At 38.0% G+C, this 144,179-nt stretch overlaps 7 protein-coding genes across 12 annotated transcripts; 3 read left to right on the top strand and 4 right to left on the bottom strand.

Annotated features, from left to right (window-relative positions):
* The first annotated feature begins 25,155 nt into the window (after positions 1 to 25,155).
* Positions 25,156 to 25,914, top strand: LOC107762061 (uncharacterized). The gene has a single exon (XM_016580374.1). The coding sequence runs from the start codon at positions 25,156 to 25,158 to the stop codon at positions 25,912 to 25,914; it is 759 nt and encodes a 252-aa protein (XP_016435860.1).
* A 52,869-nt stretch (positions 25,915 to 78,783) lies between these two features.
* Positions 78,784 to 83,854, top strand: LOC107762065 (uncharacterized). Of its 2 annotated transcripts, none has more exons than XM_016580381.2 (5): positions 78,784 to 79,746; positions 79,850 to 79,911; positions 80,033 to 81,835; positions 82,792 to 82,921; positions 83,048 to 83,854. In XM_016580381.2, the coding sequence occupies exons 1-5, from the start codon at positions 79,590 to 79,592 to the stop codon at positions 83,743 to 83,745; spliced, it is 2,850 nt and encodes a 949-aa protein (XP_016435867.1). In that variant the 5' UTR covers positions 78,784 to 79,589; the 3' UTR covers positions 83,746 to 83,854. The 2 variants fall into 2 exon arrangements, with proteins under 2 accessions (XP_016435867.1, XP_016435868.1); XM_016580382.2 differs by having other exon boundaries at positions 78,786 to 79,746; positions 83,135 to 83,854.
* Positions 83,855 to 84,086: 232 nt separating this feature from the next.
* LOC142171651 (uncharacterized) lies at positions 84,087 to 85,222 on the bottom strand. Its single transcript, XM_075235237.1, has one exon. The coding sequence runs from the start codon at positions 85,086 to 85,088 to the stop codon at positions 84,396 to 84,398; it is 693 nt and encodes a 230-aa protein (XP_075091338.1). The 5' UTR covers positions 85,089 to 85,222; the 3' UTR covers positions 84,087 to 84,395.
* A 2,105-nt stretch (positions 85,223 to 87,327) lies between these two features.
* LOC142172151 (uncharacterized) lies at positions 87,328 to 88,164 on the bottom strand. The gene has a single exon (XM_075235932.1). The coding sequence runs from the start codon at positions 88,162 to 88,164 to the stop codon at positions 87,328 to 87,330; it is 837 nt and encodes a 278-aa protein (XP_075092033.1).
* Positions 88,165 to 92,413: 4,249 nt separating this feature from the next.
* On the bottom strand, positions 92,414 to 99,068 carry LOC107762066 (chloroplastic group IIB intron splicing facilitator CRS2-B, chloroplastic). Its single transcript, XM_016580383.2, has 9 exons — positions 98,833 to 99,068; positions 98,526 to 98,730; positions 98,308 to 98,392; positions 98,152 to 98,219; positions 93,916 to 93,966; positions 93,689 to 93,762; positions 93,476 to 93,534; positions 93,131 to 93,207; positions 92,414 to 92,739 (listed from the first exon to the last, which is right to left on the bottom strand). Exons 1-9 carry the CDS (start codon positions 99,030 to 99,032, stop codon positions 92,623 to 92,625), a joined length of 936 nt encoding a protein of 311 aa, XP_016435869.2. The 5' UTR covers positions 99,033 to 99,068; the 3' UTR covers positions 92,414 to 92,622.
* Positions 99,069 to 104,956: 5,888 nt separating this feature from the next.
* LOC107762067 (plastidic glucose transporter 4) lies at positions 104,957 to 115,487 on the top strand. Its single transcript, XM_016580384.2, has 14 exons — positions 104,957 to 105,573; positions 105,869 to 106,149; positions 107,423 to 107,537; positions 108,342 to 108,409; positions 108,626 to 108,758; positions 108,840 to 108,939; positions 109,031 to 109,143; positions 110,511 to 110,604; positions 110,718 to 110,871; positions 111,590 to 111,736; positions 111,820 to 111,893; positions 114,208 to 114,296; positions 114,475 to 114,589; positions 115,072 to 115,487. Exons 2-14 carry the CDS (start codon positions 105,891 to 105,893, stop codon positions 115,252 to 115,254), a joined length of 1,644 nt encoding a protein of 547 aa, XP_016435870.1. The 5' UTR covers positions 104,957 to 105,573; positions 105,869 to 105,890; the 3' UTR covers positions 115,255 to 115,487.
* An 843-nt stretch (positions 115,488 to 116,330) lies between these two features.
* On the bottom strand, positions 116,331 to 118,866 carry LOC107762068 (uncharacterized). 5 transcript variants are annotated; one of them, XM_016580389.2, is made up of 4 exons: positions 118,636 to 118,866; positions 117,149 to 117,209; positions 116,976 to 117,026; positions 116,331 to 116,646 (listed from the first exon to the last, which is right to left on the bottom strand). In XM_016580389.2, exons 1-4 carry the CDS (start codon positions 118,747 to 118,749, stop codon positions 116,483 to 116,485), a joined length of 390 nt encoding a protein of 129 aa, XP_016435875.1. In that variant the 5' UTR covers positions 118,750 to 118,866; the 3' UTR covers positions 116,331 to 116,482. The 5 variants fall into 5 exon arrangements, with proteins under 5 accessions (XP_016435875.1, XP_016435873.1, XP_016435874.1 ...); XM_016580387.2 differs by having other exon boundaries at positions 116,755 to 117,026; positions 118,636 to 118,851; XM_016580388.2 differs by having other exon boundaries at positions 116,825 to 117,026; positions 118,636 to 118,841.
* Positions 118,867 to 144,179: the final 25,313 nt, after the last annotated feature.

Here is a 144,179-nt window from a genome sequence, read left to right as displayed (position 1 = left end):
TTCAAGAATCAAAGTTCCCAAATCTGCACATGTTATGGCACCTCCGAATAGAGCAACTTTTATTTGGAGAATTCTTATTAGCTACGAAACATGACATGAAGTACTATTACCCAAATGTACGAAACATGACATGAAGTACTTATTGGAGAATTTGACGTAACTTCAATTTATGATTTATGATTGTCATGATGAGTAAGTGTACAATCAAATTGCAGCCAAGAATTTAATTTAATAGGTTTAAGATTTTAAGTTCTTTAAAGATGTGGTTCAAAATTTGTACTTAAAAAAGTGGATAATCTTCTGTTTCTGTTCATAATAAATTGGGAGCCCTTTCGGTACTTGTCTTATTATTAGCATGGAGTACTTAAAAATTGGATACTTGTACTTAACCAATCTATGAGACTACTGTCTTCGGTAGTTGAGTATGTTTGTTATAGCTTCTTGTAGGTTTAAAGTACTTTTTTTCCCCTTAAAAAAATACTTCTTAGAATAAAAAATAAAATGTTTGGCCATAATGAAAAAGTGTTTTTCCTCGGTAGTAGAAATAATTTTTTTGCTTTTGGGGAAAAGTTACGAATTCTAAATTCTTCAAGAAAAAAGTATAAGCAGAAAATTAATTTATTTAAGATAAAAAATTATCCGTACAATAAATTTATATTTTTCATATTATCTCTTATTATTTTTTTTATTACCATACCTTTCTTCTCTTTTTTTCCCCATCATTATTTTATTCTCTTTCTCCTATTCTTCTTTGGAATATTCTCTTTATTATAAATAGATCTCCTCTTTTATATAGTGATTTATAAGAGTAGATTTTTAATTTATACTGAATGATATATTTTGATATATTTGATTCATCATGTAAATAATAAGTAATAGCAAGTACCTAAAATTATTGCTTTAGAATAACTATATTTTATATTGATTAAATTTTTTAATTTATATTGTTATTTCATGTTTTATATTTTAGTTGAATTCCTTTATAATAAATATTTAAGTTTATATCTTTTTAAATAATACTAATTGCAAACTCAATAGAGTTACACAATTCACATCACGGTTTTGGAGAGCCGTACAGCGGGAGTTGGGTACTAGGGAGGAGTTGAGAACAACCTTTCACCCTCAAACGGACGGGCAGTCCGAGCGCACAATTCAGATTCTTGAGGATATGCTCTGTGCCTGTGTGATGGAGTTCGGAGGGTCATGGGACCAATCTTGCCACTTGTAGAGTTTAATGTTAATTATTTTAAAAATATATATATTTTCAATTACCGACCAAAGTTGGTCAGTTTTTTTAAATTTTAATAATTAATAAAAAAAACATAATTTAGTTAAACCGACCAACTTTGGTCGGTAAAATTAAATTAATAAAATATGTTTCCGACCAAAGTTGGTCGGTAATTTGATACTCAAAAGTACTTTTTGGAAAGATTGACCAAATAGAATTTGCTTACAAAAAGCAATACTCAAATGAATTGACCAAACATAAATAAACTGTTATTTTATAAAAGTATTTTTGTTCAAAAATAGTTTTAAACAAAAGTACTTTTCAAAATAAGTAGTTTTTATCTTCTGGGCCAAACGGACTCTAATTAGTATTATTCCAATCGCAAAATTATTTAAGAAACTTCGCATTGGAAAGCTCCGTATCATTTGCATCGAGTAATTCATTAATTACACCAAAGCAGAATACGCCTTTGCTGAGTTACAAAATAGGGGAGCCTAGTAAAGCCCTTTAGCAATTTCATTGAATTTGCTCGCATTCTAAGGTTTTTCTCTTAAACTACAACAATTATAAGAACATGTTGAATTCTTTCGAAAATTCCAAACGAGCTCCCTTTTTGTGATGGATAACAATCTCCATCATGACTGGATTTGTAAAAGCTGATTTCTTCCTACCTTAGACCTATTATTTTCGAGGAATTTACACAGAATACAACTTAGTTAAAACATATTTAAATAAGTTACAACTATTTTTAGAAAATTTCATAAAATATAATTTATTTTAAAATCTACAACATTTTGTATCTTTAATATCTCTCTCTTGAGATTCTCTCACTAAAATGTATCCTAATATCTATCTCTTAAGACTCTCCCTAAACATATCTATCCATATTAATTTTTCCCCGATTTATTCTTTCTATCTCTTCCATCTTGCTAACATTCTTCTCCCACTAATCATCTCCTCCATTTGTATATAATAGAATAGCTTTTTCAATACGTATATCCATCAAAATCATTAGATGTGAGATTGACATTAGATTAGAATAATAAGATTGTTCGTTGTCACAATTGTCCAGGCAAGAACATAACAGTTCTCCTTCCATCTCTAAAATTGTAATGACCCGACCGGTTGTTTTGAGCATTTGCACTTCGCTCGGTAGTTTACGGGCATGATTAGCTCTGTATAATGTATTATGACTTATGTGAATCGTCGGTTTTGGTTTTCAGGTTATTCGGAATCGATTTGAAAGAATAGATTTCATTGTTGAAGCTTAAAGTTGGAAGAGTTGACCAAGCTTGACTTTTTGTGAATTTGAACCCGGAACGGAGTTTTGATGGTTCCGATAGGTGTGGATGGTAATTTCGGACTCGGGCGTATGCCCAAATTTGCATTTAGATGTTCCTAGAAGAATTCGGCACTAATTGGCGAGAGTTGGAAACTTGAAGGTTTGAAAAGCTCAAAAGTTGACCGAGAGTTGACTTTGAAGATATAGGATTCGGATTGTAGTTTCGGGAATTGAAATAGTTTCGTTATGTCATTTAAGACTTGTGTGCAAAATTTGGGTTCATTCCGGGTTGATTTGCTATGTTTCGGCACGAATAATGGAAATTGAAAAGTTCAAAGTTCATAGATTTTGATTTGAGGTGCGATTTATCGTTTTGATATTGTTATGTGTGATTTGAGACATTGAGTAGGTCCATATTGTATTATAGGACTTGTTGGTATATTCGGATGGGGTCTCGAGGGGCTCGAGTGAGTTTCGGGTAGGTTTGGGTTGTGTTACCCTTGTTTTTCTTATGTTTCGACGTCGTTTCTTCAAGCATAAATGGTACCACATTGAACAAATAAGCTTCCATTTATTTTTTGATTGAAGCATTAGATCCGTATCGTAATTACGGATCCATAACAAAAAGAATCATAAAATTTGGACATCGTATGAGGATTTTATGGTCATTTTACTAAGAATTGGGTTGCCAATTTTTAGATTAATTACGCAATTGCCACTGACTTCGTATTTAAAAATCTGCACTATTTCCAAATATTGAAACCAATATATCTCCTTCATTATAAGATCAAATGGAGTGATTCAAAAGCCTATCTTGACTGACAGTTTATAAAGAATCCATTGGAGGTATCAAAAGCAAGTTTTGTGATCGTTTGTCATGCAAAAAGAGGCAAAACAACTGGACAAAAATACTTAATATCGAAGGTTTGTTCATTTAGTCAGATTTTGAGTTGGGGAGCTCGGATTTGGACAATATTTGGAAATAACTTTCACCATATGGATTGGGGTAAGTGTTCTATACTCGATTTTGGTTATATTTCATGAATACATCTTCATTTTTAGCATTTGATTGACGATTGCAAAGTGAAATTTGGAGGTTTTGTCTAAAATTTCATAAAGTAAATTTTTGAGTTTTGAACATCGATTCGGAGTCGGATTTGAGTGAAACTATTATGGTTGGACTCGTAATTGAATGAGTTTTCGAATTTTGTGAGTTTTGTCGGGTTCCGAGGTGCGGGCTTGGGGTTTGATTTTTGGTCGATTTTGGGATTTTGATTAAAGATTCGACCTTTATCGATTGGGTTTTTTCTTTGGCATTATTTGATGTATTTGAGTTGCTTTTGGCTAGTTTCGAGCTATTCGGAGGTCGTTACGCGCAGGATGATATTTTTGGAGCATCGTTTAGCTTGCTGGGTATTGGATTTGGCTTATTCGAGGTAAGTAACACTTCTAAACTTGGTGCTGAGGGTATGAAATCCCGAATTACGTGTTATATATTTTGGTATTAAAGTGACGCACATGCTAGTTGACGGGCGTGTGGGCATACACCATGTGAATCGTGACTCCGTTATTTCTGTGGTACTGTGTAGTTACCTGATCTTATATGTAACCATGAAATCTCTGCGTACTAGAGCTATTGAACTGTGATCCATGTTAGAAACCATGTCTAGGCTACATGTTTATTCTGTTGGGACCCACCGAGGTCGTATTGTTGTTGAATTATTTGTTTAAATTGCAATTTCATACTCAGTCATGTTCATTCATTTCATATCATATCTCAGTCTCTGTTGCTATTTATTTACACATCATATCATTAGTTTCATAGCATTATGAGCCCGAGATACTGCAGAGATTAATGACTGAGTGAGGCCGATGGTCTGAGCTGTGAGTGATATATGTATATATGTGGATCGGGTTGCACGCCGCAACGAGTCCTATGGATGTATATATGTGGATCGGGTTGCACGCCGCAACGAGTATCATTGATTTATGCCATGATTGGCTTGATATAACGCTTGGGCTGAAGGATCCCCTCCGGAGTCTGCACACACCCCCGGTGAGCGCGATTGATTTATATTGAGGGATGGATCTTACCTGGATATGGATCTTGTTTGAAGTATTTATATTTGGGGATGGATCTTCCTCAGGCTGTATTAGCCTTATACAGTACTGAATGACTGACTGTCAGTTGCTATGTATATATTCGGGATGGATCTTCCCTGGGCTGGATTAGCCATATACAATACTGAAAGATTGAGCATGTCAAGTGATTGAGCATGATGAGTGGTAAGTGTGAGACAGAGAGATTGGATACTATGAGAGTGTGAGTACATTAGTTCATCTCTGAGATACATTGTATTGACATGCACACATGACATACATGCATAGAGATGTATTTTTCTCATGTTGTACGATATCACGTCATTCATGACTTCTCACACATATTGACATATGGGCATAGAGATGTATTTTACACTTGCTATCTGGAAAGAAAATGAAATACCTTATTTATTGTTGAAAGGATGTTTTGGGGAAAAAATTGCAGTTTTCAAACTTACTCATATTTTTGGCAACTTCGGTAAACGACTTGGGTTTTCACTGATATACTTGAAAGGCAGAACTATTTTCATAAATCATGATTAAGGTGAGCATTCTATCTCTGAGTTACTTCTTTTATTACCTTCTTTACGTTGTTATGGACTGTTGTTGGCTATTGGTGTTAGACCCGACCTTTGTTCTAACTCGTCACTACTTTCAATCTAAGGTTAGGTTTGTTACTTATTTAGTACAAGGGGTCGGTTGTACTCATACTGCACTTCTGCACCTTGCATGCAGATGTTGGTTATTGATGTTGCTGTGATCGACGGGAGCTGGAATTGAAGACGTACCTGCATTTCGGTTATAGCTGCCTCTTGTTCATGGCAACCTTAGATCCATAAAAATCTGTTTATGTACATTTCGAACAGATGATGTATTTATTTCATACCAGCTTTATAAATTCTAATCTTAGAAGCTCATGATTTATACTACCAGTCCTTGGAAAATGTATAAGATTCAGATAATTTCTTTACTTAATTGTCTTATTAAATATTATTGGAATTCGATAGTTATTAGTTGGCTTACCTAGCGGGTTGGGTTAGGTGACATCACGACCAGTTGGATTTTGGGTCGTGACAAGTTGGTATCAAAACTCTAGGTTCATAAGTTCTACAAGTCATGAGCAAATATTTAGTAGAGTCTTGCGGATCGGTATGATGACGTCCATACCTATCTTCGAGAGGCTACATGGCATTTAGGATAACCTTCCCATCTTTCTTTCCTTATCGTGCGACATTGATTCAGTTTGAAGCGTAACTTTTTGAATTCCTTCCACGCATTCGTATGCGCATGTGAGCACTCGGTATTATCTGTGCATCGACGGCTTGTGATTCTATTGATAAAGCGCGAGATGTGATTTCGGTGTGCTGATGGTAGGCCAGTCTGGAGGACTTGAGGCCGGGTTTTGACTATAGCTTGAGTACGGGGATTTCAGTTGTGTGAGCATGTGCTTTTGGACTTATACGTCCGGTAGTGTATCTATGAGAGGAATTCGTGGCTCGATGAGTGGCTGGATGGCTACGTGATGGGTATGATGTGACTACGAGATGTGTTCATATGGTTTGAGTGTGACGAAAAGAGTTTGCTTGAGATGTAGAAAGGACTATCGGGTGTTTGATTTTTGTCTTGATTTGACGTATAGTCTCAAGTTATGAGTGTATTGGAGGATCTTTCATGTTGTCTAACTGTGGAACGAATTAGGTTCTCATGCCTTTTTGGTGAGTTCAGACTCAGGAAGATTAAGTGATTGCGTAGTAGTTGTGGCTGTGAAAGGGTATAAAGAGGTGTCAGTTTGAGGCTAAGCAGGTGGGTTACAACCTGCGAGGTAATCTACGGATGTGTGATTTTTATGATATTGTGTAGAGGATTTCTTATCTACCAGTGGGTTATCTTTGTGCGATTTGAGTTTGGATTGGTTATAATAGTTTACTTGGCCATCAAGAGGATGAATGCGGGAGTTGCAGATGATTTGAGGTATTAGATGGTTTGTATTACATGGTTTTATGAAGGATTTAGTTGAACCTCCCTGCGGTATTATGGCAGTAATAGGGTATGGTTATTGTAAATTATCAGATGTTTTATTCCATGGCTTTGAGCTAAGTGGGGGAGTCTGCTATCGACGAGTTGATTGCACGGTTATGTGTTGTATTGGTTTCGGTTTGAGGTATACTGGCGAATCAGTTATGACTTGTAGAGGTTGAGATCAAGGATGATTCGAGTAAAGGAATTTCTGGATACGGGTTGTATTGCACTCTATGGGTATATGGGAATTCATGAAATGATTGAGTGGTTATTCATAAAGGATGTAGTGTGCATGGAGTAGGAATTTGCTTGGTTGCGTTAAGGTGCGGATTACTTCTTTGGGTGTCATCGTGCTAATGGGGCACAGGTCGTTCGACCCGTTTGGGCGGTGTAATTAAGATTTGAGCAGAGTGGATGACTCTCGAGAAGGTTCTAATGGATTTAAGATTTATGTGTAGCAATTGAGAATTTTTCGAATTTGTATATGGCTAGAATTTGATATTTAAGTTGGATGGTATCGAGACTTGTGACATTTCTATAACATTGTGGATTATACACTCCAATATCAAGGAGGTGAAGGAAAATAATTTTGGGTTCGCAGAAGGTCTCTTCAGAGTGGGTGTATCGGTTGTGGTGCTTTGGGGTGCTTAAGAGAGAATTCAACGGCTTATGGGCTTTAGTGCGGTGTGATTTTATTCTAGGATCTCGTAGGGTAAGTTTTGGTTAAGGATCATGGTGTTCTAGCAAGGAGAAGTATTAATATGAAGGCAATTTGGAGGGAACTTGGAGAAATAGGACAGCTTGGTAGTAGGTTAGATCAGCACGGTAATGGATATGATCGGTTCTTTAGGTACTATGATGTGGTGAGTTTCTACAGGTATTTTGTGGCAATGCTCTTGGGTTTTGGAGACCTGCATGGCTTGGTTGAGTTAGAGGGATTCAATTCTGATGGCTTGGTTACGTGTTAATGGGTTTCGAAGAGTTTTCGATAGTTTCTACCACGATTGAGACTGATATCTCCTACCGACGTGAAGAGCATGTTAAGTATTATGATTTTCTCCTGGATGAGATCAAATGGAAGGTTCCTAGATAATTGAGTATGTAGTTTGCTTGTGACTCAGAGAGGATTATGAGATTCTCGTACTTTTTATATGATGGCATGATCGATGTAGTGTGTTGTGTGGGATCGAGATTTGCACGTGCAAGGTCACGGGTCAGTTTTGAAGGGAAGGACATAAATTCTTAGGCAGTATGGACGGTTTCAGATGACTAGGTGAATGATATTACTACTTGGTATTGCCTAAGAAGGGTGCGCATTTCAGAAGGCGCCTTGTATTTTGATTTACGGATGCTTTATTGGTATTGCGGTGCTCGCCGGGTTGATCTATTGTTAATATTCATATTTTGCTATGTGGCACGGAAGAACTATAGAGGTATTCCTTGTGGGGTGATCGTGTATGAGAGATGTGTTAGACATTTGGGCAGTGGGGTTGGGATCATATATGGTGATTCTTGTGTTCTATGGATTCGGAGACCGAGAATTTTTAGAAGCAGATTGTTTCATGGTTGTGGACTGTGAAGATGTGGCCAAAGTTAGCCAGATGATAGTATATGTTATGATTCAATCATTGTGGACCTTCGGAGGGTTATTTATCTATTTGTGGATGACCAGAGTTGATTCGGGGCCCATTGATACGCCCAATGAGGATGTGTATTCTACACCGGGTCGAATTGATTGACTCCGTACTGCTACTGTTGAGGGATGTGTTATTCAGTTAGAGTTAAGCTCGTTCATATTCTGATATGTTTTATGATCCTCTATGCCACGAGAGGTTGTGATCTGTGGGTCATATGCACACATGGTGCGGTTCCATTAGGGCTTTATAGCAGAACTTGAGCGAGATGGGTATTTGGGTGTTGCATGATTGATTGCGCATCGGTTATGTCCCTTCGGGCTTGTGTGGCATTGCGTCATTTGCTTCTCCATGGTTATGGTAATGCACTTTGGGTACTTGATGTCGAATTGCGCGTGGTTATTGATTTTTAAGGATGGTGGCCCGAAGTATCTCATATGGACCAGTGTTTGGATGGGGTCGTGTATTGCGGCAGAGTTATGTTGAGATATGATCCTCTGTGTTAGATTCATGTGTTATGGTTCTACTGTGTGTGATAGGCTTTTAGCATTGCGTTGTGGCGGTATTTGTTGAGCTTGCAGGACGTTTCTCCCATTTGAGTCATTTTCCATGTTTTAGTACATTTGAATTATTGCGTATGGGTACATGGATTGCACGATTTGTGGCTCTGGGTAGTATTGGTGTGGCAAGTCAATAGAGTAGTTGGTATTTGATAAGATGAAGTCATCCGATCTAGGATGGGTGCTATTTGATTGCGGTATATTTGGAAGGATAATATCGAAAGTCGGCTTAGAAATTGCTATGGTCCTTGTCGAAGGAGATGGAGCCCCATGACTTGTTGACTTGATGAATGGTTATGAGTTCCTGCGTGTTCTTTCATTATCGACAGTGTACAAGGGTTTTAGGATGAGGTTTTGTCGATATGAAGTTCATTACTGCTGTCGAGTTGGTTATCGAGCAGCTATTGCGGTCAGAAGTTACCGCTATGAGTAATTGAGTCATGTGGTATATCACGTGATTGCATCTTGGGCTATGGTTATGACTTGATACAACTTTTTTCAGACTTATACAGTGTGTGGATGCAAGATTTGGGTCTTATAGGAAATTCGGAATGTTGGAAAATTGGATTCTAAGGTCTATGAGCCAAGATTGAATTAATGATCTTCAGTATGTTGTGTTGTCGGGCCTATATGTAATAGGGTGATGTGGGATCACCCCCGGGTATATGCGTGGTAAGATTACATGGCGGTTTGATGGCTTTGGGAACAACTCTTGGCACGTTCGAGGACGAACGTATGTTTAAGTGGGGTAGGATGTAACGAACCGGCCGGTTGTTTTGAGTATTTGCACTTCGCTCGGTAGTTTACGGGTATGATTAGCTCCGTATAATGTATTATGACTTATGTGAATCGTCGGTTTTGGTTTTCAGGTTATTCAGAATTAATTTGGAATAATGAATTTCATTGTTGAAGCTTTAATTGGAAGAGTTGACCAAGTTTGACTTTTTTGTGAATTTGACCCCGGAACGGAGTTTTGATGGTTCCGATAGGTCCGGATGGTGATTTTGGACACACACATGCCAGAATTTATATTTGGATGTTCCTAGAAGAATTCGGCACTAATTGGCGAGAGTTGGAAACTTGAATGTTTCAAAAGCTCATAAGTTGACCGAGAGTTGACTTTGAAGATATCAGATTTAGATTGTAGTTCTGGGAATTAGAATAGCTTCGTTATGTCATTTGGGAATTGTGTGCAAAATTTGGATTCATTCCGGGTTGATTTGCTATGTTTCGGCACGAGTTATGGAAGTTGAAAAGTTCAAAGTTCATAGATTTTTATTTGAGGTGCGATTCGTCGTTTTAATATTGTTATGTGTGATTTGAGGCCTCGAGTAGGTCCGTATTGTATTATGGGACTTGTTGGTATGTTCGGACGGGGTCCCGAGGGGCTCGAGTCAGTTTCGGGTAGGTTTGGGATGCCCTTGTTTTTCTTATGTTTCGACGTCGTTTCTTCAAGCATAAATGGTACCATATTGAATAAATGAGCTCCGATTTCTTTTTTGATTGAAACATTAGATCCGTATCATAATTATGGATCCATAGCAAAAGGAATCGTCAAATTTGAACATTGTATGAGGATTATATGGTTATTTTACTAAGAATTGGGTTGCCAGATTTGTTTCAGATTAATTACGAAATTGCCATTGACTTCGTATTTAAAACTCTGCACTATTTCCAAATATAGAAACCAATATATCTTCTTCAATATAAGGTCAGATGGAGTGATTCAAAAGCCTATCTTGACTGAAATGTCATAAGAAAACCATTGGAGGTATTAAAAACAAGTTTTTGGATTATTTGGAATGCAAAACGAGGCAGAACAACTAGACAAAAATACTTAATATCGAAGATTTGTTCATTTGGTCATATTTTGAGTTGGGGAGCTCGGATTTGGACAACCTTTTGGAAGCAATTTTTACCATATGGATTGGGGTAAGTCTTCTATACTCGATTTTGTTATATTTCATGAATCCATCTTCATTTTTAGCATTTGATTGATGATTTCAAAGTGAAATTTGGGGGTTTTGTCTAAAATTTATAAAGTGAATTTTTGAGTTTTAAACATCGATTCGGAGTCGGATTTGAGTGAAACTAGTATGGTTGGACTCGTAATTGAGTGGCTTTTTGGATTTTGTGAGCTTTGTCGAGTTCCGAGATGCAGGTCCGGGTTTGATATTTTGGTCAATTTTGGGATTTTGATTAAAGATTCGACCTTTATCGATTGGGTTTGTTTCCTTAGGTATTATGTGATGTATTTGAGTTGCTTTTGGCTAGTTTCGAGCCATTATGAGGTTGTTACGTGCGGGATGACATTTTTGGAGCATCGTTTGGCTTGTTGGGTATTAGATTTGGCTTGTTCGAGGTAAGTAACACTTCTAAACTTGGTGCTGAGGGTATGAAATCCCAAATTACGTGTTAAGTGTTTTGGTATTGAAGTGACACATATGCTAGGTGACTGGCGTGTGAGCGTACACCATGTGAATTGTGACTCTGTTATTTCTGTAGTATTGTGTAGTTACCTGATCTTATCTGTAACCATGAAATCTCTACGTACTAGAGCTATTGAACTGTGATCCATGTTAGAAATCATATCTAGGCTACGTGTTTATTCTGTTGGGACCCACCGAGGTCGTATTACTGTTGAATTATTTGTTTAAATTACAATTTCATACTCAGTCATGTTCATTCATTTCATATCATATCTCAGTCTCTGTTATTGTTTATTCATACATCATATCATCATTTTGGGCTAGTTTCATAGCATTATGAGCCCGAGATACTGCAGAGATTAATGACTGAGTGAGGCCGATGGTCTGAGCTGTGAGTGATATATGTATATATGTGGATCGGGTTGCACGCCGCAACGAGCCTTATGGCTGTATATATGTGGATCGGGTTGCACGCCGCAACGAGCCTTATGGTTGTATATATGTGGATCGGGTTGCACGCCACAACGAGTATCATTAATTTATGCCATGATTGGCTTGATATAATGCTTGGGCTGAAGGAGCCCCTCCGGAGTCTGCACACACCCCAAGTGAGCGCGGTTGATTTATATTGAGGGATGGATCTTCCTTGGACATGGATCTTGTCCGAAGCATTTATATTTGGGGATGGATCTTCCCCAGGCTGCATTAGCCTTATACAGTACTGAGTGACTGACTGTCAGTTGCTATGTATATATTCGGGATGGATCTTCCCTGGGCTGGATTGGCCATATACAATACTGAAAGATTGAGTATGTCGAGTGATTGAGCATGATGAGTGGTAAGTGTGAGACAGAGAGATTGGATACTCTGAGAGTGTGAGTACATAAGTTCATCTCTGAGATACATTGTATTGACATGCACACATGACATACAGGCATAGAGATGTATTTTCCTCATGTTGTACGATATCACGTCATTCATGACTTCTCACACATATTGACATATGGGCATAGAGATGTATTTTACACTTGCTATCTGGAAAGAAAATGAAATACCTTATTTATTGTTGAAAGGATGTTTTGGGGAAAAAATTACAGTTTTCAAACTTACTCATATTTTTGGCCACTTCGGTAAACGACTTGGGTTTTCACTGATATACTTGAAAGGCAGAACTATTTTCATAAATCATGATTAAGGTGAGCATTCTATCTCTAAGTTACTTCTTTTATTACCTTCTTTACGTTGTTATGGACTGTTGTTGGCTATTGGTGTTGGATCCGACCTTTGTTCCAACTTGTCACTACTTTCAACCTAAGATTAGATTTGTTACTTATTGAGTACATGGGGTCGGTTGTACTCATACTGCACTTCTGCTTCTTGCGTGCAGATGTTGGTTGTTGATGTTGCTGTGATCGATGGGAGCTGGAATTGAAGACGTACCTGCGTTCCGGTTATAGCTGCCTCTTGTTCATGGCAGCCTTAGATTCATAAAAATCTGTTTATGTACATTTCGAACAGATGATGTATTTATTTCATACCAGCTTTGTAAATTCTAATCTTAAAAGCTCATGATTTGTACTACCAGTCCTTGAAAAATAAATAAGATTCAGATAATTTCTTTTACTTAATTGTCTTATTAAATATTATTGGAATTCGATAGTTATTAGTTGGCTTACCTAGTGATGAGCGCAAAACACACACTTAAATTGTGCTCGCTAGTCAAAGATAGTATAGTATAATTATCGTCTCCAAAGGGATTGGATTTAAAGAGTATTCTCGTAGTTCGTAGCTCGATTGCTATCCAGGAGGATCAACAATGGAGATTTATATAATTTGATAATTGAAACTAAATAAGAACCTAAACTATTGTAATGACAATCTCAACAAAGGTAAGCAAGGAAGTTATCAATGGGAGCAAATATGGGTTGATAGGATAGGTGCAAGATAATTGTTCGAGATCTAACTCTAGATAATTCACTTCTAATGTTCAAGTGAGTCTCTCAAATTCACTTAATTATCAGTACAATTATTTAGTAGAAACTCCTCTCTCGATTAAGTCTCAACCTTACAATATGAACCAATTTAAGCTCGGTGAAGATATGCAAGAATTCGTAATGGATTGGTCTTTAGGAGAACCTCTTTCGATTATCCTCCTAACTAGGTTTAATCAATGATTCAACTAGCCTCTTTTGATTTCTTAGAAGAATCTATGAACTCAACAAACAATATAGTGCAAATATATCATAAGTTATGCCTCTTTCGATTACAAGAATAAGTGAATATAGATGCAACAATTAAATCTTCCAAAAATGATTCAAATACATAAACATAGAGTTATAATCCACTAACAACCATCAATACACCAATTCCATCAAAATCCAAAAGGTTCTACTCTATCGACATGGATAAGTTCTTCACAAATGAAATAAAAGTATAGAAAAACATAACTATAATCCAAACCTAGATCTTGAGTGAGGAAGGAAGGATGAAATCCTTGTGCTCTAGCTTCTCCCTCTTCTCCTTAGCTTTCTTAGGTCTTGGTATGTCAAAAGTCTCTCAAAAATGGTGTTTTGGGGTATTAAATCTGCCCCCAAAACAAATCCCGGACAAAACTACTCTTTCTTAGCAAAATAGGGCTTTTCCCGGACAGGACATGCGCGACTGCGCACCTAGTCGCGCACTTTGCACACCATTCTTCCCCAAGTGCGCGCCCAGTACGCGACCGCACAATTGGTAGCGCACCTAGGTTGTATAAGTTCAGAATTTGGGAAAGTGTAAAACATTAAAGATGTATCCCTTTTAAATATCTTTCCAACGATATATTATGGAGCCCAAACGGAGTTCCGAGCGAAAGGTTATATGCATTTTACTTGACACTGCGCAATATGCCTGCTCGATTCTTCATTTCGTTCCACTATCATCCGTTGATCCCCGAACTCGATCCCGACTTAATCCTTGAGCTTTTACTCAGACTTCAAAGCTCCAAAATAGCATGAATTCATGCCATAGCATCTACATAGATCAGAATCACTCCTACAAAGCATAAAACACACAATACGTGCAAAACACGCCTAATTAAATCTCAACATAAGTAAAGTGCAGTGAATTAAAGAGCAATAAGCGACTAAAATACGGGATTATAGCCTACCATCAACACCTCACACTTAAACCATTGCTCGTTCTCAAGCAATGAAACTACACTTCACATAGACATGACCTTTTTAAACAACTCTCCTAACTTATCACATCAAGAATAATAGAAAAGATTAAGCACAAGACCGTAACATCCTCGCCTCAAGAATTGACTTAACAACACCACGCATTTTTCACAACCTGCTCACTTACTCTAACGTAGAGGTCAATGACATTACCATTCCTTCATGAATCAAGTACCCTCACACAAGAATAGAGAGTAGTTCCACAAACAATAAAGTTTGAGAACAATTAGGAACTCAAGATAGGAAGAATTCGCTCACTCTCAGAACAACATTCATGTGCAACAAAAGATGTACCATAATCTTGCCCATAGTGTACTACTCTACTAATTGAGCTCATTCATTCAAGGATCAAGTAGGAATTTAATTGGTTGTAATATAGGTTGCGGGACAGGTAGGATACATTTAGATATAAGAGTGACTACACCTCCCTAAGTACTTTTAATACATACATTTCATTCAAAACCCCACACTTATGTCAAACCAATACTCCACCTTCACATCAATATACATTAACTCCCAACTTCTTTAAGTACAACTACATCAAGTAACCACTATCAAGGAATATTTTTCACAATCATACACTTATTTTTTTCTTTATTTTTCAATTCAAATGGCTCTTTCTTATTCAAAATAGTGCACCTTTCTCCTTAGTTCAATAATTCCACTCAAAAGCCAAACCAACCACCCCACGCTTCAACTTTTACAAAGTTCAAACAATTTCAAGTGCTCACGGGAGGTAAATGGTTCAAATAGATAGTCAATTCAAACAAATGGGTAAGGATTGTAATGTGGTTGCCAAAGAAACAAGATTATAGGCTCAACGGGGTTAACTACGATACATAAAAATTTGGTGGGTAACATATATAGCTGGCTCAACAAAGAAACGCCAATATCATTTTCAAAACTGAATAAAACTACTATTTCGCTTTGCAAACACACGAGGCAAGTTCTAGACATCAAATGCAATACACAGAATACACGAAGCCTTACACACACATGGCACATAACTCACCCAGAATTGGACTCATCAAGATACTCTAATCAAAGTAGTTAAGCAAAGTTAAGATCGTATAATTTAAGGTGCTTATACAAGAGTCAAAAATTAAGCCTAAGCGTCACAACTAAAATACTTATTATTCTCAAGGCATAATGAAGTCAAGAGATATTGCTTTCATTTAAAATCATAACACAAGGTTTCCTACTCCTAAAAATAACTAACTACATCCGGTTCAAACAAAACCCTTGGAAAAGAACCGCAACACAAAGAAAAACCAAGGGGGAATTATTATACTACCTAATATATATATATATATATATATATATATATATATATATATATATATATATATATATATATATATATATATATATATATCTTTTTTTTTCTTCGACTTAATCCCTCAAGAAACCTGTCGAATGACATTCATCGTCGGAAAAAATCAAAATATTAAAATTTTCAATCAAATGAATTACAAAAAAACATATAAACATTTATACATTCTATACATATTTACATCCCTACCCCAAACTTTAAATTGTGTCATGTCCATATGACATACAAATAAAAAGAAAGAGGTAAGGACAACTTCCCTGAACATCTAGTCGGGGTTTGAATCGAAGTTAGGCTCCATCCCTCGCGCCCGAACTAATGCACACATCCATGCAGACAACTTCTTCTCGGCCTTACTTGGATACACCCCACACTTATCTTTTTCACTCGCCGCAGTCTTCTCTTTCTCGCCCTTCACTTTTCACACAACACTAGCAGCTAACTTTTCCCTTTTTACCCCAGTTTCTACATCCATCTCAAAAACCATAGTCTCCTCGCCTACTCTAAGCATGAGTTTTCTCTCATGTACATCTAATATTGCTCTACCCGTTGCTAGGAATGGTCTTCCTAAGATGAGGGGGACCTCCTTTTTCTCTTCCATATTAACCACTATGAAATCCACAGGAAATACAAACTTATCTACCCGAACTAAGACATCTTCAACTATTCCCTGGGGTATTAGAGTCGTTTGGTCTGCCAGCTGCAAAGATATTGGTGCAGCTCTTATCTCTCCAATCTCCTGCTCTAGTTTTCTCTAAATAGTTAGAGGCATTAAATTAATTGAGGTACCAGAATCACATAGAGATTTATCAAAATTAGTAGTGCCTAAAGAGCAAGGTATGGTAAAACTCCTTGGATCTCCAGGGCGTTATTGGGGTTCGATGTTACCAAAGTTTTTCTTCAAAAATATCTTAAGTTTGAGACTTTGCCGAGGGTAGCCTTCAGAACCGGTTGTGAAAGATTTCTCTTTTTCCAAGGTCTATTTTTGTTACGGATTTCGGACGTCTCGGAGTTGTGTTAAATTGGCCGTAGCCTTTTAGTTCGGGTGCTACTCATTGGGCTTGTTTTCTCATTTTATCTGGGCTTGCCCGAGATAATAGTTCCCGAGTGGGGTGGCCGTGACTCTTAGAAATCGGGGCATTGTCTATTAGGTCTTTTGCTCCCGAGGCCCGATGACTTGGGCTGTTTGAGTCGGACGGCAGTCCCCAGAGTGAGGGAAAGATCGTTCGTATTCCGGTTAAGTATTGCCCTTGGGCTCATTTATTTTCGGAAGTACGAAGCTCTTTTAGAGATGTAAAGAGAGGAGATAGAAAATATTTTTAAAGCATAAGATGTTTGTAAGGAATGTACTTCTCTTTATTCTCGATCGAAACAGGGCTCGAACAATCTACGTGGGCATGGTTCGTTTTGACCGTTTGGCCCTTACAAAAAATCCTATCTATCGAGACCCTCCCTTTATGAAGTAGTTTCCTCTAACCCAGAAAGGCAATAAAGGCAAGGTTGGTTCGAACCCTCGAACACAACCTTATTGTTTCCTACTAAGGCATTTCAATCTCTATAAATACAAATAACAAAGCAAAGGAAAAATATGAGAGCCGAAAGGGAAAGAAAAGCCTTATATTTATATACAATAGTTCTTTTATAAAGACCAAATCGGCCTAACACAAAAATTTACAACGGCCAAAAATGGCCTCAGAAAAAATGCGAAAGATAAACAAAAAATCCTAAGTGGCTTGGTCTTCATCGGAGGTTGCATCTCCATCCTCAGGATTTTCTCCATCTTCGGATTCACTTGAGCTCTCGGAGTCACCGTTAGGGAAGGCCAGCCTCCGGGCCCTGGTTTTCTCTACTTTGGCATGTTCGAGCTCATCCATAATATCGAAACCCTTGGCATGAACTCCCTTTAGGGCTTCCCTTCGAGCTTGCCATTTTGCATGATCCACCATGCCCTTGGCTTTGGCCTGGATGGCCTCGACATCGACCCTAAACTGGGCCACTTTAGCATCAGCTTTTTTATCGGTCGCGGTCACCTCGGATCTGGCCACGACCACCTCAGATCTGGCCACTTCAAGTTCGTTGCCCAAGCTTGCTTTATCAGAAATGGCCAAATCCAACCGAGACTGAAGCTCCTTGATCTTCTCGACTTACATCGAGGCCTTCTCTTTGACAGCTTGGAGTTGGGTCCTGGCCGACTCCAATTGAGCTTGGACGGATTCCTTTTTTGAGGCTAGGATGTCCATGTTCTTTTTGAATTCTTTTGCCTCGGCCTATATCGTATCTACCTGCGTCTGGAGCCGTTCGATTTGTTCGAGCCTCTGCCAGACCTGCAGAATTGGATCACTAGTAGTTATCTCCAATTCATCTTCACTATCGTGAAGAACTCGGAATACCTTCTTGGCCATCTCGGCATGCTTATCCCGAGCCGTCACTAAATCGACCTGAAGCTTCTCACTAAGAAGCTTGTAAGTATCATTTTTCTCAGTGAGGTCCCGAACCTCAACCTTGTGCTCCTCCCGGATTCTGAGAAAAGCCTCATGATGCAACACTGAATCCTGCAAACAAGGAAGAAGATGTTAGAATTATCTACAACACCGAGTTTAAAGGAAATAATATAGAGACCCTCGAAGTTACCCGATTCAGAGCATGTTGGGCCTCATTAAAAAGGCAAGCTGCCCCTACCGCGTTCATCACGGCTTGGTCTTCCTCGGTCACCAAGGACCGAAGGTAGCTAGCAATCCCCACGGGGGAGATAAAATCTGAGCATTTTTCGGGATAGAAAGCACTATATTCCGCCTACGGTCGGGGTTAACACTTGGGGACGGGAATCGGTCCACTAGTTTTGAGCTCGATGAAGAATCGGTAGTGCCCGATGATGGTACTTTTTTTGATACCGGTAAATCACCAAACCCGGTGGCGTCCTCCGAGGAAGTAGACTCAAACCCATCCAAGAAGCCATGGATATCAGTGATTACCTTTTGAACCAATGATTCGGCACCGGAGTGATTTTCGCAAGTGCCCTCGTGAACTTCCCTAAGAACATACTCGGTGTCTCCTGGTCCTAGACATATCGCTAATGGACCATTGAACATTCTTCTGAACAAGGTTCCATCTTCGGACAAGGTGAATCGTGCTTCCTTTATGCGCAAGGCCCTCGATTCTTTCAGATCTGAGGGAAGCTTTTCGGTTTTCAAATACTCTATGTATTTGTTCTCCAATCCCAGGTCAAGCTTGTGGAATTTATCTCGGTGTGGCCTTCTTCAACTACTGAACTCATGAGTTGCACGACGGCCCTCGAATCAAGCTCGTTGTCCTCGACCGATGACCCTAAGTTTGCGAGGGCATCGGCCTCACTATTCTGATCCCGAGGCACATGTTGCAAACTCCACTCCTTAAATCGGTGCAAAGTTACTTGTAACTTATCTAGGTATCTTTGCTTTCGTTCTTCCCTAACTTCGAAGGTTCCGTTAACCTGATTCACCACGTGGAGGGAGTCGCATTTGGCTTCAATCACCTCCGCTCCCAAGGCTTTGGCTAGTTCGAGACCTGCAATCATGGCCTCATATTCGTCCTCGTTGTTAGTCAATTTCACAGTTCTAATAGATTGTCTAACCATGTTGCTTGTTGGTGGTTTTAATACGATGCCGAGTACGGACCCTTTTGCGTTCGAGGCACCGTCTGTAAAGAGGGTCCAGATTCCCGAAGACGTACCCGAGTTTATCAACAGTTCTCTTTCGACCTCGGGTACTAGGGCTGGCGTGAAGTTAGCTATAAAGTCTGCCAAAATTTGAGACTTAATTGTTGTTCGGGGTCGGTATTCAATATCATACCCGCTGATTTCTACGGCCCATTTGGCCAACCGTCGCGAAAGCTCGGTTTATGCAAGATATTTCTATGTGGATAAGTTGTTACAATACATATGGGATGATATTGAAAGTATGGTTTTAGTTTCCTAGTGGTTCTTATCAAAGCGAGCGCCATTTTTTCTAGGTTGGGATATCTAGTTTCGGCCTCACCTAAGGTTCGGCTTACATAATAAATAGGAAATTGCGTACCTCATTCTTCTCGGACTAGGACTCCACTCATTGCTACCTCCGATACTAGAAATACAAGTAAAGTTATTCGTCTGCCCTCGGCGTGTGAAGCAGCGACGGGCTCGATAAGTACCATTTAAGCTCTTCCAAGGCCTGCTGGCATTCCGGGGTCCACGTGAAGTTATTTTTCTTCTTTAGCAACGAGAAAAATTGGTGGCCCTTATCGGAGGACCTAGAGATGAATCGCCCCAGGGCGGCCATGCGTCCGGTTAACCTCTGTATGACCTTTACGCTGTCTACTACCGTGATGCCATCGATAGCTTCGATCTTGTCGGGATTAATATCGATTCCTCGGTTGGATACCATGAATCCGAGAAATTTGCCTGACCCGACCCCGAATGCGTATTTTTTCGGGTTCAACTTCATGTTGTATTTCTTTAATATACTGAGAGTTATTACAAGTGCTTCAAATGGTCCTCTGCTCGTAGGGATGTAACTAGCATGTCATCAATGTAGACTTCCATAGATTTCCCTATTTGTTCTTCGAATATCCGATTTACTAGGCGTTGATAAGTGGCACCGGTATTTTTAATCCAAATGGCATTACATTATAGCAGTAGGTACCATATTTAGTGATGAACGAGGTCTTTTCCTGATCACTCGGGTTCATCCGTATTTGGTTGTACCCGTAAAAGGCATCGAGAAAATTGAGGATCTCGTGGCCGGTCGTGGCATCGATCATGCGATCGATATTAGGCAAAGGAAAAGAATCCTTGGGGCATGCTTTATTTAGATCCTTGTAATCTACACACATTCTAAGCTTGTTTCCTTTCTTAGGGACTGCTACTACGTTTGCTAACCATTTAGGATATTTTACTTCACGGATGAACCCTATTTTAAGAAGCTTGGTTACCTCGTCTTTGACGAAAGCATGTTTGACCTCGGACTGGGGTCTTCTTTTTTGCTTCACCGGACGGAACTTCGGGTCCAAGCTTAGTTTATGAGTGGTGATTTCCGATGGGATCCTTGTCATGTCGAGATGGGACCAAGCGAAACAATCCATGTTAGCTATAAGAAATTGAATAAGCTTTTTCCTGAGCTCGGGTTTTAACCTCGTGCCCAGGTATACTTTTTGCTCGGGCAGATGTTCGATTAGTATAATTTGCTCCAGCTCTTCGACCATTGATTTGGTAGCGTTGGAGTCATTGGGGATTACGAAGGATTGAGGGATCCTATAATCATCATCTTCGTCAGTCCCATGTTTCTCTAGTTAGGTCGAGGCTCGCGTTTGCGATTGCTATTTGGCCTCCTATTTTCCCTTCGAATTTGACCCCTTCGTCGATGAGAGTGTTGATATCGGAATCACTTCGTCAACGACAAACATTTCTTTTGCAGTGGGTCGCTCCCCGTAGATTGTTTTGATTCCCTCTCATATTGGGAATTTTAGGACCTGGTGAAGGGTCGAGGTCACTGCTCTCATGTTGTGGATCCATGATCTTCGAACAGGGCGTTATACCTCATGTCGCCCTCGATCACATGGAACTTCGTCTCTTGGATGGTCCCGGCCACGTTTACTGGCAAAGTTATCTCGCCCTTAGTGGTTTCATATGCCATGTTGAATCTGTTTAACACTCGGTCCGCGGGCACGACTTGGTCTTGTAGATCAATTTGTTCTATGACCCTCGATCGAATGGTATTGGCCGAACTACCTGGATCAATTAACACACGTTTAACTTGAGTCCTATTCATGAGTACAGATATTACCAGTGCATCATTATGGGGTTGTATGATTCTTTCTGCGTCTTCATCGTTGAAGGACAAGGTTCCTTTCGGTATGAAATCCTGAGCCCGATGTCGCTTTTCCCTTATGATTGACACCTTAGTGCATTTTAACACTGGACCTTGGGGAACATCGATCACTTGGACAATTATGTGAATAATGTGTTGCGGTTCTTCTTGCTTATTTTTTCTATTGAACTCCAAGTTTTTTAAATGATTCTTGGCCTGATCACTGAGAAACTCCCGAAGATGCCCTTCATTGAATAACCATGCTACTTCTTCTCTTAACTGTCTGCAATCTTCTGTTATGTGGTCATGGGTGCCATGATACTTGCGTACTTGATTGGGATTCCTCTGGGCTGGATCGGTCTGCAGAGGTCGGGGCCATTTAGTATCCTTGATGCGTCCTATAGCCGATATGATAGCAGATGCATCAATATTGAAGTTATATTCCGATAATCGCGGTGCTTCCTTAGGTCCGGTATGACTCTCGAAACCATTCTTGCTCATGAGCCCTCGAGAGCTCTGGCCTCGATCATTTCTCCTTACACCTCATGCGGAGTTATGCCCTGGCCCGTTGCCCCTGCGATCTCTATTATATGGTTGGTATCGATCCCTGTTCGACCTTGGTTCTCGATCAACGTCCCCTTTGGTAACGGACCCGGAAGGAGCCCTCAGCTGGTCGACTTCGACTCTAATCTTCGATTGATATCGATTATGTACATCGGCCCAAGTAACAGCCAGGTACCCAATCGAGTTCTGCTTCAACTGTTGTGAAGCCACTGAGCTTCATTCATTTAGTCCTTGAGTGAAAGCTTGAATGGCCCAATAATCGGCGACCGATGGTAGATCCATTCGTTTCATTTGGAATTGAGACACAAACTCTCTGAGCACCTCCTTATCTTTATGCTTTACCTTGAAAAGATCCGACTTCCTAGTCTAGACCTTTATGGCTCCGGCATGTGCTTTTACAAAAGAATCTGCAAGCATGGCAAAAGCATCGATAGAGTTAGGTGGTAAATTATGGTACCATATCATTGCTCCCTTTGATAGGGTTTCCCCGAATTTCTTTAGTAACACGGATTCGATTTCGTCGTCCTCTAGATCATTCCCTTTAATGGCACACGTGTAAGAGGTGACATGCTCGTTGGGGTCAGTCGTTCCAGTATACTTAGGAATATCGGGCATGCGAAACTTCTTGGGGATCAGTTTGGGTGCCGCGCTCGGGGGGAAGGGCTTTTGTACGAACTTTTTGGAATCCAAACCCTTCAATATTGGTGGTGCCCCCGGGATCTGATCAACCCTGGAGTTATAAGTTTCCATCTTCTTATCGTTTGCTTCGATCTTCTTTTCCCCTGACTCTATCCGCTTTGTCTGTTCCTCGAGCATTTTTATAATTTCGGGGTTAGTCCCCAATTTTTGTTCATTTGACCTTACCACGGCTAGCCCCATTATGTGGGTGACTTCTTGGGGTAGACCGGGCTCAGCCCTGCTCGGTGCCTGGGTTTGGCTCTGCAACTGTGCTATCGCCACCTGTTGAGCTTGTAACATTTCGAAGATCATTCATAGGCTGATCCCGTCTTCTCCGATATTTTGGGTATTTCGAACTGCAGATCGGGTTCCACCATGGACGCTGTTTTCGGGACCAGTATGGTGATTCGCGTCGATGGCCACATGTGAATTAACGTCAGTCGGATCCACAACACGAGTCCCAATGGGGTCAGCGGGTGGCCTTACATCACCGGGCGTCACGTTGTTATTCTCACCTTGATGGCCCGATCCATTGTCGATATGCAGGGGCAGTAATTGAGAGTTCGTCATTCTTAGCCTAAAATCAAAGACACTTCAAAGAGCAAGTGTAAAATTATGTGTTTTATAGAGATTTGTATCAAATAATCACTATTATCCTTAGCCCCACGGTGGACGCCAAACTGTTTACCCGAAAAACGGGTAACAATTGAATTTATACGCGGCTCTAAGGATACATGATATAATTTGGTACAAATTGAGAAAATATATAGATTAGTACTGAAATTAACTATAAAAGGAATAAATACAAACCAAATGAATCAATTAGTCTTGGCCCTCAAGTTTCATCACCCTCGAACCAAGTGAAGATTCCGCTAGTATATGAACAGAGTAACAAAATAATGAAGCTTAAAGAAGGCAGTGTATTGCTTTGTATTGCATAAAAATGATGTCCCCTTCTTCAAATGATTAGACCCCCTTTATATAGTAGGGAAGTCCTACTCTCAATATAATCCTAAAAATAGTAAGGAATCCCATGATAGATTAATTAATTGGCCTCTCCTTAATATGCGCCGGGATTTTCGCCGAGATTCTCGCCCAATTGTGGATATTCCGGCTTTTTTTGTTTTTTGGCTTGATCTCGATCTTGGCCGATCTTGATCTTGATCGGTCTCTATTTTGCTCGGTCTAGATTTTGGCCGCTCTTGAACTTGATCGGTCTCTGGGTCACGAGCTCGGCAACCTAACTTCGCATCATGACTCGACATTATACGAGGTTGAACCTTGGTCTATCATGTTCCAGTCTCGATTAGTCATACGAAGGACAAACTCGATTTTTGACCGTATATAGTACTAAAGTGCAGGGTGAGATAGTGAGACGTTTTTCTTTTTATTATCTTAAAATTTAAATATAAGTTCAACTTAAGTATATCAATAATGTAAAATTCTCTCTATTCTTTTTTAACAAAAATAGTGATATTATTTGCATCTTGAGTGGACTTGTTTCTTGAGGGTACGCAATATGTATACTATACTAGTATACTATAGTCTATATATATATATATATATATATATATATATATATATATATATATATATATAAGTTATATTCGATATAAAAGATTATATAATCCTCGTTAGCCTCCTTCCAAGCCTCTTCTTTTCGCAAAACTCACCACTCCTATAATGCCTTTCGGTGCTTCATCATTTTTTTGTGCTTTTACATTATTCCTTTTAGTTCATAATAAATGACTTTTTTGTTTTTAGAACACCCCTTAAAAAAATATTAACTCCTAAAGAAAAAAGATATATTGACAAAATTACCCTTAATTATAATTTGCATATTGTTACCTTAACATATTGAAATATATAAATAAGGGTAAATATTAAAAAATAAAATTAATTCTTTATTAATTATTTAAAGGTACACTTATCTTTGGACCAAAATACAATGACAAAAAGTTGACCGAAGGGAGTAATTTTGTGCTACTACTGCACCGAAAATTCGTTTGACCAAGTTTTTGCGTGTAGCAAATTTGAATGCAGTTGAAAAGTTTCCACTTTACCCTAGTAATAAAACTAGTCCAACTTCTTTTCCAATGCATGGGTCAGTTTGACGGTTGCATTTTTCAATTATTCTGGTCTTTTATAGTTTAGGTTTGGACTTTTCAAACTTAGCTAAGCCCCTTCTTTATGACCAACCCCATCTGTTTAAATTTATCTTTTTGGAGAACTTCTTCCTTCAAATCCTTTAATATAGTATATAGTAAGAAAGAAAATATTGAGAGGCAATTATAATGGCGATTGAACCATGTTCAGATGATTCTAGTCCTCGTATCTCTTTATCTCATGACATTTCTCAGACAAATACTGTTCCTGTTCCTGTCGAACAGTATATTCGATCAACTAATAATTATTCATCCTCCTCTAGTAGTATTGATTTTGATTTTTGTGTATTACATCAAAGCTTTGATCTTGATCAATCTTCTTCAGCTGGTGAGCTTTTCTTTGATGGCAAGATTCTTCCCATTGAAATGAAGAAAAAGCATATTGCTCCAACTCTTCCGCCCAACAAGATAGAAAAGTCACCGGCAAAAAGTCATAAGTTGGTCGCTCCCAGTAACACATGTTTCAAGAATGAAAAATTGATAGAAACAAAAAGTGGGATTCTTGAAACATCATCATCATCTTTAGACGATGAAAAGCAGAACAACAACTCAAAGTCATTTTGGAACTTCAAGCGTAGTCGTAGTTTGAATTGTGGAACTAGTAGTAGTACTAGTACTAGTTATGCTAGGACTTTATGTCCTTTGCCACTTTTATCTCGAAGTAATTCAACTGGTTCTACTCCAAGTGTTAAGCACAAACAACATTCCCATAAATCATCTTTCTCCGTATCTACAGGTCAATATCAAAAACCTCCATTGAGAAAGATTCCAAGTAATACATACAGTAATGATATTAGAATCAAATCAGTATTAAATGTCCCTCCACCAAGTTTTTTTGGTTTGGGCTCTATCTTTTCCAGAGGCAAGGAAAAGTACAAGAAGAGGTGATTAGTGTAACAATGTACTATTATTTTTAAGTTTTAGATAAAGTATGGTTTGAAATGTGTTACTATTATTCCTTTGTTTTCCATTACATTAAAATGGTTTAGATTTGAGGGGGGAAACGAACTGGGGCCAGAAAAAGGACATAATTCATGTAATGCCACATGCCTTTTTTGGAGTTGGGAGGGGAAAGGAGGTTCAAGAACAGATAACATTTGCTATCTGTCCCATTCTCTGCTTTTATTTTGTTTTTGTGCTTTTGGTTGCTTGCACATGCTGGAATTCTGTCTACTCCCGAATTGTGGTTGCTTTCTTCTGATTCTGTCAAAGACTAAGACATAAATATATTAGTCGTAGTTGGTTGCTTATTCTGCAAAATATTTAATTGTTTATTCTGAGAGAACGATGAATTATACGGGTTCACTTAAAAATTTAATTTCTTGCCTTTTGACAATAAAAATAATGGATTTATCTTTTAGTTGTTCTTGCTTGAGCTGGCATGACTTGGTACATGATGGAACCTACAATATAGGTATCAAAAAATGAGCATTACGAGCCTACAAGTTAAGGTCTATACGCCTTTACTCATGTTTTTGACTTTCCAAAATTCAAAAGGAGAATCAATTGACAGGAGTAGAAGATTGAGATATTTTAGATTTCAGTACTTCCATCTTGATTTCTTTAACTATTCCATTAGGTTAGCATTAAGCCTGTTTGGCCAAACTGCAAAATCAACTTATAATGATAAGTGATTTTTTAAAAGTGATTTTCTCAAAAGTACTTTTGGTAAGAAACAGTTTGTGTTTGATTAATTAATTTGAAAAATAATTCTGAGCAGCGATTAGTATTTGTCCAAGCTTTTAAAATCTGATTTTAAGTTTTAAGTGTTTTTTTCTAAAAAAAATACTTTTTAAAAAAATGCTTTTGGAGAGAAACTACTTTTTTTATTCTCCAAAATTGCTTGCTTCTACTCAAAAATACTTTTTTTTCTTCAAAAAGTTTGGCCAAACACTTCAACTTTGAAAAAATACTTTTTTGAGACAAAGTACTTTTGACTTTGAAGATGCTTGACCAAACATGCTATAAGTAGGAGTTCGGAACCAAAGTGTGGTTCTTTTGGGCTCAAACGACAAAAATAGGTGGCCAAAAAAGTGGCTACCAATTTATATAGCGCAGTGATTCACTGCGCTATACCTTAACGACACGTTTGTCCGTTAGGGTATAGCGTGGTGAATAACTGCGCTATATTTCAACTTTTCTGCCCCACCAATAATTCAGTTGAACTTTACTGACCCACCAATAATTCATATGGGTATAGCGCATGCAGGATACGCGCTACATATATAGTGTTTATTATGCATGCGCTATACATGAAATAATTGTACCCTCGGGCTGGTTTTTTCCTCATTTAAGGAGTTTCAGAATTTGGTAAAAATCCATTCAGGATCCTTCAGATCTTCCGAAATATTTGTTCGTAAATTATTTCGCATTTTGTCATAATGTCCGAAGAGCAAAAAATTAGGGTATCATTATATTGGGGGGTGATATTGTGGTGGAGAATAACTCAGTACGCTATAGTTGTTCTCCACAGTGTCATGTTAAGTTTTCACTTACAATGGAGTATGATATATTGGTATCGTTGTTATGTAAAAAAATGAGTGTGAGCAAACGTTCGGTTAATATTAAAGTAACCGGAAGATATCCATATTCTGTTAATCCGCAAGGGGTTGCTTGTTATGCTGAGTTTAACATCGAGGACGATGAAACTCTAACAGATTTTTTGAGTACTCTGGATGAATACCGGGAACTTCTTGTGATAAAAATATTGGAAATGTACGTCAAGGCTGAAAACGTTCGCAATAATGAGGTTACACAAAATAGGGATATCCCTCAATCATCGGGTAGTTTTTTTTGGAGTAGTTTTATCTGAACAGGTTCCGGGTGAAAGAGTTTAGCAAGATCTAAACTTATCTCCACGGGCGAATGAGGAGCGAGGACATAATTTATCCCTAAGTTTACATAATTCACAAACCGAGTGGTAAAATTTAATTTTTCTTTATGTTACGAAGTTTATTTTATGTATTGAATTTGTATTAAAACTCACATATTCCACCGGGGGTACCGGCCAGATATGAATTTTACAAGTTATGAACTAACAAACAGTTAGAATATGCCTAGTTTTGGTGTGTTGGATCATAGTGGTTCATCCGAGAGTCATCAGCAAAAGGATAATGTGCATCATGGGATATCAACACATTTTGATTTGTAAGTTAAGTGATAAAAAATTTATGTAAAGTTTGGATGAATTTGAGAAACTCATTATTTTATTGGTTGTGCAGTGAAAACGAGCAACTTGAAGGTCTTATCCTTGCTCAATTGCCCGAAAATGAAATATTTGATCGGGATTTGGCAGATGCGCAGAGTCGGGAAGATGATAGTGATTATGACAACAATGCTGATGAGTCTGGAGATGATATACCCTTCCCTGATGAGGGTGATGATGATGAGGACGAGAATGATGAACCTAATTTAATGAGGGAGCATGCTCCACCTCCCGTTAGACCAAGAGTGTACGAGTCCCATGTGTCGTTTCATTCAAGGGTGATTCCCTACCTTGATCAGTTTCCAAGCATGCCGAATGTGGATGCCCTCACAAGGGATCTTGACGAAATTCAGACAGCAATGTGGGATGAATCTAGGGCGACAGTGTTGTCAAATGGGCATGCTTTTTGCTGATAAAGCACGCCTAAGTAGGGCGATGCGAATGTATTACATAAAAGAGTGTCGTGAGATCGTGGTTCATGAGTCATCTCCGGAAGTATACAAGGTTATTTATCGTAGATGGTTTCAAGGTTGTAATTGGATGCTGCGTGCAAGAAAGCTGAAAACAAATATGTGGATTGTGGGAAAATACATTAGCACCCACAATTGTGAAATAGACACATTTAGTGGAAATTATTTTAACTTGAATGTTGACTTGATTTCTCTTGTCTTGATTCCACACATTGAAGCGTCCATAAGATACATGATCAAAGAGTGTATAACATCTGTCCACCAGGTATATGGATGTACCATTACTAAAAAAAAGCATTTCTCGGGCGTAAACATGCGTTTGAAATTGTTTATGGTAATTTGGATAAGTCCTTGGCCGCTCTACCCAAGTACATGGCTGCATTGCAAAACTTTAACCTTAGGACTATTGTTGAATGGAAGCTTGAGCAGAGTCCAGGAATACTAGAATGCATATTCAGATATGTGTTCAAGTCATTTAAACCAGCCATTGATGGTTTTGTGCATTGTCGGCCGGTAATATCCATAGACGACACTCATGTCTATGGAAAGTATGATATTAAGTTGTTGATCGCCGTTGCAGTAGATGCTAATGGAAGTATATTTCTCATAGCATTTTCTATTTGTGCCAATGAAAGCCAAGAAACGTGGACATTGTTTTTGAACCACTTGAAGGAGCACGTTATCAAACAACATTCAGGTATTTGTCTAATATCTGACCGGCATGGCGCTATTTTAAGTTCTGTACAAAATTTGCGTGCATGGTAGGAAACGTATGCCTACTGCTATTACTGTGTTAGGCACTTGAAGGCCAACTTCCAAAGGGCTTATCCGAAAAAGGACTTACATGATTTAATGTGGATGGCTGTAACAAATCACCAAGAGTGTAAATTCAGGAGGCGAATGGAATTGATTAGGCAGGAAGACCCAGAAGCCTATCTTTGGTTGATGCGACATGAGCTTGACAAGTGGACTTTGCACAAAGATGGTGGTAGAAGATGGGAAATACTGACTATAAATGTGTCAGAGCCTTTCAACGTGTTATTGAAATTTGCACGTGGATTTCCTGTCACTGCCATGGTGCGGATGTCTTTCAAGCAGATGGCGGAGATGCTTGTTGAAAGATCTAGAGGTGCATCGTCATTATTGGAAAGGGGTGTTGAATTTACGCCCCAACCAATGAAACGATTTGAGAAATATAGGAAGCGAGCACAGTGGCATTAATTTTTGCAGTATTGCAGCGAGCGAAATATTTTTGAAGTTCACACTGGTCTGCATCACAACTGCGAGAATAATACACACACCGTCAATGAAGCCAGAAGATTATGCTCATGTGGAAAAGGTCAATCTATCACTTGCCATGAAGTGCTTTCAACATACAGGTTTTGCGGTAACGAGGTACGTTGATAAAGAATATAGTATTGTTGTATACTTAAACACATATAGTGTACAGTTGCAGCCAGTGGGTGCTAAGCATTATTGGCCGCCGGAACCATTTAAAATGGTGTGTAACAAGGATTATGTGTGTCAACGGCAAGTGCAAAAAAAAACGAGGATACAGAACCAAATATATGTTGGTGATACCATTTATGCGCGTAAATGTGGTATATGTTCCCAAACAGGACACGACCGCCATAAATATCCTTCAACTGGTTCGAAAAGCGGTGGTAATTCAGCTCCAGGTGGCAGTTCATCCAATGTGCCCTATTATCAAGGATAAACGTAGTATTTTTTTGTACTAAATATCTGTAAATTTTCAGTTTGCAAAATTATGAAATAAAATTATGTTTTCAATGGGGTTAAATCTAATTGATATTTAGCATTAAAGATTCAATACAACAATTTAACATACACCCCAAGAAATAAATAGCAATTTTCATTCGCCATTATCGTCACTGTCTGGCACTATTTCATTGTCATTGTCTTCATCTTCTTCGTCAACATCTTGTACGCACCCTACATAGGTAGTCCCTCCCACTCAACAACTGGTTGGAAAATAGGATAATCACTGTCTCTAATAAATCCCAATCTTGATCCTCTGTTCCTTCTAGGTAGTTAAGATTATCCATTGCATGATGAATGACTAGTGCTTTTTATCTGTAGAATCTCCTTCATCAAATGCCGAATCACTTCTGGTTCATCTTTGTGTGTGTTTGTTGAAAGGTTGCAGACAGTGCTTGTGGTACAACAAGCCCATGCCAGTGACATAGTACTTTATGATCACATCGTTTTGAGTAAAGGGGAACCCATTGTAGTTTTTCGCCCTAAATGTGCATACCTTCAGGCTTTGTAGAATGTGCTTCGCCCTCAATAATGTGCCCTGCAACTTTGAGATCAGTGTGTATATTGATAGGCTTATTTTTCAAGTGACGTAGAACACCATACCACTTGTCATCAACCAAATCTGTATAGCAACCTAGCATATTTTTTCAAGGTAGGGATCGATTGTGTTATGACGTGTTCCATGTGGATCTTTTGAACAACCTTCACCTTTTTACCTCTTCTTAAACCACTTATTAAATGTTAGTGGCATTTCTGAAATGGATGCTGTAATGGTTCTTCAAATGATCTTTGATGACTGATCTCTTCGTTCAACTTAAGAAGAACTAAGATGCACGAACTTGTATATTAAACGTAGCACCTCACCAATATGCGCTATGTGTATTGTCATGTCGACCTGAAAAGGTTGTCGACCTGAAAAGGCTGGACCTACTTTGTTGGCCCAAGTGAGGTTTGTTTTGATGATTGGCAAAGGAATTCAAGCATGAACCAGGTCCATACACAGGGTACACAGACACATGCAGATTCAAGCACAAGGCATACACATGAAGGCGATAAGCTTAAGTGGTTATATCTAATATCTCCTGAACGAAAAGGTTGCATAAATGATAACGAGAAGGACTCCTTACTCGAAGAAAACTCTATCCTAGATAAGGGAGGAGTTAGAAGTTGAAGATAACTCGAACTTTTCCACCATGGAAAAGTATAGCATTAGAACTCTAGTTATTCCTATTCTACTAACTGTATAAATTACAGGATGTTCTCATTTTACAGGTAACGCACAAACGCTGAAGTTAAACAAGAGTTGAGAGCAAAATAGCAAGGCATTTTGCAAGCAACTCTTGTGTGATTCAAGTGTGCGAACCTGAAGCTACATGAACCTGATAGAAAAACCAGTTCTAAGTGTCTCTCTTTTATTCTAGTTCAATTGTAGTAAGGCTTTTCAAATTGTACCTTTCAGCATTTTTTTGAGGAAATTGTATTAGGTACTCTGAGTATTCAAGTTAGAGTTAACTTGAAATTGTCGTAACAGTTAGAGGTTGGTTGCCATAACGGGATTAGAGGTAATCCTTAGGTTTACAAAGAGTTTTGTAAATGTTGTTTTAGCTTAGTGATTTAGTGAAGTGTTGGGAAAAATCCTACTGAGTAGTAGGTCATGGTTTTTTTACCTTTTGAGTCCGGTATTTTTCACGTAAAAATACTTGTGTTCTTTACTTTTCGCATTTACTATTTCCGCAACAGTAGTATAAGGAACACATAGAAAAACCAGGTTCTTTTATAATCAGTGCACGTGAAAATTGGACACCACACAAATCACCCACCCTCTTGTGTGGCATTGAAGTATAAAATATCAATTGGTATCAGAGCGGGTTTTCCTTTAAGAGGCTTACACCTTAGTAGAAGATCAACATAAGTGCACCACCTGAAAACTGGGAAGGGCAATTCACTGCTAGGCCACCACTCTTTAATGGCCAGTACTACTTTTGGTGGAAAAATAGGATGAGAGATCACATTATATGTGAGAACTATGAGCTATGGGACATTGTCACCGATAGTCCACTGGCTACCATGAAGACAAATGCTGAAGGAGCAGATGTGCCAAAGGCAATAGCGGATTGCACTACTGAGGACTTGAAGAAATGGGAGAAGAATGCTAAAGCCAAGAAATGGCTCATTTGTGGACTTGGTCCAGATGAGTACAGTAGAATCCAAAGTTGTACCACTGCTAAGCAAATTTAGGACACATTGCAAGTGGCTTATGAAGGAACACCTCATGTGTAGAGATCTAGAGAAACTCTACCGTATTCTCAATATGAGAACTTTGCTTTGAAGGAAGGAGAAACTATTCAAGAGATGTATACAATGTTCACTACACTGACAAATGAGTTAAATTCTCTTGGAAGGATTATTCCTGAAGAAGATAGAGTCAAGAAGATACTGACTAGGGTTTTGCCTATCGCTTGGGAAAGCAAAATTACTGCCATTAAGGAATCAAAGAATATTGCCACTCTCCCACTGGATGAATTAATTGAAAATCTCACTGCCTATGAACTTAGAAGATAAACCATGAAAATGGATGTACCTAAGAAGGAAATAAGCTTAGCATTCAGAATCACTAAAGGTTCTGATCTAGAAGATGATGAAATGGCTATGATCACCAAGGACTTCAAGAATCACATGAGAAGAGGAAAAGGTTCTTCAAGAAACGGAAGCTATAGCAAGTCAAAAGCTCTTGAAAAGCAAACCAATGATGGTTGCTACAAGTGTGGAAAGACTGATCACCACATCAAGAACTGTCATTTATGGAAAATCGAATGGAAGAAGAAAAGAGTTGAACGAAGGAACAGGAAGAAGGAACATGTTCAACCCAAGAAAAAGGATCAACCAACGCTTTGGTTACTGCTTGGGGAGAAATCTCAAATGAAATCTCAGATGATGATGATGAGGATGAACAAGCACTTATGGCCATTGGAGAATATGATGAAGAAACTAGGGTAAGTGTAATTCATCTCAAAGACAATTGTTGTCTAAAGAAAGGTTATCTGAGTTACTTCTAGAACTAATTGATGAATCTGAGGATGTAAACAATGAAAAGAAACAATTGTCTAAAGAATGTGTGATTTTAAAGGATAAATGCAAAAACCTAGAACTTAGGGTTAGTGAAACTGTAAATGAAAAGATTGTGTTGAAGAACCAGGTTTATGCACTTGACTCAACTGTCCTAGAGCTTAGATCTGAAAATGTAAAACTGAAATTAGGAACAGGTAAAAAGACAGCTGGATCACACACAACTCACTCTAGAAGAAAATGTAGGAAAAATAAAAGATGAGTTGTATAAAAGGGATGAGTAAGTAAGAATCCTAAAGGAGGATCTAAGCAAGGCCAAGCATAAGATAAACAGAACTTGTAAATGGAACAGGTCCTCCAATGCACTTTCATGGCTACAAGAATACCATAGTAGCAACAGAAGAGGACTTGGCTTTGGGAACTTGACACCTAAGTGGGATCCCAAGAGCAAGTACCTCATACTTCCTGAGAACAAGATTTGCACACACTATGGTAAAACAGGTCACTATAAAAGTGAATGTACTGCAAAAGAAAAGGCAAGTCAAAAGAACAAAGAATTTGTTCAAGGGAAGAATAGGCTATCAAGTTGGGCTAAAAAGAATTTGATGCATCCTTTTGCCTATAGAAAGGGACCCATACTAGTTTGGGTTCCTAAGACACCCTTGATTTCCTTTTACAGGTCCAAGTGAAGGGGATCAGCCAAATATAGTACATGGATAGTGGTTGCTGAAAGCACATGACAGGAAGTAAGAACCAGTTCCTTTCACTTGAGAAACATAAAGGAGGTAATATCTACATTGGAAATGGGAAGAAAGGGAGATCATTGGGGTTGGAAATGTCACGACCCAAACCGATGGGTCGCAACGGGTACCTGGTACCTTACTAAACCGAGTACCAATGTAACGTATCTTTCATATCATACTATCATAGGTAATTGATCTAGAGAGGCTGTCGTGAGATAAGTAGAATAAAACATGATGAAATACTCAACATTGGACTACCCAACATATAATACAAACTTATGCATATGACATACGGGCCTATAAGACCAAAATGATCACTCGTACACTGAACATAGGCCGACAAGGCCATACAATCTTTCACATACATGACATATGTCTACAAGCCTCTAAGAGTAGATAAATATCATAAAGGTCGGGACAGGGCCCCGCCATACTAATCATTACATGTCCAAATCATACTGACCAAATAAGCAACTCTAGGGCAAATGTAGTGCACCAACACCTTCCGCTGAGCCGATAACCTACTTGGAGGACTCTCAACCTGTCTATCAGGACCTGCGGGAATGAAATGCAGCATCCCCAGGCAAATGGGACGTCAGTACAAATAATGTACCGAGTATGTAAGCAATGAAAATCGGTAAATAAAAGACATGAGAGGAACATGGAGTAAAAGACTCGACATGTAAGTCTGAATAGCTCTGTGAATCATTTCATATTTATAATGTCATGCATATGCGTATAAATGCCATACCATGCATAGGTATATGCGTACATAACATCATCAAGCCTCTGAGGGTATCCCATCATATCATCTCGTCCACTGTGGGCAAATCATCAACGTGTACCAGCTGATCAGGTGGTGGCGCGTATATAACGCCGTAAACTTTTCCCATATCCCATATATATATAATATACACGTATATAATGCCATCTGGTCATGGGTCAATGTACATGTATAAATGAATGAAATGCATAAGAAGTAAGTTTATAAGACTTCTCGGTATGTCATAAGATCAATATACCTTCGGATAAATTTTATCAACTACGTATTTTTCTGAGACCCATGAACAAAAGATATAATAATAAGACACATGGGGAATCAAGAATATAGATACCCCTAGTACTTCTATGAATAGAGGTATTTATGAAAGTTGTGCATTTACTCATTTCGTTTGTATCGTATGGATCATGCCAAAAAGAAAGAAGGGATAGCCTTAACATACTTGAGCCGATTCTCTTGACAATCCTTCCAACTCCCGTCAAATGCGACAAAACATGTAACGGCGGATCGAAGTAGGGAAAAATTCATCTGATGTTCTTGAGAAAGATTATCCCATATATATATAATATACGCGTATATAATGCCATCTGGTCATGGGTCAATGTACATGTATAAATGAATGAAATGCATAAGAAGTAAGTTTATAAGACTTCTCGGTATGTCATAAGATCAATATACCTTCGGATAAATTTTATCAACTACGTATTTTTCTGAGACCCATGAACAAAAGATATAATAATAAGACACATGGGGAATCAAGAATATAGATACCCCTAGTACTTCTATGAATAGAGGTATTTATGAAAGTTGTGCATTTACTCATTTCGTTTGTATCGTATGGATCATGCCAAAAAGAAAGAAGGGATAGCCTTAACATACTTGAGCCGATTCTCTTGACAATCCTTCCAACTCCCGTCAAATGCGACAAAACATGTAACGGCGGATCGAAGTAGGGAAAAATTCATCTGATGTTCTTGAGAAAGATTATACTGGGCTCCCTTAGAATTGCAAATCCCATTGCTATTACGTAGTATAACTTCGTATGAAATTTTATTGTAGCAAATCACGTTAATATCATCTAATTAGTCTCGTATGAATTGCTGAAGCTCTCTTCCTTACATTGTAGAGATATATGTATCTCCCTTAAGTAATTTAGAGGGGTTGTTAAGCTTAATGGGTGTGGGGCCCACTTTAGAGATGACTTGGCCACAAATTCCTTTAAGAGTGCCACCTTGCCACATGGTGTAAGAGTCATTTACTTGGGCTTTATCCACATTTACTTGCTGCCACTTTGGGAGCTTATTAAGCCTATCCAAATATGCTAATTTAATTAGTTAATCTTCCACTAAAAATTAATAATTATCCAATTATTCACATAATTAAGAATTATCTCAAATTACTTAAAATACTACTCACTTTTAATACACTTTATATACCTTAATATCATAGTCATGTGGTACCTTGTATGGCACTAGTCCATAAATATCGGGTATTATAGCTCGGACCGTATTTTATCCCAAATTGAAAACCTTCAACAAAATTCATTTTCTTTGATTCGTTTACCCTTTAACCTTCACGGCACTTACTTATCGCCTGTTATAAATAACATAAATGCTTATAACCTCAAAAATAATCTCATTCCCGAGTCTGCGTCGATTAACTTACGATGAAAATTTAACGTACGAAAATGCGGGATGTAACATCTCATTTTCGAGCTTTCATCAATTTATTTATGGCATACTTTCACGTTTGAAAATATAGGGTGTAACATCATTCCCCCCCTTTGGAACATTCGTCCTCCAATGTTGATTGATGCGCTTATTGTTATCATAACCTATAGCTCTTGCGAATACTTTAGTACTCTCCTTACCATCTAGGCAACTGTTCTGTGAATAAATCCAAAGGCCAGGGCATTCCCCCCCTTTAGGCCTCTTTCTCACACCACGACTTGTGGTTGGAATTCTTTTAAATCTCGTAACTATTGCTACCTTATATCATGCAGTTTGTACGACTTTGTCCTTGTATGTGCGCTTATGCGACCCTTCTCTCATTTTTCAACCAACTTTTAGCTAATCTCTAGGCCTCACTTTGTGAACATATACAGAATTATGACAAGTTGTACCTCTGGGCGTCTATGGCTTTACTACATCTAAGTAAATCATACTATACCATAACTCTTACTTCGATTTACCGTTACTGAGATCTGCTACAAAACTCCAGGTTACTCTCGTTGCTTATCCTATATGTATAAATCTAAGTCCTTTAATGCTTTCTCATTACTGTTCATCTTAAGAATGATGGCTCAATCTCACCTCATACTTTGTAACTTTTATCCATCCATTGTTGATTCACCTCAATATTGATCTACAATCTACCACTGATAACTTGAAACCTCTTGCGTAATCACTAGGGCTCACGTTGCATCGAGGAACATTTGAAGTGATTTTACCGATCCACCTGAGGGGGGATACCATACTTCCATAACCGTATTTCATAGCATCCTAATGTGATTCACCTTACGTGGGTATTTTAATCTAGTACAATTCATGAAATCCCCTTTTCTTTTCTTTTTCTTCAAATCATTAGTCAATCGAAGGCCCAAACGTCATCCTTTATCTATCACAATTACACCCTTATGCTACTACCAGGGCAGCATTCCATCTTTTCTAAATGCTATTAGTATTAGACTCCTTTGAGTTCATTCAGGCTATACTGAACTTTCTATAACTTAGAGAAAATATTAACTTTCTTGTTTTTATGGGCTTAATCCTGAGGATTTATCCATTCTCGTCACCTTCTCACTTGCCTTTCCTTATCCTTACTCATGTCTTCCTAAAACCTTGTCGCTCTGCCATACTTTATCTTGCGACCTACACATATCCATTTATACTACTCGCAACCTTCCTTCAACTTGTTTGTACCATAGATTTCCTTATGTTATTCTGGAATATCAAGCGAGACATCACATTGTCTCAAACTCTTCTTTGCGCTTTTAACTAAACCTCTTGATACCTAGAAACCATAGGTTGGAAGATATGCCACTAATGACACAGCTATTATTCCTGGATACTGAATCCCAATGCGTCTAACCCTCTATCTGAAGTATGGATTATTCACAACCTTCTGCACCTGAGTATCTCGTACGTTGTTCACCTTTACCTTACTTACCTTAAAATCCCGCATCGTATCTTCTATCTCTTTCATAACCCCCCTTCCACATAGGTATGATTCACACCTACAACTTGAAGCTCTATTATAATACTTGCACCTTTGGCGCATACACAATCCGGTGGGAGCTTCATACTGACTTCTTATGAGGCTTGTACTCTTTTAACTGGCTTTCTCTTAGAGTCGTTATAGAATATGGTTGTTGTACTATCTCTCTTGTGCCTTTGATATTAAGAGTGATTCTATAATGTTCTCAATCACGATTTCTATAATTTTTTGGGTCCAATAATCAAACTCCTGATTTACTTAGTTTATGTAACTTTTTAGTTTCCTCTTCCCTCTGATCAGCCTTTATGTAGGCTTAAGCTATCTTCCGATCTACTGCTCCTGGTATTAGTTATTACTTTAGCCTTTCATGGACGCTATGGAATATTCATGATACAATCTTCTAACAATTCAATCATTTGTCTATGACCTGGACTCAATTCTTTGTTTTAACTTATACCGGAGTCTTCTACGGCTGTATGATTGTCAACATATATGCTGCATGGATAATACTCCAAAATCTTAAGTGCGTTCAAAACATAACTAACTTTGGATCATTGATCAAATAATTTCTTTCGTTCCTTCTCAGCTTTCTGCCCCTTGTTGTGTGCATACTTAGCTTATCTTAATTCCCACGCATGCCAGAATTTTCGTACAACTCATATGATCTCGAATATTACTTTTGATTTTACTTCCCGTTCATTAGCCACGATAGGTGCCACTTTCTTATGGAGTGCATATAATGTTGTTGTGAGATTGTTGTTACAAGACCATTTTCTCTTTAGGTCATTGTGCTTAGATTGAAGCCTTCTTCCTTATTTCCTCAGCTAGTCTTTCGTTGTAGTACTTAGGGAGGACCCTCTGACTCTTGAAAAGCTACGAGCTTATTACATCGTATACTCGACAAATTTTTTTATGTCCTTCCTCGCCTATAATTATCCGTAGTTACGTACCTCCACGCCCTTGTGCTTGTAGGGTTGCTTCTAAACTGATGTTTTGACTGTCTTCCCAGTGGCACTCTCTTTTATTTCCGTAACACTCATACGGTACCTTTAACTACCCCAACTCATATCTGAATATTTCTCAAGGGTCAAGATGTCATATCTGCGAGACTGAATTCCCCATGTTGGGGTTCTCTATGTTTATCTTGCACGATCTGTTGATTTGTTTGTATCCTCTTGTCTAGCCATAACTAGGCTCTTCCTGAATCAACTGATAACTATTCGTTGGCCCATTCTCATATTAACATTCCGCGTAATCTTTCTTGGGTTATTTCCTTTGTCTTAACATACGTCTCGCACTGGCTCCTTATCTATCAATAACATCTCGGGCCCGAACCCTTACTTTCTCTCCTTGACGGCGTGTTTGCATAATGTTCTGGAATCGTAGCATATCTGTAGGATTTGAATAAGTACAATCTCATCTCTTTCTCATTTTTATCACATTCTTCCTTTACCATTTCGTAGTTATTAAAACCACTTAATTCTGACTTAATGCCACATCACTCCATATTCCCCCTTTTGGGGAGTACTAAGATTTAGTGCTACGACGATCTACCTATAGATGTTTTACCTCTTCATCTTTGGCGTCTTTTCACATCATCGATGATCCTTACTCGCCTTGCGGTAATCCTTCTGTACCAAGGATAACAAAATTCCTTACTCACAAGGGTGATACTTAGTGTAACTGGCACACAAAGTCCCTTAAGCTTAACTTAGCTCACATTGCTTGCTTTAGGGAAGTGTCTTACTGAATGACCTTTAAAGGTTATTCTTCTGTCGTCCATTCTATTATTGCCGGAATGCAATCTCTGAATTTTTCATGATGCCGACTATTATCAAATCACTTAGTCCCTAATTCATGTTTAGTTTATCTTGTTCACCAGCCCATACTGATTTCTATTATTCTGGGGTCTAACTTTTCCTTCTGATAATCACGTTAAAGTTATGAACTTATTTCTCGAAATGAAGATATGACTTTATGGCCTATACTTTTTTGCTGTCTCAAGGCTGTCACCTCTCATCTTTTCCTTCCCTTGACTATAGACTCTGTCATACTGTCATTTTTTTTATCTACCATTGTCATCCATGTATCACATCTTACTCATAATGCTTTATTAACTCTCTTCTTATTTCCCTGCTAACATTTCTATCTATCACTTTATTATGAAAACTTCAACAAGACATTCTTTTGCTTTTAGTTCCCCTTGATCCATCCACTGGCTCTTCGGTTTGTCTAACATTATCTCTCTACTAGGGACGGGAGCCACACTAAGATAATATTTATCCCTTCCAGGCTTCCAGTGCCTATCTTTGTAGTACTCATATCTAGTTGTACTATTTTAGAGTGCACCATCTGGGTGTCTCATGAGGAGATCTATTAGCACATTTGCAATATCCTTCGAAAATGTCAACTAATGCTAACACTCCATCCATAATTTTGGGTTACTCTAACCCCAGCTTGATCCTAATATCCCATCCTTCTCTTAAACTATATATGTCAGCTCTCATAGGCATAATTGAGATGGGTGTGGCTAATCGTATATATCTCTATTACTGTTGAAAGTAACTCGGAATGCTTATATTTCTCTACTTGAATTGTAAATACTGTTGATCTTCATTAACTGGGTACCTCGTACCTTTCTTCACCTTGCTTCTTTTACTTGCTAAAACTTGTATCTACCTTCTAAATCTCTCATTTCTTTTCACCATATGGGTGGATAGATATTCTTGCCTTAAGACTCCTTATCAAGAAGCTTACGCGTCTTAATACATACATGATCTGCTGAAGACCTCACATTTACTCATCATAAGCATCATGCAAAATCGAGTTCCTTTGACTCAACTCTTCCACATCCACATGCAATCTCTTACCAACTGTCTTTTTGGATGTAGGCATAGTTGTATTATGAATAAAATAGAGTTTAAGAGTTTGAATTCTTACAACTAAGCTCCACCACACGATCTAGAGTAAGAAGAAAGAGTGACAGTCATAAATGCCATGTAGCCTCCTGCTTATAAGTGTGGTGCACAACACATCCATAAACAAGACTCTACTAGACATGGCTTATAGACTCTCTAGGACAGAACTGCTCTGATACCACTTTTGTCACGACCCAAGCCGATGGGCCGCGATGGGCACCCGGTACCTTACTCAACCGAGTACCAACGTAACGTATCTTTCGTATCATACTATCATAGGTAAATGAGCCGGAGAGGCTTTTGTGAGATAGGTAGAATAAAACATGAGGAAATAATCAACATTGGACGACCCAACGTGTAATACAAACTTATGCATATGACATACAGGCCTATAAGACCAAAATGATCACTTGTAAACTGAACATAGGCCGACAAGGCCATATAATCTTTCACGTATATGACATATGTCTACAAGCCTCTAAGAGTAGATAAATACCATAAAGGTTGGGACAGGGCCCCGCCATACTAATCAATACATGTCCAAATCATACTGACCAAATAAGCAACTCCGGAGCAAATAGAGCGCACCAACACTTTCTGCTGAGCTGATAGCCTACTTGGAGGACTCTCAACCTGTCTATCGGGACATGTGGGCATGAAACGCAGCGTCCCCAGGAAAATGGGACGTCAGTACAAATAATGTACCGAGTATGTAAGGAATGAAAATTAGTAAATAAAATACATGAGAGAAACATGGAGTAAAAGACTCGACATGTAAGTCTGAAAAGCTCTATGAAACATTTCATATTTATAATGTCATGTATATGCGTATAAATGCCATACCATGCATAGGTATAGGCGTACATAACATCATCAAGCCTCTGAGGGCATCCCATCATATCATCTCGGCCACTGTGGGCAAATCATCAACGTATACCAGCTGATCAGGTGGTGGTGCATATATAACGCCATAAACTTTTTCCATATACCATATACATATAATATACGCGTATATAACGCCATCTGGTCATGGGTCAATATACATGTATAAATGAATGAAATGCATAAGAAGTAAGTTTATAAGATTTCTCGGTATGTCATAAGATCAATATGCCTTCGGATAAATTTTATCAACTACGTATTTTTCTGACACCCATGAACAGAAGATATAATAATAAGACACATGGGGAATCAAGAATATAGACACCCCTAGTACTTCTATGAATAGAGGCATTTATGAAAGTTGTGCGTTTACTCATTTCGTTTGTATCGTATGGATCATGCCAAAAAGAAAAAAGGGATAGCCTTAACATACCTGAGCCGATTCTCTTGACAATCCTTCTAACACCCATCAAACGTGAAAAAACATGTAACGGCGGATCGAAGTAGGGAAAAATTCGTATGATGTTCTTAAGAAAGATTATACTGGGCTCCCTTAGAATTGCAAATCCCGTTGCTATTACGTGGTATAACTTCGTATGAAATTTTGTTGTAGAAAATCACGTTGCTATCATCTAATTAGTCTCGTATGAATTGCTGAAGCTCTCTTCCTTACATTGTAGAGATATACGTATCTCCCTTAAGTGATTTAGAGGGGTTGTTAAGCTTAATGGGTGTGGGGGCCACTTTAGAGATGACTTGGCCACAAATTCCTTTAAGAGCCCCACCTTGCTATATGGTGTAAGAGTCATTTACTTGGGCTTCATCCACATTTACTTGCTGCCACGTTGGGGGCTTATTAAGCCTATCCAAATGTGCTAATTTAATTAGTTAATCTCTCACTAAAAATTAATAATTATCCAATTATTCACATAATTAAGAATTATCTCAAATTACTTAAAATACTACTCACTTTTAATACACTTTATATACCTTATTATCATAGTCATGTGGTACCTTGTATGGCACTTGTCTATAAATATCGGGTATTATAGCTCGGACCGTATTTTATCCCAAATTGACAACCTTCAACAAATCTCATTTTCTTTGATTCGTTTACCCTTTAACCTTCACGGCACTTACTTATCACCTATTATAAATAGCATAAATGCTTATAACCTCAAAAATAATCGCATTCCCGAGTCTGCGTCGATTAACTTACGACAAAACTTTAACGTACGAAAATGCAAGATGTAACATCTCATTTCTGAGCTTTCATCAATTTATTTATGACGTACTTTCACATTCGAAAATATAGGGTGTAACATAAAATAGGTAAGACTGATTCTCACTCTATTGAGAACGTCTACTTGATAGATGGACTGAAATACAGTCTAATAAGTGTATCACAATTGTGTGATAGAGGTAACATGGTAGCATTCACCTCTACAAAATGCTTTGTGATTAATCTTACTACTGACAAGATAGTTTTGCAGGGAAAAAGAGTGAACAACATATATGTTGTAGATCTGTCCACACTTTTAGATAATGAACTCACTTGATTAAGTGTGTTGGATAATGATCCCCTCCTTTGGCGCAAGAGACTTGGACATACCAGTCTAAGTCAACTCAACAAACTAGTCTCCAAGGACTTGGTGATAGGGATGCCTAACGTTAAGTTCAAGGAAGATAAAGTTTGTGAGGCTTGTGCAAGGGGGAAGCAGGTAAGATCCTCTTTCAAAAGCAATAAAGCGGTAAGCACCACCAAGACGATGGAACTGGTCCATATGGATCTTTGTGGACCAATGAGAACATTGAGGAGAGGTGGTAAGAGATATGTTATGGTGTTTGTTGATGATTATTATAGGTTTAGTTGGACATTATTTTTAACATCTAAAGATGAAGCATTTGACATGTTTACTTATTTTGTTAGAAATATTCAGAAACAACTAGGTAATCAACTTGCATCAATTAGGTCTGATCATGGTACTGAATTTGAGAATGCTAAATTTACTGAATTTTGTGATGAGCATGGCATAAATCATAATTTTTTTGCTCCTAGGACTCCACGATAAAATGGAGTAGTTGAAAGAAAGAATAGGATATTGGAAGAAATGGCTAGGACTATGATGAGACTTTTGCTCCAGTTGCAAAATTGGAGGCAATTAGACTCCTTATAGCCTTTGCTGCTTGCATGAAATTCACTCTCCATCATATGGATGTCAAGAGTGCCTTCCTCAATGGCTATCTAAAGGAAGAAGTGTTTGTTAAGCAACCTCCGGGCTTTGAGAGCAAGGAATGTCTTGATCATGTGTACAAGCTTGACAAGGCACTTTATGGGCTCAAGCATGGTATGAAAGATTATCAAAATTCTTGCTTGAGCATGGCTACAAGAGAGGTAAAATTGACAATACTTTATTCTTGAAAGAAAAAGGTAAAGATCTCTTGGTAGTTCAGATATATGTTGATGATATAATCTTTGGAGCAACTACTGATAAGTTAAGTAAAGAATTTGCTAAACTAATGGGGAGTGAATTTGAAATGAGCATGATGGGTGAGCTTAATTTCTTTTTAGGCTTACAAATTAAACAAAATTCAAATGGAACTATGATTCATCAGCAGAAGTATGTAAAAGAGTTGCTTAAAAGGTTTAAAATGGAAGATTCCAAAGAAATTGACACTCATATTGCAACAGCTACAAAATTGGATGTAGATGAACCTGGTTCATCTGTTGATAAGAAGTTGTATAAGGGAATGATTGGCTCTTTTTTATAGCTCACTACTAGCAGACCTAACACTGTTTTCACTTTAGGCCTTTGTGCTAGATTTCAGGCAAATCCAAAGGAGTCTCACTTGACTTTTGTCAAGAGGATCTTGAGATACCTAAAAGGCACCACTAACCTCTGTCTATGGCTCATGTCTTGTGTCTTGGGCCACCAAAAAGCAAAATTTTATGGCCTTATCTACTGCTGAAGCTGAGTATGTTGATGTTGACTCATGTTGTGCTCAATTGTTGTGGATCAAACAATAATTAATGGACTTTAGAATTGATGTAGGTTGTATCCCCGTCTTTTGTGATAACATCAGTGCAATTAGTATGACCAAGAACCCGGTTCATCACAAAAGAACTAAACACATAGATGTTAGTCATCACTTTTTGAGGGACAACTATGAAAAGGGTTTGATCACTATGGAATTTTGTGCTACTGACAAGCAAATAGTTGACATCTTCACAAAAGCTCTAAGTAGAGATCACTTTGAAAGGAACATGTTAGAATTAGGGATGATTAAGATCACCTAAAATGAACTAGTTCTAACTCAAAAGTGGTTAGGAAATCTGTGAATTTTTATACATAATTAAATTAGATTTTGTTGAGTCTCATACTTTCATCAGTATACTCATGTGCCATTTGCTAAAATATCTCATTAATCTCTAATGATATTATATTTATTTTCTTAGAAAATTCAGACTTACACAAGAGATTTTTCAGTGAAAAATGTGGTTCACCCAGATTATATGGTACATACTCTCCACTCTGCATATTTTGAAATAATTATCTTTGGATAATGATCAAAAGAAAAGTCCATTTGATCCTAACCTCCTTGATGTTATCCGTTACGAAATGAGCCAGTTTCATCCAAAAGAGTCCCAAAAACGCAATAAGTGCCTAGATTCAGAGAGAGTCATAAACGTCTCTTCAAATTGACTCCCGGTTTGATTAGACTCCTGAACTTCTGCAAAAGTTCTTGTTACCCAATCAAAGCATCTCTCTTTAAATTATTTTGGCATAAGTCATTTCTTCACTTCTAATTCACAACTGCCAAACAATTCTCTCTAGTCTTCTCTCATCTTCCAAAACACATAATCATCTTCTCTCATCCTCTAACCATCAATGGCTAACACTTCTGCAAATCCCTCATCACCACCCAAAGAATTCATACCCACTCCTTCAACCACACCCTCAACCACACCTATCTTTAAGAAAGGAAGATTCAAAAATGCTTGCTCGCAAAGTAGTCGTTGGAGGAGAAAAAATCAAGAAAAATAATAAGCAACTGAAGGCAAGTTAGGCAGATGAACCCCAAAAATTTGAAGATTCCTTCAAGTCTGCAACTGAGGGGGAAGAAACTATTTCGTCTGAAACAGAGCAGGTAACATCTGGTCCAAAAATTACATTTGAGACTATCTCTGAAGTTGCTGAAAATCTGGAAAATAGGTTTGTGTTGGTAGGAACCATGGATGGGGTTAAAACAACTGAGTCTAGGAAATTGGGTGGTAAAAATAAAAAGAATAAAGAAAAAGAGAGTGAGGGTGCTCAAGGAGATGTGAGGGAAATGGGAAAAGGAGTGGCTGAATCCTCACCCACTCCTAACGGTTTGACTGAAGAAACAAGAGCTATGGTAGTATGGACTGAGGAATCTGCTGAAGAAGAAGAAGAAAGTGTGAGAGAAAAAGGGAGAAGTGGGTCTGGAGAAGCTGCTGAGGGATTAGTTAGATTGGGGAAGAATATTCAAGAACTTGTTCCATTTGTGCAGGAACCCCTCGAGGACCTACTGAGAAAAGTGTCTGATAGTTACAATCCTAAAAAGAAAAAGGGTTCAGGAGTTAAAGTCCTTGGTACTGCTAGGGAAAATAAGAAGAAAAAGGTTGCCTCTTCTATCCCAGTAGAAACTCCTCCTATAAAAGGAAGAGCTACAAGGAGTCAGAAGAAGCAGAGTGAGTCTGAACTGGAAAAGGCCCTAGAAGAAAGTAAGAGAAAAACTGTTGCAAAGGGAAAAAAGAAGGTGGTTGAGGCTGTTGAGGTAGTTGAAATTGAGGAGATGGACCTGGTACTTTGTGATGAAGAGGAGGCAAAAGAAATGGAGGTTGTGACTCCAAAGGCAAAGAAGATCAAGATTTCAACAAAGAAGTCTATTTCAAAGACAAAGCATGCACGACCCTCTACTTTGGCTAAAAGATCTAGGTCTGCCTTGAAGTCAGGAAAAGTGAAAGTAGTGGAAGAAGAAGAAGAATATGGTGCATAGAAGGACAAGATGGTTAAGTTTGGGAAACGAACCATCTTGAAAGGTAGACTCCTCAGGAACTTGGAGGAGGAAGACATGATGATGTTGTTGGAAAAGTTACAACTGTAGGGTTGGAAGGACATGGTCCTTCATATGGATGGAAAGCTTGCCAGAACTGAGATTATGGAGTTCATGGCAAACTGTGAGATCAAAAATGGCAGAGTCACCAATATGGTGAAGGGGGTGACAGTGAGGTTTGATGAGAAGGAATTGGGATGGATCTTAGGTGTACCTGATGTAGGGTACAATGATTACAAGAAACTCAAATGGCTAAGTCTAGAGAATTTCCCTACCTCCCTTGCCATTACAAGGAAGTTTGGACAATGAAGAAGAGCTTCAGCCCAAGGCTATATACATGTAACGACCTGGTCGGTCGTTTTGAGTATTACAACCCTGTTTCCCCATTTACTGCTCAAATTGTGATTTACAGTTGTTATTTGACTTGCCGGGGTAATTAGTTCGGGTTCGATAAGGTTTTGGAATGATGTAGAACACTTAGTTCCAAGGTTTAGAACTTAAGTTGAAAAGGTTTTTGTGGTGCCGAGGTAGATTAATTAGTACAAAGGTTGTAGCAATTTCTCGCGGCGAGCTCGGACTTTTTAGGTGGAATAATGCACTGGGAGTAAAGGAAAATTTTTGCCAGAAAAAGTCATTTTTGCGGCCCACTATGCGATCGTAGAATCACTCTGCGGGCCGCATAACTACCGCAGACCCAGGTAAGCGGAGTGAATCAAAGGCAGGGCATCTTGGAGGAAGATCTGCGGTGCATTATGTGACCGCAGACCAGTTCTGAGATGCATTATGCGACCGCAGAATAGCTCTGCGGGCCGCATAACTACCGCAGACCTAGGTAAGCGACCCCCAATTTTGGGTACCAATTTTTTGCGGCCGATATGTGGACCGCTTGTCAATTCTGCGACCGCATATGTGATTCGGGGCTTCTTTTATAGAGATAGAAAGTGAAAATTTAGTCAATTGTTCATCAATTCTTGTTCAAGGCTTGAAGATTTCACAAGGATCTTTCTAGGGCTTCAAAGAGGTAAGGATTTCTAACTTTAATCTTCAATTTCGAGTTTGGGTAAAGATGGGTGATTGGGAGTATGATTCTTGGGTGTGAGAGTATTACTTATACATACACATACCAATAAGGTTTATGGAAAGATTGTTGAGTTCAAATGGGTAAAGATTGGGTTGAAAATGGTAGAAATCTTCAAAGACTTTAATTGAAGATTTGAGGGTTGAGTTGATGTCGGAATTTGGTAAAATTTGTATGGTTTGACTCGTGGTTGGATAGGCGTTCATATTTTATAACTTTTGTCGGGTTTTGAGACGTGGGACCCACATGCATTTTTGAGTTAAATTTTGGATTTTATTAAAAAAATTAGTATTTCCTTATGGAATTAATTATAATAATTGGTATTGACTGAATCGAATTAATTGTGGCTAGATACGAGGCTTTCGGAGACCAATTCTCGTGGCAAGGGCATAGCAGAATAAAGAATTACATGGTTTGAGGTGAGTAACAGTTCTAAATTTGGTCGTGCGGGTATGAAACCCCGAATTATGTGATATGTGATTGGTTTTGAGGTAACACACATGCTAGGTGACGGGCGTGTGGGCGTGCACTGTAGGAACTGTGACTTGGTCAATATCATGGAACTGTGTAATTAAATAATTTATTGATATCCGTATATTTTTTCACGGATTAGAGAAATTGGTATATAAATCATGTTTAAATCATATGATTACACTGTTGGGACCCACAAAGGTCGTGTACTTGTGGAGTTATCTGCTAAATAGCTGTTTTGCATTCAGTCACGGTTGTATTTGCATATTTTTAACTCAGTCTATCTTATTCATTATTGATACATCATATCATTGTTGTTGGGCTGCTTATCATGATTTCTGAGAGCCCGAGAGACTGGAGCGGTTGATGACTGAGTGAGGCTGAAGGCCTAATTGTGAGGATATTTATGAAATCGGGTTGCACGCCGCAGCATGCTTCATTGATTTATGCCATGATTGGCTTGTTATAATGCTTGGACTGAAAGAGCCCCTCCGGAGTCTGTACACACCCCCAGTGAGCGCATGTACCTACTGAATGCGAGTGCGAATGCCGAGTACTGAGTGATTGTGAGGAATGAGTGACCGTGAGGAATAAGAGACTGTAAGGAATGAGTGACTGTGAGGTTGGAGTAAATGGGAGGACTGAGTGACTGTTACTATTAGAGGATGCATTGATTTCATTATTTCTGCATTTCAGGTGTCATATATCACTGTTTTGGAAAATTTCTAAAAGCCATTATCTTCTGTTTCAATCGAAGTTGATATGAAATTACTGTGAAAATTTTAAATGTTGAACTTGCGAGTATGTCTACCCTTTTATGTTAGAAATTACTATATTTGGACTTAGCCATAAAGCTCGTCACTACTTTTAATTCTTTATTTATTATTGTTACTTACTGAGTTGGTTGTACTCATACTACACCATGTACTTTGTATGCAGATCCAGGTGATCCTGGATACAGTAGGTGTTGATTCTTTCACACAGTTGATTTTTCGGAGATTTAGAGGTAGCTGCTATGTTTCGCAGACCTTGTCTCTCCTTCCTTATCTCTTTATTTACTGTATTTGGTATCAGACTATTATGGACCGTGCTTTCCAGACTTGTAATGTATAGATGCTCATGTACTCAGTGACACCGGATTTTGGAAATATATTTTACCCAGTATTTGTGGGATTTTCTCTTAAACTTAATTATTATGTTATCCGTATTTAAAAGAAAAATATGGGTTATTGACGTTGTCGGCTTGCCTAGTACTAAGATAGGCGCCATCTTTGGATTTTGAGTATGACAATACAAAAGTGAGATGAAGCCTCCCCACAAAGTGTTGTTCGAATTTGTTAACAAAGTTGTACTGACTAGGCAGGAAAGGAGGCACATTGCCACATTCATGGACCTTGTCCTTATGGAATGTGTGGACAGTGGAAGACAAATCAATTGGCCTGGATTTATCACCCAGCTTCTTGATAGGGTTTTGACTGGCACCAAAACTCATGTCATACACTATTGTTTCATTCTCATGGTTGTACCCGCACACATCAAGGTACCTATCAAGAAATTGGAAAGTTGGTACAAGCAAGGATCACTTTGGGGCAAACACTTTGACTGCTTGTGACTATGAAGTCCACACCACTCCCAAAGAACCTGGTTCATCCAAAAAGGTACCTGTGAACAGCAAAGTGCGAGCCTTGGTGCAAGAGAGTGGGGCTAAGGATGTTGAATTTGAAAGGCATAATAAGAAGTTGGCAGAAGTAGAAACTGAGACATATGATCTCATAGCTAAGCTTGAAAAGGAGAAGGAGAAGAATGATGGCATTCTTCATGATATACTGGATCTGCTCCAAGAACCGAGTCCTTCCCAGCCTTAAGACCTTCCTAGCCTAGTTAGGCAAACCAGTGTTTTTATCTCAAGACCTTCCTAACCTAGTTAGGCAAACCAGTATTTTTATCTTAAGACCTTCCTAGCCTAGTTAGGCAAACTAGTGACCGGATAGGATTTCTTTTTTATATTTTTGCTCATGATCCAGTATTTTTATTTCTTTTTATGCTTTGTGGATGACCAATATTAGTGATAATCAACCGTTTTTGTGCTCTAATTGTTTATTGATGCTTCTTAGATAACTAATATTATTAGATTGATAAATGATGCTTGACGCCATGATTGCATTTGAAGTAGCCCTAGTGGCCATAAGTAATTTCTATTAAAATCTGGTTATCTAACATAATTATGCAACTTTTCGATAATGCCAAGAGGGGGAAGATAGGTTGTGCTTATTACTTTGGACTGTGATGTTTATAACCTAATGAACCTGGTCCTTGATGATTTCTGACTTTAAAATGGTAAGTGTTATAACATTGTGTTGATGTTGAGAAGAGTTGACACAGGGCCTATGATTATGAAAAGCACAGAGTTTGGCATCATCAAAAGGGGAATTTGTTGGCCTAAGTGAGGTTTGATTTGATGATTGACAGAGAAACTCAAGCATGAACCAGGTCCATACACAGTGTACATAGACACAGGCAGATTCAAGCATAAGGCATGCACGTGAAGGAGATAAGCTTAAGTGCTTATATGTGATATCTCCTGAACGAAAGGTTGTATAAATGATAAGGAGAAGGACTCCTTACTCGAACAGAACTCTATCCTATATAAGGGAGGAGTTAGAAGTTGAAGATAACTAAAACTCTTCCACCATGGAAGAGTATAGCATAAGAACTCTAGTTATTTCTATTCTACTAACTCTATAAATTACATGATGTTCTCATTTGACAGGTGATACACAAACGCTGAAGTTAAATGTGAGTTAAGAGCAAAATAGCAAGGCATTTTGCAAGCAACTCTTGTGTGATTCAAATGTGCGAACCTGAAGCTACATGAACCTGATAGAAGAATCAGTTCCAAGTGTATGTCTTTTATTCTAGTTCAATTGTAGTAGGGCTTTTCAAATTGTACCTTTCAGATTTATCTAGAGGCAATTATATTAGGTACTCTGAGTATTCAAGTTAGAGTTAACTTGACGTTGTCGCAACAGTTAGAGGCTGGTTGTCACAACAAGTAATCCTTAGGTTTACAAAGAGTTTTGTAAATGTTATTTTGGCTCAATGATTTAGTGAGTAGTAGGTCATGGTTTTTTCACCTTTTGAGCCGGGTGTTTTCCACGTAAAAATACTTGTGTTCTTTACTTTTCACATTTACTATTTCCACAACAGTAGTATAAGGAACACATAGAAGAACTATGTTCTTCTATAATCAGTGCACATAAAAATTTGACACCACAAAAATCACCCCCCCCCTCTTGTGTGGCATTGAATTATAAAACATCACACTTGTACCCTAAAGAATTATTATCACGCGAAACATAGCGTCTCACCAATATGCGCTATGTAACCTAAAATCACTCTTAGTTGCCTATAAAAATCTCTCACATTTTAGTTATTAGTTGCGTTGAAAGGAAAAGAATAGAAAAACTTTCCATTAATTTTTCATCTTCGAGCATTACGACATGACTGGACGCAATGACATACCAAGGTGTTACTGAGGCAAACGTGCGATTTTGAAGTCATGTTGGTCAAATTGCAATCTGGGGCATATGCATTGGATGTGTAAACAAGTTGTAAGTTATTATTATTTGAAAAAATATTTGTTAATAGTTTTTAAATAACATGTTAATTTATAATCTTGTGTTATCATCCCATTGGTAAGACGAAAATCAATGTGGTTTTGAAGAATGGTATGATGAACCCATTAACGAGGAATACTACAAATCATATTTGCTAAACATTTGGAATCTGACAGGTGAATACGAACTGCAGATCTTGAAACTACAAGAACAACTTGCGGTAGTGAAGGAGAAACTAAAAGAGGCAGAAGAAGAAAAATATAGGTTGGAAGAGAAATTTAAGTGGTTGAAGTATAGAATAATGGGCGATAGTGACTAAACAAATACATGGATGCGTTTAGTGTAGTATTTTATTTTTATGTAGTACGTGTCATGTATTATCTTTAATTAGTAACAAATTTAAATTTATGTTAAGCTGTCACTTTTTTTATGTTCTAGTGTTAAACTAATAAATAAACCGAGAAATAAAAATACATGCGCAAATTATGTAAAACATAAATAATGTTACTATTATATATTTAATGTCATATATACAAATAATAATACATATCAATGAGTCCCCCAACCTGTATGCTTTAAAGCATTGGCTGGCCTGAGGCGCATCCTATCCCGCCCGGCTACACTATCAGGATCATCCTCATCACGTCGCCTCTTTATCGGAGGATGCGCTTGATAGTAGGCTATATTCCCGTATTCTAGTCGCTTATTGCACTATAATTCATTGCATTTTACTTATGTTGAGCTTTAATTAGTAGTGTTTTTATACTTATTGTGTGTTTTATGCTTTGTAGGAATGATTCCGAGTTATGCAAATGTTGTGGAGCTATTTGAAACTTTGAAGTCTGAGTATAGAGTATAAGCCCAAACAATTAAGCCGGGATCGAGTCGAGGGCTGAGGATTGAGTATGTATTTAAAAAGTAAAAGAAATAAGAATAGAAAACATGAGTGGAGGTAATAATGACTTGCAAATTAAAAGTTGGCAAGAAAATTTGTGTCTACCAACATACCAAACTTTTGAGCAATTCAAACAAATAAAAAAGGGCACAATGATGTGATGTCACACTTTTCTATAGGCCAAAACGAACAGCCCTCTACTTTTGTCCACATTCGCGCCGCATGGGGTAGTTGCATCCGGGGTTTGTTTTGGGGGCGGCTTAAATACACCAAAACACCATTTTAGATGGACTTTTGACACAATTTCAACCTAAGGAGGCCAAGGAGGCTAAGAAGGAGTTGGAAGAACACAAGCATAAGGATTTCATCATTCCTTACTCACTCAAGATCCGAGTTTGGATTGAATTTATATTTTCCTATACTTTAGTTACATTTGTGAAGAACTTCTCCATGTCTATGGAGTAGATCCTTTTGGGTTTTGATGAATTTGGTGTATTGATGATTGTTTGTGGATTATAACTGTATTTTTATGTATTTGAATCGTTTTTGGAAGATTTAATTGTTGCATCTATATTCACTTATTCTTGTAATTGAAAGAGACATAACTTGTGATATCTTTGCATTATATTGTTGGTTGAGTTCATAGGTTCTTCTAAGTAATCGAAAGAGGCTAGTTGAATTATTTATTAAACCTAGTTAGGAGAATAATCGAAAGAGGTTTTCCTAAAGACCGATCCATTACGCATTCTTGCATATCTTCACAGAGCTTAAATTGGTTCATATTGAGAGGTTGAGACTTAATCGAGAGAGGCATTTCTACTAAACAATTGTACTAAGAATTAAGTGAATTCGAGAGACTCACTTAAACATTAGAAGTGAATTATCTAGAGTTAAATCCCAGACAATTATCTTGCACCTATCCTATCGAAACCCCATTTTCTCCCATTGATATCTTCCTTTTCTTAGGCCTTGCTTCGATTTTCATTAGTCAATAGCTGTAGATTTTAGATTCTTAGTTAAATTTTATTATTAATCATATAAATATTAACTGTTTATCCTCCTGGATAGCAATCAAGTTAGAAACTACGAGAATACTATTTTAATCTAATCCATGCGGACACGACATTATACTATATTATCTTTGACTAGCGAGTACAACTTAAGTGAGTGTTTTGTGCTCGTCAAATTTTTTTCACTACAGCATGATCGTCAGTAAGACTGTCAGACTAGGTAGAAACGGTCGTTAGGCCAGCAGTAACCTACAGAATAATAAGATTTTTTAGTATATGAAATAGAAAATACTAACGTACGTGTTAGTAAAAATAATTTAATGGTCATACCATGGTCTCTAGGGCTGGGCATATATCGGGTAAAACCGATAGTCTGAACTGAAAAAAGCTTATTGGATTATCGGTATCGAGTTATTGGGTTAACAGTTCGGAAACGGTTTAGAAAAGTTTTACTATTGGGTTATCGGTTCGGGCCTCGATTTGCCAATTTTGTTAATGGGTTAATCGATAACCCAATAAGAATTAATAAAATTATGACTTTACCATTAAGTATATACATACATTTAGGGCTTCATTCTCTCATGTTCCCTTTCATCCGCACTCTTCAGTTCATTGTCTTAAAGTCTTCATCTCCATATACCTTACTCCTAGCGTAAGTCTTATACGGTAGGTTTCTATAATAAAATTCATCTTCATCTAGGGATTTTTGATTGTTAAAGATTCTTTATTTTGTGCTCATATTTTATGATTTTTATTTTTGTTTCTTAATTTTATGAGCTCACGTTGTGCAGCCTATACCTATTACCAGTTGTGGTTGTTTGTTGTTTGTTGTTCCACTCCTAATTAGCTACATTTTGACATTTTATGAGTTATGTCTAAAGTACAAAAACAGTAAGAAAATCTTAAGTTGCGGGCTTCTAAAGAAGTTTTGATCTAATTAACTACATTTTGACATCTTATGTCTAAAGGACTAAAATAGTAAGAAAATCTTCAGTTGCGACTTGCGAGTTTCCGAAGAAGTTTTGATCTAGATTGAGTTATTTTATCGGATAAACCGATAACCGAATCTATAACGGTTGATAATCGATTAACCGATAATCGATAAATGATTTTTTATCGGTTCGGTTATCGGTTTTGAATATTTATAAACCGATAACCAATATGTCAAATCGATAATATTCATAACCGAACCGAACCGACCGATACCCACCCCTAATGGTCTCATCAGGCTCCTGAATAACATCATTAGTCTCCGGCAAGTCAGTATCGCATAATGTGACCTCCGTGACGGGCGATGACGAAAAGTTAAAAAAAAACACTTTAGATATTATTGACTAATCAATGACATAAAAACAAACTGAAATAATATTAATACAAACAAACCTGTGCATGAGTAGCGCCACAATGCTCTGTCGGAACATCGAGGTACATCGGAGTAGATGAAGCATGTGAAAGATCCTCAACATCTCTCGGTGATGAGCCATAACTCAGTCGTTACCCACTATGCACCTCTCATATCGGCTGATCAGCAGCAACCGTCGATGGCTCTATGGGATCAGGAAAATATTGATCCCACTCCTGTCGCGTAATGGCCGTGCCCGCAATCAACAATGGAGCAGACGGGGTCACCTGCGAAGTCCCTAGCGAAAGTTGAAGGCTGAATGATGGCGTATCATGAGGAGCATCGTGTGGCTCAGGGTGTTCACCTGGCTGATCATCTCTAATATCCTCCATGGGTGCCTCAACGTCCCTTGCTGGGGACCCCATCCTCGCCGACCACCACGACCTAGTGGGCCAACCCTGCCACATCTACCACGTTCAGGCTCCACTGGTGGACCATGATGGTACTTCTCGGGTGACACATAAGCAGCCTCGTATCCTAAGCACCCATCCTCTCGAGCACGTCTCAATGTGTCGGCAGCAAGATCAATAACCCGACGGCCAAACAAGTGCAAAGTTGTCGCTCTCTCGCCTGTATGATGCAACATCTGCAATCCCAACTGGTAGAACTGATGTAAGCCAATAGCATGCATAACATGTAAAATATTAATTACAGAAGAATAATATAACGTTATAAGTAAGTATAATAATTAACATACCAGTGCCTCATGCCTCCCGGTGTATGGAATGTACCAACCCATGTACTAATGCCCATCCATACGGTCAGGTGGAGGGTATGGCGGAATCAGGTCATACCTCTGGTCCCAAACCTCAATCTTGGCCTCTAGCCATGCCATGTATGTCTGGTCAACCCTGTAATGATCATCCCGCTGGTAATGTGTCCCGTTCCAAGTGGGCAGAATACGTATAAGCTGCGGGCGACCAAACTAACGAAGGACTCGCTTTTTGGTATGATGCTCGACTATGTCGAGACATATCAGTGGGACAGAAGAGCTCCACATAGCTCGGTCGTGGGAGCAATAATCGGGTAAACCAGCTATGAGCGCATCGTTGTATGGCCTCCATACGAACTATTTAATAAATACAAGAATCGTGAGTAAACACAACACATATTAAGCTATGCCAAGTAAACTTGAGTATATATGTACATGCGCGAGTTCAAGTAAATCCAACAAATCCATGTAATAATGGAGATGATTTCGAGCTTCGACCTCGCGTGCGTAGCCTCTCCTATCAACCCACCTCCAAGCTAAAGGGAGAAACGGTGGAGGTGGTGCATCCGGAGCAATCAGTGGCTGAAACTACAGGAATTGCTCCCACGCCCAAACCTAACATAGATTGTGGACGTAAAATTTAAGATATTTTTTTACTATGTATGTTATAATCATGAATATAATTGACTATGTTTTCACCTGCAACAATGGTAAAAATCTGGCAACGTCTCTCTGGGTTCCCATGCACGCCCGGTACATCTTCCTATACAGGTAAACTAGAACAACTGTACCACAGCTGTAACCAAATAAATCATATAACCGCTCCACATGATGTAGAAATCTTAAGATAACTAGGTTTCCCGAAGTGTTTGGGAACAGTATACTACCAAATATAAGCAATAATAACAGTCTCGTGTGCCGGTCGATATCCTCTGGCGGTGAGTCATCCGTAATCTCTGCATCCATCGCCACCAAATGTTGCCGAACGGGCGTCAGCTGTAATCGACTGGCCCTACTCAATGCACTCGGCTCCGCTGGCTGGAAACTGATGAGTCGTTGCAACATATGAAAGTAATCCACTCCCCTATAGTCTCTAAGATCATGCGGGTAAGTTACAGGTATACCATCAACAAGTAGCTCAAAAAAACCTCCATGTCCTCAAGTGTGATGGTAGCCTCGCCGATGGGTAGATGAAACGTGTGCGTCTCCGGTCGCCACCGCTCTATCATAGACGTGATCAATGCCCAGTCAAACTGCAACCGGTCAATCTCTATGATCATTTAGAAGCCCGTATCCTGAAGGCGTCTAACTATACGGGGATGCAGTGGGTGGTCCCTAATGAACTCCCACATATCGTTCTATACGTCTGGAGCGGAATGTCTGGGACAGACATTGCCCATCCCAGATGTGTGAAGACCTATGGTTGCCCTGTAGCAACAGTAACTCTCGAGATGCAGGCCCGGGATGCACAAGGGAAACCTCCATGACGATGTCTGTAAATTGAACAATATTAATTAAAGTATTTTTCTGTTTAATTTTTTAACATCTTTAAATATATTGTAATATCTTTTATATTAATATTTAATCGATATTTTTTTCTATATTATTACTTAGGTTAATACATTTTCTATATTATTATTTTATATGTTAGTTTATACATTTTCTATATTATTTTTAATCGATATTTTATGTTATTTTCTTACATTTGATGACTTGAATTCGAGAGAATTTGTGTTTGAACTAACACTTTTTTTCCAGATATTTTTGAGGTTAACAGATAATTAAATGATTAATTTCAATAACTACAAAGATAATTTCATATGTTAGTATTTCATAATTTCAATGATATTAATTTCTATATTAATATTTCATATGTTAGTTTTCATAATTTTTCTACTAAAGTAACACTACTCTAAATGGCCATGAACAAAGTCAACTAGCATAAGATAAAATTTATTATGAGTTTTACTACGATAAAGGGCACTACATTATAATTTAGGGCACAACATAACACTAAAGGGCACTAAACAATAATAAAATCACATATTAATATACGTACAACATTAAAATCACATATAACATTAATTATTTATAAAATAATAATTTGTCTCTATTACTAATATTTTAGCACATAAATAATCTAATCCAGATAAAAAATAACAAATTACTAAAAATCACAAAACGATCACAAAAAGGCATAGACCACAGTAAAAAAATAACTACTAAGCATTTTATATACATGAGTTTTACCAAAAAGTAAGTCGGAATACTTCGATTTAAAGTTTTTTCAAATGTGAAAATTTGATGATTTGGGAGCCGAAACGAGCAATATACGAGATCCACTACACGACAACGCCTTGGATCCGGTGTTAGTTTGCTACAAAACGGAGAAGATACACTTTTTGTGGGACGGGTGGGCTCCAATGGAGTTTTTTTGCTTAAAAAATAGGGGGGCTGGTTTGGGGATTTGGGTGTGCTGCTGGTTTGTGGTCGGGGAAGGAGATGACCCGCTTTTAAAAGTAGGTATAGCACATATATAGGAGGCGCTACATTTGCGCCTCCGCGTCGAAAATTATGGGTTCAATTAAACTCGTAATTACCACACTAAATTACCGTCGAAAGGCTACGGTAACTAGTGAAATTGAAGTTATTCTTTTTTCAAATGATAGCACAAGCTGAAAAATAGGCAAATGTCCTAATAAAGATTTAGGTGGGGAAAGTTGTCTTGTTGTATACCACTTAGAGTAGAAAGGATGGACCCTTTTTGGTGGCCAACATATGAGCATTAATTCTTAGCAAAAGCTATAACGCAATTTTATAAGGCGCTATACCTTCTCGCTCATTTTACATTCACATATAGCGCCTTATATTAGGGCACTATACTTAACCGGGCAAATGGCCTTTAAGGTATAGTGCCTTATAAAATGGCGTTATGTATATTATGATCACCAGTTTTTATTTCCACACATTTTGGTTCCGGACTCTTGCAGCCAGCCCAAATCATAGACAGGGAACCAACTTAGCAGTGTAGTCTACAATCTAAAAGAAAGGGCTACTACTCCTTCGGCCGAACTTTTATACTCAAATTCTTTTTTTTGGTTTGCCAAGTGAGTTTCTCAAATTTTCTCTGACTTATTTTCTCTATTCACATAATCGAGCGTTTTAGCTTTTTTCCCTCTTAATTCAGTACGAGCTTGTAATTCGAACTCCGCTTCAAGTGAGTTTCTCAAGTTACGTAACCTGCTCGCTGCTTCAAGGCTTTCCTAGAAGTCCGAAAAACTTAGTCTTTAATCCACATATAAACTTTAAAACCATGTTACATGTATATATCAGAATCTTGGGGAATACAAGTATCACATCTTCTTGAATACTCCCTCGTCCCATTTTGACTATCATTTTAGCTCGTTTTACCTCCATTAAGAGAGTAATAAATATAAAGTATAGTGTACCAACTTATCCATATTAAAAAGAACTACTCCTTATTCAATATTAAGGATATTGTTTGACCAAAAAATATAATTTTCGGCTAAACTATTAAATTTATACAATGAGAGATTAGATCTAGTTAAGGATAATAACTCTAGATGTTAAGCACACAGATGTATATTAGATGGGAAAAATTTCGTATGTGGTTGGTGACAATAAATATTAAATTCTCTTAAAGCAAGAACATTAAGGGAGATATAGCCAACAATAAATGTCAATAAATGGCATTTAAATAAACAGGAAGAATGATTCACTAAATAATGGATGAGTTGGACGAATATTTTACCTGAAAGTGATGAATGACAGATAGATCCAAGATTCACATGAACGATCCTCGGATGGAAAGTGGGGAACAATATGAACAAGAATCTTTGTATAAAGGTAATCTTTGTGTTTTTGCTAGAGGAAAAGTCCTATTCTCAAAAGTGTTTTTATCAGAATCAATATTACATGCCCCTATCATTGTCCCCTCTTTCTATATATATGGGACCTTTTTCTTAGGAAACTTTAATAGTACAAATGCAGGGAATATTCACGAGAATATTCCCTTTTGATACTCTATCCAGACAAATTAGCCGTTACAAGTCTTATCATCAGTAGTCGATCTCGACCTCGATCCTTGTTGACATCTTGATTACGATAACTGTCGTTATCTTGACCACGGCTCATGTCGGCACCTCGACCATTGACCTCGTAGCGTCTTGGGCGAGCTCGACCGATAACTTTCTTTAATACCATATTACGCCAAATAATCTGAAAACGGATTTTGGCCTATTGATGTTTGGCATATTTTGATATGTGTTGATGTTACTTTACCCATGTTTTAACCGCTTCTTGATGTTATTTGATCTTTAAAATGTCCAACATGGTTTAATTATTGGTTTTATGACTAATTGAGTTGTGTGTGGTGAATTAGGGTGTTTGGAGTGCAAAAATATGAAGAAAAGGTGCTCTAGGTAGAGGAAGAGAGATTGGATGCGTCGCATCCATCTAGAAAAAGATCAGTTTGCGCACCCTTAGCAGTGAAGTCAGCCCATAGCATCCGCCATAGCATTCGCACCTGGGCAAAATTGAAATGGAGGACGAGGTGGATGCGTCGCATCCACCTTCGCATGCAAAGCTGAGAAATAGAGGACAAGGTGGATGCGTCGCATCCACCTTCGCAGGCAAAATTGAAATGGAGGACGAGGTGGATGCGTCGCATCCACCTTAGCATCAATCCCTGAAGCCGATTTGGACTAGGAATAGGAGAGCTTTGGCCCACGACTTTTGTACGCAATATATAAGCCAAAAACGCCTCCTTTAGGTTATCTAACATATTGGGAAGAGGAAAAAAGCCACGACAAAGCTGTGGAGGCCGGAATTCATCAAGTTTCATCTTTCTCCCACCAAACTTAGTAATTTTTATGTTTCTTTATATGATTTGTTGTTTGGCTACTATGTCTATGTGGAGCTAAACTTCACGTTCTAGGGTTGTGGTTCTTTCATGACTATTGTTATTCGGATATTGATTTTGACTTCTTGATTTATCATATTAGTTTATTTATTCAATCTTGCACTTAATTATTTAATTGCTTGATCACCAATTGAATATTATCTACGAATCTAGAATTGAACTCAAAAGTGGGAATTCTATATTGCATATAGGATTGAGTAGGGCAAGTTCTTGAACTCGGGCATCGGGGAACGGATTCGTAGTTAGGATAGACATATACCTAATTGCCTTGCTTGGTTGATTTACAGGAATTATAAATGCGTTCTTGTTGATTCTAACTCCATAGACATATAGGCGTTAGGTTAGCTTGAATAGGCGAGTAAGAACTCGACAGATTCTTATGAGCATTAACCCTGTCAACCAATAAGCTAGATAAATTAGTCGGTCAATTCAATTGAAGAATACAATAGGATTGTTAGATAGCCCATAACCCTAGATCGTTTTCATTACATTGATATCATTAAAATCTGCTCTTTCTCTGTTCAAAGTTTATTATTTATATTTTTCTTATTTAATTAGTTGGAATAAAATATTTTTAGATTTAATTCCTGTTTAGATAATTAGGATAGTCTAATTTAGTTAATAGTTAATCATAAGTCCTCGTGGGTTCGACATCCGACTTTTAGTCACTTTATTACTCGACGACCGCGTATACTTGCGTGAGTGTGTTTGGTCGCAACAAGTTTTTGGCGCCGTTGCCGGGGACTTAGAAATTTGCTATTTTTCTAGATTAGACATTTTTTTTATCTATTCATGTTTTTTTATTATTTTACTTTAGTTAGTATTTTTTATTTATTTTAGCATGGCATCTTGGAATAAAAATTATTCGAATGATGGTTATTCTTATTTTGATGATCCTTGTCCATATTGTGGAGGACCCCACTGGTGGAAAAATTGTCAGAATGTTCCCAGGAGCGAGTTGCGCGCACAATCTCAATCCTTTGAGTGGAATATTTGTAATATGTGTGGTGGTCAAGATGGCCATTGGGATGGTTGTCCTAATTTTGTTCATCCTTCTCTGAGCCCTTATTATGATCTTTCTAATGATATTTCTGAGTTTGATAGGGGCAATGAAGTGCAGGATATGGAGCCTGATGCATATATTAGGGATATTCTGAGGCAAGTAGCAGAGCAACAGGATGAACTCAAAAAAAGATATGAAAAGAATGAGGGCAGCAATCACAAGAATGAAGGCCAATATGGAAGAATTGAATGAAGAGAGCGAGTACCAGCAAGAGAAAATTTTTGAAAAAGAGGAGATTTTGAGCCAAACTTGGCTGGCAGAACAGGCTGAAAAGTTAGAAATATATGAAGCTCAACATGAGGAACTTACTGATGGGATGAGACACTTTATAGAGGGAAGATCTAAACTGGGATAAGGGATCTATAAATTTGTCACTACTATTCACGACTTGCAAGATAAATTAAATGCAAAGGTTGTTGCGTCTATCGCCCAACAAAATAGTAATGAGTTGTCAGAAGCTGAAAAGGAGCTTATACGCCAAATTGAGGAGCTAAAAGTGGAGAGCCAATCATTCGAGCATATTTCTGTTGATGATGCCCATGTTGAGAAAAGTACACTAGAGCCGTGCAAGGTAGCAGATAATGTTATATTTGAAGACTCTAATGTGTGCACATATGAGGATATAAATAGTAATACAATTCTAAAGTTGGGGCGTGTTGGTCCTCATTCTAAACATTTTTCGACATTGTATTTGGATGATGACATGGAAATCGAGTCATCTAAGCCTTTGGAGGAGTCAATGGAAGAGGAACATGATGCCTATATTTTTGAATTTGTCATGCCAAAAAGCAAAAAATACATTCCTCATCTAAAGGCCGAGAAGTGTAGAGTGAAAAATTTATTACTTGGCCTGGTTATCTTTGTAGCCCCACCACTGGAGCATAGCCGCAAACTGGATGCCATGTTAGGGGCTCAATTCATAAGTTCGAGGTGGAGGCAAAAAGTGGTTCACGTCGTGCCGCTACGTTAAATCAGGCGCTTGTTGGGAGGCAACCCAGCGTTACTGCTTTCTTTTATTTTTGTTCACTTTTTATTTTATTTTATTTTTATTATTTTGTAGTATTTATTTTTGTTTTGTAAGATTATGAGCATAGGAAGCAAAGCCATCAGAAGAGTGCAAAAGCGAGCTAGATGGTGAGGACTAAGTGTGGGGTGCCCACACAAAAGTCTGAGTACCTCGTGAGCCGCTATTGCTTCGGCCTTTGGCCTACCAGGGAGTCTCGTTTACCCTCTTATTATTTATAATGTGCATTGAGGACATTGCAAAATTTTAAGTGTGGGGTGAGGAGATCGTTTGGATGAGTTTCTGTGCTATTTTAGCTTAGTTGTAGTACTCATTCTTAAGTGTAGTAGCTTTTGTGAAAAAAAAAAAAGAAATTAAAAAAGAAATTAAAAAAAAACGAAAAAGTAGAAAAATTGGACTTTTCCCGACGATTGATCTCCTAGACAGTTTTCTTGAGGGATTAAAGTCTAAACAAAAATTCAAAATATGTCTTTTAGCTTTCTTTAGGTAGTAATAATCCCCTGTGGTTTTTCTTTGTGCCTCGGTTCTTTTCCATGGGATGTAGTTTGAACCGGGTAGTTTTTTTCTTTCCGAGTAGATTAGGAATTTAGGGAATAAAAGGAGCAAGAATGATGAACCTAGGCGCCATTGACTTGTTTGATAGTAACATATTTATACTTTCGCATGTGTAGTATCTTCTGTATGATTTGAATTTATTGATGATGCCTTGTTAAATTGGATAGCATGTTTTGTGGCGCCTATGTCTCGTTTACATGACTTATGTTCACCTTGTGTTTAATACTTAATATCTCGTGGCTCCGTGAATACTTGCATTGCTTGAGAGTCGGAATGTGATCGTCCTTAGTGAGTCATGTGCCATGTGTGGTGAGGTTTTTGTGTTGTCCATGTATTGTACTTGTGTCTAGAACTTGCCCGGTATGTGAGTTGAAGCGAAATTTTAGGTGATGCTCGGTTTGAAAAATAATTTTAGGCTTTCTTTGATCTTTTTGAGCTTATTTATTATCACAAATAAAATCTATCCCTAGTTAACCCTTTTGAGCCTATAGACCTTTTATTTGGTACCCACATTACAAGCCTATACCCTTTTTATTCTTAATTGACATTGTTTTGATCCTTTTACCTCTTAAAGCACTTTAATTGTTAGATGAGCGCTAAAAGAAGTAAGAAGGGACTAAGTGTGGGGTGACTTTTGAGTGGAACCAATGAAAGAAAGAAGGGTGCACTTATTTTGTAAAATAATACACCACTAGCGAAAATTGAAAGAAAAAAAAAGAGAAAAATCTGGAAAAAAAAAAGAAAGAAAAATATAAATGAATAAATTGTTATCTTGTTCTTGCTAGTGGGTATGAACTAAAGTAGTGCTTAAAGAAAAAGGGACTGTTTTGGGGGTGATATTGTTTGTGAAATTGAAGTGGGGTTGAAGAAAAAAATGCTTAAAGTAATTTTGTGATGTATTAAAGTGCTTAGGAGGGTGAGTCACTATTCCTTAAATATATCCTACCCGTCCCTTAGCCCACATTACAACCATGAAAAAGTCCTAATTGATTTTAGATCGAGCGAGCTTACATTAGTAGAGATTTACATTAAGGGCAAGCTTATGGTACCAACTACATGCATGTGACTTCTTTTGTGAGAGTGAGCGATTTTCTTTGTGAGCATGAGATTCGAATGTGTGGATTGATTTTACTCTCTCTGCTTTTGTTGTGAGGGCACATGGTTTCACGAGGGATAGGTAACGTTATTAGACTTCTCTATGATGTTGGGTGTTCAAGCCATGAGTGCATAGTGACATTGAGTCGGTTTTTTAGGTTAGGATTGTTGTGAGCATGTTGTCTTTGTTCGAATATTTTTAAAGAAGGGCATAAGAAAAGGGAAGTATGTGATGCATAGCCTAGAGCCTAATTGTTGCAAATAACCACGGTCATAGGTGCAGTGTGCTTTGAATGATAAGAGCTTAATTTTGTTTTGTCTACTATAGGATGGTTTGTTCGAGGACGAACAAAGGTTTAAGTGTGGGGTAGTGATGTTTGGCATATTTTGATATGTGTTGATGTTACTTTACCCATGTTTTAACCGCTTCTTGATGTTATTTGATCTTTAAAATGCCCAACATGGTTTAATTATTGGTTTTATGACTAATTGAGTTGTGTGTGGTGAATTAGGGTGTTTGGAGTGCAAAAATATGAAGAAAAGGTGCTCTAGGTAGAGGAAGAGAGATTGGATGCGTCGCATCCATCTAGAAAAAGATCAGTTTGCGCACCCTTAGCAGTGAAGTCAGCCCATAGCATCCGCCATAGCATCCGCACCTGGGCAAAATTGAAATGGAGGACGAGGTGGATGCGTCGCATCCACCTTCGCATGCAAAGCTGAGAAATAGAGGACAAGGTGGATGCGTCGCATCCACCTTCGCAGGCAAAATTGAAATGGAGGACGAGGTGGATGCGTCGCATCCACCTTAGCATCAATCCCTGAAGCCGATTTGGACTAGGAATAGGAGAGCTTTGGCCCACGACTTTTGTACGCAATATATAAGCCAAAAACGCCTCCTTTAGGTTATCTAACATATTGGGAAGAGGAAAAAAGCCACGACAAAGCTGTGGAGGCCGGAATTCATCAAGTTTCATCTTTCTCCCACCAAACTTAGTAATTTTTATGTTTCTTTATATGATTTGTTGTTTGGCTACTATGTCTATGTGGAGCTAAACTTCACGTTCTAGGGTTGTGGTTCTTTCATGACTATTGTTATTCGGATATTGATTTTGACTTCTTGATTTATCATATTAGTTTATTTATTCAATCTTGCACTTAATTATTTAATTGCTTGATCACCAATTGAATATTATCTACGAATCTAGAATTGAACTCAAAAGTGGGAATTCTATATTGCATATAGGATTGAGTAGGGCAAGTTCTTGAACTCGGGCATCGGGGAACGGATTCGTAGTTAGGATAGACATATACCTAATTGCCTTGCTTGGTTGATTTACAGGAATTATAAATGCGTTCTTGTTGATTCTAACTCCATAGACATATAGGCGTTAGGTTAGCTTGAATAGGCGAGTAAGAACTCGACAGATTCTTATGAGCATTAACCCTGTCAACCAATAAGCTAGATAAATTAGTCGGTCAATTCAATTGAAGAATACAATAGGATTGTTAGATAGCCCATAACCCTAGATCGTTTTCATTACATTGATATCATTAAAATCTGCTCTTTCTCTGTTCAAAGTTTATTATTTATATTTTTCTTATTTAATTAGTTGGAATAAAATATTTTTAGATTTAATTCCTGTTTAGATAATTAGGATAGTCTAATTTAGTTAATAGTTAATCATAAGTCCTCGTGGGTTCGACATCCGACTTTTAGTCACTTTATTACTCGACGACCGCGTATACTTGCGTGAGTGTGTTTGGTCGCAACAAGTTTTTGGATGCATCCACCTCGTCCTCCATTTCAATTTTGCCCAGGTGCGGATGCTATGGCGGATGCTATGGGCTGACTTCACTGCTAAGGGTGCGCAAACTGATCTTTTTCTAGATGGATGCGACGCATCCAATCTCTCTTCCTCTACCTAGAGCACCTTTTCTTCATATTTTTGCACTCCAAACACCCTAATTCACCACACACAACTCAATTAGTCATAAAACCAATAATTAAACCATGTTGGGCATTTTAAAGATCAAATAACATCAAGAAGCGGTTAAAACATGGGTAAAGTAACATCAACACATATCAAAATATGCCAAACATCACCTATATAGTTAGTCTCTCCGCTTATTAAGGCCGATCTAAGAGGCCTCGATGAGCGGACTATGTATGTCGTAGTTGACAAAATGAGGCAAGTAAGATGGGTAGCGGCGCTTTAGACGAGGCGGCGACATGACTTTTCGTGAGTTGCAAACTTTGGGGATATGTTGTTTCAGAATGACGCCATGACATCATACGTCACTGTGCCGCGCCTTCCCGATGCCCTACGTCATTTTTCGTGCCTCTGCAGTTTCGATACCTGCGCTGGGCAATGATGGCTTGATTTCTAGATCTTGGTGACTGAAATCTTATAAATATGGACCTAAGGTCCCTTGTGTTTGTTTTACATACTTGCATTATCGAATCCCTGTGTCCCTTTCTTTATTCTCCATATCAAACTGTTGTCTCCTTCTTGCTTCGTCATTGCGTATCTGTTCCCTCGTTTCCAGTGATTTCAGTTGTTCTCGACTCTTTTGTGCGCAAGATATCCTCTTAAGAATATAGTTAACGCACCCTCTGGTTCTAGTATGGCGCTTAACCCTACCCCTTTGACGGTGCGCATGCCTCCTCATGGCAATGATATTTCCGTTACCCCTGAAGATGAGGGGTTCCCTACGATGGATGAAATAATTCCTCGCAGTGAAAAGATTAGATCTGACTTTTCGAAGTTACCCGAAGACGACCCTGAGGTCTTGGAGTCGACGCTGAACGAGGTTGACCTTGTTGCGTTTAGGAAAACATTCAAAATTCTGGCTCACATCGATCTGGTTCTGGCGGGGCACGATGCTGTACAGATACATCGCCCAGGATATTGCGTGTTCTATGCGTATCCGTTCTACGTGGGCTATTTTTTTCCTCTTCCGTTGGCAGAGGAATTTTGCCGCTACTATGGCATCTGCCCGACCCAGCTATCCCCCTATATCTACAAGCTTATCCGTATGCTGACGAAATATGCGGAGTTGGCTGGCCGTGGGGTCTCACTTCGCCACCTGATGCATCTCTTCGCCCTTAGTTTCTACAGGGGGATGATTCTATACTTTTGCCACCAAGGAAGTAAAAGTTTGGTGGTGAAGATGAATGATAAGGCGAATCGTCAGTTCTGGCTCAACTATTTCTTCATCAAGACCGAGGACGTGGGGGCCAACGCAAGCGGGTTCCCCGAGGCTTGGAATTACGTACGTAAGTATCTTTTTGCCGAGCATTCATTTTGCCTGTTTTAGTCGCAGTCTAACATTTCGTCCCTTCTTCGTGCAGCTGAGACTTCGCCCCCTCCCTTGGTCGGGGACATTCATGACTAGGTCAGCCAAGTCTTGCCTCACACATTGGGGATTCGTGAATGACCGGCCTTTATCAACAAATTCGGGCTTGCGCCTTCCGCGACCGGTGAGTTCGTCTATACGTACCTATTTATGCATGCATAATTATCTCGTCTATATGGTTTCGACCTCGTGGTTGTTTGCTCGTTGCGGTTTTGTGCGGGAAGTGACGGTCTTCTGATTTTTCTTTTTCAGCCCCGGGACATTCGAGAAGTCAGAAGGCTCCTCCTCCGGGATTCCGTAAGAGGAAGGCCATTTTTGTTCCTTCTGCTGCAGTGAGGTCTGCTCGGTCATCGACTACTCCTCCAGTAAGGCTTTCGACTTCCCTTTTGCATCATTTAGTAGACGAGGACGATGAGGAAGGATCATCGCCGAATGGCGATAACTTGCTTCTCCGCAAGAGGAGATCTGTAGATATCGGCGAAAGAGTTGCCCGTGTAGGGAGTTCGGTGATGGAGGATGTCGTCGTTCGAGGGACGACGACCATAGAACTTGGAGATGGCGCCGAGTTACCGCCCACGATTCCACAGTCATCGGGGGCCGAGGAATGTACATATCCCTGAGGTCGTGATGGATTTAGAAGGGCCGTCGGCGAGAGTCCCTGATGTCTTACGGGAGGACGAGCCATCGACCTCTCTACCAGACGAGGATCCTTCTTCCCGGGTTGACATAAAGGGAAAAAGTGTAGCCAAAGAAGGTAACGAGACGGGCTCCGATATGGACGTCGAGGAAGTTAGGATGATGGGGGAAGGACTTACCCGACTTGAGGTGATATTGGAGGGGACCACGCGGACTATCGCGATCCCCTTGGACCGAGATCTGCTGGTTCATACGGAGGACGTGATCCATTCCCTTGATCCCCTCTATTCCGATGTGGGGGGTAAGACCCTTGAGAAGTTAAAAGATGCCACTCTGTCGAGGAGTATAGCCGGCCTCGCTCTTAGGGTAATCCTTTGATCTTTCTTCATTTTTTATGTTTTCTTCATTTTTTTTGTCGATTCCAGTTTTGTTCTTACTCATTCTGTCTTTCTTTCAGACCATGATCTTGGACATCGAGAGTTACCGCCGAGAGGAGAGGCGTAAGGCCATATTCAAGAAGATGGAGCAAAAATATCGTGAATACCGTGATAAGCACCACGAGATCTGCAGACGGTACAGTGGAAGCGGCACTTTCCAGGCTCTCCGAAGTGAACTGAAGGAGAAGGACGACGGATTGATGAGGGTCATTAGAAAATATAGCGAACTAGAGGAGGCGTTGAGGGACAAAGAAGAGGAACTCGAGTTGAGTAAGGGGGTGGAGGCTCAATGCGCCGATCTTCAAGCCCAGGTGGTTTTACTGCGCGTGGAGCTCGAGGAGTGTCAACTCAAAGTGGATGCTCCAAGTGGCGAGGTTGCTGATAAAGTGGCGGGCTTAGAGAGGGCGGAGTTAGCCTAGTTATCAGCTGCGAAGAAGGCGGAGGCTTTCACAATCGTGATCCGCGTTCTTCGTTTTGAGCGGGGTGCTTTGGAGACGGCCAAGCTTAGGGAGGAGCGGCTTGATGAGCGGATAGGGGAGCTGGAGAAAGATGTTTCGAGCCTTAGTGATCGGGTTGCAGTTCTAGAGGCCGAGAAGGCGCAGTTGTTGGCTCAGCCGTCCTGGACATTCCGCGAGATTTGTACGAGGAATAGATTCATGCTGAGGCACAGCTGGATATATTCAGGGACCTGATGGGGATGGGGGCCATTTCAGAAGCCGACTTTGAGGATGCTCGTGCTAAGGCACGTAAAGCTCGATTTGCTTGTGGCTATGATCCTGCTACACCGGAAGCCGGCGATGACGAGGAGGCTGCGGGCGTGGATCAGATCAAATAGGATGCCTGGTATGAGGATGAATATCCTGCTGGCGATGGCGATGTCGAGGATGTAGGTGGAGACGGTCTGGGCGATCAAGTTGATGGCGCTAATTCCTTTTCTTTGTTCGGGTTTGTGCGTTTTTCTGATTTTGTTGCTTGGTTGCCTTTGTCATAACAAATTTGTTCGAGTAGGTTGAACGATGTTAAAAGTAGCCTTCATTTGATTAAGGTCGTGGACCGAGTAGGTGTTAACTCTAATGAGGTCGAATATAACCTTTAATTAATTGGGGTCGTGGGACGAATAGGCGTTGATTCGAACGAGGTCGAATGTAACCTTTAATTAATTGAGGTTGTAGGCCGAATCGGTGTTAATTCGAACGATGTCGAATGTAACCTTTAACTAATTGAGGTCGTGGGCCGAATCGGTGTTAATTCGAACGAGGTCGAATGTAACCTTTAATTAATTGAGGTCATGGGCCGAATCGGTGTTAATTCAAACGAGGTCGAATGTAACCTTTAATTAATTGAGGTCATCAGCCGAATCTGTGTTGATTCGAACGAGGTCGAATGTAACCTTTAATTAATTGAGGCCGTGGGCCGAATCGGTGTTGATTCGAACGAGGTGGAATGTAACCTTTAATTAATTGATGTTGTGGGCTGAATCGGTGCTAATTCGAACGAGGTCGAATGTAACCGTTAATTAATTGAGGTCGTGGGCCGAATCGGTGTTAATTCGAACGAGGTTGAATGTAACCTTTAATTAGTTGAGGCCGTGGGCCGAATCGGTGTTAATTCGAACGAGATCGAATGTAACCTTTAATTAATTGAGGTCATGGGCCGAATCGGTGTTAATTCAAACGAGGTCGAATGTAACCTTTAATTAATTGAGGTCATCAGCCGAATCTGTGTTGATTCGAACGAGGTCGAATGTAACCTTTAATTAATTGAGATCGTGGGACGAATCGGTGTTAATTCGAATGAGGTCGAATGTAACCTTTTCTTGGGGAGAGCGTGAATAAACTTCATGTACTTGTGTTTTATTCATATTCTTGGAGAGATTTACATATTTTTCGGGCGCTGGCTGGCAGTTCAGTCCCAGTCCCAATCTATCTAGTCCCTTCATTGGTTGAACTGGAAAAATAGTGAGAGATCGAGCAATGAACCAGCCGTCCAGTGCCCTCGTTTGTGCGTATCTCAATCCTGAAGTATCCCCGTCCTCACCTCGTTAAAAACCTCCTCGAGAAAACCCAATTTGGACAAAACTCGAGTGAGGAAAAAAGAGTGCGACTTTGGGGACCTCGTCCTTTAAAATTTGAAGTACTTGAGGTATGTAGTGTTCTAGTTGTTTGGTAGTTGCTTTCCTTCCATTGTTTCTAGTGTGAATGACCCTTTGCTTTCCGCTGCCGTGATTTTGTAGGGGCAGTCCCAGTTTGTTCCTAGTTTGCCTTCTCGTGGATCTTTGCTTGCTTGTGTTTTAGCTTTCAGCACTTAGTCCCTGACCTTAAGTGGTTTGATCTTTGCTCTTTTGTTATAGTAGTGTTCTGATGCTGGTTTTGGGCGACCATTCTTATGTAGGCCATATCTCTTCATTCTCTGGCTTCGTCGAGTTCATGCCTTCTATTGTCATCGTTCTGGGGTCCGCTTTCGCGTAAGTATCTTAGGCTGGGCTCTCCGACCTCGATCGGTATTACTGCATCAGTCCCATAGACTAATGAGTATGGCGTTGTTTGGTAGGCCCAGAGTACTTCTGGTAATATCTCTAGCCATAGTCCCTTGGCATCTTCAAACTTCTTTTTCATGATGTTCAGTATTGACTTGTTGGAGGATTCCGCTTGCCCGTTACCCGCGGGGTAGTAAGGCGTTGACAGTATTCTTTTGATGTGCCATTTTTCAAAAATGGTGGCGACCTTCTTTCCTGCAAATTGGGGTCCATTGTCACAACTGATTTCTTTGGGGAGACCGAAACGACATACGATGTTCTTCCATATGAAGGCGATTACTTCCTGTTCGCGTATTTGGGGGAATGCTCATGCTTCCACCCATTTAGAGAATAATCAGTTAAAACCAAAAGAAATCGTACATTACCTCATCCGGCCGGGAGGGGGCCTACAATATCCATTCCCCATTTGATGAACGGCCAATGGGAAGTTACTGAGTGTAGGTGTTCGCCTGCTTGGTGGATCATTGGGGCGTACTTCTAGCATTGCTCATATTATTTCACAAAGTCTGCGGCCTCCTTTTTCATGGTGGGCCAGTAGTATCCTGCTCGTATGAGGCACCTGACTAAATCTCGATTGCCGGAGTGAGCTCCACAGTGGCCCTCGTGTACTTCTTCAAGGACGCGTCACGTCTGATTTGGGCCCAAGCATTTCGCTAGGGGGCCACCATATGTCCTTTTGTACAGGTCGTTGTGGACGATGATGTACCTAGCCGCTTGCATTCGTAGCTTCTTGGCCTTTTTTTAATCATTGGGGAGTATGTCTTCCTGCAAATACATAATAATACGATTGCGCCAGTCCCAAGTTAGATTTATGGTTCTTACCTCGATTTGGTCTATCAATGAGTTGAGGAGGTGGACCACATTTTGGTCTCTGGTTGTGATGTTTTTGGTGGCTGCTGCTAATTTGGCGAGGTCGTCTGCCTCGATATTCTGCGCTTGGGGGATCTGGTCGAGTTGATATTCATCGAACTTGGGTAGTAGTTTGCAGACTTCATTGTTAACAACATTGTGAGTGATACCTGTCGCCGCGGGTGGGGGGGAGGTTGATCATGTTGCTTGTTTACTGGTGGCGCAGCACAAGTTCTCGCATTTTCTGCGGCCGCGTCCTGAACGGGTTTATGGAGGACGCTGGTCAGTGTATCAATCAGCCAGACCTCAAGGAGTTTCTTTATCGCTGGCGGTGTCTCCTCTCCCACGGATATGGAGGCTGTCTTGCCAAAAGATTTTGTGATGTTGCAGTGGGGAGGGGTGATCAGCCTCGCCTAGGGGAGGCATTGGGCGTTGTGTCCTCGTCCACTACTTCAGAGCTTTCGTGGATGATATCCATGAGGTTGGTTGGGAGGTCACTCATTATTCTCATTCTTTCTTCTCTGTTACCTGCCACGTTAGATCTGTGCATGCAGAGAGAAAAAAGGTTCTTCTTTTGGGTTTTTTTATTACGTCATTAATTAGTGTTGGTTGTAGATCTAGAAGAAACTAAAAAACTTAACTAGAATATCTCCACAGATGGCGCCAAATTGTTTGACCAAAAAATATAATTTTCGGCTAAACTATTAAATTTATATAATGAGGGGTTAGATCTAGTTAAGGATAATAACTCTAGATGTTAAGCATACATATATATATTAAATGGGACAGATTTCGTATGTGATTGGTGACAATAAATATTGAATTCTCTTAAAGCAAGAATATTAACGGAGATATAACCAACAATAAATATTAATAAATGACATTAAAGTAAATAGAGAGAATGATTCACCTAATAATGGATGAGTTGGATGAATAATATTTTACCTGAAAGTGATGAATGACAGATAGATCCAAGATTCACATGAACGATCCTCGGATGGAAAGTGGGGAACAATATGAACAAGAATCTTTGTAAAAAGGTAATCTTTGTATTTTTGCTAGAGGGAAAGTCATCTTCTCAAAAGTGTTCTTATCAGAATCAATATTACATGCCCCTATCATTGTCCCCTCTTTCTATATATATATGGGGCATTTTTTCTAGAAAACTCTAATAGTACAAATGCAGCGTGACAAATTAGCCGTTACAAGTCTTATCATCAGTAGTCGATCTCGACCTCGGCCCTTGTTGACATCTTGATTACGATAACCGTCGCTATCTTGACCACGGCTCATGTCGGCACCTCGGCTATTGACCTCGCAGCGTCTTGGGCGAGCTCGACCGATAACTTTCTTTAATGCCATATTACGTCAAATAATTTGAAAACGGATTTTGGCCTATACGGATATAATTGGAAACAATTAATAAATTTAGTCTTGAACTTCTAAAGTGACAATTATTCTGGGACAATTCTTTTGATCTAAAGCTTAAAATGGGAAGGAGGGAGTAATTTACAATAGTCATCCGCTGCTCCACCTTTTGCTTTAGAGATATTAAATATCATTTTAATTGATGTAATCAGTTTTGTTGCCTTGGTTACTAACTATTGTGTAAATTATCAATTTAGAACTAAAAAATAGTTAGAACAGTTCGACAATGTATATAGTTATTTTAATCAACTTTCTGCTAATCCAACTTATAAATAATGGAGGGGAGGACATGACTTATAGATAATGAAAAATATGCCTGATAAACAAAAAAAACAATCTATATATTAGAAGTTGAATAGCAATAATATCCGATCTGGGGAGAGAGGGATTCACCAGAAATTCAGAAAATCGATTATTTAATATTCCATCCGTCTAATTTTATATGCATACTTATTATTTTGGGAGTATAAGCTTTTCTTTGAATCATTGCCTATATTATTTCTATATATTTTTAGATTTTGATCCGTATTTTTCAGACGTTATCCTCTATATTTCAATGGAACGTGTACTATTTCCGGATAAGAACTAGTAATACTATATTTTGATGATATATAGTAACTCATTTTAGAGCGAACCGAGTTCTTTTTCTCAAATTCTCATAGAATAAATTATGGAAATAACTTGACGTTTGTGATCGCGAGTTGACTAGTTATGAATACTGTTTGACCTAGAAGATCAATTTCAGGTTAAAACGATTATATTTATACAATAACGAGTTAAACCTAGTTGATGATAATATCTCTAGATATGGATTCTAACAAAATGGCTAACGTTTAGACGGATCTAGTAGAGAATCGACAGTAACATTCAATATGTGTTTCGAAAGATATCTGTATTAGTAGAAAAGTAACTAGCAATAAATAACAACAAAATGACATTTAAGTAAATAGGAGAAATGGTTCACCCAATAAACAATGAGTTAGGTGATTATTCCTCCTAACAATGATGAATGACAGACAGATCTTAGAACATTCGAAATATTCTCGGATCTGATGAAAAAGTGTGGAATAATATGAGCAAGAACTTTGATAAAAATGTAGTTTTTTTATCTTTACAAGAGAGAGAGAATCTTTTAGTAAAATCTACTCTTATCATAATGAATATCACATGCCTCTATTCATTAATTTTTTTCTTATTTATATGGGATATATCCCAATAAATTTTAGTAGTACCAGTGCAGAAAATATCCAATAAAATATTCTCTTTAATTTCCTATTCTAATAAACTAATCGTTACAGTTTTTTTTACGATGTTCGACATCGACCATCATATATGTCTCGACCACGAGCCTCGCTATCTTTCGGTGGAACTCAAATAACTCTTTTGTCGATGTTATTTTGCCCTAAGTAGCGTGAGAGATTTCGAACTGCACAAATACCTTTCAGGTTCAATCAAACCATTTTCTTTACTTTTGTCCTTTTCCTTCTTAGTTGGCAAATTGCTTGGGTCGTCGTCAGTCAAGTTATAATCATGAAGAAAACAGAGTAATTTAATTAACTATCTAGACAAATAGTTACTTAATGTCCTACTTAGTGTCGATATTAATAGAAACAAAGAGCTACTCCTATTAGGTGATTTTCTCAGTTTCCATTAACCTACGACTTTAATTAGTTTGTCATAAATAGGATATTGGACAACAACATTGTAGAACGAGAAGCAATAGCCTTGGTCCGGTAAATCATCGCCGGTACTTGAATATTCACGTGTCGGTAATTTACCCTAGGTCAATTTATTCACCAACTCTCGACTACCCACTACAACAACACTCGCTACGTTGAACTACCATGTGGTCCTCGCACTCGAGATACGAGGAGCGTATGTTACACTGTTTATTAAGCGCGTAGGATGATGTTGTACATTTATTCAAATTCTACGCTCCAACCTCCATGTCACGACAGCACAATATAGCAGACAGACGTAGACTCGACGGTACTGTACTCATGAAAAGAAAAACTGGAAAATATAAGCTTGGCGGTAGATATGTAAAAATAATTAAAAGAAAATAATTATTCACCTATATTGGGTGCGTTCGATATGACGGAAATTTTTTCTGCTTTCCTATTTTTTTACTATTTGGCCATATAAAATAGTTTGAAAAATATTATCTTAAATATCATATTTTTTTAAAATTGAAGGAAAATAATTTTCCAATAAAAAGTTAGAAAAACATTTTCTAAAAACTTCACGTATCTTCGCATCTAACCCCAACCTTTCCAACTTTAGTTTTCTGTTTTTTTTCATTTTAATGTGGTACCCACCCACCCACCCCAACCCCATCAACCCTCTCCTAACCACCCATAAATTTTCTTTTTACCTTTTTTTTTTGTATTTTTAATTTTCTGTTTTTAGTACCATCCCCACCCCGCAATTTTATTTTATTTTTATATTTTCAGTTCTGATTTTTTTATTTTTTAGGTTCGAAATTTTGCGAGTTTCAAAATTATAAGTTCGGAGGTTTATGTGTTTGGAAATTTGCGGGTTTAAAAATTATAGAGTTTAAGGATTCAAAAATTTGCGGATTCGAAAGTTTAGCGGTTCAAAAGTTTATGAAATTTGTGGGTTCGGAAGGTTGTTGGTTCTGAAAGTTTATGGCTATCATGTTTATTGTATCAAAATTATTTATGAATACTCTTGAGAAGTTATTTTCCTTAAATTGCGTACCAAACACCGAAAAAATGAATAAGATTACTATTTGTTTTTCAAGAAAATATTTTCCACGAAAAACATTTTCGTTATATCAAACACACCAATTATCCATTAAAAATGAGTTGGATAATAAACTTTTTAAAAACGGATCGACTATGGATAAAAATCATATTATCCACTTAGAAAATGGATAACCAAATGAATAACTAATGAGTTTAACTTTTATATTTGTAAAGCCTCAAATTGGGGATTCTTCAAGTTTGAGATACTAGGAATTCTCCCAAAAGTAATCATACTCAACAAGTCATGAATAATATGAATATGAATATTCATATTATCCGCAAATTAACATAATTTTTATCCGTATTAAATATGGATCGGATCGAACCCGCCCGTTTGCCACCCTACTAGGCGGTAATGAGATAAGAAGAATCTTCCAATATCCGAAGTTCAGTTTTTTATCCAATTTTTATTACAAAGTGAACAAATATACTAGGCTTGACTGTTACACATGAAAAATATTTTACTTAAAATGTAAGTTTTTCAACATTATTTAGTTAGTATAAAAACAGTTCGATACAAGAAGCTACGTGGGATATACGCATAGGGAAAATTTTCAATATTAAAAGCTGATAATAATCTCTTTTATAGTACTTGACAAATAACTTGTTTAATCAAGCTTTTTTTGGCTAAAAATATTTTTTTATATTAAAAGTGCTCTTTCTTTTTTAAAGTTAAGATGTTTTATCAAACTTTTAGAAGGAAAAAATATTTTTAGAGTAGTAGCAGATTTTATTTTTGAGAAGCAAAAAAAAATTAGCTTCTCTCTAAAATATTTTTATAAAAAATACTTTTGAAAAAAATATACTTATAGCTTATTTGGCCAAGTTTCTCTAAACCCAAAAATACTTTTTATTTATTTAAAAAGGAAGTGTTTTTTCAAAGTTGTTTAACAAGCTTTCCGAAGAAAAAAAAGTATTTTTGAGTAGAAGTAGAAACCGTTTTGAAAGAGCAAAATAAATAGTTTCTTCCCAAAAAATACTTTTGAGAAAAATACACTTACAAGCACTTTTTAAAAGTTTGATCAAATACTAATTGGTGCTCAAAAGTATTTTTAAAATTAATTAACTAAACACAAATTTTTTCTCACTAAAAAATTTTTTGAAAAAAAAATGTTTTCAAAATAAACTGAGTTAGAAGTTTCGTCTAAGAGGCTATAAAACTGACATGAAAATCACATATGGGAAAAAGGGACACCAAATATGAGCCCGTTTGGACATAATTTTTTTTTCTTTTTTTCAATTCTTTTTTATTTTTTTCTGAAATCAGAATTTGTTTATAAAATTTTCAATTTTCACTTGAAAATGTATTTTGAAAATTTTCGAAAATTTTAAAAACTCTAAAAATCTGCTTTTCAAAATTTTCACTCAAATCACTCAAAAACTTCAAAAACAACTCAAAACTATATTCAAGTCAAAACACAATTCTAAATTTCAAATACCATTTTCACTTGAAATTTTTTTCCATATTTTAGAATTTTACAATTCTTATCTCCAAAAGTCCAGTAAGTATAGTATAAAACTGAAACGAACATCAAATATGGGAGAACGGAACATCAAATATGGAAAAAAGCGTCAGCATATTACCTAAAGTCTTTTCAAGAGCCTTTACACAAACAACTATTCACGGGGTTCATGTAGCAACTTTTAAGATTTTATTAAAAAGGCAATTTTTCACAATTTAAAATAAACAAAATACTGAAGACCGTGTAGGCCTATATATTTTCCTTATACCAAACATTGAACGAAGATGTTGCATGTTGACCAATCCTACAGTGGGGCGTGGGGTTGCTCAGTTTGTCCCATTCCTTCTTATCCTACGCATCAAACCTTTGTCCCATTTCCCCTCACACTCTGCTCTTCACTGTGAAAAAGTGTAGAAGAGCCGTTTTCACCACCACAGCTTTATTCAGCTCCTAGCAGAAGAACAGAAGGTTTCACTTTCTGGGGTTCCTCAATCGGCTAAAGAAAAGATTTTTATTCTATGGTTGCGTGATTCAGCATGTGCTCTAGTGTAGAATATGATTCTACTTTTTTGACTGCCACAAAAAAAAAAAAAGAATCTGTAATCCAAGATTCAGTCTCATAGTCAGTTCTAGCTGTTTTCTTGAAAAGTAGCTCATTGCGTGAAAGTATTAGACATTCTGGGTTTTACTGTTTGTATTTTCTTGTTCTGTGTTTCTTTGTTTTAGAGTGGTGTCTTGTGAAAAGTTCGTTATCATTTAACACTGTTCAGGGTATTACTGTTCATTGCTATTTTCTTGTTTGTGATGTTTTTGTTGGGGTTTTGCTTTGTTTCTTGCATGAAAATGTGAGGTTTTTTCTTTTCCTTTTTTTTTTGTGAGTAAATGAGGGTGAGTGATGTGGGGGGCAGAGGGACCAGTAGGGTTATTTCCATTAATATGTAGATAATGTTTGAAAGAATCTTATTGGGAAGCCAAAGTAGGTAAATCACATTCAGCACAGTGTGTGTGCATTGTGCAAAGTGTGAGAAAAGGTGAAGAAATTTAAGAGAGGTTTTTTGAGGGATAATTGTTAGCTCAGCTAGAGAAATGAGTGATAGTGTAGCGATAACAGCATCATCTTTGGCCATTACTGAGAAAAAACCTCAAAGGCCTGGTGGTTGTGTGGGAATTTTCTTTCAGCTCTTTGATTGGAACCGTAGATTTGCCAAAAAGAAGCTGTTTCCAAAGAAACTGCTCTCACCAGGTTAGCTCTTACATTTCCACTCACTTTTTAAGCAAAATGGTTACTTTCTTGAGGGTAATTCTATAGATATAATTTTTTTTTTGTTTGTGTTGCATTTTTATAGCTCGGTTGAAACAAGCTTCAAAGAAGTTTGGAGGGGATGAGAAGCAACCAAAGCATCGTTTGGTACTCATTTCATGAACTATTTATTACCACATTTAGCTTTGCTTTTTGTAGACTTAGTAGTAAGGCCTGACAAGAAAGTTTATATTTTCGTTGTTTTTTGGTTCTTGTATGAACAATGTAGATAGCAAATGAGAACAGTGGAGGTTTTCCAAATGCGAAAAACAATGGGATGAGCAAATGTGAAAGCAAGCGTGAAATGAAAGCTCCAAGTTTGATTGCTAGGCTCATGGGTTTGGAATCAATGCCTACAGGACAATGTGGTAACCCCAAAAAGGCTTCATCTTCTGAAATTGGGAGCAATATGGCAGAGAAACTTGGTGCTCGACCTGGCGGATCTGATAGAGAAGATATGAATTTTGAGAAGGCTGAAATAAAGCGCGAATTGAGGCCCCAAAAGCTTCAGAAGATAGGGCTGAGCGAAAGACGCCCGGTCAGTAGATTTAGTGCTGAAGCGTTGCAGTTGAAGACTGTATTGTCAAGGCCAAGAAAACATCAGCCTAAATTGGTTTCTCCTGTAAAAAGTCCTAGAAATGTCTCTGGTAGAAATGCATCTAGGTTGATTGGGGCTGCAAGTAGGATTTTGGAGCCGGGGTTGCAAAAGAGTCGGGCGAAATGTGCTCTCACTTATCCTAAATATATTTCTCCCTTGGAAGACAAAGCAGATTTAGCAACACACCATTTGGTGGAAGGCTCTAATTCTTATGTGGATTCAAAGACTTTAAAGGGTACATCAGTGCCTTCATGTAAAAATTGTGGTTATTTGCTTCATAGTAAGAATGGTACGCTGAATGTTTCGTCACCTGTTTGTAGTTACTCTGAACCTTCTTGTGAAGGTCCAGGAAGAAATATGCCGAGGTTGCCTGTTTTCGGCAGCAGGGATCAACACGAGAGAGTTTCTGAGGGTTCGTCTTCAGACGCCACTGCAGAAATAGATGATGTATCATACTGTGCAGAACTCATATTGGGCAAGAGAACTATTAGCAGAAGTCAAATAGGGATGCACGGCACCCGCCAAGGGAGCAATGTGAAGAAGGATGTATCATGTGTCACTCATGTGCATAAGACTCAGAAGCAAAATCAAACATCTCAGAATAGAGAGAGAGGTCTTATGAAGTCTAAGCCAAGTAGTCTGCAGAGCAACAGAGTTTTAGCTGCTACAGAATCTACGAATGATACTAAAAGTTTTGTTGCACAGAATAGAAGGTTAGGTGCATCTACTACCCGATTGAGGATGCCAGCCACAGCCGACGGCTGCAAGTTTGAAACTGAAAGAAAACCTTATTCAAGGAGAAGTGATTCTCTCTCTCCGGTGCGGAAGAAGAGATTGATGAATATTTCCAGACAAGGTGAAAGTTCGACTTATGCAAATGCTAATTTGGGCAGAGAATCGAGTCCCTATTCTGACCAAACAAGTAGAAAAGATGTTGTTTTTCCGATTAGTTCTGGTGATAGGCATTCCACTAAACCGAAGTTACCATGTTTGCGCGAGAGTGGCGCAATCAATGATAATTCTGAGGGACGTAATGTTGTTTCATTTACATTTAAATCTGCAATGAATCAGAAGGCTGACATTCATGCTGAAGTCACCAAAAGGAAGTCCCAAAATGGCTCAAGTTTTGATGCTATTCCAGGGAGATCGTACTTTAAAGGAAATGATGAAACAACATGCTTGCAGAAACCCTTTCCTTTAAAAGGGGACATTTTAGGAGCACTTCTGGAGCAAAAGTTAAAGGAATTGACTAGTGAAGAAGAGTTCGCAGAAGGGGGTAGAAAAAGCACTGCTACGATCCTTCAGGAGCTAATTACTGCATTGAATGCAGAGAGACAATTTCATCTGGATAGTTTACCTCTTAGACCTAGCAGAAAAGAAGATTCGCGTGATTATGGGGGTGTGTCTTCTAGAAATACTTGCATGAATTTCCAGGTTAGCATTGCTTTAATGTTAACTGCCTGAAGTTGCAATGAATGAAATACTGAATGGTCTCTTATGAAATATATTCCTTTTTTTAGCTGGAGTGACATAAGTACCTACGGTTCTTAGAGGGTAAACAGTTTTGGACTTGTGGATAATTAATCATACATTTGATGAAACTAGTTTTCTTCCTTTGTGTGATTATATTATACTATACCAATACTTGGTGCTAGTGCAGTCAATATTACTTATAGAGAACATCTATCAAAGAACGCTTCTGTTTGGTTTGTAATATATAGAATTAGAGCACACAGAACAACCCAATAGTCAGATAACAATTTAGAAAGACTAAATCAAGCAAAGCCTAGTAATACTCTGCATTTAAATGGAGCATAGTCTTTCATACTGGTAAATTTATGCTAAATTTCATGATTGATTGATCTGGCTAATTTAACTTTAGCTGAGTGGGTTGAACTCTTCATTTCCTATGAGAGGACTTGGTAGCATTGATAGTTACTGATTGAATGCACCAAATGAGTACAATCATGGTTCTTATGCATACAAAGAACCACAATCTTGCTGATTTAGTACCATTTGATTGGATCAGATGTATAATTCTGCTTTCCCTGATTAGTTGCATAGTAACATGTTTCTCCTATGCATTCTCTTGTTTTTGATTAGAAATGAGAAGTGCACATTCTACACACACTATTCAAGTGCTTTTGGCTTCTTATTAAATGCAAAGCACAGGCAGCCGTGGAACTGTACTAATAGTAGTCAGGAAATAGCATTTCAGGATGCTAATGGTTTAGTTATTCACTATTCATCATCCACCATTTTTCCCCTCAGAAATAATAACTTCTTTCGTTGCTTTTCAAGTACACAAAAATTTAAAAATGCGCTTGCTTCAGTTTTCATCATATTCTTATTAGTCTGAATCTTATTATTGCTTTTGAAATTCTGCTCAGGCCACACTAGATTCGGCAACCAATTTAGTTGGGAATTCACTTGATATTGATAATCCTAGTCCAGGATGTGTTCTTGAAGCTAGCTTTTCAAATGACAGCTGTCTCTCCAGCAGTCCCAATAGTAGCTCGAGTATGGTCCCTCGTTCAAAGTTTACTATTTGCAAACTTTCTTTCTTTCTTTCTCTTAAAAAAAGACACCTCTGAAATTGGATTTCATTCATGCATGCTTCTAATATATGTGCTTGTTTACCTCCAGAGGACAAATTGCTTGCTGAATCTGTGGACTCTATGTATGATGAACAACTCTTTCCAGAAACTGATAGAGATCTTTCGGATTGCGCAGCCTCATTATTCAGCAGGAGGAGTTGCGGAGCACTGATCACAGACCATGTTAACAACATTTCTGGAGTGCTAAGCAAGATTGATCAGTTAAAAGGAAGCAAACTCAGTCACGCAAAAGAGGTCATTTTGAATGCTGAACTTAGTTTTGGAACTACACCTCCACTTGTAGACGATGGGTTTTCTGTGAGCCATTTTCTCGTCAATGAACTTGATATACTCTCAAGTCTTCTATGGATGACTTTTGGTCAGTTGCTCGGCTGTAACGACCCAAAGCAGATGAATCAGCTTAAAGGATTTGCCTTCGATTGTGTAGTAGAGTACCTAGACACGGCATTTGGTCGATACTCTAATTCCGGTTTCAGAACATGGACCAAACAACCATCAAGTATGACTAAAGAGATTATGATTGCTGATATTATTGAAGAGGTCAAAATGTGGACAGAATTTGTTGGTTTGATCCCTGACGAGTTAATAGAATGGGATATGAGCCATTCTTTGGGTAAATGGATAGATTTCGACATTGAAACCTTTGAGTGTGGCACTGAAGTTGATAGGCATATTCTCCAAGTATTAGTAGATGAAGTTGTTTTAGACCTCTACTGTTCTAGCTAAATTCAGATGGAACTGTTACTAGTAGCTCCTTTTGTTTCTGAGAGTTTGTAGTAGCCTATCATGTGATAACTCTGGCTTCAATAATTTCAAGCAAAGTATTTTGTACAAATCAATAGATTCTGCATCTGATTCTACTATTCATTGTACTTGCTTTTGCACCAGGATGACAGGCAAAAAATGAGAAATAATTTAAAATTTCTGAATTAACTTAAAACAACATAAGTCTCTTATGTTTTGGCCTTCAAAATGAGTGTACGAACTGTGGAAATATGCATCTTAATGGATTTTTGCCCCTTAATTTTCTGGAGGGGCTGGAAACACAATAAATTGACCACCATAGATTGAGCATTGAAAAATATCACTATTATTAAGATATTCAAATATGTTCACCAAAGAATCCACATAAGCAAAGAACTTTCTGTAGCTCCCAGTAGGTTACATCACTCCAATTTCAATCAAACACCATTGCTCTATACAACTCCAAGCCAAATATTGAAAAATCAATCTTCTATAAAAACAAAAAAGTAAACCAAAAAAACATTCGTTCAAGCAAACCAAATGTAAAAATCAAAGAATCAAAAACCCCTAAGAAAAAAGAATTCAACTGCTTCCCCCTTCTTTTCTCCTCCAAATCTTCAGATTTTTGAGACTTATAATTGTCTATATCCAAGAATAGTCTTGCCAGCAATTCTGCTGCTATTTCTTCCAACTCTATTTTCTCCATTAATAGCACTTCTTGCAACAGTAGCTAATCCCTTCAGTTCCTCAACATTTGCATAACTTTTCCTAGTAATCAAACCCCCATTTCTCTTATCCCCTGAATTCACCGATTTGCTACCTCCAATATTCCCAACTACCCCATAAAATTTCCCACTTTTTGAACCAGCTGGTGGTGGAGTTGCTGATTTCTCCTTCAAAGTTGGTAACATAGTAGGTGGCTTTCGATTTTCCTTTCTCAATGCTGATGAAAAATCAGGTACTGATTGGGTCAAAATGGATGACCCTTTTGTCCTTTTTGGTGGGGTTACAAAATTCCCTTGAAATTTGACTTGTTTCTTTGGCGGGGTTAGAACAAACACCTCATTTCTGTAATCTTTTTCTTCTTCTTCTTCTTCAGGGATTGATTGTTTCATGTGTTTAATTCGTAGTTTTTTTTCTCTAAGATCAGCATACGCTTTGTAACGAGGCCCTCTTTCCATGAGAAAGCTGTCAGTGGTAAGTTGAAGGAATTGGGGTTGATCAGAATTTGAAAACTGTGAGAGAAGAAGGGATTTTGGGTCGAGTGCAGTGTAAAGAGAATTAAGGGTTTGAGTTTGAAGCAGAGATTCACTAGTCCCTGCCATGGATGAATGAATGAGGAGTGAATGCTTAATGGAGTTTTGTGTTTGGAGTTTAAGGGGAGTTCTTGGATTTGATGAGAATTTTGTTGTTTTTCAAAAGATTTTTGAGGTTCCAACGGTCTAATAAAAGAAGCCAATAGGACTGACTTTGCTGGTGTTTTATGCTTTTTCTCCCCCTTTTGGTTTCTAACGTTCATATTGAAAAAGGTCCGAAGTCTAACTACTCTCCCGTTTTAAATTAGACGAGTTACTTTCTTTTTAGTATATTTCAAAATAAATAACATATTTTTATATTTAAAAATAATTTAACTTTAAACTCTTCATTGAAAAGCTTTTATAACCACACAAATATCATGACCCCATAAAACTTTTAACCCTTAATGTTTTGAAATCACAAATTTTAAAAATCTTCTTCTTCTTCTTAACTTCGTGCTAAGTCAAAATTGTAACGGAGGGAGTAAAACGAAGGATTTTTAGGGCACTTGTGTTTTGGGAGCAATAAAGCATATTTTTGGGATTCTATGAATCAAAGGATGGGAAATTAGCATGGGGATTAACGTTGGTATCCTATGCGAAATTTACAAAAGAAAATGCAAAGACATTGCCGTTTAAAAGAAAAGACCTTTTCTTCTCACAAGAATTTTCCAAATCGGACGGCAATTTCTCATTTGTACACGTGGATAAACCAAAATTACCACCAAAATTACCTCATTCCAACTTTGGATAAACCAAAATTACCACATTCATCCAACTTACAATTAGTATCTTCCTGGCCCCTTTTGCCGAAAAGGAAAAGAGCTATGAGCAGCGTCAATACAAGATTTTGTACAAGCAATATTAGTTTATTCGTACAGTTCAACTTCTACGTGTTTGAGCTAAGGACTTTTTAACGTAATTTCTATTGTTTTCTATCTCAAATTAATACTTATTTTTGTATCACTTCAGACGATGCAATGAAATTCTTTTACGAAGCGATGATAGATAACGTCGCTTGCTTTAGAGTCTATGTCACTACTCATTAGACATCATAGTATATACTTCTAAGTGAATTTATAAGCATGCAACCTTAAATGGAGAAAGCAACTCAATGTATTATAAACTCATTAGCAATATTTTACACAAGTCACAACTGATCAACATCATCTATCTCTTTTGGCCACTTATAATTTGACTAGAAAAAAATAACGTTTTCAGATCTCTTATATGCAAAAATAAAAATTTCTTATAAAAAAGACATAAAACTAAAAGTAAAGTTGTAAAGGACTACAAAACTGATTCTCCCCTTTCATTCTCTTGCAATTTTCTTTTTGATTGTTAAAACAGGCATGACAATGTTCCTCCACTTATAATTTCAAGCACTTTTTGACTCTCTTTTTCTAAGTCCTATACTTGTTTGCTATCATCAGTATCTTACTTGTCTTTAGTATTGGATAGAATTCACCAACCGATTTGAACTGCATTCTCAAACAAATCAACACATGGACAATGCCCTGACATAGTAACATAAGCACGCTATCCTCTCCTACCTTGGCGAACTGAGATATACCAATTACGGAAGGTTGATAACACTTAAGTGAAGGTGTATACCGTGTACATATACAACACAAGATTATCAGATGGTTTTATTCACCTTTCTTTTATTTAACTTTTGGTAGGTTACAAACAAATCTAGTATCGAGGTGAATAAATATTGTAAACAAATCTAGTGTTGAGGCGAATTTACACTAGATTTGTTTATAAAACCAGTAAATGGCAGCATCAACAACAACTCAGTTAAATCCACAAGTGGGGTCTGGAAGGGTAGAATGTACGTAAACCTTACTCCTAGATAAACTGTTTTTGAGAGACCCTCAGCTCAAGATGAAAATAGACAATAGAATCCGTGACGGCAACAAAAATCGAAAAAATAATATAAGCATCGTAGGAAACAGAAAATAGATAGAAAAGCAAAACTAGTAAATGGCATAAAATGAAAAGCATGGGAATAGGCCATTCTAATTTGTGGCTAGATATTAAAGAACCTGCTTCATCTGTGCCACGAACACAAGCTCTGGGTTCTTGTCATCCATTGATATGCAACCTCAAGGTTAGTGGCAAGAGATCTCTGTAGGGTTTTGATTCTGGTTGTCATAATTCTCAGTCAGAATATTAGCATTGTGAGCAGCATTATACCCTCTTTTCTTCTGTCTGAAATTTGGAGGATACCCCACAAGTTTATAACAAATTTCTTTTGTATGGCCTTTCATTTTGCAGTATTCACATTGAAGTTCTTCTTGAACCTTTGATTTTGTCCACCTCCACCATTTCTGGTATATATAGCAACTTCAAAGTTTCGTACAGGATTAGCTCCAAGAATTCCTGAATTGGCTGCTATAGACCTTTGACTTTCATCACTCACTATCAAGGCATAGGACTGATTCACAGTAGGTAGAGGTGGCTTCATTAGGATTTGGCTTCTTGCTTGTGAATAAGAATCATTTAACCTCATTAAAAATTGGTACAACCTCAACTTCTGTAGATAGTTAACAAAATCTCTTGATTTGGGACAATCGCACCCAGGTGCGGGGACTAAAGCTTCAAATTCCTCCCAAAGATCTTTAAGTTTTGACAAATAAACCGAGACAGATGCAGAGCCTTGAGTTAATGTGGCTATTTCTTTAGGCAAATTAAAAGTTCTTGAGCCATCAACTTTATTAAATCTCTCGGCTAAGTCTTCCCAAACTGTTTGTGCACTAGAGGCATACATAATTCCTCCAAGAAGATCTTTGGCCACTGAATTCATAAGCCGAGATAGAACAATGGCATTTACTCTTTCCCAATGATTTTTCATAGAATCTGGGAATCTATCTTTACTGCATGTACCATCAACCATACCTAATTTGTTCCTACCCAATAGAGCAACCCGCATAGACCTATTCCAAATAGAGTAATTTTCAATACCTGCTAGCTGAAATGAGATGATTTGAATTCCGCTAACATCTGCAGGTGAGAGTAACAGTGGATGATTATAATCGATCCATGTCAGTTGATTCATCTGATTTCCAGAATTAAGATTTGGAGTTTCTTCAGTTGTCCCCATTTTCGTCTTTCTTGTTTCTTTCTCAAAGATTTAACACCCAACTGTGAAGAATTTAGACGAACAAAATTTCACCAAGTAAATTTCAGAGAAGAATGATTGCGGAAGAAAATTTTCAGATCAAGAGCTTCGATTTCACGAGCAAAAGCTCCGATACCATGTTGATAATTGAGGAAGAAGAAAGAGTACGAAGATGATAGAGAGAAAGAGAATGAAAATGATTTATTAGAAATTGTTGTATTCTAAGTACACTATGATTGCCCCTTTTTTATACTTAGTTAATTTAACTACTAACCTAACAACTAACTTATTTAATAATTATTAATCTGCCCTTATATTATTTAACATGGTCAGAATACTAATGTCATAAACCAGTCTGCTTGTGGAAATCAAGTATCCTATAATCAAGGACGGGAAGCAGTTGCAAGCCAATTGGGAAATTATACATTCACAAAGGACCAATATGATCAGATTGTTCAGCTATTGAACAAAGGAGGAATCTCAACAATCACCAACAATGAAGATTCAACTGAAAATGTAACAGGTACTGATACAACATTATTGATTTCAAATGGTTCACAGAAATGGATTATAGACACTGGTGCAACCAACCATATGGTATCTAATACTAACCTTCTGAATAAGTCTACAATAGTTCAGACAGTCGATCCTAAGAAAGTTATGTTACCCAATGGTGACGTGTCTCTAGTCACACACAGAGGGAGAAAGTTCAATTTCCGACAAAACCACTATAACTAATGTATTTCATGTGCCTCAATTTAAGTACAATCTTCTTTCAGTTTCAAAAATGACTAAAGAACTTCAATGTATTGCAACATTCTTCCCTGACTTTTGTGTTTTCCAGGATCTCTTCACCGGGAAGGTGAGGGAGATTGGTAAAGAAGAAAGAGGATTGTACATACTATTAGCTCGACTGGCAAGGAATAGGCAAAATGATGTGTATGCTGCAAAGGGATTGACTACAAGTGAAGTAAGTCAGATCAATGTGGAGTTATGGCATCAGAGATTTGGACATGTGTCTGTTTTAGTTCTTAAGAAAATACTGCCTATTAGTGTACAGAATATCAGAGATAAAGTAGATAAATGCACAATTTATCCTTGTGCTAAACAAACTAGATTGCAGTTTCCTTCTAGTGATATCAGAAGTGTATGCTGTTTTGATTGGATTCATGTAGACCTATGGGGTCCTTATAGAGTAGCTACTTTTGATGGCAACAAGTACTTTCTAACAGTTGTAGATGATTACAGTAGAATGACATGGGTGTTTCTACTTAAACAGAAATCAGATGTATATCAGTGTTTACAATATTTCTTCAGCTTTGTCAAGACTCAATTTAATAAGGTGATCAAGATTATTAGAACAGACAATGACACAAAGTTTGTAAATTTTTTTTGTGAACAATTGTTCAAGAATCTTGGGATGATTCATCAAAGAACCTGTGCTTACACCCCTCAACAGAATGGGGTTGCAGAAAGAAAGCATAAACATATTTTAGAAGTAACAAGAGCTATAAGACTGCAAGCTCATATCCCTATTAGGTTCTAGGGTCACTGCATTCTGGCTGCAGTATATATAATTAACAGGTTACCTAGCTCAGTAATTGCAAATATATCTCCTTATGAAAGGCGACATAATAGAAAACCATCTCTAAGTCACTTAAGAGTGCTAGGCTGCCTGTGTTTTGCAAAAGTAATTCAGGAACAGGACAAGCTAATGTCTAGATCAAAAGTGTCTGTGCATATGGGATACTCAGAAGTTCACAAAGGCTATATATTATAAGATCTAGATAATAGATCCTTCTTCATCAACAGAGATGTAATATTCAAAGAAAACATCTTTCCATTTAGAAGAACAACTTCCACCCCACACCTGTGTTTATAGACACTACACCAACTGTAAGTTCATATATGGACAATTCAGAAATTCTTTTTGAGACTATCTCAGATCAGCAGACTAACACACAAACTAATGCAGACTACAGTAATGACAATACAGGTAGTCCATCTATAGCAGCTGATACTACAGCAGAAAGTTATAATCCTCAATCAGTTCATGATCTCCAAAACCACAGTATGACTGAGGGGGAGCCACAAGTACAACAAAACAATCAAAGTGTATCTACTAGAGCTCATACCAGAAATCAAGCCAACTCAGACCAACCTACAGTCAGGAAGTACAACAGAGATAAACAGCCACCAGTATGGTTGAAGGACTTTGTGTCCTTGAATATTCATCAAGAGGTACCTTATGCCTTAAATATGTACATAAGATATGATCATTTATCTCTTAAATATCAAGCTTTTACTGCTACCTTCTCATCAACTACTGAACCCACTACATACACTGAAGCAAGTAAAGATCCAAGATGGATACAAGCTATGGAAGAAGAAATAAAAGCACTAGAAGGTAATAGTACCTGGACATTAGTCACATTACCTGAGGGAAAGAAACCTATAGGATGCAAGTGGATATATAAAATTAAGTACAAGGCATCGGGAGAGATAGAGAGGTTTAAGGCTAGACTAGTAGCAAAAGGATATAGTCAACAAGAGGGTATTGACTATCAAGAAACTTTTTCACCAGTGGTGAAAATGGTAACTGTTAGAACCATATTAGCACTGGCAGCAGCCAAGCAATGGCATATACACCAAATGGATGTATACAATGTCTTTCTACATGGTGATCTACTTGATGAAATCTACATGGATTTACCACAAGGATTTAGAGGTCAGGGGGAGAAGAAAGTATGCAGACTCACTAAATCCTTGTATGGGCTAAAACAAGCCCCAAGGCAATGGAACTTAAAACTATCTTAAGCTCTTCTGAAATTACAGTTCAAACAAAGTCAATTTGATCATTCTTTATATATAAGAAAGACAGATGAAGGTATGGTTTTGGTGCTGATCTATGTTGATGATATGTTAGTTACAGGAAGCAATTTAAAGCTGATTCAAGACACTAAAACTTCCCTACAAAACATCTTCAAGATGAAGGATTTAGGAGAGTTAAGATATTTTTTGGGACTAGAGTTTGCTAGATCCAGTAAAGAGATCGTTATGCATCAGAGAAATTATGCTTTAGAACTTATAGCAGAAGTTGGACTAACTGCAGCTAAACCATCGACTACGCCAATTGATACCAATGTTAAGCTCACAACTAAACAGTATGATGAGCACACTTCAAAGAATGACAGATCAATTGAAGACTCTACACTAGATCAGACAACTTATCAAAGGTTAATAGGTAAACTCTTATACCTAACTGTTACTAGACCAGATATAGCTTATGGAGTTCAAACTCTAAGTCAATTCCTTCAGCAACCAAAGAAATCTCATATGGAAGGTGCCTTAAGAATTGTGAAATTTGTGAAAAACAATCCAGGACAAGGTATATTATTATCAAGTCAACATAGCAACACTGTCACAACATATTGTGATGCAGACTGGGCAGCTTGCCCAGTCACTAGGAGATCTGCTACAGGTTTTTTGCAAGGTGGGCAATTCTCTAGTATCTTGGAAGTCCAAAAAGCAAACTATTATATCAAGAAGTTCTGCAGAAGCAGAATACAGAAGCTTAGCTGCAACAGTAGCAGAGTTGACAAGGCTACTGGGAATGTTGAAAGAAATTGATGCAGAAGTTAAACTGCCAGTAGACATTTTCTCTGATAGCAAAGCAGCCATTCAAATTGTTGCCAACCCAGTCTATCATGAGAGAACCAAGCATATAGAGATCGACTGTAACTTCATAAGGGAAAAAATTCAACAAGGACTGGTCTGCACAAAGTATATACCTACCAATGATCAACCTACAGATTTGCTCACAAAAGGATTGAGTAAAGTACAGCATGCATATTTGAGTTCCAAGTTAGGTGTTTTGACATCTTTACACCACCTAACTTGAGGGAGAGTGTTAAATAATATAAGGGCAGATTAGTAATTGTTAAATAAGTTAGTTGTTAGGTTAGTAGTTAAATTAACTAAGTATAAAGGGGCCATCATAGTGTACTCAGAATACAACAATTTCTAATAATTCATTTTCATTCTCTCTCTCTGTCATCTCCGTACTCTTTCTTCTTCCTCAATTATCAACAACTGCGTCACAAGCTTACTGGTTCACTTCATGCAATAATCAAAAAGATCTATCGTTCTAAGAGAAGAGAAAAGTAAAATAGCAAAACCTGTAGCCGCACATTGTTAACATGCTCAATAACAAAATTGCAACTGTAAGAGGGAACAAATAAAAATTCTATACTTTTAAATAAGTCTATTCTACAAGTGTTTACAAAAGCTGCATCACCTGCATGCCAGCATGAAACTATAAGCATTACTCAGAGTCCAAATACTTTCTAAGTGGACTCCCAGTGCAACGCTCAACTAACTAGACTTAAGTTATCACGTAAATTGTGTGGTCTTTTATACCTTCATTCTAGTTTCATTTCATCAAACTTTGTGATACTTGTATTTCTGCCCTATATTAAATCGCGAGATTCTACTGCCAAAGCCTTCCAATACTACCGTCCTGACAGCCTCAACTCCTTGATCAAGTGCTGCATACACCTGCTCATGTACAACAAGAAAAACATGTAAACCATGATTGAACAACATGATCTCACATTTTTATTCTTGCTTAGGTTTAATTTTGTCTCATGGATAAGTAGGGAGAGTGGCAGACGTAATGAAGGAAGGGAGAAACCAACTGACAGTTCCTCGCAATTCTTCATATGCATACACAAAGGAAGAAAAATATTTAGCTATACCTAGCACCACCTTATTCTGATGTCTGTTTTACAAGAAGAGATGTACATTTTGCAGAACAAGTATCAAGAAGGAATATAAGGGGATCATGTATGATAATGAATTTTAACGGACTACTTGACTCATTCATTGGAATGCTTTTCAGGATGAAATAAGATAAATAGTCTTTGACAAGTATCAAGAAGCTAAATACCTGTTTCCGCTCTGTATCACTAAATTTCTGTAAAAGATATGCCTTCATGTCCATAGTTCCAGGTGGATTTCCAATACCTACATACATATAAGGAATAAATGCTTTTGAGCTTGGGATTTATAGAAGCTATTTATTTTTTTTGGGGGGAAAAGGTAACGTACACCTATATTAATAAATCTTCAGCACAAAGCTTGTGCTGGGAGCCAAAAGGGGTCATTACAAAAATACAAAAAATTATAATCCTTGCTCTTCTTAGAAGGAACTTTTATTAATATAAGAACATGCATTGTATTGGTAAATATGTCAGTATGGTTTCACAAGAAATGATTAGCACTCAGGACAAACCTATGCAAAATCGTGGAAATTCCCGGCGACCATCCAAATGCTCCATTACACTTTTCACCCTGCAAAATGAATAATCCATAAAACATGATTTTCTGTAACTGAATATGAGTTCCTGAAAAACTTAAGCATTAGACAGTATCAATCTGCTAATACTACACATAGTACAACATATCTTAAGCCAGTGATAGAGATTTGACTACGAAAAGTCAATACCCATTATGGTGGCCATGTCCTCCTTTAGGCTGAAGCCTCAGAACACCATTTGGTAAGCTCATCTCATCGTAAACCTACAAGGATGAGTAAGAAAATGTACTTTAAATGATGGAAATACATATTTTGATTCACACATATACACTGTGACATTCACCCTCAACTATCAAGTGGCAAAGAAAGTATTATCTTCTGCAACAATCTCATAATATTAGTTGCAGAAATCATACCAGAAGGATGTGGCGCAGTGGAACCTGATAATATGCAGCAAGCGGTCCGACCTAATAAGATACAAAAAATAAAGTAAGGTTGGATTAGGCCCATATTTACCAAAGAGGTATATAAGCCCCACCACACCCACCAGGAAAAAAAAAGCCACTCAATAGTCAAGAAACCAAAAGAAAAAAAACTACAAAGGACTACAAGGGAAAGAAGAAGAAAAGAACTGAAGGAAAAAATATTAAGCGACTTTCAGATGTCAAACTAAGTAACAACCAGAAAATTTATACCATAACACCTACAATATGACGTACCCTACACAAATCATAATGAACCATCAGCAACATTTATTTTGTGTTGTTGTCAGTTGGTCGCACTCCAGTCAGTTATATTAATATTTGTTATTTCCGAGTTTAGACCTTTGCTTGTCTGTAGTTGCGTTTTTTGTGTAGACCACCGTAGATATAGCTGTTGTGGTTTGTAATGGCAGAGTAGGGTCATGTCCTCGGGGTGGGCGGGGGGAGGGGCGGAGGGGCGGACACGGGTCATGTGGTGGGACGGGGGCCAGAGGGGGTAAAGGCTACAAGGGAGCTTGTAGGTTGAGGATTGGATCGTGGAATATAGGGGCACTGACGGGTAAGTTTATAGAGCTGGCGAAGATTCTCCAGAAGAGGAAGGTCAATATAGCTTGTGTTCAGGAGACCAGGTGGGTAGGATCGAAGGCGAGGAATGCGGACGGGTTTAAATTGCGGTACTCCGGACGCGTGAAGGCAAGAACGGAGATGGTATTTTGGTGGATAGGGAGCTCAAGGAGTCAGTGGTAGAGGTTAGGCGGGTGAATGACAGATTGATGGCAATTAAGGTAGTAGTTGGAGGGAGCAGGAGCACTCTGAATGTCGTTAGCGCTTACGCACGGCAAGCGGGCCTGGACGAGGAAGTTAAGAGGCGCTTGTGGGAGGGGTTGGATGAGGTGGTGGAATGACGTGGTCCAAGGTAAAGTGGAAGCAAAGAAAGTGGCGTACCTTTCGTTAGTGGAGAGCACCGACGAGGAGCAGAGGAGAGCGAACAGAGTAAGGTATAAGAAAGCTAGGAAGGAGGCGAAATTAGTGGTCACAGAGGCTAAGAATGTTGTGTTTGGTCGGTTGTACGAGGAATTGGGGGGTAAAGGTGGGGACAAGAAGTTATTTCGGCTGGCCAAGCGAGAGAGAGAGAAAGGCTCGTGACCTAGATCAAGTGAGGTGCATCAAAGACGAGGAAGGTAGAGTGTTGACGGAGGAATTCCAGATTAAGCATAAATGGCAGACGTACTTTCATAAACTTCTGAATGAAGAGGGGGGCGATAACATCGTGCTGGGAGAGTTGGGGCACTCCGAGAGTCTCTGAGACTTTAGGTACTGTAGGCGTATTAAGATGGAGGAGGTAGTGGGAGTTGTGTGTAAGATGAGTCGGGGCAAAGCGACCGGACCTGACGAGATTCCAGTAGAATTTTGGAGGTATGTGGGTAGAGCAGGCTTGGAGTGGCTGACTGAGCTGTTTAATGTTATTTTCAGGACGAAGAGAATGCCAGATGAGTGGAGATGTAGTATGATGATTCCGTTGTACAAGAACAAAGGTGATATCCATAATTGTTGTAACTATAGGGGCATCAAGTTGTTAAGTCATACCATGAAAGTTTGGGAGAGGGTGGTGGAAGGGAGGGTAAAGAAGGCGGTGCCTATTTCTGAAAACCAGTTCGGATTCATGCCGGGACGTTCTACTACGGAAGCTATCCACATTATCAGGAGGTTGGTGGATCAGTACATGGATAGGAAGAGGGATTTGCACGTGGTGTTTATTGACCTAGAGAAGGCATACGACAAGGTCCCTAGGGATGTTCTGCATCTAAATGCCTGGAGGTGAAAGGGGTGCCGGTAACTTACATTAGATTGATAAAGGATATGTACGATGGAACTAAGATTCGGGTCAGGACTGCGGGAGGTGACTCAGAGCTTTTTCCGGTGGTTATGGGGTTGCACCAAGGATCTGCGCTTAGCCCGTTCTTATTTTCCCTAGCGATGGACGCCCTAACACACCATACTCAAGGTGAGGTGCCATGGTGTATGTTATTCGCTGATGATATAGTTTTGATTGATGAGACGCGAGGCGGCGTAAATGAGAGACTGGAGGTTTGGAGGCAGGTCCTGGAGTCCAAAGGTTTCAAGTTGAGTAGACTAAAACGGAATATCTGGAGTGTAAGTTCAGCAACGTGACGGGGGAAGCGGACAGGGTAGTGAGACTCGACTCACAAGTCATCCCCAAGAAAGAAAGTTTCAATTACCTAGGGTCTATTATCCTGGGAGATGGGGAGATCGACGAGAATGTCACGCATCGTATTGGGGTGGGGTGGATAAAATGACGGTTAGTGTCTGGAGTCTTGTGTGACAAGAAGATGCCACTGAAACTTTAAGGTAAGTTCTACAAAGCGATGGTTAGACCGGCTATATTGTATGGGGTTGAGTGTTGGCCAGTGAAGAATTCACATATCCAGAAGATGAAAGTAGCCGAAATGAGGATGTTGAGATGGATGTGCGAGCATACTAAACTGGATAAGATAAGGAATGAAAATATTCGGAAGAGGGTGGGCGTTGCTCCCGCGGACGACAAGATGCGAGAAGCGAGGCTTAGGTGGTTCGGGCACGTGCGGAGGAGAACCATAGATGCCCCGGTTAGGAGGTGCGAGCGGTTGGCTTTGGCAGGTACGAGAAGAGGTAGAGGGCGGGCTAAGAAGTATTGGGACGAGGTGATCAGGCAGGACATGGTGCGACTTCAGAAGACATGGTTCTTGATAGAAACGTGTGGAGGTCGAGCATTAGGGTTGTAGGCTAAGGGGTAGTCGAGAGTTTTTCCCTCTTTGTACCGGGTAGTCTGATAGAGTTTTGTCTAGGTCTGTTAGCGGTCTATGTTGTGTTCACATTATTTTGTTGTTTTGCATAGTTTTGTGTTATTGCCCTTTCACTTATTTGTTGTCTCTTATGATGTTGTTATTACCTTTCTGGCTTCTTTTGTTGTTACAGACCTTTTCTTTTCTGATATTATTGTCTCTTCTGTTGAGCCGAGGGTCTCCCGGAAATAGCCTCTCTACCTTTCCGGGGTAGGGGTAAGGTCTGCGTACACTCTACCCTCCTCAGATCCCACTAATGTGATTTTACTGGGTATTGTTGTTGTTGTTGTACTCCAGTCAGTTATACATGTGAGACGAGACACAGCAAAAGAAATTGAAAAATCAAGAGAAAGCAGCACAGTTGCTCTAGAATCCCTGCCTTTGGGCTAGTTATGGAATAATATTTAGCAAGTGGAAGTATTGACAGAGCAGCTTTCTTTTTCATTCTAAGGCAATACTTCAACGCACCGACAAGTCTGACAAAGTTCAGTAAATTGAGAATTGCAAAATATGTCTGAATTCATAGTATATTCTACATCACTCCTGCATTTCCGCACAACATTTGCTAGCATGATAGAGGCTAAAAAATGTGAACTTTGGTCCAAAATCAGAAATGAGTATCCTTTCACAGGTCACCCTTAATGTGGCTACTCAAACAGTACATGTAAACTCAACTCTTATCCATGGATATCCTTTGTAGTTTATCCAGCGTTATGCATCAGATTAGGTCAAAAATATTCACAACCAATTACCCTATGCAGGTGTCAATACATTGCAGAGGGGAGCTGGCTAAGTGGAGATGAAGGTCCAACAAATCATCCATACAATAGAAATTAGATAGTTGATCAAAGAACCTGATATGTGTTTCAGCACTATTTAAGAGGTAGATGCACAAGTTTAAGGGACACCGTTTACTACAAGTAGAAGCTGATTTAAGAAGAGACATTGAGTCTAATAAGTAGACTTTCATGAAGAACCTGTATACGAGGCAGAGATAAGCCTAATTAAAAATTGAAGGTGACACAACCAATTACTTGTTATCATCTGTGACAATATAACTTAGCCACATCTTTGTCGTATTCTTATTCTAAGAAGGAAGGCTAAAAGTAACCTCTTGACACCGTGCAAATAAAGTAGCTGATATTAGCAAATGCCCATGTCAATTGGAACAGTAGAGAACGTATACGCTTAATCCATAGAGGAAAACTATTTGAATTGTCCAAATGCCCATTGAGTACTGAATGCTTTAATTTTTAAATAACTAATGGTTCTAAAAGTTTTGCAGACACATTAAATAACTAAACAACAATAGCTTCTGAATACATACCGATTCTCCACTGAAATTCATGTAGGCCTGAGGCTTTGCCAATACCACAGGTACCTCCCCTATAGAACCTGTACCGAACACAGAAATAAGTACCCATCAAAACTTGCAAATGGTAGGGGTAACACTTATTAAGACAACTAGAAGTAGAATAATCACCTATTCCTATTAAAGCCTTCGACTGTATTGTGTTTAATAAGATGCCTTCCTCTTGAGAAACTCGATCAATCATTTCAAAACCAACCTAATTGACAAAACCCCATAATACAAAAAAACAAGAAAAATGCATTCTTTAAAGAACAGAGTCAGTGAAAGAGCAAATTGAACTTTGAAAAAAAAAAAAAAAGGAACAGAGGCTTTGGGTATAAGTAAATTACATTGTGGCGAGTCCCATGATACTTGTTACCAGGATTTCCCAATCCAACAATTAACCAAGGAGTGTACTCAACCTTAACCCCATTAGGCTCTGGGAGTGAAGCTGAAACTCTAAGCCTTGTGGGAACTAAAGGCCTTTGATAACAAGGGATTCTTGAATATGATATACTGCAACTTTTTGGGACAGATACTGCTTGCAACATTGACCTGATAACATTGGGGGAAAAACGTACAATTAAAGGTAGTAGAATCGAAAATCAAAATCATAAGTTGGGGAAGATAAAAAAAACATATCAATTCTTAACATACCTCAGGTGGATTCTGAAGAAGAGGAATGAGGGGAAAGAGAAGTTGTTGTTCTTTCCAGAAAAAATCGATGAAAACGGGGGAAATAAAGGATTCGAGGCTGCTGAAGAAGAGACTGTGTTTACAGAGTGACGTTGCCCGCCACCACCATTTATGGTTCTTTTCTTTGGATAGAGCTGATATTTTACGGATATGATACGCATAATTATTAAACGTTACTTAAAAGCATATACTAGTTATAAAATAAATACAATAAAGTAAATATAATTATAGAGAAATACAATTACAGACAGAAACTGATATATTATTCAAACTTAAAATTTATGTACATAATAAACTGAATTCTCCTCTATTTATAGAAGAAAGAAAGTTGTTGTATAAGTTGTTATTTAAGTTGCTTGTAAGTTGCTTGTAAGCTGCTGTATAAGCTACTTGTAAACTGATGTGTAAGCTGCTACTCTAAGTTGTTGTGCCAAATATAGATAATCTTCTACCATGGGTAATATTAATCCATAACGGAGTATCGAAAGGATAAGCTTCTTCAGGAGGCTTGTTTCCAATAGAGTATTAAATAGATAAATATATTTTGCGGCGGAGTCTCATATGGATAAGCTTCTTCAGGAAGCTTATTTACAACGGAGTACTAAATGAACATCCATAATATAATATATTTATAACACTCCCCCTTGGATATTCATTAAAAGACAATGTGCCTCATTAAAACCTTATTAGGAAAAAATCTCGCGGGAAAAAAAATCCTAGTAAAGGAAAAAGAGTACACATATTTAGTAATACGCATTGCTAGCTGCCTCATTAAAAATCTTATAAGTAAAACCCTGTGGGAAAAAATCTTAGTAAGGAAAAAAGAGTACATCGCGTATTTTACTCCCCCTGATGAAAACCTTGTTTTAAATATTTAAATCCCCGCATTCCAATTTTGTATACCATCTTCTCAAAAGTTGATGTTGGTAAAGATTTAGTGAATAAATCTGTCGGATTGTCACTTGGATTGATTTGTTGCACATCAATATCACCATTTTTCTGAAGATCGTGTGTGTAGAATAATTTTGGTGAAATGTGCTTCATTCTATCTCCTTTTATAAATCCCCCCTTCAATTGGGCTATGCATGCAGCATTGTCTTCGTATAAAATTGTGGGTCTTTTCTCACATTCCAAATCACATTTTTCTCGAATAAAATGAATTATTGATATCAACCATACGCATTCCCTACTTGCTTCATGAATAGCTGTTATTTCAGCATGATTTGAAGAAGTAGTAACAATAGATTGCTTTGTGGAGCGTCATGATATGATAGTACCTCCACATGTAAAAACGTATCCGGTTTGAGATCTAGCTTTATGGGGATCAGATAAATAACTTGCATCTGCATAACCAACAAGATCTGCACTATCTTTGTTAGCATAAAAGAAACCCATATCAAGAGTTCCCTTTAAATATCGCAATATGTGTTTAATCTCGTTCCAATATCTCCGTGTATGAGAAGAACTATATCTTGCTAGTAAATTAACAGAAAATGCTATGTCAGGCCTTGTAGCATTAGCAAGATACATTAGTGCACCAACTGCACTAAGATAGGGTACTTCGGGATCAAGGAGTTCCTCATCCTCTTCTCGAGGTCGGAACAAATCTTTATTCACTTCAAGTGATCGAACAATCATTGGTGTACTCAATGGGTGCGCTTTGTCCACGTAAAAGCGTTTTAAGACCCTTTCTGTATAGGCAGATTGATGGATAAAGATCTCGTATGCTAAATGTTCAATTTACAAACCAAGACAAATTTTTTCTTTCCAAGATCTTTCATCTCAAATTCTTTCTTAAGATATTCAATTGCCTTTTGGAGCTCTTTTGAAGTTCCAACAAGATTTATGTTAGCAATATAAACAGCAAGTATAACAAATTCTGAAGTCATTTTCTTTATAAAAATACATGGACAAATAACATCATTTTTTGTAACCCTCTTTCAGCAAATATTCACTGAGGCGATTATACCACATGCGCCCAGATTGCTTTAAACCGTACAAAGATCTTTGTAATTTGATTGATACATTTCCCGAGATTTTGAATATGCTTCAGGCATTTTAAATCCTTCAGGGATTTTCATGTAAATTTCATTATCAAGTGACCCGTACAGATAAGCTGTAACCATATCCATTAGATGTATTTCAAGCCTTTCACGTAAGGCTAAACTGATGAGATATCGAAATGTTATGGCATCCATAACTGGTGAATATGTTTCTTCATAATCGACTCCAGGTCGTTGTGAGAATCCTTGTGCAACAAGGCGAGCCTTGTATCTTTCAACTTCATTTTTATCATTCCTTTTTCGCACAAAAACCCATTTATGACCAACTGGCTTTATATCAGCAGGTGTTTGGACTACTGATCCAAAGACCTATCTTTTAGCAAGTGACTTCAATTCTGATTGAATTGACTCTTGTTATTTTGGCCAATCAGATCTTTGTCGACATTCTTCGACAGATCGGGGTTCAAGATTCTCACTATCTTGCATAATGTTAAGTGCAACATTATATGCAAAAATATTATCCACCACTATTTCAGATCGATTTAAATTAATCTCATCACCAGTAGAACTTATTAAAAGTTCCTCACTCACTTGAGTCTCGGGTTCATTGATTTCTTCAGGAATCTCAGAACTAATCAGATTTTGGGTCTCTTTAGGAGATCCCTTCATAATATCATTTTGATCATTTGTCAATTTTCTTTTTCTAGGATTTCGATCCTTAGAACCCAAAGGTCTACCACGCTTCAGGCGTGTTTTAGGTTCACTAGCTCTCATGTTAGTAAATGGTCCTGCTGGGACATCAATTCGGATAGGCACATTCTCTGCAGGGATATGCGACTTAGTTATCCTTTTCAAATCAGTAAATGCGTCTGGCATTTGATTTGCTATATTCTGTAAATGGATGATCTTCTGGACCTCCTGATTACATATAGGGGTACGTGGATCAAAGTGAGATAATGATAAAACTTTTCACATAATTTCTCTTTTGATTTCCTTTTTCTCTCCCCCTAATTGTGGAAAATTTGTTTCATCAAATCGACAATCTGCAAATCGAGCAGTAAATAAATCTCCCATCAATGGTTCAAGATAGTGAATAATAGAGGGTAATTCAAACCCAATATATATTCCTAACCTTCTTTGGGGGCCCATCTTACTGCATTGTGGTGGTGTTACTGGCACATATACAACACATCCAAAAATTCGTAGATGGGCAATATTTGGTTCACGACCAAAAACTAATTGTGACGGAGAATATTTATTATAATGTGTTGTTCTAAGACGGATAAGTGATGTTGCGTGCAAGATAGCATGGCCCCAAACAATAGTGGGCAGTTTTGTTTTCATAAGTAGTGGTCTTGCTATCAATTGCAGTCGTTTAATAAATGACCCTGCAATGCCATTTTGAGTATGAACATAAGCTACAGGATATTCAACTTTTATCCCAACTGATAGACAATAATAATCAAAAGCTTGAGATGAGAATTTTTCAGCATTATCAAGGCGAATAGCCTTTATAGGATAATCTGGGAATTGTGCCTTTAATCGAATTATTTGGGCTAATAACTTTGCAAATGCCAGGTTGCGAGATGATAGTAGGCACACATGAGACCATCTTGATGATGCATCTATTAGGACCATAAAATATCTAAACAACTCACTTGGTGGGTGAATAGGTCCACATATATCCCCATGTATACGTTCTAAAAAGGCAGGGGACTCAATACCAACCTTCATTAGTGATGGTCTAGTGATCATTTTGCCTTGATAACAAGCATCACAAGAAAATTTATCATTTGTAAGAATCTTCAGGTTCTTTAATGGATACCCACTTGAATTTTCAGTAATTCGTCTCATCGTTATTGATCCGGAATGGCCCAAACGGCCATGTCAAAGCACAAAAGTATTTGAATCAGTAAACTTCTGGTTTACAATAGAGTGTGCTTCAACTGTACTAATCTTTGAATAGTATAAGCCAGAAGATAAAGTTAGTAACTTTTCTACAATGCATTTTCGGACAAAAATATTCTTTGTAATACAAAGATATTCCACGTTCATTTTATTTATTGTCTCAACATGATGCCCATTTCGGCGGATATCTATAAAACTCAACAAGTTTCTTCGGGACTTGGAGGAGAACAATGCATTATCGATAATAAGTTTTGTTCCCTTAGACAGAAATACAATAGCTCTTCCGGATCCTTCAATCAAACTTATATTACCAGAAATTGTTGAAACATTTGCTTTTTCCTTATGCAAATAAGAAAAGTATTTCTAATCTTTGAGTATGGCATGAGTTGTTCCACTATCAATTACACAAATATATTCATGATTGGTCTCTGATCCAAACACAATTTGAGGATTATCCATATTCTTCAAAATGACATAAACAAAATAAATATGATAGTAAACATCATTTTCAAATCATAACTTTTATTTATGTACAACAATTACATAACCATACTATCTACTACAAACAACAAAAATTAAAATATTTACATTTCTACAGATTCACTACCGATCACATGACTTGTTTCTCCTTCCGGGAGTGCAAAATAATCAGCTGCATCCAAATGCATGAAGTCTAAATTATCTTCAGAAATAAAATTTGCTTCAGCATTTTTCTCTGTCTTCTTCAGGGAGGCTTGATACAGCTCAACCAAGTGCTTTGGCGTACGACATGTACGTGACCAGTGCCATTTTCCTCCACATCTATAACATGCATTTTATGGCTTTGCTACTTACACGGCTTCATGCTTTTGTTCCTTCATTTTCCACTGCTGGTGGTGAGGAGGGTTCTTTGGTGCATTGTTATTACCTCGATTAGAGTTTCCTCCCCGACCACGTCCATGACCACGACTGGGGCCACGCCCTCCTCGACGCTTAGCTTGGTGGAAGTTCGTCTCATTCACTTCAGGGAATAGACAAGAACCAATAGGTCGGCTTTCATGGTTTTTCATTAATAGCCCATTATGTTGCTCGGCTACAAGAAGATGTGAGATAAGTTCAGAATACTTTTTGAATCCCATCTCTCAATATTGCTGCTGCAGGAGCATATTCGAGACATGAAAAGTGGTGAAAGTTTTCTCCAACATATCATGATCAGTAATATTATCACAACATAGTTTCAATTGGAAAATAATTCTGAACATAGTAGAATTATACTCACTGATAAATTTAAAATCTTGTAGCCTTAGATGAGTCCAATCATAACGTGCATGTGGAAGAACAACCATCTTTAGGTGGTCATATCTATCTTTCAAATTATTCCACAGTATGACTGGATCTTTAACAGTAAGATATTCCATTTCCAGGCACTCATCAAAGTGATGGCATAGGAATATCATTGCTTTGGCACGGTCTTGGTCTGATGCATGATTTTTATCTTTGATGGTGTCTGCCTGACCCATCGCATCAAGATGAATTTCGGCATCAAACACCCAAGACATGTAGCTTTTGTCCGATATATCCAGGGTTACAAACTCAAGTTTAGAAAGATTTGACATTATTTAGAAAAAGAAAGTTCGTACCTCTGATACTTTCAAAATATTTTCTCGAGATGGCAGAGTCTCGTGCTGATAACGTGTTATAAAATAAAGACAGTAAAGTAAAGACAAGTATAGAGAGAAACTGATATATTATTCAAACTTCAAACTTATGTACATAATGAACTGAATTCTCCTCTATTTATAGAAGAAAGGAAGTTGCTGTGTAAGCTGCTACTGCAAGCTGCTTGTAAGCTGATGTGTAAGCTGCTACTCTAAACTGTTGTACCAGATATAGATAATTTTCTATCATGTGTAATATTTATCCATAACGGAGTACCGAAAGGATGAGGCTTATTTTCAATAGAGTACTAAATAGATAAACATATTTACGGCAAAATCTCATATGGATAAGATTCTTCAGGAAACTTATTTATAACGAAATACTGAATGAAAATCAATAATATAATATATTTATAACAGTAATGTAGCAATACATTGAGCTGAATGAGAAGTCACTATATGGGTGGGCCGACCCATAAGCTGGACACGGGCCCACGACGGTCATATAAACGCCAGTTTTACTTCCAAATTTCACGTGTGATGAATCAGCAATGCCGAGAGAACAGAGCGCCGTCCACGTCATGTACTGCCCGCGACATCTCCAACGCTAACCGAAATCTAATCTGAAATCCAACTGCATTCTATCCATAACCCCCTCCTTCTACTTTCTTCTTTTTTATTTATTTTTAGTTTTAGTCCCCTTTTCCCTTATTTATTCCATATATATTATGGTTTAATGGTAGTGTTTTTATTTAAAGCGTCTACTATAATTTCTTATATATCTTAACGACATTTTAAATTTGCTAGCCATGTTAAATCAGGATTTATGTCTGAACTTTACACTAATTTTGTAAATATATAAATGCCTACCACTTTGCTGAATAAAAATAAAATCAAGGGAATAAATAAAAAGGAGAATAACAGAAAAAGGGGTGAATTACACCAACTTCGTTGTTAATAACTACGGTAAGCAAACAGAGGCCATTTTAATCGGACTTCCCAAAGCCACTATCGTCTCAATTACAAGTTTACAAATATAATTTTATCAGACGCACAAATGCTCCTGGAGACGAGTTCAACAAGCCAAATCTAGAAGCGGCTTTGATTTCACTTTCTATCATCAACTTCAACTCTTCACTCGGCATATTTCCACTGTATTTGATCCTAATTCCAGTTGTTTGCTTTTTCAATTATCAATCTCAAAGCCATTTCTCTTATTTGTCTTTCATACTGTCGGCTGTCGAGCTCTTTTAGATTATCTTTGCTTCAAATCTGGTTTGATTTCTGATTTGTCGTGCTTGAACTGGATAAAATTACTTGTTTAGTGCAGACGATGAAATGAACGTTGTTTGACTGATAATAATAGTGGAGTATGGGCGCCTGTGTATTGCTTTGTTTATTGCCGTTTATTTTGTTGACTTTTCCGTTATATCTACGTTTTCTCCGCAGGTAAACATAAAAGGCTCTCAAAATGCAAGCTTCAACTTTCACAGTCAAAGGCAACATAGGTTTTGGCCTTCAGAATCGTAGAAGTTTACAAGGCTCTGGTGACTTGAAAAGGAATACTTCATTAGCTTCTAGAAGCCTCCGGATGCCGGAGAGAAGTAGTTGCTTCGGAGTCGGTATGGAATCTGCTTCCATGGGGATCGAACTTACCCGTGCTAGGAAAACTGTTCAAAGTGTCTTTGGTTCATCCGCAAAGGCCAGATCACACCGTGTTCGAGCTTCTGGTACACGTCAGAAGTCTCCTTTTCTTATTTATTTACTGAATCAACATTATATCTTCGGTTGATTAATTGATTGTTGTTTGCGACCACGGCCTCAACTTTCTGCTCCATTTATGTGTGGAATTCTGGATGTCCTTGTGCGTGATGAAAATATGATATTTTGGTATCATTTTTAGATTATGCCCTTGTTCATTGACACGTAAGACTTATTGTGGTAGATTTTCTTCCTTAACGAGATTAGGGACACAATGATGGTCTAGTTAAACCTTGTCTCGGCATCTCATATGGACTGTAGGGATTAGCTCTATTGGATTGAATTCTGAGGCAGTTTGTTGCTGTCTTCACTTACAGATCATTTGTGCAACTGCTCCACATTGGCTCAGTTTCTGCTTATACCTGCGAAGGAGCTCTAAATTATGCTATGTTGCAAACATAAGGTGGAAAGAACTGTGCACTCTAGTTCCTTTTTGCCTTCTCTAACAGTATATCACCGCATTTCTGATTTGGTGAAGGGACAAGGATGGGCGACTAAAACTGGGTAATAATTGGGCCTGCAGTTGCTATGGTGCTGTACTACTGGTATGGTGGTAGGGGTAGTTGTAATTTGGTGAGAATGGTCAACTTTAGCAATTGGTGGGTAGTCCTAACTGGTTGCATGCAGTGGCGGAGCCACATGCTCCAAAGGGGTGTCCTTTCACCGGAAAATTACACTGTATAACTCGGTAATATTTTTTTAAAAATATTATATATACTATATAATGACACCCCTTAACTTTTTGGTGAGTTTATTTCTTTATATTTTGACTCCCCTTAATGAAAATCCTGGCTCCGCCACTGGTTGCATGCACAGGTTATGAGTAGGAGATGTCATATCCGGTGGATGGTTATAATGCAGGGAAGATAGTTAAAGAACATTAAGTTTTCTCATCCGGGATGGGAACCGAGTGAAAAGTCTTTCTTTTCTCTCTTATCTTTTTCTTAGTTTTGGATCTCATTTCCTGAAACAACCAGAACATGTAGGTTTAGTAAACTTAACTTCACTTTTCCACCTGAGCTATCTGTTCGAAGTAGGTTGTGTTTAGGTTTCATTTTGGAAAAAGGAATATTTCTCATTGTTTTGCCATGTGAATTAAGCATCAGCAGAGTATGTTGTACTAAGAATTTTATTGGAATAATAAGCTGCAACCCGACTGCCTCTCTTTGAATGGGAACAAAATAAAGGTCCTGCATGGTGCCATGAAACTTGCTAACAATCATGTCTATTGGTGCGTGGCAGGAGGAGATATTGAGGATGCAGCACCTCTCAAAGTTCAAGGGCAATCATCTGGATCAGTACTGCCCTATGTGGGTGTAGCTTGTCTGGGAGCAATTTTATTTGGGTATCACCTAGGGTATGACATTATACTGATTGAACTTTGAAGAGCATTCGTTTACTGTTATTTTGCCTTACATATGTTATCATAGTTGCCGCTCCATTAAGGTAAGGGTGTCCCCAGGTTTGGCTTGTTTTACACACCAGTTGGAAGTAGACTGTGAATGCTGGTTTGGACCCACACCATAACCAAAGAAAATGTAATCACAATATTTTCTTAGTTGGTCTTGGTTGCCACTTCAGCCGTTTGATTGTATAAGCAAAAAATATGTGTATTCTCGTGAGCGGAACTCAAAGTTTTGTTCGTAGTTTGCATTCCCTATCAACTTTTCGAATTTTCTTCTCGCCTCATATAATTAAAACTTATGAATTTCAAGGTATAACTTTAAGTTTTATGTTATACAAATAACAAATGGGGCCCAAAAAGGGAGGCAAACAACTTTCTGAACTTTAAATAGATCCCGATACCTTCTCGATAACAACTCATCCAAAAGATGGGAAGTTGAATGATAAAAGTTTCTTTTTAATAAACTTGACATAATTCTTGGAGAACCCACAGAAAGGGGAATGGGACAGTTCTAATGGGATAGGGGAGTGTTTCTACCGCCATGCTTAGAAATTCTAAAAATAGATGAATTGGTTCAGTTCTGGTTGGCTGTCTGCTCTATCTTTGAGTTAGACTGGACCAAGCATATTTAGTTCAGGCATTTTCCAAGCCGACAAAGCATTTTTAGTTCATGTATATTCTAAGCCTGGCAGTTTATACTTGTAACCTCTGTTTCTGTTGTGCTATTTAGTGATAACTGTCATTTTTCTGGTTCAGGGTGGTGAATGGTGCCCTTGAATACCTAGCTAAGGATCTTGGGATCGTCGAGAACACTGTTATACAAGGCAAGTTTTAATTGAATGGTTTTTCTTATGTGAAATATAGCTTCAATGGACTACTATCCTATTTTACTGGTTCCCGAGCTGCTGGAAAGGGTCAGTTCCTTTATGAAGCCTTTCTGTCACTGAGTTAATATTTTGGCTGTGTTAGGGCAAAATTTAATTTGGCAAGCCTTGTTCAGATATAGGAGTACCAAATTTTTATTTGATTGCTTTGATTAGGATGGATTGTTAGCACAGTTCTTGCTGGCGCCACTGTTGGTTCATTTACTGGGGGAGCTCTGGCTGATAAATTTGGCCGAACAAAGACATTTGTATTGGATGCGATTCCACTTGCAGTTGGTGCGTTTCTATGGTATGTACCTTAATAGTTAAAGCTACAATGTCTGATCATTACCATTGACACAAGTATCTGATATGATGTCAAAACTTCCAGTACCACTGCCCAGAGTGTGCAGGCTATGATCATTGGTCGCTTACTTACTGGAATTGGCATTGGCATCTCATCTGCTATTGTGCCACTTTACATATCTGAGGTGTATATCTTACTCAAATTTACACCTTTTTGACACTATTTCAATGGTTTTACTTTTTTTCCTAGCATCCTGACAAACTTTTGGTGCTTAGATTTCACCTACAGAAATTCGCGGCACACTCGGAACTGTCAATCAGCTATTCATTTGCATTGGAATCCTTGCTGCACTAGTGGCTGGATTGCCTCTGTCTGGAAATCCTTTGTGGTAATTTCTCATTACTTATGTTCACAGCAGAAAACAATTTAGTTACTTTAACTTTTAAATGATTGGTACATGAAGTCATCCATAGGCCTTCCAAAAGATTTTGACAGAAGAAAATTCCAACAAGATTAGACAAGAGTGGGTTGCTCTAGTGGTAAGCACCCTCCACTTCCAACCAAGAGGTTGTGAGTTCGAGTCACCCCAAGAGCAAGGTGGGGAGTTCTTGGAGGGAGGGAGCCGAGGGTCTATCGGAAACAGCCTCTCTACCCCAGGGTAGGGGTAAGGTCTGCGTACACATTACCCTCCCCAGACCCCACTAGTGGGATTATACTGAGTTGTTGTTGTTGAAAATTCCAACAAGATGGCATGAATGATTCTATCTGGACTGATTAGTCCAGAACCAATAGGCGTCTAATATAATTCTAGACAAGTTTGAGATCAAAGTTGGGGTAGTTGGCAGAATTTATCACTTTGGTGCCTCATTCTCTAGTCTGCTTATGTATCTTCTGTTATTTTTAACCTTTATGTATTTTTCATTCTTTATAGTCATGCGTCTTCTATTGATAATATTACAACTTAAATACATATTAATTTTAGTTCAGTTACTACTGTATTTCTATTCTTACTGGCAGGCTTCTAAGTTTTTAAAATTAATTTAGTACTTATGCAATTTATTATCTATTTTTTTCCCAAATACTTCAAAACTTTGTAAGTCTTGCATTGATTTTATGATCTTTTTATCAGGGAATTTCTTTGTGCCTTGTTTTTGGTTTTCCTTGAGAAAGAATTTGAAGTAAAACGATTACTTCTAATCAGCAATGGTTCTAATTGCTATTAGCAGTGCCATACTCCAGCTTTTGGTGCTAAAGCAGATAGCAATACTCTGTTTCTGTAGTTTTGACATGCAATGATCTTTTTGGAATGTCCCAGATGCCAAAAATGTTCATGCTTAGGAAATATTTTCTCTAAGCAACCATTTTGGATGTTATTGGAAGCACCAAAATCAAGTTGTGTACCTCCAAATTTTAACTTTTCTAATTGAAGCCAGAGCAAGCAGGCCCCCACAGGATTACCTGTTAATGTTATTTATTTACTTATTTACTTATTTCAGGGCCTTACTGGATATTCTACTTCCATATATCTCTCCTCAGCCAGTTGAATGACTGACTATTTCTTATTGGCGTTTCTAACTGATATCTTTTGCATCTACCTTGTTTACAAATGAATAAGGTTCTACAACTAGTAGTTGCCAGACCTCAGAAACTCTAACGAGCATGGATTTGTCTAACCTTTGCAGTTCTCGCGTTAATGATTAAATTTTTGGGTTAATGTTAAATCCATTAAGTTACTTGTCTCCCAATTCATGTCAGGTGGAGAACAATGTTTGGTATAGCACTTATTCCATCTGTTTTACTTGCGTTAGGAATGGCTTTTTCTCCAGAAAGTCCTCGGTGGCTCTTTCAGGTTTTCTCATGTGATCTTTCTTTCTAGCTTGAAATCTTCGTTATGGATTTTCTTTCTACTGCCAAAATCTATGTCGGAGACTTATAATTAAACTATTCACTTTTCTTTGGCAGCAAGGAAGAATTTCTGAAGCTGAGACATCTATTAAAAGGCTATATGGTAAAGAAAGAGTTGCTGAGGTTATGGGTGATTTGGAAGCTTCTGCGCAGGGTTCTTCAGAACCGGATGCTGGGTGGCTTGATCTTTTTAGTAGCCGTTATTGGAAAGGTATATCTTTGATCGATAAGTATTGGAGATAATGTTGATGATACGTGACTGTTTAGGCGTGTGAACCTCAGTTCTTTATATCCTTAGGTCTAATAGTTTCCTGTCATATTGTTTAAGAACGTACTTAAATTTCTGTACATGCTGTCATATTGTTAACATTCGGCTTTTGGCTATTATCATGCGCCACCATTGTCAGGAACTTTCAAACAGTGGTGTGTAGTTCTGTTCTGCTGCAATAAAGAAAAACGTCTCTCAGTTATTTTTCTTAAGTTCCAAACCTTAATTATCACTGAAGCATAGGTTTTAGTCTGGCATGTATCTCCTTTTCTTTTCTTCTTGTTATTCCTTAATCAACTTTGCCTATTTTGTTTTTTTGGGGAGGGAGGGGCGGTGTTTGGGTCTAAATATGTAGAATAATGTACCTTAAATTCTGTTGTCTTCCTCAATTCGTGACCTTCATAATCTTCTTGGTTGGAAAAGAACTGTTACTGACAACTTAATTATTCTCCAGACAATAAAAGCCTGAGTTTATGCTTGTGCGCACACAGTTCTCCACCTGAGTTTGTTCTTAATGTGATATTATCAGTCTATGGTCACTCGTTCCATAGTTCCAAACGTATTTGATATTTTGAGCTCCTGATTTTTCTGTGCTATAATTGTACAACCAAAATGAGACAATTGTACCACCAAAATGGTCTAATTGTTGTCGTCATTGCAGTTGTTAGCATTGGTGCAGCTTTGTTCTTGTTCCAGCAGTTCGCTGGGATAAATGCTGTGGTCTATTATTCCACTGCAGTGTTCCGAAGTGCTGGAATTTCATCTGATGTAGCAGCCAGTGCTCTGGTTGGAGCAGCCAACGTCTTTGGTTAGTCTTCTCCTCAAGAGTTCCGAGAACATCTGTTACTAAGTATAGAATATATTTTTCTAATTAGGTATATATTCATCCAGGGACAATGGTGGCATCCTCTTTGATGGACAAACAAGGAAGAAAGAGTCTCTTGCTCATAAGCTTTACTGGAATGGTATGTCACTTTGAGTCCTTGATGGAGTTTATATGTGAAAAATAAAATACAACTTACTTGGAGCTGAACTGCATTAATCCTTTGAGGAGTGATATTTTTACTTTTAGTTGATTATTACATGTAATCAATTTAAAGATTTTGGTAGCATTTGGATGGGCACACGCGCGCGCGCGCACACACACATATACACACATGAAAAAACAGAAAAATCTTCATCGAAACAGAACATTCAAAATCTTTGTTTGTTGAAGGACCTTGTATTTCCAGAAATTCTAACTATCTCTAGCACTAGCAACGTTATACCCTGTCATAGTGTGATGCAATTCATGTACGTAGTAGAGACAATGACGAATCTTATCGTTTGAATTTAAGTGATAAATAAACCATTTTTTTAATCATTTTCTGTTATTGTTTATGGTTTGTAAGAACCTACAGAAATGTAAAACTCAGTTTATATATTCATGATCAAAATTGATATTCTTGGTTAAAAACCTTATATCCTTGCTTAGAGGGATATCTAGACCACTTTGCTTGGGCCTGTTTGGAAATAACTGTTTTGATTTGGAAAAAAACATCCATTGTTTTTGTTTCCCATAAAACCATAAATTGCTAAGTTGGTGTTTTGAGAAAATAATTCTTACAGCACACGACCAGTTCTTCCAAAACCAAATGCAAAATCCTAACACAAACATTTTTTTCTTTAGAAGGAGACCAAAACTATACAGAACCAAACCGTTTTCTAATCCAAACGTCAAAAGTCATGGCATTTGACTTCTCTTTGTGAGTCTTAGACTTCTAAGATGCTAATGTGAAAACTTGGAATCATATCCTTGTGAATCTTAGACTTCTAAGATGATAATGTGAAACATAGAATCATAACCATAACAGAGAATTTCACAGACCTTAACCTACCTCGTAGTTTAAGGTTTTACAGTAGCCTCCCTTATTTCGGTTTTTCTGTAACAAGATTGATTTAAATGATAGAATATTTCTATTATTCCAAAGATGTCCTTGTGTACCCTTGACTGAAAATGGAGAAACGTGTAATTCTCCCAATTAATAGACAAACTGTAAGTATATGAACCTACAAAATAGGTTGTGGGTGTGGAAGTTCGCACCCTGCAGATTTCTTCGCTTCATTGAAGCGAGATGGAAAACCATTAGAAGCTAAGGTCCAGAGATTATATACCTTCAGATTTGAATCTTCATTTTTTCTCCACTCTATTATACTTAATTTTACCCCAAAGTTTAGGATAATATCAACTAAAAAAAAAGGGCAACCCGGTGCACAAAGTATCCCGCATTCACGCAGGGTCCGGGGAAGGGACGCACCTCTAGGATAATACCAACTGATAATTGGTTCGACGCCTGCATATTTCTATGAATGTCATGGCCATTTCACGTCTTAGTGGAAGCCTCATCGTTGGTTGTGAACAAACTTCGAGCAGTCCATTAATGAAATGAGGAAATGAGTTCAATGTGATATGATTAAAGAAGTGATAAGCATCGTATATTTTTCTTTTTCCTTTTTTTCTTTTTTGGCTCTCTTAATTCTTATTTAAAATTTCTTGTTGAGTTTGTTTTTTTATCTATATTTATTTTTTAGCACACATATAGTACTATTTTTCCAATATAGATAGCATAAATGATTTTTGTTTAAAATTGAATAGAGCTTTGTATTACAAATATAGCACCTAATAATTAAGGTAAAAATGGGTCAAGTTCGGGATGTATAACAAATTATTATTTGAATTCAATATCGTTATGAATAAGGAAGTGAACGTAATATCTCAACCCATGATTAATGTAAGTATTAGAAATGTAACCTAGATGGATTTGTGAAAATTTTCCAATCAATAACTAATATCCGAGAAGGGTACTTTTATGAAAAATATAAAAAACTTATCATTTCAACAAGTTTTGTTATGAAAAAATCAAAATAAGGAGTGAGTACAATATTCCAAATCACAAGGAAAGTTAGTCTTATATAGGTAAACTTGAGGTCTTTGAAATATTCCATAACTATAAGCATCCCGCAGAGAAAATTCCAACATGAAGCTCTATGGGATAGCTTGCCTAAGACTTGCACGGTCTTATCCTAATCAATCCTTGGCAGTTGAACTCATTCTTTTTGCATCTAGTCGTCAATGCTAAGATGGTTCTTTAGCTGTAACCCATGCATGCATATGCTGAGGCCTGAGGGACATGACACTTTTATCCTCCTGATTTATGGCTTGTTTCTGATTTATTCTGTTTTAGCTTTATCTTGTTCTATCCATCTTATTCTGATTCTCATCATATTCTCCTTTCACAGGCTGCATCAATGATGTTGCTTTCCTTGTCCTTCACTTGGAAGGTCCTGACACCATATTCTGGCACACTAGCTGTTCTTGGTACTGTCCTGTAAGTATCATGTGCTTCCCTGCTGTTAGATCATTACTTCTTCTTTTTTCCACCGGAGCAATTTCTTCTGTTTTTTGGCCATTTTTGTTCCTTTGTCAATGCAATTTTTATTTTTATTTTTTAAAAAAGGAATGCAAATGAAATGTATATATATTTCCTGTTACCTTTTTTTCTGCAGCTACGTGTTGTCCTTCTCACTTGGTGCTGGTCCTGTTCCTGCTCTTCTACTTCCTGAGATATTTGCCTCCAGAATTAGGGCAAAAGCGGTGGCTTTGTCTTTGGGGATGCATTGGGTGAGTCTTCTTTTTTCTTTTTTTTGACGAACAAAAGGTTATAACTGCTATAAACATCATTTATGGTGTTCCGTGATTATGCTGGAAGCAAACTTTTATGCCAAAGTCCTAACATCACAATAAGCTGAAATGTGTGCTGACAGAAGTACACTCAAATGTCTTCTGAGCATATTTCTCAATGCCACGCCTCTCGGGTAATATAACATGCCAGGGTGCTAAGGAGAATGTGTATTTTATTGAAAAACCAAACTCAGTAGTCCCTTGGCTCTCTGATTTTTAGTGTTATTGTTTACTTCTTTCGTTTAAGAAGTATCTTTTGCTTTTGATTGTTATTTTCCCAGCATGAGCTGTAGGAAGATAAATATGAAAAAGTAGGAATTAATTGTGGTGGTATTTGCAGCATTGTCAGATTAATCGAAGGTTCATTCACTCCATGTTTACTTATTATCTCTAACAGCTAACTCGTCTTTCTCCTTGAACAGATATCAAACTTCTTTATTGGTCTGTACTTCTTGAGCGTTGTAACTAAATTTGGGATCAGTACGGTGTACCTGGGATTTGCATCAGTTTGTCTTCTTGCTGTTATGTATATAGCCAGTAATGTCGTGGAGACAAAGGGGCGGTCACTGGAGGATATAGAGCGTGAGTTAAGCCCAGCAATATGAGTGGTACCATATGAACAGCTGAGTAATTTCAGCTTCCGCCATCCAGTGGTCTGGATTTTGAAGAGATACTCCCAGTGGAAGTCCGTTGCTGAGACTGGATTTTGTATCACTTACCCTTTTAGACGTCTGTTTGATTTTCTTGGTACTTCGGCATCACGAATGGTGTGACATTGTAACAAACATGCAACTGATATGAAAGATTATCCACGTATAAATGAGTATTTCAGAATCCATCTCAAGACTTTTTCGGCGTTAATATTTGTGTATCAGTGAAGCTTAGGTACGCAAGATGATAATAGATACTATAAATGATTATCTTCAGATGCCAAAATGCAAGTTGCTTGATAGTTTTATTCCAAAATGATTAGTCTCCAAATCCATCTCCAAACGTTTTCTCAGCCTTTGATTATTTACTACTTCAGTGAAGCTTCGATCTGTTAAAAATGAGGTGTCATCTGACATTCACTGCCTACCTGAAATAGGTTATTTTGACCAGAGGGACGACAATATTATACTGGACTCAACTGTGTTCAAACCTTTCTGCCCGCAGCTGAAATCAGTAATTCTTAGGCAGTATTAGGGAGATTAGTTACTGAAATTATGTATACCTGATGAAGAAGTTTAATTGGATTCATCGCTGGATGTTGCATCAGAAGTTGAATCCACAGAAGGTGGGTACTAAAGGGCAGCCCGGTGCATTAAGCTCCTCTCAAGTCAATTATCTAAATGACTAAACAAATACCAGATAACGAATTGAACTCCACCCTATAACTAGATCACTCGATGTTCGGATAATCTATCAAATGCTAACCCAGTGTAGAGGGGCCAGTGTTCTGAAAATTAAAACACCCATATAGTTTGTTTAAGAAGATAGTCGTCAGTTCCAGACAAACCAGTTTGAGAGCATAAAAGGTACTGGGCGGCGTTGACACTTGACATAAAGAGGAGGCAACATACTCCTAGTCAGTTAGCTGGATATTCAGACTATATGATCTCTTCTTTCTTTCTTTCTTTCTTTGCAAGAAAAACATTATCGATTAGCAAGTAAAACACACACACATTTACAAGTGAAATGTTCAAGCCCTTAAGAATCAAAGCGATTTAGCAGAAATTGGTTGATCTACACCTAAGCCGAGGCTTAATTCCCATTTCCTCATAAACCTAGAGATCAATATACATCTTGACACTTCAAAGCTTGGGTTTACAAGGGAGATAATTTAGTCAGAAATCATCTTAATTCATAATATATATCTATTATATTTGACCCGTAGATCAAAGACGCTGCCTCCAATGGATTTTGGAGCAATCTAACATGGCAGCAGCATTGCAAACTCCAGAAGCTGATATCTCTACATATTGGATTTCCTTTCCCATCTCTCCTTGGTATCAAGCCTACAGTTGGTCAATAGGCACGATTAATAAGAACATAAAGTACACAAAGTCAAAAAGCAAAAGAAACGAAACATAACCAACCAAAATGCCACACTTATGGTACCATACTGTTAAATTTGCTATGGCATTAAATCCAATTGTTTGCTCTAACAATAGCAAACATTTTGAAAGATCATACCCCCAATGCAACTTCTGCCGCTTTTTTGACAGTGAATGTCCTACTAAATTGTCTTCTTGTGAGGATGAAAGGTCCGTCAGACTACTTATGGGCAATGTAATTCTAGAATCTTCAACTATTTTAATTGATTTTTCACCCATTGCCTCCTTACATTTGGCATTGACATCTTTACCATGATACTTTCCCACCTCAGCAAGAGTTCCTGAAAACTTCTCTTCATCACAATGTTGACTAGAAATTCACTGTCAATAGAAAACAATAAAACAAATAGACAGAAAGATAGTTGAAAATGTAAACAAAGTGCGGAGGAATCAAACAACACACCTTTTGATTTATCCTTGACCTTTGATCTTGCTTTTATTTTTAAGCGTCTTCGGTGCAACTCCTGGCAAATCCAACGCATATGATATTTAAAAGATCAATCCAGTCATACTAAGATGAAAGAACAAAAAAATAACAATGCACACGCATCTCTATATCCAAATTCCATATGGTCAATTGATGTTGTCCCTAACCTGTAGCTCAGCAAGCAAGTTCTTTTAATAAGTTTTATAATAAAACAGTACCAAGTAGGTACTGAATGTATACAAAGTGCCTGGAGTTGCCTCCTATCAGAGTAATGAGTCTAAGAAACCCAGAATGTCTTCCAATTCAATTACAAGGTTTTTCCTGCACCAAAAGTACAAATTTGTAGAAGACTGAGGTACAGGTCAGCAACAACACATGAATGATCTGACAAAGAGATACCTATATTTTACATTTTCCATAATGTTTGTTTCAACATTCCAATAGGTTCAACAGTATCCGATAGCATGATTTAACACTGAACTTACCATCCCTGCCACCAAGCTCGGCAAACAAGTTTTGAATCTCTCTTTGTCAGATCATTCATTCAGTGTTGTTGCTGACCTGTACCTCAGTATTCTTTTGATATATTAATTTTGGAGAGCTTTAATCATCTCGTAACTATGTATCCAACCGATTGGCCCAAAACCACAAAATCCCTTACTCCACGACTTAGAGAAAATGTTTAAGGGACCATTAATTGGAACATCAAAGTATATATGTGGATAAACATTGAGAACCTTAAAAGTGTCCAACAATCGCTTATAGCATTCTGAGTAAAATAGTGCGATGTATTTTAACGTATGGAACATTTTCTTTTCCAAGTGAAATTTCCCTTCATAAATTGAAAAAGTTTGCAAGTGCTTAATTCCACGTTACATAAAGGAAGTGAGGCAGACAACTTAATGTATTTCAACTTAACACCCTTCTATTAATTATAGTGTTTTCAGCATAACAACTCAATGTATTTCAACTTTTTCAATTTTGCCTTGGACTACTGTTAGCAAATGTTTATATTGCACAATTCAAACATAAAAGAGCGAACAAATGACACTGCTAGCTCTGCATCCGCTCATACAAGAAAAGAGACCTCCAATATCAAGACTTACAACTTCCTCTAGTCCTATGTATTCAGCCAATGTATATGTAGTTTTAAGGATATACAAGTTTGGTTACTTGCTGCATCACAGACTTGCAAAGTAACATCAACCAAATTTCCTAGCAAAGCACAAGTTCAAAACTGGAAATAAATGAATAAAGTGAGGAATAATCTAGAAAAACAACCAACGAAAAATCCTGGTTTTCCCACCACATTCAGCAATTACTACTTTTTCAGAGAGAAAAAAGAAGAATAAATGGAGCTAATTTTTAAGGTGTATGATTTCAAACAACAAGGTTGGTCCAATTTAGATATTTTATCGTATGATAAAATTAACTAAAGTGATGAAGAGGACAAAAGGGATTACTTGAAACTTGGAAATTTGAGCAGGGTTAAGACCCTTTTTAGAGGTAAAATTGGGTTGTAGAGATGGTACTGATGCTATCGCAGCTTCTCTCCTTCCATCGTCGTCTTCTTCCATTGCTGCTGATCACCAACCTGGTGGAGACCCGACTCTAACCCGTTTTGCCGTGTGACAATTTGTTCGGCGTTCAATTACCGTAATGGGCCTAGATAATAGAGACCCTAAACTGTATTTTTTCGAAAAATTAATTGAGTTAGCCACTTTTTGGACCGGCTATTAGAGTTTAGCCAGTTTTTAAAAGGAAAAAGTACAGAAATAGCCAATTTAAACTCAAACTTATCAACCTCTAGTCCAAAATTAGACACTTACCAAAAGTAGCCAAAAATTAGAGATACACTCAAGGAAGGATTCTTCCATCCGAGAATCACGCTAAAGATCTTCCTTCCTTCCCTGTTTTTCAAGCGTATCAATTTCACAAAGACCTACATTGTTTAAATCACGGCCTTCTCTCTCAAAAAATTCTCAAAAGGAGCTCCAAATTTCACTCCAAAATTGATCAATTTTACTGAAGAAGCAACAATTTCCTTTCGCGATTTCTCTGTAGATATAGCTTTGATGAAGAAACTACGAAATACAATCAAAATCAATCAAGGAATTAGTGAATTTTGACCTAATTTCGGCTACTTCAATGGCAAATTTACCAATTTTTATCCAATATGATGGCCGGTGGAATGCTGACAATAGTTTTGTGGATTACAATATCGGTGATGTAATAGTTACTCCAAATATAAGTTTTGAAGATTTTGTAGACGTGATTTTGAAACAACTTATGATAGATACTTCATTGAATGCTATTGAAATCAAATACACTGTCTAAAATGGTTCTCCACCAATAATGATACACAATAATATGGTTGTATATGTATATCTTGAGCTGGAAAAAACTCTAAATTTACAATGTATCCCCTTTGTATAACATCGAGCGAAAAGGATATGGACATGATCTGCTACAATTTAAATTCTGTTGTGATTTCCTCAGAATGTACACAAAGCTCAGTTATACAAGAAAGATACAACGATGATACAATTAATATGATTGAGTTTGGGGATAGAGAAGACTGGCAGGATACAGAATCTGATGAAAATACAATAATAACTGACCCTCACACATAGATGTAGAAGAAGGTCAAATTTATAAAAACAAGGCTACGACAATCAAAATCATGAAGCATTTGGCAGTAAAGGAAAAACTTCAGTTTAAGGTGCATACATCAAGTGAAAGTAGGTATCAAAATATTTACTGTATAATTATGTATCTCAATGTATATCGTAGTTGAGGTCAGAAGCATAATTATGCAGAAAATAAGTTTTTGCTTGTAAGTTTGTTGTTGTATACTTTTAAGTTGTGGTTGTCACTGTGTAATACTGTATAGTCATTGTATTTTTTCATCTAGTATTGTGGATGGCAGTGTGTATCACTATATTCCATTGTATTTAATGTCGCTTTGTTTATTGATGAAAAAGTTTATATCCTTGTCGTAGGTACTGCCTAGTATGCATCAACAACAACTGCGATTAGTGTTTTAAGTCTTCCAGTCTGAAAAAAGCAAAACTTTTCAAGGTCAGAAATTTAAGCAAACTGCACTCATGCCCGCTGAAAGATAGATCTTACGCACAACGTCAAGTGATCACGTCCAAATGCACACCTCAATAGAGATATGTAACGGTCGTTTGCAATAATAAAACTCAACTAAGAGTCGGGGTCGAATTCACATGGAGCTAAGATGGGAGTTAGGGGTATATATTTCAATGTGAGTGATTGAATTGTCTAGATTGAATTTCCACACAAAAATTTGTTTTCTATTTTTAGTTTTATTCTAAGGATTGCAAAATAAAGAAAGAAGACTAGCGATAATTATTTTTGAGGTTTTTTCAAATTGATAAAAAGCCTAGGTTTGTGACCATTACCTAGGTGTTCGCCTGATGGGATAAAGACTTTAATACTTATTTTATTGGTTGAGGTGTATTATAGCTATCAACTATAAATTACCCACTCAATACCTCTCGGTCAGAGAGTGATTTTGCCCAATTTGGCTTTCTCGAGACCAAATGGGTATTCACACAAAATAGTTAATAAAAGTTCAAGTCGGGTTATTACTATCTCTAGGTTAAACCCTTTAATTGGGTTAATCAATCTCTTGATTGACCCAATTTCTTGTTGGCTACGTTATCCTAGACTAGGTCTCTCTTTCTTAAGTAGAGACTAAGTCAAATAGGCATGAACTAATAATTTCAAAATTAAAGCATGAACTAAGCTAAATAATAAATACCCAATCATAAACACGCACTAAATTAGATACCCATAAGGTTTACACACTAGGGTTGGGTCACAACCCTAGTAAAAATCTAGCTACTCATACTTGGATTTGAAGAAAATAGAGAAGACTAATTAAACTCATAATTAAAGCTTAAAATGATTAAATCTATTGTAAAATACACCAAAACAAAGTATACTTTCAAAAATGGCAAAGAAAAATGGTTACAGTAATTGCAGAGGTTCAAACTTGACCTAATTTTGTGAAATTCATCTATTTATATAAGGCTGATAATCTCGGATAAAAATGCCCCTCGGGAGGTTCTGCGGCCGCACAATTCCATGTGCGGTTCGCAGATTTCTTTATTTGACAAGAGCTGGAGTTCTGCGGCTGCACAATTCTGAACTGCGGCCGCGAGGCAACTTTTCTATGGTCCGCAAATTTAGAACTGCGACCACAAGGTACCTTTCTGCGGTCCGCAATATTAGGATTGTGACCGCAAGGCAATCTTGTGCGGCCATACAAATCTTGTGCGGTCCGCAATTCACTGAGGCTGGACTTGGTCTATTTTCATTCTCTCTGATCTTGACCCTTAGCCCATCTTTTGTGGACGCACAATTCATGTGCGGTCCGCAATTTGCACAAATGCCTGTAGATTTTTCCTTCGTTGTTTGAGGCCGCAAATGGAATTCTGTGGCCCGTAATTTCTTCTACGGCCGCAGAATTCCTTCTATGGATCGCACATTGTGTGCTTCTGTGCCCTTTATTTCCTTGTGCTTGACTGCTCCTTTTTTAGCCGGATTTTATCTCGAGAGCCCAACTTCCAGCATTCCTGCAATTTTGCACAATTTCATTAGTTTCGGGAACATAATTTAATGATTTTAAATTAAAACAAAAGCTAAAAGGCGCTAATAAGTAGTCAAAATCCCCTACTTATCAACTCCCCTAAACTTAAGTCTTTGTTTGTCCTCAAGCAAATAAATTAGTTCTCACCTCCAAAAGTTAAGGGTCATTTCAGCGAGTAGAAGGTGATCCATCCACACATCAGTTGGAATCAACAATTACCCACACTACCTATGTATTATCAACAAGGCGACAAGTTGAACATTTATGCACATATAGTTCTAAAGCGACATTTGAGCATCAAAAGTTGACTTTACTCATCAAGGACTCTTGCTCTATCATGTAGGTCATGGTGGATTCCAAACTCTTCCTCTTCTACTTTCCGGTTTCCTGGCTCACTTAATAATTTTAGCACTTAATCCAAAGATTTATGAAAGGTTCACTCATCTCTCTCAAGAGAATGTCGCAAGTACGACTTCAAGTACCATAGGCTTGCCCCTCATGTAGATCACCACTAATGTAAGATCACTCGGCTTGAGATCAAATAGGACTTCTTTCAGGATGTAATGAAGGCTTTTGGATTAGGGTTGGATACAATATGGGTGAGTGGTTACACCTTTCCTTAAGCACTCTATTTTTCATTTCTCGGCTCACACTTTGCCAATTCTTTGGGGCACTTTCTTTTCCTTGAAAAACTAGAGAGACTTAACATCACTCTTTCTTGATCATTCCATTCATTTCCCCCCTCTTTTATTTCTTCATGTTTGGGATCATTATCTCTCTTTGAATCCCTTCAACTCTTCCACTTATTCACTATTTTGTATTTTTTTTTGTTCTTTTCTTTTCTTGCCTTTTCTTCGCATCATTTCTTTTCTTTTTGTACCTTGATACCTTTTTGAAGCTCCTAGTCTCTCCCCTAAACTAATATTTTTAGCCAATTGTTTCACAAGAGTGTTAAGGAAAGCTCAGGTGCCAAGAGAGGGTCACAATCAAACGGGTAAAGGCTTGTAACATGGTTGTCAAATGAGAAAGGCTCGAGGCTCAACGAGGTTGACTAGGGATCACAACATTGGTAGGCAATAGAAAACTCAAACGGGCCAAGGAAAGCCAACAATCACTTCTCAAGCCAAGCAAAACTTAGGATTTCGCCTTGAAACACATTTGGGGCAAGTTCTAGACCTTTAGCACGGGTACTTGAACTAGTAACAAAGCATCTAACCTCTCACGCAATCGGATTGTTAACAAGGACAGAGTCGAGGGCCCACAACGACCATGTTCCAGTTTAAAAATCACTATGGTTCAATTAAACCACTCGATGGTCGCCAAAGTTAACTCAAGAGTCGCAAAGTCACTAATTAGAGCTATTTCTTTCAGAAATCTTGTTTTTAACCATAAGTACATAGTTAAGTGTATTGGTACTAATTGAAGCATGTTTGACTCTTCGAGCATGAATCAATTAGGTCTTTTTATTCATTACCACTACTATTATTACCTAAACACAAAAAACGGACTCATTCCATTAAGAAGGTTATCACGACATCCATCGTTGGGACAAGTCACATGGTTTACACAACAACTACCTTTGGAAAGAACCTTGGCATTAAGAAAACCAAAGTCTTATTGTCTACTAAAACATAAAAATGAGCTAATAAAACAAACAAAGAAGCTACTAACTCAAACTACGAACTAATAACGGAACCAAAAATAAAGAGGCTAATTAAACAAAAACTACTGAATATACATAATGAGAGAAAAAGAGAGAATATATACAAAATAAGAAATAGAAAGAAAATAATATCAAGTTATTACAGGCCAATTGTCTCAGAAAGTAGCAAGTAAGATCAAATAAACTCCACCCCCGAATAAAGATAATAATTGTCCCCAATGCTTAACAAAATAAAAGTAAAAGAGGGGAAAGAGTGAAGAAAACTCTCTATGGCTCCTTGGACATCTCTGTGTCCACAACAATGTCACCGCCCTCAGTCCCATCCAACTAGATCTCATCATCCTCAACTATGGGAGTGACTGGGTTGGTGAACATCTAACGCGTTGCCTCGGCAGTGTCGGCAGCAGAGTCTGGCTCCCCAGACTGGCCAACTGGTGCCACCGGAGTTGATGGTGCTGCAGGATTTGGGTCTGAAGGGTGTGGGTCAATCAGCATGTCAAAAAGGATATCTACGGCTGCAGCAAGCTTGGTCACCTGCCTCCGGAGCTTTTCCACCGACTTCTTACTGGCCTGGGACTTTCTCATCTTCTTTACTTATTTGACCAGCTCTTCGATCACTGACCCGTGCTGTACCAAGGTAGCTATGATAGTGTTCTGGTTCTCTAGGATCTTCTTCAATGTCTCCTCAACTGTCGGGGGAATATGAGGTGCCTGAACTGAAGGCTATGCTTCAATAGTACTGGATAAGTCAGACAGCTTTACAGTGGCTGTTTGTATCCAGTTGTTGAGGCTCGCCAATGTCCGGGAGACTCGCAGCGCAGAAAATGGGATAGTAGGCATGTGCACCGGCTTCAAAGCCGATGTGGAACCTGTGAGAGGAACTGCAGTAGGAACTTAAGATGATGGTGGAGGCATAGCTGAGACACTAAGGGAAGGCTCGGCCGAAGTGGATGGAACATCAACTGCCTCCACAACTATCGTCGCTGGCTTATCAGACTGGTCTGTGGTGGTAGATGGCTGACCTTTTCTCTTAGGGTTGTTCGCATCCATCAGTGAGTACCATGAGAAAGGCTTCTTCGTCCGCACCTTTATATCAAAATCCCTTGGATCTACCCTCGCATCCGTGAAATACTCTGTAATAGTGTTGGGATACCGGTAGGATGAGTCATCTTGCCGAGCAATCATCGAGATGTTGGCCGACATCACGGCACCCACATTGATAAGGTACCCAGCCATGATAGAAGCAACTAGAACTGCCCGAGGAATTGGGAGATAGGTCTCATTCTGGCTCGGGTCCAGTCTGCCGCAGACAAAGGTTTGCCACCCCTTTGCCTCAAATCTCAGAGTGCTCCTGTGAATAGGAACCCCTGTTGTGATCCATGGCGGTAGCGGCCCAGGAGCTGCTAGAATCTCTGCTAACCAAGGTCGGGCTTCATCTCCCATTGCATACTTCTTTAAGTATTCCTTCGGCTCGATATCTTCGAAAACCAAGTACGTGTTGAGAGTATTTTGACCAAATCTCACTTTAAGGTTACGCATTTTGGTTACCTTTGTCCCCTTCTTGATATGCGCCACATTGGCGTAGAATTCCCGGACAAGATATTCTTTGGAATCCACCACACTTTGGGTGAATCACATCCATCCCTTGCGTTACTTGAACTGTCTCAGCATTGCCGGGTTATATTTCTCTAGATTATTCAACTGAAACTGCTGCTCAAGAGTAAACGGCCTCACTGGCCACCATTGACGGAAGCTGGTGAAGGCGGCCAAGCTGACAAACCGATCCTCCCAAACCTCTTTCTTCTTCATCATTTCAATATCGGCAACTGTAGCATCTCCCCCTCTGCCATCATCAGGGATGTCTTGAACTGATGTATCTGGTTCCTCATGGATAGGTGTAGTGGATGGCTCAGAATCCTGACTAGCACTTTCGAAACCCTCGGAAGTGCTGTGTGATGATGACAGCTCGTCCCTCAGTTGAAATCTCCTTGACGGCCTGGACTGTACTGCCGGTTATTTCTGAATAGAGGCTGAGTCGCCCTATGATACGTCCCTAGACGAGGCGTATGAACTCGTCTCAGATAGATCTACACCTCTCCATCTCCCGGCTGTTGGTTTCTTTGTGATTGTTCTTTGTTGGCCGAGGGGTAAGGCACTCTTGCATCGACCCCTAGAAGGTTCACTCCTCCCTTTAGCAGTATCACCTCTGCCTCTCGATTGAACCATTATTTGTATAAAATAGAAGCAGTTGTTAGTGGCAATTCAATGTTCAATCGGACACAAGAGATGAATAAGCAAACACCAGAAAACACAGTGAAGGTCACAATTAAATCATGCTTGCAGAATGAGGATCTGTGGTCCGCATATTTGTTTTTGCAGCCGCAGATGAGGCCTTGCAGGCCACACAATTATTTCTTGCAGCCGCAGATGTGAAGTGTGGTCAGCACATTTTTTCTTGCGGTTGTAACTCAGAAACCAAAAACATGCCAACTCTCTGATGACATAGAATTGGTGGATGTGCGGCCGCAACATGTTTTCTACGGTGCACGCATTTTTCCTTGCGGCCGTATATTTGAGTCACAAATTAATGAACTCTCTGATGACAGGACAAGGGCAGTTCTGCGGCCGCAATGGGATTTCTGCAGTCCGCACAATTTTCTTGCGGCCGCAGACCCATTCTTTCCTAAAGTTGCCCTAGACTCAACTTCTGCGGACCGCACAATTTCAAGTGCGGCCTCATAATTCAAAAGAATTATGAACCGTTCATTACTTCTATCTAGGGCTTGCAATTCTTATGCAAATTTTGACATGGTAACATCATACAAGCACGAAAATACATTGACCCGTTCCCCATAGAGCATGTACTAGTTGACCCACTACAGATATAGCCCCACATGAATGAACGCTTTAGTTCTACTAACAAATGGCCTAAAACTAATTAAAAAGCTATAAATGATACTAAAAAAATGCAAAAATATAACAATGAATTTAGGCATACCAGATATGAATGAGTGCAAGGAATGAGTGATCACAATTGTTGGGTGTGCGGGTAGATGATTTACCAAGAGACTTCAATTTAGTGCTAGTTTTGTGCTTAGAGAGGGAAAAGTGTAACATGATCCCTATCCCTCTATGTATACTGATGGTGTTCTAAGGGAAAGATGAGCGAGTGTGGCCGCAGAATTTCAGTTGCGGTCCACACTCTGTTACCTGGTGAGCTTAAACCATCATTTTGTCTACGGTCCGCAGAATTTTGTGTTCGACCGTAGATCCCTTGTTACGGCCGCAAATTTCCTGTTGCGGCCACAGATCTATCATTTTTCTGACAGACCAACTTTAGAGAGTTGGCATTTTCTACCTTCCATTTGTGCGGCCGCAGAGCACTTTTGCTACAGCATTCCAAATTGTGAGGTCCGCACAAATCAATTCCAGTTCACATTTTTTTAAATACTTAACTGCATATGTGTCCACAATTCCTATAAGGCACACTCATTCCTGTAGCACACTTCAAATAAAGTTAGCACAAAAATAACACCTAACTACAAAAGAAGAAAAGAAAATAAAAAGAAACATGGGTTGCCTCCCAAGAAGCGCATGATTTAACGTTGCGGCACGATGCATAATACCATCAATTGAAATGAATGACCGCCACGACGTGACCATCTCCAACTTTTCCCAAATAGTGCTTCACTCGGTGGCTATGGACTTGGAATACTTCATTGTTTTTGTTCTTCAAATCCAATACACCAAAAGGTGTCACACCCACAATTTCAAAAGGGCCACTCCATTTAAACTTCAACTTCCAGGGGAACATCCTCAACCGTGAGTTAAACAACAACACAAGATCGCACACCTTGAACTCTTTGTTCCAAATATATTTGTCATGAAGATATTTAATATTTGCTTTGTAGAAGGACGAACTTGCATAAGCATGGTACCGGAACTCATCCAATTCATTCAAATGTGCAACCCTCAAGTTAGCGGCTACATCCCAATCAAGATTCAACTTCTTTAGAGCTCACATGGCTTTGTGCTCAAGTTCCACTGGAAGATGACAAGCTTTGCCGAACACCAACCGGTATGGCAATATTCCAATAGGTGTTTTGTAAGCTGTCCGCTAGGCCCATAATGCATCATCAAGCTTCTTGGACAAATACGTCCGGTTAGCATTCACTATTTTGGACAAAATACTCTTTATCTCCTGGTTGAATACTTTCACTTGACCGCTAGCTTGTGGATGATAAGGAGTTGTGACTTTATGAGTAACACCATACTTGCTAAGTAAAGTGTCGAAAGCCTTGTTGTAAAAATGTGACCCCCGTCGCTTATAATAGCCCGCGGAGTACCTTGTGAAAATATTCTTTTTCAAGAATGCCACCACACTTCCCGCCTCATTGTTGGGTAAAGCAACGGCCTCAACCCATTTAGACACAAAATTAACCGCGACCAATATATAGGTGTTTCCACAAGAACTCACAAAAGGACCCATGAAGTCAATACCCCACACATCAAAAATATCAATCTCCAAAATGGTAGTGAGAGACATTTCATTTTTTTTTTGAGATTCCACCGGCCCGTTGACATTCATCGCATCTTTTCACTATCTCACTAGCATCCTTATAAAGAGTGGGCCAATAGAAACCGTAACTTAGGACTTTTGCCGCCGTTCTTGCTCCACCATGATGGCCACCATATGGCAAAGAATGACAAGCCCCAAGAATTTCATATTGCTCTTCTTCCAGTACACATATTCTAATCACCCCATCTGTACAAATCAGAAAAAGGTATGGTTTATCCCAATAATAATCTTGACAATCTCATTTGAGCTTCTTCTTTTGGTTTGAAGAGAACTCATCCGGGATGATACCACACACAAGGAAATTTACTAGATCCGCGAACCATGGCGACTTCTTCATTGAAATGGCCAAGAGTTGCTCATCGGGGAAGGAGTCATTGATTTCAAGGCCATCATGCGACCTCCCCTCCTCCTCCAAACGAGACAAGTGGTCCGCCACTTGATTTTCACTCCTTTTTTTAATCTTGGATGTCAATATCAAATTCTTGCAACAAAAGCACACATCTCATCAATCGAGCTTTGGAATCTTTCTTGCTCATTAGATAAAGAAGTGTCGCATTATCCGTGTGGATAATGACTTTCGCACCCATCAAGTATGGGCGAAACTTCTCAATTGCAAACACAATGGCAAGGAGCTCTTTCTCCGTATCGGTATAGTTGACTTAGGCACCATTAATGGTCTTACTAGCATAGTAGACCGTATGAAAAAATCTTATTGATGCATTGCCCCAAAACAGCCCCAACCGCTACGTCACTTGCATCACACATGAGTTCAAAAAGAACACTCCAATTTGGAGCTGTGATGATGGGAGTAGTTGTCAACTTGAACTTTAACAGTTCAAAGGCTCTCATGCAATCATCATCGAAGTTAAACTTAGCATCTTTCTCAAGAAGCTTGCACAATAGGTTCACCACCTTAGAGAAATCTTTGATGAAGTGCCGGTAAAACCCCGCGTGGCCTAAGAAACTGTGCACACCTTTCACCGAAGTTGGAGGTGGAAGTTTAGAAATCACCTCAATCTTTGACTTGTCAACTTCAATTCCATTCTTTGAGATTTTGTGTCCAAGGACAATGCCTTCCTCGACCATGAAATAGCACTTCTCCCAATTGAGCATCAAATTTGTTTCTTCACATCTTGCCAACACTTTATCTAAATTCACAAGACAATCATCAAAAGAATCTCCAACTACCGAGAAGTCATCCATGAAAACTTCAAGGTAGTCCTCCACCATGTCCGTGAAGATAGCCATCATACACCTTTGAAAAGTCGGCGGTGCATTACACAAACCAAATGACATCCGCTTGAAGGCGAAAGTACCATAAAGACATATAAAGGTTGTTTTCTGTTGATCCTCCGGAGCAATAAGGATTTGGTTGTAGCCCGAATACCCATCAAGAAAGCAATAGAAAGCACGTCCGGCCAACCTATCAAGCATTTGGTCTAAGAAGGGAAGTAGAAAATAATTCTTCCTTGTGACTTTGTTGAGCTTGCGATAGTCCATACACACTCTCCAATCGCTCACCGTTCTTGTAGGAATCAACTCATTCTTTTCATTGGTGACCACTGTCATGTCCCCTTCTTTGGGACACATTGAACCGGAGAAGTCCATGAACTATCGGAAATGGGATAGATAACCCTGGAATCCAACCACTTGATAATCTTCTTTTTGACAACTTCTTGCATAGCCTCATTGAGTCTCCTTTGATGTTCAATAAATGGTTTGATGCCTTCCTCCAAGTTGATCTTATGCATGCAAAATGCGGGGCTTATCCCACGAATATCCGCCAATGTCCACCCAATAGCCTTATTCCTCTTTTGTAGCACCGCCAATGTAGAATCTATCTGCACGTTAGTCAAACAAGAGGAAAGAATAATCGGTAAAGTAGAACAAGGGCCAAAAAATTCATACCGAAGATGTGGAGGCGGTGGCTTCAATTCCATGGCAGGAGGCTCTTCAATGGAAGGCTTTGTAGGAGGGGTTTTCCTATTTTCAAGATCCAAAGATAGTTTTTGGGGTGCGTATTTGTACGACCCTATTCCTTGCAAAGAGTTCACACATTCCATGAAGCCATCCATCACGTCATCATCAAAGTTGAGCAAGACGGCCTCTAACATATCACCAACATTGATTGTGGCACTTGTATCATCAACAATAACATCGGTCATAAAGTCCACAAAAGAACACACATCGTTGCTATTTGGTTGCCGCATGGACTTGCACACATGGAATACCACTTTTTCATCACCCACCCGGAAGGTGAGTTCTCCGGCTTCAACATCACAAAGAGCCTTTCCCGTAGCAGGGAAAGGTCTTCCAAGAATAATGGGCACCTCATAATCAACTTTACAATCTGGAATGACAAAATCTGCCGGAAGAATGAATTTATCAACACGAATCAATACATCTTCAATCACTCCCAAAGGTCTCTTCATGGTCCGATCGGCTATTTTTTTAATCTCATAGAGATGGGTCTTGGTTGCCCAATTTCCAAGGTCTTGAAAATCGAATAGGGCATCAAATTGATACTCGCCCAAAGATCACAAAGAGTTTTAGCAAACTCGGCACTTCCAATTGTACAAGGAATTGTGAAAGCACTGGGATCTTCCAACTTAGGAGCCATTGAATGCACAATTTCACGCACTTGATAAGTGACTTTGATAGTTTCAAAATTCATTGACCGCTTCTTCGTTACGAGATTCTTCATAAACTTCGCATAACCGGGCATTTGTTCCAAAGTTTCAACTAATGTCAGATTGATTGAAAGACTCTTCATCATTTGAATGAACTTTTTGAATTGGTTCTCACCATTTTGTTTGGCAAGTCTTTGAGGGTATTGAGGTGGAGGCTTAGGAACTGGTGCCTTAGCCTTTTGCACTACCGGCTCCAGTATGTCAATAATGTGATCCCTAGATGGGTTCACCTCCTCTTGAGTCTCTTCCACACTGTCATCAATATCAATCCGAACTTCATTAGTTGATTGCACCACATTGTTCAAGACCTCTTCTTCTTGTACCACTTGCTCATCATCCAAAAATTGCTTTTGACTTGAGGTGGGTGCATTCCCACCTCTTCCACTTCTTGTAGTAACGGTCATGGCATACCCCGTATTGTTTCCACCCTTTGGGTTTACCACCGGGTCACTTGGTAGTGCCCCCTTAGGACGGGAATTAAGAGCTTGAGAGATTTGCCCCATTTGAACTTCTAAGTTGCTGATCGATGTGTTGTGTGAGGCAAGTTGGGCATCCAAATCGGCATTCTTTTCCATCATTTGCTTGAACATGTTCTCAATACGCCCCATCTCATTGTTTGAAGAACTTTGGCTATGGGAAGGATAAGGAGGTGGGTTGCTCGGTTGTTGATACATCGGGGGCCTTTGAAAACCCGACCCCTGATTACATTGATTATGGTTCCATCCTCCTTAATTGTTACCCCCCCTCCCCCCAAATTTCCTTGATTATTTCCACTCTAATTTCCTTGATTGTTGTTGTTATGTCAGTTGCCTTGATTGTTTTGAGGTCGCCATTGTTATTAGTTTGGGCCTTGGAAGTTATTTCGTTGCCCTTGGAAATTGTTCACATATTTCACCTCCTCTTCTTGGTCATTGTAAGAATTATCTTGATCAAAACTACTATCCTCTTGCACAAAATTATCCACTCGATGTTGCACTTGTGGACCCGTTGTTTTTCTTTTGTTTAGCATCATGTTCACTCACTCCATGGCATTGACTTGCTTAGGATTTTGCACTTGTTGAAGTTGAGCCTTTTCTAGTTGATTCATAGTGGTAGTCAATTCGGCAATGGCTTGCCCATGGTCATGCAACTCTTTGTGAAGGTGGATCAAGTTGGGATCAGCATTGCCAAGCCGATGATATTTCTGCCATTTCATCTAAAATCTCACACGCCTCCGCATAAGGCGTAGTCATGAAGTTCCCACCAGCAAGTTAATTCACTACACATTGGTTGGTTGTTTTGATCCCACGATAGAAAGTTTGTTGAATTATATTCTCCTTCATATCATTGTTGGGACATTCCTTAATCATTGTTCTATATCATTCCCATATTTTGTGTAGTGGTTCATTTGTCTCTTGCTTGAATGCCAAAATCTCATCCCGAAGTGTAGCCATGTGCCCCAGAGAGAAGAACTTAGAAATAAACTTTTCTGCCAACTCATCCTAAGTGTGAATGGAATGGTTCGGCAAATGTTCCAATCAATCTAAAACTTTTCCCGGTAGAGAGAAGGGAAAAAGCCTTAGCCTCAATAAATCCTCGGAAACATTTGTTTGTTTGCTCCCCCAACAAGTATCCACAAACCCCTTCAAATGTTTGTATGCATTTTGACTTGGAGCACCAGTGAAGAAACCTCGTTGCTCTAGCAAATTGTGCATCACATTGGTAATTTGAAAGTTGCCCGCCCTAATACAGGGAGGGACTATTACACTTGCATACCCTTTATTGGGTAACACCCGGTGTGGAGCCGCTCGTGCTAGAGGTGGGGGTGGAACGGGCACATTGTCACGAGGCACTCGGCCTTTTCTATTGGCTTGAGGTTCAAGAGGAACCTCATCCACTTGGTCATCCTCAACGTCTACATCCCCCAAAGCAATATTTTTGAGCTCATTATTTACCATGGTTGTACCTACGATTTCTTAAACAAGTTAGTAACACGGAGGGAAAAGAAGATACTCCAAAAACATACCCAAATATATAGCTAACACCATGTTTAACTCACTGGCAACGGCGCCAAAAATTGATCACGTCTAAATACACACATCAATAGAGCTATGTAATGGTCGTTTGCAATAATAAAACTCAACTAAGAGTCGGGGTCGAATCCAAATGGAGCTAAAATGGGAGTTAGGGGTATATATTTCAATGTAAGTGATTGAATTATCTAGATTGCACTTCCATACAAAGATTTGTTTTCTATTTCTAATTTTACTCTAAGGATTGAAAAATAAAGAAAGAAGATGAGCAATAATTATTTTTTGAGGTTTTCCCAAATTGATAAAAAGCCTAGGTCTGTGACTATTACCTAGGTGTTCGCCTTATGGGATAAAGACTTTAATGCTTGTTTTATTGATTGGGGTGTATTATAGCTATCAAGTCTAAATTACCCACTCAATACATCTCGGTCGGAGAGTGGTTTTGCCCAATTTGGCTTTCTCGAGACCAAATGGTTATTCACACAAAATAGTTAATAAATGCTCAAGTCGGGATATTACTATCTCTAGGTTGAACTCTTTAATTGGGTTAATCAATATCTTGATTGACCCAATTCCTTGTTAGCTAAGTTATCCTAGACTAGGTCTCTCTTTCTCAAGAAGAAACTAAAGTCAAATAGGCATGAACTAATATTTGCAACCATTAATTTCACAATTAAAGCATGAACTAAGCTAAATAATAAACATCAAATCATAAACAAGCACTAAATTAGATACCCATAAGGTTTACACACTAGGGTTGGGTCACAACCCCAGTAAAAATCTAGCTACTCATACTTGGGTTTGAAGAAAATAGAGAAGAAAGACTAATTAAACTCATAATTAAAGCTTAAAATGATTAAATCTATTGTAAAATACACCAAAATAAAGTAAGCTTCCAAAAATGGCAAAGAAAAAGGGCTACAGTAATTGCAGAGGTTTAAACTCGACCTAATTTTGTGAAACACGTTTGTTTATACAAGGCTGAAAATCTCAGACAAAAATGCCCATCGGGGGGTTCTGCGGCCGCACAATTCCATGTGCGGTCCGCAGATTTCTTCATTTGGCAGGAGCTGAATTTCTTGCCACACAATTCTGAACTGCAGCCGCGAGGCAACTTTTCTGCGGTCCGCAGATTTCCACAAATGCCGGCATATTTTTCCTTCTTTGTTTGCAGCCGCAGATGGAATTTTGATGTCCGTAATTTCTTCTACAATCGCAGAATTCCTTCTGCAGACTGCACATTGTGTGCTTCTATGCCCTTTATTGCCTTGTGCTTAAACTGCTCCTTTTTAGCCGGATTTCATCTCGGGAGTCCAACTTCCAGCATTCCTGTAATTTTGCACAATTTCATTAGTTTCGAAATTATAATTTAATGCTTTTAGATTAAAACAAAATCTAAAAGCCGCTAATAAGTAGTCAAAGCCCCACTTATCATCAAGTTATTGTAAAACTCATCGACAACCTTCTAATAGACAAGTATAAAGACCCAAAAATAATATACACTCCTAATGACATAATTGGAGACATGAACAAGCAGTATGGTCTTCAAATGATATATATGCAAGCATGAAGATCGAAGGAATATGCAGTTCAACTAGTGATAGGGAACCCGAGCGAATCATATAAAAAGTTGCCAAGCTACTTTTATATGCTGGTTCTTACAAATCCTATGTCGGTGGTAAGTTTGAAAAAAATAGAGGAAGACCTGTTCATGTATGCTGTCGTTGCACTATATCCGTCTATAAAAGGATGGCAGTATTGCAAACCGCTTGTTGTTGTAGATGGAACCTTTCTTAAATCGACATACAGAGGAACATTATTGATAGCATCCACACAAGATCCGGCAGGTAAAAATAAGAATAATAATATTATATATATATATATATATATATATATATATATATATATATATATATATATATATATATATATATATATATATATATTTCATGTATATACTCACATATGTTTATATGATTCAATTTATTAGGTAGTATCCTACCACTCGCATATGCCATAGTAGATTCAGAGAATAATGCTTCCTGGTAGTGATTTTTTGCAAGGTTCAAGGATGCATTTGGGGAAAGGGAGGGAATGTGCATAGTATCGGACAAGCATGAAGGCATTGAAAATGCAGCGACAACATTGTATCAACAAATACCTTACTGTGTCTGCATATGGCATCTATGGAATAATGTAAAAAAATAATTACAAGAAGAACCATTTGCAACTCAAAAATATATTTTTTGCTATGGCCAAAGCATATACAATTGAGAAGTTTGATTACCATATGGCAGAGGTAGAGAGAATTGATAAGAGGTTCAAAGATCACTTGTCACGACCCAAAATTCAATCACAGGCGTCGTGATGGCACATAGTCTCTAAAACTAGGTAAGCCGATTTCTATTACATTTCGAAGCCATTTGTTTTTGAATTTGAATTAAATAGATAAACAAAATCAACAGCGGAACAAATATGAATATAACAACCTCCCAAGAGTGGTAGTACTAAGTCACGAACTCTAACTGAATACATGAAATAATCTCAAGGATCGAGTACTCAATACTGTTTGATTAATAATTAACAGTACAATAAAATGAAAAGACTCTAGGGGACTGCAACGACCAAGCAGCTCTACCTTGAATCCTTGTGATCACACTCTAACTCTGTCCGAATTCTATATCTCCAATACCTGGCTCTGCACAAAAATATACAGAAGTGTAGTATGAGTACACCACGGTCGGTACCCAGTAAGTATCAAGACTAACCTCAGTGGAGTAGAGACGAGGTACAGTCAAGACACTCACTAGTCAAATAACCTGTGCAATATAGCAGTATACAATAGTACTGAAAAATAACAAACTCAACCAGTGATATAACAACAAGGCACAAGAACGTCATAATTATTGCTCAGGCGAATAAGGAACACAAGTACAATCAATAAGTCAAGTCCTTCAAATATAAATCCTTCACATATTATTCTTTAAGATAAATATCTTTCGAATATACTTCTTTTGAATAATTATCTTTCGAATATACTTCTTTCAAATAAATATATTTTCAAGTAAAAATCACTATGTGACATCTCATTTCACAATCATAAAAATTACGGGTCTCAGCCCACTTTCATATTTTCTACGGCACCTCGTGCCCATATTTCTATCACCATCACACGGACAACTCACGTGTTAATAATAAAATTATTTTTTTTTCTCGTCACCTCATGCCCATATTATTTTCATAACTGCACGAACAACTCACGTACCAAAATATCAATGTATATAAGATCCGCAGGATCAATTTATTTTCAATAAAGTAAGGTCAAAATCTTTAAATCAAGTAAGAAATCAACAAAAAGATAAGTTTATTTTAGAAATCGTTTGAGTGAGAAAAAATGTCATTTCCATTAAAATAAAGCATTAAATAAACTACTGATTTGGATATAAAATTTATTAAATTAAACATACTAGAAATTTTCTTTTATTTAAAACAACTCAATCATCAAAACAAATACAACCCAAAAATACAAATCCTCAAAGTCTCGTACAAAAAAGTCAAGGTCAAAACAATACATCAAGAAATACAAAACACTTAATATTAAGTCAAATAATACATCACAGGAAACACAAAAATTTATAAATTACGGAAAAACAAAATAACCAAAGGCAGAGAAATATCAAAAAGGGCTCTCCCGAGGTACCGCCTCGTAGTCCCAAATCATAAATAAATTCACTATCTTTCCTTATATCACAGTGGGAGCCTTCACATATTATTCTTTAAAAATTATTTTTTTCCGAAATAGCATCCCGCGTTTTAGCCACCCTTATCACACCGCATGACTTCTAGTAGTTCCCCTACTAGCCACGCATTTCAAGCCACCCTTATCTCACCGCATGCGTTTCAACACCCTGACCTTATATCACCGCATGACTTCTAGTAGTTCCCCTACTAGCCATGCATTTCAAGCCACCCTTATCTCACCGCATGCGTATCAATATCACAATATTTCACAAATCACACCTCAAGTGCCCAAATATCACAGCATAATACAACTTACACCTCAAGTGCTCACATATCACAACATATCACAAATTGCATATCAAGTGCTCAAATCTTACAACATATCACAAATTGCACATCAAGTGCTCAAATCTTACAACATATCACAAATTGCACATCAAGTGCTCAAATATTATAACTTGCCACAGAAATCAACAACACATTATTTTTCCACAATAAGGAGCCACAACTCGATCATAATGTGTACAACATCTTAACAAAATATTCGGGAGTGAATAACTCAACCGGATAATATTTCACAATTTGGTACTTTGCCTCAATATGATTCACGGCCTTTATAATTCAATACCAAATTTTTCAATAACGTGAACTGAAAAGTAATTCATCAAAGAACAACACCTCTTTTAAATCACAACTTCAGAAAATAAATAGATTTATTCATCTTATTAACTAAAATTTCCATTTAAATTATCTGTAGGTAAAATCAATAATGAAAGTATTTTCCATAAAAATGGCAAATCAAACAAACACAGAGTTCACGTAAAAGTCCTGTGAAAATCACACCAAATTATCGTATAAAAACAACCTCGGCAAACAAGGAACGAGGCATGACAATAAGGGATTTAATAAATTACAACAATTTTCCAACTTAATACTTAAGGGTGTCTACGAATTTCAACCGATATAATTTGCACGTAGAAACCAAGTACGTACTCGTCATCTAGTGTACATGGTTTTCAATTACACAATTTTCACATAAGACTCAATTCCTAAGGGGTAATTCCCCCACTCGAGGTTAGGCAAGATACTTACCTTATTGAAGTTATGCCGATATTCCAAAATAGCTTTCTCAAGTGAATTGACCTCCGGACGGCTCCAATCTTTCTTGAGCCTTCCTTACATTACTACGAATTTTCGGAAATCCTAGAAACTTCAATCTATTTAGAAACATAACAAAAGTGAACCATAATTAGGAAGATTTTCATGGTTTCAGCTCATTTGAGAATTTTATCAAACACTAGGTGTGCAAATTTGGTTACAAGGTTCTTCTACAAGATTTTCTTCATTCCACAACCCAATCTTTATATATTTGATCTGAACAATCTTTCCACAAACCTTATTGGTACAATCATATATATATATAATACTCTTACACTCAAGAATCATACTCCCGATCACCAATCTTTTACTCCAAACTCGAAATTGAAGACTAGGGGTTGAATCTTACCTCTTTGATGAAGATTTTGTGATTAGCTTCCTTGATTCTTGAAGATTGGATGATTAGAATGTTAGGTTCCCTCCTTCTCTCACTAAAATGCTCTTACCTTTCTCTAAAACCCTCAGAAAAACACTCTAAAATAAGCCCCAAAGCCTATTTATCAAAATAGGATCGGGTTATGAAAATAGAATAATTAACCCTCCAAAAGCATGTCTGCGGTCGCATAATGGACCGCAGAATGGATATGCGGGCCGCACAATGGTTGCAAAATTCGGTGCCCAGAACTGGGCTATTATGGTCCATTCTGAGACCAGTTTGCAGTCGCATAACCACTTCTGCGATCGCATAATGGTCGCAGAATTGCATTCTGCCAGACTTTGGTAATTTGGTCATAACTTCCTGTAGGGATCTCAAAATGATGAACAGTTTAAAGAGTTAGAAACTAGAATCAAAGATCTTTAATTTAATAGGTAATACACCACATAACACTTCGTATAATGAGAGCTATGATCATTTGAAGTTAGGTCTTGTGCGAACTCACTTGAAACTTTAGTCTATTATGAAATTTCCAACTTCTACATTCGATGCCGAAACATATCGAATCAAGTCCGATTGACCTCAAATTTTGCACACAAGTCATAAATGACATAACAGACCTATTTAAATTTTCAGAATCGGATTCTAACCTCGTTATAAAAAATTCAACCTTCAATCGAACTTTCCAAAAATCGTCTATTTTCCAACTTTTGCCAAAATGCGTCGAATTGACCTATAGACTTCCAAATCCAAATTCGGATATATGTCTAAGTACGAAATCACCATACGAAGCTATTGACATCATCAAAATTTTATTTCGGGGTCGTTTGCTCAAAAGTCAACTCTCCGGTCAACTCTTTCCATTTAAGCTTCTAAATAAGAATTGTTCTTTCAATTTATTTCTGAATCTTCCAAAAATCAAACTCGACCACACCCGCGGGTCATAATACATATTACGAAGCTGCTCGAGATCTTAACGGGGCATTATTTCTTAAAACGATAAGTCGGGTCGTTACATCACTTAATCAGCGTTGGGTCTGAAAGATGGTATAGAGCACATTCCATTGTCAACAGAACATTGACAATGACTTCACACATTGTGGAGTCGATCAATGCTGCGCGTGCGAATCTGTTATATCTTGAACCCTTTATGTGATTCTGTTAAACAAGTGTCCACCTGCACGACACAGGGAGACCAAATTGATTAAAGCTAACGTTTTCTAATATTCATTATTTGCATAAAAGCAATATTATAGTGTTCAAGTAATAAGGGTCTTATCTATGTTACCCGAGGCTTCAGGTTTTCTATTTCTTTTCAAAGCTGGTTGGTCTACCTCCATTTTCTGTTTCTTCTGGGGCATGCGAGAAATTACATTATGTAAGAAAATTGTTCAACTTTTAGGCGACTACCAGTATGTATATAAGGTTTTCAATTTAATGTAGCATCTATGCCTTACCCACTACTGAAATATTGGTTGCTTTGACATGATATTAAGCTCTTTTGAATCTTGTAGGCTCTCCAATATATGTATTTTGAGGGTATCTACTTTGTCACCACTAAGGATAGTTGATAAATTTTGTAGGTGACCCCTTCGACGAGTTACTTATATTCAGTACTTGACAAGGGTAAGCATAGAATGATGTTCCTAAAAGATCGAACTTGCAGCTGTAAAAGGTTTCAGTTGGATGAGCCGCCATGTGCACATGCTTGGGAAGTATTAAAAAAACATACATTGATCACATTGAGTATTGCTCGATGCACTACACTAGAAAGTACCTATTGATGACCTATGAAATTTCAATTTATCTGGTTCGTGATGAAAGCACATGAAAAATTCCTGCAAAAGTTCTAGATGAAAAAGTCTTGCCACCAAACGTGACTAAATCAATAGGAAGGCCAGGGAAGGGGAGGTGCAAGCCAGTATCTGAAAGGGAACGAAAAGGTAGATTTCATATGGACAGTGTGGAGAAGAAGGTCACAATAGGAAAACTTGTAGAAATAATCCAAAGAGAGGATGAAACATGTCAAACTTAGAATTACTTGTTATTTTACTTTACTGAATATCATAGGGATTTAGAAGAATTCAATATATCAAGAACTGTATCAATGCAGAATGTCATTTGAATTTTAGATATAAATAAATATTTGATCTATCATTTAAAATTGTGTTGCAAGTGTATTTTTTAAATTATACATCTGTTTGATTAAAAAAGAAGTTATATCAGCTATGTATCATATTTGTATCTCTTATGTATCACCTATGTATCTCTGTGTATCGATAAATTATATATCTGTTTGATTAAAAAAGAAGTTGTATCAGCTATGTATCATATTTGTTCTCTTGTGTATCACCTATGTATCTCTGTGTATTGGCTCTTACTCATGTCTGTATTTGTGTAATAACAAAGCTAACTAATGGAAAACAGTTGTAGCAGTTAGAAAACTATGCAAATAGTTTTAGAAATTTACAAATAAGAGTGTGGCTTCATCAATACATATTTGGAAACTAAACAAACTGCAGAACTCATTGTGAAAAACTAACTGTGGAGCAACCTAAAATGCCTGTATCATGTGTGTATCATATGTGTATCGTATCTGTATTATATATGTATCATGTGTGTATCTGGAAGAAACAGTGTATCACAAACTACTGTATATTTTTCATATCTTGAATTCACAACACAAAATCAAGGGAGAAAATACCAAAATAAACTAAACTGCAATACTCAAATATTGCACTTAAATCTTTATAACAGAGTAGATATCTCATTTATCGTATAAATCTTAAAAGTATTCATAAAATTCAAACACAAACAAATCTGATCCGTCTTACAACAATGACAACATAACAGAATACAAAATGAAATTATTAAGTTCATCCTACAACAATGACAAAGGTAACTACTTATTCCGCTTCCGCGACTTATTCTGTCTGCCAATAATCTCATCATCACTTTGCGCGTTCAGTTCATCTTCTTTCTAGTATAATCCCATAAGAGAGCACCAAATTTGCGCTAGTGTGCATAGGTATTGAATTTTTTAGGAGGCATCTTGCCCTCAATGAAATACTTGGCAAATGATGCCGCAAATACAGCACATTCACTACAAAAATAAAAATAACAACAATTATCAAACTGCAGAATCTAAAAAAAATAGATTGTGTTGAAAGAAATTCATACGCTTCGACTTGTTGAGGCAGTCCTTCAACCAGTTTTACATCAAATGGAATAATCAAGTCCTTTAATTTGTAGACACTAGTGCGCCAATTGATATCTTTTTTGTTTAAATAGAAATGCGTGTGCACGAAAAAATGAGGCAGCAACACAGAATACGTGCACATTGTGTTATGAACTTTGGCTTGATGAGCAGCTCCACCGTGCATAGAGTCATACACATAAATGCACCTATCCTTGAAGGACATCATAACCATTATCCAATTCCACTATTCCACAACATTAATTGGCATTAAGATGTGCTCCATAATGTGCCATGGAACATTGGCATCCAAGACATACCCCTGAGAATACTCTGCAATGACATGTTTCGCATTGCACACTTCACTATCTCCACCTGTATCAATAAACACCTGTCGTAACTTATTAATTTTTTTGTCGAAGTACCAATTTTTGGTGGTGAATGTTACAGGTAGGTCTTTGTCATACTTCCCCTTCTTCCTCAAATAATAGAACAAAACATCAATGTGCTGATGTAATGATCCGGTCGGTCGTTTTGAGTATATTAGCCCCGATCCCCTATTTATTTTTTTCCCCGTATCTGTTTTTGCTTAAGTGACTTGCTGGGAGATCTTGTTTTTGATTTCAGAGTGTTTTAGGACACTTAGTTCCTAAAACGGAAGCTTAAGTCTCAGAATTTTGACCATAGTAGGAAGTGTGTGAAGATGACTCTGGAATGGAGTTCTGTCGGTTTATCAACACTTGCAGTCACACCAATAGCACCAGATTTGGGAACCTTTTCTTTCTCTGATTATGCCTCCATCTCCCCTGTCGTCTTATCTGCAATCTCACCAATAGCTCCAGCATGCGCTGTATCTAGTGTGAAAGTTACTTTAGCAACGAACATGATAGGGACATCATCAGAAGGTTCTTCCATTATATTGACACCTAATCGATCTGCTTCATCGAGCACAAAGTTATTACGATAATACGCACTGGTATCTCCTTGAGAATGTGGAACATCTTTGCCTTCACTTCCACTAACCTATTTTTTTAAAAAAAAATAAGAATCGAATTATCAAAAACAACAAAGAAAAGAAAAAGAAAAATGGAAGAATGCACAACTAAACACACCTTACAACCATCCATGTCAACATCTTCATTTCTATCAAACTCCATATCACTCAGAAAATCATTATTGTTTTGACGACCACTGGTGTTTTCCTATGGATGTGCACCATATTTGTCTTCACTTGCACCAAACTATTTTTAAAAAAAATATACAGCAAGTTAACTAAAAAATAAAAGAAAATGCACAATGGAAAAGAAACACATACCTTGGAATTTATCAACTCAAAGACTTCCTTGAATTTATTAGAGATATGTTCCATGAAGGACTTTAACTGCTTATGGAGCTACAAAAGGAAACAAATAAGAAAAATAATAGACTTTGGATATACATTTTTAACCAAACTTACAAAAATAAATATATAAACTACCAATATAAACCTGTTTAACATCAACTTTCAACTTTTGCAACTCACGATCATAATCAACACGTTTGACACCCGACGCCTTTTTTGGTGGGACAGGCTCCTTAATCTGTTTCGGGAGTGGCGTGACAAAATCATCGCTATCATTAATAGGATGTTTTACCCTGTTACGTGATGTCAAATATCTCTGATACTTATCGTTAACTTCAACAGGCAAAGTAAATCTCCTTAGCTCTTCAGTTGTAGGAGAAATATTTTTAAACTGCAAATGTAACAAAAAGTGGTTCAGTCCAAGATGTATCAAAGATGTATAAAAATTATATATTTGATGTATCACAATGAATTACAGTGTATCATATATGTATAACCCATCAGTACATAAAAGCTGGTACATTATTCCTTGTGCTGTTGAAGAAACCAATAGAGAAGTCCTCACGCATTGGCCTGTCTGTCATTTCCCAATTCAATATGCGTGGTGTATGATCTTTAACGTGAACAACAAACTTTTTATCAACTACAATGCAACATTCATAGAACCACACCTGTAGTGCAAGAGGAAATCCACCAATCCTATACAACTCAGACTTTTCCCTCAACTTGTTCCTCACCGACTTCATTAAGGCTCAAAACACAATCTTACCCCAGGGAAAGGACACATACTCACCACTCTCGAAACGATGGAAATCACGTTTACTTAAAAATATTTTCTGAGCTTGAGTAGACATTAGAAATGTGTTTATGAAATAAATGATTGCAATCTTAATTGCGTCTTCATCAGACTGCCATTTCTTCTTCTCAAAACAATCAATAAGCGACTTCTTTGACACTGCTTCAAAACCAGAAAAATAAGTATCCACCAACCTATTGGGTCTACTGAAGTTATCCTCAACATGTTCATTGCCACAACAGTTTAAACCACTTACAACACCAAATTTCCGAAGACCAAAACGTAAAACACATTTGTCATTCAATTTCACATAAAATTGATTACACTTATCTTGAACAAACTCCCTAAACATTAAAGAACAAATCAGTAGTGCCTCGATAGCAAATCGAGGTAAATCAAAGAAATAGCCAAAACAGCTTTCCCTAAACATTTGTAGCTGGACATCAGTTAACTTTGACTGTAAAACTGATACGATGTTCACATTAGTGTATGATGACCAATGAGTAACAGGAAAATGCTCACTAACTGGAATATAAAGCTTCCAAGGCTACAAATAAATGACACGAAATAACAACAAAAAAAACTATTTAAATACAATTTTAAAAGAAGATTCAACAATAGAAAAAAATATAATTAAAATTGTATGTACCTTACAAACTTTGTAATCAGACGAACATAACCGCAAATGTATCTTGTTTTATCGTCAATTTCAGCAATTTTGGTTCAATTTAGCAAAAATTCGCATATAGAGGGAGGGAGAGAGAGAGAGAGAGAGAGAGAGAGAGAGAGAGAGAGAGAGAGAGAGAGAGAGAGAGAGAGAGAGAAAACTTAGA

The sequence above is a fragment of the Nicotiana tabacum genome, chromosome 17 (assembly GCF_000715075.1).
Source record: "Nicotiana tabacum cultivar K326 chromosome 17, ASM71507v2, whole genome shotgun sequence".
NCBI lineage: Eukaryota > Viridiplantae > Streptophyta > Magnoliopsida > Solanales > Solanaceae > Nicotiana > Nicotiana tabacum.
Note: the sequence above shows the minus strand (reverse complement) of the source record. Positions and strands in the feature narration are given on the sequence as shown.

Coding starts and splice junctions, on each gene's coding strand:
- LOC142172151 (XM_075235932.1), bottom strand. CDS start 88,164: ATGGGGACAACTGAAGAAACTCCAAATCTTAATTCTGGAAATCAGATG.
- LOC107762061 (XM_016580374.1), top strand. CDS start 25,156: ATGGCGATTGAACCATGTTCAGATGATTCTAGTCCTCGTATCTCTTTA.
- LOC142171651 (XM_075235237.1), bottom strand. CDS start 85,088: ATGGCAGGGACTAGTGAATCTCTGCTTCAAACTCAAACCCTTAATTCT.
- LOC107762066 (XM_016580383.2), bottom strand. CDS start 99,032: ATGCGTATCATATCCGTAAAATATCAGCTCTATCCAAAGAAAAGAACC. Junction 98,393..98,525: donor ATCATGGGACTCGCCACAAT/GTAATTTACTTA, acceptor TTTGTCAATTAG/GTTGGTTTTGAAATGATTGA. Junction 93,967..98,151: donor TGAATTTCAGTGGAGAATCG/GTATGTATTCAG, acceptor GTATCTTATTAG/GTCGGACCGCTTGCTGCATA.
- LOC107762065 (XM_016580381.2), top strand. CDS start 79,590: ATGAGTGATAGTGTAGCGATAACAGCATCATCTTTGGCCATTACTGAG. Junction 79,747..79,849: donor AAAGAAACTGCTCTCACCAG/GTTAGCTCTTAC, acceptor GCATTTTTATAG/CTCGGTTGAAACAAGCTTCA. Junction 81,836..82,791: donor ATACTTGCATGAATTTCCAG/GTTAGCATTGCT, acceptor AATTCTGCTCAG/GCCACACTAGATTCGGCAAC.
- LOC107762067 (XM_016580384.2), top strand. CDS start 105,891: ATGCAAGCTTCAACTTTCACAGTCAAAGGCAACATAGGTTTTGGCCTT. Junction 107,538..108,341: donor TTATTTGGGTATCACCTAGG/GTATGACATTAT, acceptor TTTCTGGTTCAG/GGTGGTGAATGGTGCCCTTG. Junction 111,737..111,819: donor TGGAGCAGCCAACGTCTTTG/GTTAGTCTTCTC, acceptor ATATTCATCCAG/GGACAATGGTGGCATCCTCT.
- LOC107762068 (XM_016580385.2), bottom strand. CDS start 118,749: ATGGAAGAAGACGACGATGGAAGGAGAGAAGCTGCGATAGCATCAGTA. Junction 117,210..118,635: donor CTCAAATTTCCAAGTTTCAA/GTAATCCCTTTT, acceptor TGGATTTGCCAG/GAGTTGCACCGAAGACGCTT. Junction 117,027..117,148: donor GGTCAAGGATAAATCAAAAG/GTGTGTTGTTTG, acceptor AGAAGTTTTCAG/GAACTCTTGCTGAGGTGGGA.